The following is a 133,404-nucleotide window of genomic DNA, read 5'->3' as shown; positions in this document are numbered from 1 at the left end:
GTAAGAGAAGATGAACAAACGCTATAGAAAGCACGAACTTTGCTTAACCTTCCCTCCTTGCAGACCTTCAAAACTACAAGCAGAACAGAAAGGCTTCGTAAACCTTAAAATCCAGGAGGGTGAGTACACTTTCTGTACAGGAATAAGTTATCTGACTTTTTACACAGATTTTTAGTCTTTCTTTTACGAGAGTAAAACAATAAATATTTTCTTATACAGTATGATTCTAAACAATTTTCCTGAAAATCTAATCAACTGACCACCTTACATACCACGTTTCTAACGCTGTTCTCTTTAAAAAATGATAAATTATTCACATTTTAGGAAGTATTTCTCTAAATTTTCATGATAAAGCTGGCCAAAACAATCTGAATGACTCTTTTGTGTGACCTGCTCTTTCAAAGATGAATATTTTATTTTAACATATATATTTGCATGAGGTTTTTATTGCCGTTTTCTTAACTCGTCGAAAGGTTCAAGACAGCAGTGGATGTAAATGTAAGTCGTTTGTTGTTTTTTCGTTTAGCATGTGGAATTGTTGTCCGACATAAGTTTTTGCATAATAAGTTGCAAAATGTACTTACATGCTATTTTTTACATTTGATTTTTACGGCGTGTAAATACAAACAATTCAAAATCAGTAACCTGATATTAGTTTTCCGGATAATATTTTTTATTTAGCTGCTTTCTTGAAATTTCAGATTTGCTTCTCAACTATCTTATCTCTATCTGTTTAGAAAGTATTTCGAAACCAGTATATTATACTAAAGAATATGGTGTAGTTAGGAATTTTTAAAATAAACCCCTCGATTGTGCGAATAATTGCTCAACCGTGTAAACTTTTATCTTGCATATTTAAACGTTCGATGTCTAAAACCATTATTTTGCTCAGATTATAACAAACCAAGTCAAAATCCGTTTAAAAATATTAATATTATTTTTATCTAACAAGCATTATAGTCGTCTGGCTCGCAGTGTGTGATGGCGAAGACGGGAAGCAATATTGATTGGACAACCTGGCTCGGCAGTCCCATCTAGTGTTGAGCTTACTGCAACCAGCCACAACAACATCATTTGCGCATGTGTGGTTATGATATGCGGCAGCCATTCTAAGCCCGACAGCTGTAGATCGAAAACGAGAAATCTAAGTGGTCAGACAGTTCAATTTAATAGTTTTTTTTTTCTTCTATTTATCAATTAATTTAGAAATATGTGAAAACAAAAATATTTAACTAAAGTACTCCTAAAATCTCTCGTCTACGTTTAAGCTATCTTATGTGTATTTATATTTTAATAATGCTATTTTTCTTTCCTTTTAAGTTACAGGAAAATAATGTAATAATTATTTAAATAACTAAAGTTATGAGACTCAAATGTACTATTAATTAAATATTCGCAATGATAAGAAAGCATATGTAATAAAAATAAATAATTAAATCTCATAACAAGATACACGATAACCCATACATCTCTCGTTATCGTTGAACTTGTGTAACAATTATTTATCTTTAATTTTCGTATTTTTAAGTCTAAGAACCTCCTCAGTTCATTAAATATTAATAAAAAATAAAAAATATCATACTACAGTTTACCAATGAAAAGTTTTATTGAATGTATTTGGTCAACACTGTATTTAATTTATGCAAACTTTTTTTTCTGGTAGGTGTTTTTCTAGTGACTTGAAGTGTATGAAAAATAATAATTAAGCTTTTAATATCCCCAGTAGCACAACGGTAAGTCTGATAGCTTATAACTCTAAAAATCAAAAATTAATATCCACGGTGGGCAGATTGCGTAACTTCGTGCTAAAACAGTTCGTAAATCGATAAAACTTAATTGTTTACGTTTGTAATCTGCACTGATTTTGCTGTAAGATGGCTCAGCAGTGTGCTTGTGTGATTATAGCGCTAAAAATTGAGGTTTTATATCTACAACAGGCACAGTACACAGGGTTCATTTTGTAGCGTATTGAAAAACACGCAAAGAAACAAACCATCGATTTTAATGTCATTCCGCGTTATAATATACGTTTTTTTTTTTCTACAATGAAGATCATATTCTTCTTCATTATCTCTTTCTTTCTGTCATTCTATTTCTTTATCTGCTTCTTTCTGTCGCTCCCTTTATCTGGTCTTGGTGCTTCATTTCACAACATTCCGTTTTCTGTCACTACTCCCATGATCTTCCTTATGTCTGTTTTTTTAACTTTCTTTATTAACTGTTATATTCCAGTTTTCCTTACATATGTATTTGATCTCTGATTGTGTCTGTCTGTCAGTTCTCTCTCTAAAATTTCATTTTCATTATTCCCATTCTCATTTTTTATACTTTTTTAGGCTTATCCCGTTTTTTCTTATCCGTGTTTACACCCAATCTCTACTTTTTATACTCTTATATGCTGTTCAAGAACATTGTTTGAACTTAGACATTAAATGAATAAATTCTGTTCTTACTTTGTCAATAGACCCGGCATAGCCAAGCGTGTTAAGGTGTGCGACTCATAATCCGAGGGTCGTGGGTTCGAATCCCGGTCGCACCAAACATGCTCGCCCTTTCAGCTGTGGGGGCGTTATAATTTAACGGTCAATCCCACTATTCGTTGGTAAAAGAGTAGCCCAAGAGTTGGCGGGGGGTGGTGATGACTAGCTGCCTTCCCTCTAGTCTTATACTGCTAAATTAGGGACGGCTAGCACAGATAGCCCTCAAGTAGCTTTGTGCGAAATTCAAAAAACAAACAAACAAACTTTGTCAATAAAATTTATGATGACCCCTATCGTTAGTTTTTATTATTATTTCTCCTTCCTTCGTTGGTGTTTTACGAGTCTGTTTTAGCAGTTTTCAAGTGCAGAACCAAAAATACAAGTATTATATATATATACCATGTGCATGTTTTATGTTGCACCCCAGTGACTCAGCTGTAAGCCTGAATACGTAAAACGCTAAAAATCTGGCTTCGATACCTATGGTGGACACAGATAGCCCATTGTGTAACTTCGTGCTTCAGTACACATGTATAGAGATAAATAGATAAATCTTTATTATATTTTCTTCTCTGATCGTAGCACCTTCTAACTGAAATTCGCTTCAAATTTTTATCCCAAATTTCCTTTTCTCTTGAATACATTTGTTTTCTCTACAAGTTTTTCTCCACTTTTTATTATCTTGTTCAGTACTTTTCAACAATCGGCCCTTCACAACGATTTTCCAGGTCGGTGTGAGTTCACGAAAAGAAAGAAACAAAACTAGCAGAATATTCACGTGTAACTCTTTTCTTTGTTTAGAATTAAGCTACACAGTGAGTTATCTGTGCTCTGCGCGCTACTGGTATCGAAACACGGTTTATAGCGTTGTGAGTCCGCAGATAAACCGCTGTACCACTGGGAGGCTATGTAACTCATAGTGATTTTTCTTGTGCTTGCATTTACGTAGTTTGTGACAATTTAAGGAGGCAGCCATCCGGCCCCTTGTGTCGAAAAGGTTAAAAATAGTGGTCTAATTCACTTATCCCTAGTTATTTCCTCTCTCTCTGCTTTTTTTTATCATATTTCACTCTGTACTCATGTCCTTTCCTTAAGAACACATTTCCTATTAAGTGTGTTGTTTGTTTATTTTCCTTCTATTCAATTTTTTCCGATATATATTATATTTTATCAATGTTCTTCCGAACGATTGAGCTTGTCTTTGCAAGAATAGCTGTTTTAATTTGTTTTCATAGTAAACATTATTATATTTTCACTTTGTTTTATTCGGTTCATTCACCAAGCTGTCGCTTTCTTTTTCTATATATTTAACTTTCATCTATTTTTAACTTCACTTCTTTGATATGCCTCATTTATATTTCGTTAGAGTCCTCTCTAAACCACAATAAATTCTACTTGTCTTTATTTTTGTGTTATTTTACTTTCATGTTTTCTTGACTGTAATTTGTTTTTAGTTTTGAGGTAGTAGTGCTTGGCGGATTTAGATTTCCGAACTATGCTTTGTTTTGTTGTTGTTTTTATTTAAAATGGACATCCCTTTATCTTAACTTGAGAACAAACTTGCCTCATGACAGGTCCTTTCGACGAGTCGTAAATTAGTTTGTTTCTATACGCAATTTTGAGGTCGCACTTGTTGCGAGCGGCAGTTACTGGTGTGGTGTGAATTTCGCACAAAGCTACTCGAGGGCTATCTGCACTAGCCGTCCCTAATTTAGCAGTGTAAGACTAGAGGGAAGGCAGCTCGTCATCACCACCTATTGCCAACTCTTGGGCTACTCTTTTACCAACAAATAGTGGGATTGACCGTAACATTATAACGCCCCCACGGCTGGGAGGGCGAGCATGTTTGGCGCGACGGGGATGCGAACCCGCGACCCTAAGATTAAGAGTCGCACGCCTTAACACGCTTGGCCATGCCGGGCCAGTAATATTTGTATGTACACTGTATTGAACAAGAATTTTAGGGAGATTTCTAAAAGAATAAATGAACAGAAACAACTTTTAATTATTTTGATTTTTAGGTATATCTACTGCTCGCTCCAACAGCTTTAATTCTATTGGTTAGTTTCTAAGTGATGGTGCTGGCGACGCGGTCACTGTCCAATAGTTCAGATCACATGTTAGAATCAAAACGCAGAATAATTTCACCCATTACTTGCAACATGGTCACTTTCTACATTGATTCTTTATCACAAACAGAGAAGAAGTACTGAACGCATAACAATAATAAGTATCTTCACCAGTAAGGTTCATGAAGTGCAGTACTTGGTGTCTTGGAATCCAGACTACAGATACTCACTAGCGTTTAGTAACGCTTTGTCGTACAAACCGATACACCTAGCAAGTTATAACGCTTTATTATATAGGCTGATATACCTTACAAGTAGAAACGCTTTATCGTGTGAGCCGGTACTCCTAGAACACTTTATCATATACATCGAAGTTTACTAGCGTGTAGTAATGCTTTATCGTATAATCCGACACTCCTAGGAAGTAATAACGCTTTACTGTTTATACTGGCACTTTTAGCAAATAGTAACGCTTTGTCATACAAACTGAAACTCACTAGTACGTAATGCTTTATCGTATAGGTCAATATCCACTTTCAGTAACATTTTATTGTACAGACCAATACTCACTAGTATGTAGTAACTATTTTTTGTATAAGTCGATACTCACTAGCATGTAGTAACGCTTTGTCGTATAGGCCGGTACTAACTGGCATGTACTAATTCATGCTTTATCGTACATGCCGATACTCATTAGCATGTAGTAGTGCTTTACCATATAGGCTATGCTCACGAACGTATGTAATAATTCTTTATCATACAGGCTATACTCACCACATTGTAGTAACTATCTACAGATCGATACGTACTAGTATGTAATAACTCTTTATCATATAGGCTATACTCACCACATTGTAGTAATTCTATTGTATAGGTCAATAGGCACTAGTATGAAGTAATTCTTTATAGTACAGAAAGTTGATAAAGATTAGCATGAGATGATATCTAACACTTATTCAGCTATAATTTTCACAAACGCCACCAGGGATATCAACTGAGCATTATTATTTAGATTGTTGTTACGGGCTAGCGTAAAAACCGACTTAGCTCATTTTTGACATGTAGCATGTTTTGGGCATGTGGTACGGTTTAAAGTACTACCATCGAGACTGTTAACATAGATAAAAGTGTAGTGTTAATTGAAGCATTATTGTCCAGATTGTTGGTAGAGATTGTGGTGACACATGAAAGATAAATGCACATTTAAAACCTCTTGAGAAATTTTCACCAAGGTTGCTGATTAAAACGAACGTGTTGTACTATTTGAAGCTTTATCATTCAGGTTGTAGATAAAACAAACAATAAAACAAATGGTACTTCTTGAATCTTCATCGTCTAGGGTGTAGATAGAGATAGGCATGTGGTACCTTCTAATATATTTTCATCTGGACTGTTGATAAACAGATTGTACTGCATGAGGCATTATTGTTCAGGCTGTTAATAAAGATAAGCATGCAGTATCGCTTGAAGCATGTTCGTCTAGAGTGAAGATTGAAATAAGTGACATCCTTTAAAGAATGACAATTTAAAACGTTTGCTGTTAATTGTTGTAGTAAGCTTATTGTGTTTATCATGTACAGTTGTAATTTCAATTTGCTTTCTAAAGTTTACTTCAAGAACTTATGTAGTCGCAGCTGTGATTGTTTTTCATCTCTGGTAATGGTTAAGTATGCAATGTCTTTGGTAAAATCATTAATCAAAAAGTTTGGTTTATTGATTTTTAAAACACATGGTTGAACCTCGATAAGAAGAAAATCATGTTTAGGTTTATAAGTTTTCCAAGTAGGAATTCCACTCACTGCTTTGGTACAGAATCACCCTTAACTGTACCTTAAGAGACACAAGGGGTAAACAGCCATGTCAGAAACGCTTAACGTTCAACCATAACCAAATCTGTTACCTTCTAAATCGTAATCCAAGGGTCACGGGTTCAAGTCCCCATCACACCAAACATGCTCGCCATTTCAGCCGTGGGGACGTTGTAAAGTGACGGTCAATCCCACTATTCGTTGGTAAAAGAGTAGCTCAAGAGTTGGCGGTGGGTGATGATGACTAGTTGTCTTCCCTCTGGTTTTACTCTATTAACTTAGGGACGGGTAGTGCAGATAGCCCTCGTGTAGCTTTGCGCGAAATTTAAAAACAAACAAACAAAACCTTCTAAATAGTTGAATTTAATGCCCATGTTACAAAGCACCCACTGTTGAAAGCACAGGAGGGTCAACAGCATATCACGGCTCGTGTCTTGGGCCTCTAGGTCAGCAAACTGGTACTCTTACTAATAGGCCACATCTTCCCCTCACTTAGTGTTTAAAGCTCCTAACGACCTTAAGCTCTTAACATTTGGTTTTTATGGGAAAAAATCATTAGGTGCATTGTTTTAGAAATCTTTGATACTCATCGACAGTTCTATCCTAACCTCAAAATACGTGTAATTCTAAAATATATTTTACGATTGTACTTCAATATTATCAGAAAACATTTACAAGTGTGTCACGTGCCTCTTTACGCCAGCATGAACTTCACACTGTGAACAAATTATTAGTGTTTCTGGCTTTTACTAAAAAAGAGATTCATAAGTGTAAAGATGGAATCTATGAATTTTGTTATAAATTATCATATTTCTAAATAAGAATTTAAAAATATTCTTATTAGCGAGGCTTAAAGTTTATTTATAACAAATAGTGTGAAGTATGATCTAAGTATATTTGAAATATATCAAAAACTGACATTTTTAATAACATGCTTAGCACGGGTAATTCAGTTATCATTTCATTTTAGAAAGAATAGAATAAAGAGTTTTACAAGAAAGAGGATTTGAGTTATGCTAGCCCTAATAGATGTGTGATTTGACTATGCAATCCTTGTACATAATCACATTTGTTAAAATACTTGTTTATGCAGGTCCACGTTTTTTGCTTAGCACCAAAGATATAAGTTTATCGTACTATTGTCGTGATTCTTTTTGACAATGTGAATCTGCTCTTCAGTAAGAAAGTTTTATACAGAAATACCATTTTCATGGCTCGTAAATACAAGAATGTGCCACTTCCGCAGCATATGAACATAGTAGAAGCTGGATCATGCATTAAGTGTTATCTAATCAATATAAACAGTTCCTAACCTTGCTTACATCAGTATAAATAGCTAAGGCTTCGTTACCAGTTCACTTATAATCACGATTTAACTACATTAAGTGAGATCAGATAATCACATGTCACACATTTGTATGATACCTCAGCCTGTTACGACCGTGTCTAATAAAACAAAATAGTGTAAACAATATGAAACATTATAATTCTTTAGGTGAAGTTTAATTAAACTTTCTTATAACTTGAATTACTGTAATGTTTGGATAATGCTTCAGTTGAATGAATTGTATGCATATAACGCTATACACTCCCAAAATTACTTTCAAACATTCATACTGCAACAAATGAGACGATTTCATTATATTTGGCCTATTAGAGGTTACTTCTCTATGGATATTCGCGTAATAGCATTTTGTATGCATATTACGTTAAAAATTTTCTTTTTTATATCAACATGGTGGATGTTGCTAAAGAAATTTTTTTTTCTAAAATAACTAATTCAGTATAGATATTTCCCCTCAATCCCTTCCCCCCAAAAAAGCCACTTTTTTCCAGCTATTATTTAGACACAGCATAAAAAATGTCAATACCCGGTAGTGGAAGGTACTTTTTTCTGATACAAACTTTATTTCTAACGCTTATTACAAGTTGTTTTATACACTACAACGCATAATTTTTAAGTGATATACTACTAAAAAAACAGATTTCAACACATAAAAAAATGAACTACTTAAAATGCATTGAACAAAAACATCGTGTCTTATTGTCCGTGGACTTGGTATTATTGTAATACATATTCAAATATTGCTACTAAACAGTTTTTAAACAAATGTAAAATATTGCTTATCTTCCCGATTTAAGTCATGGTATTTTAATTGCACAAAAATTCTCTAATACAATTTTGACAATTTATTTATTTCTTGATTTAAATATTTTTTAAAATCATTTTGCCATTTCAGGTTTTCTTGGTTTTCAACCCTAGCGAGTTTGTCCAACTTAAGTTATCACACTTGATTTTTATCGTGGTTGCACGTGTTAAAATCAAAACGCGTGGCCTAACTGTTCACTGTACGTAAGTATTTTTTTTAGGTTCTTGTTTTATAACTATTGGAGACAATCCTAAGCCTGTTTTGTCATAATATACCAATACAGTCTCAAAATTATATTGATTTTAGCATAACAAGAGGCGTAGAAACAAGACAACGCCCTTCATTGGATCATTCAGTTTATGAACGGTGTAATTATTATTTCAGTAATTGTATCATTATCTTCTTTGTATTTTTAATTGTAACATTTCGAGAACATTTTTAAGACATTAAACTCAGCTGTAAAATATAATTTTAAATATGTAGAAGTGAATTGATTTTGGTTAAACATTTTCCTGTTTCATAATAACTTATATTCACGTAATATTTTATAACTAGTTTTTATTTTGATTTGACATTATATATATATATATGTGTGTGTGTGTGTGTGTGTGTATACACGTTAATCGGTCTTTCTCAAACTTTTCAGGTGACACGCCCCTCTTTCTTCACTGTATTGCACTTTGCATACCCACCCCACCCCATAAAACGATCAACTCATTTAAATCGTGATATAGATAATGACAACGATAAACTTAGTTTAAAAAAATGAAAGAAAATACGTTTTTGTGACGCTTCTGACACCCTCTCCGCGGGGAGCGCCCCACATTTTAAGAACCACTGAATGCTTTATCTTGTAAAAACGAGGAGACTGATATTTAAGTTCTAATTAAATGTTTTGTAACCTCGGGTATGTTTCGTTCACAAGCAACATCTGCTTTACTCGAACAAAACTATTTCCCACTTAATAATAGTGTTTGTTATCTTCAGTTGAGATTTCCAAAATTATTCCCAGCTTTATCACTTACAGCCAATTATCCTTGAAAGGTTTAATTTACATATCATGACTCAACCATTTGGGTGCACATTTAATGGGGGAGGGAAGACATTGCCGTAGGTGAGGAGGAAGTATTGCCGATGGTTGAATCCAGAATATTACAGACATTCGAAAATTAATAGAATGAATATAGAATAGAGGCGACATTTTAGAAGTAACTACTCCCTTTAAAAATGATATAATAAGTCGACCGCAATATCGTTATCATAATCTTCACTTCTAAAACTGCTTTACTCAACTATACTGGAGGAGTAACAACAAATAAACCCTTTATCTCGTGTTAAACTATTGTCACTCCTACTGAACTTCATAACGTGGGACGTAAATCATTTTGTACCTTCTAAGAGGCGACCTAATTCTCTTGTGTACACGGTAAACACTGATAATCATCAAGGTGCGACTTGATCCATAACAAATCAAATAGAGCGTCAATTATCAAGGCAAGGGAGGCCTAATATCCACCATGTTATTTATTTAGTGAATAGCTAAACATAAAGTGAATGCAAAATGCTCATTTAATTCTTATGAAAATAAATCAACTACACCAAAAATGACTGAGGAGTAATTTGTAGGAAGCTTAGTTATTACAAAGATATAATTTACTGAATAAAACTTACAAGGACACCTGTCATGTTAATTTCGTGCTCCTACGCTGTGTGACGAATGCTACACGATTTGGTCAGTATAGGATGAAAGGCACTGTTTTAATTGTTCACGTAACGTCAGATTTTTTCAACTTAAGCCTACAATTGCCTCCTTCTATGAACACTTGAGCATGTTCCAGAGTCACAGGTAATGATTTGTAGTAAATAATATAGCTTTGGACAGTACTCAAAAGTAATTCAGTAAGTGGCTCTTAAATGTTAAGAATTCGAAGTTAACAAAGACACCTCATTGAAATAATTAGTTATATATATTTACATATACACACACATGCACACGTTTCTAGTTTGTTTGTTTGTTATCCATAGTTAGCTACAGTATTTTATGTGTATGTTTGTAGCTAATATGGAATAATGTGTGACCACAGTTATGAAAAAAACGTTCATAATTTATGATTCTAGCGTACAACATGTATATGGCAATCCGAAAATTGTAACTAGCATGGTCTTATGGAGTACGTTATTCTGAATACAACATTTATACGTTTTTCCTAATTTTTTCTACGCAAACAAAATGTTTTAGGAAGATTTTACATTTTCTAAGGTATGTACTGAGTTCGTGTTTGCTCTATTATTAAACAGCTCTTTAACTTGAGATTAGTTTATTTGATGTCCTATGTTATTTTATAGAATTGAAAGTTTACTTAGAATTGGCAGAAAGACAAGTTATAGGAAGGTAAATTGTGTAGTTTAGATTTAAGAAATAGGAATAAACTTGCTTAAATCGTTCCTCAAGTTGTGGACAAGGGTGTAAAATTTCTTCGTGTCACGTATACTTTATTTTCGACAGTTTCTATGATAGAATAATCAACCAATTAACAACCTAGAATGTCATTCGACTTTTTTTCTTGCTTCTTCTAAAACTAAAGTTATTAATCAATCAGAATTGTTTCTAAAGTGGCTTAAAGTGCTTACAAACATATAAAAGAAATACTCTTCCCATTTTTAATTAAAAGGAAAAATATTTATTATAGTTGTACACTACCCATTATTAGGTTTTCTGATAATTTCATTTCTTATTTATGTATTAATTTGGTTTGAATGGTTTTGTAACTTACCAAAAGAATTGCCTTAAACCACCAGAACTATCATGAAAATAACGCAAGGCTAGTAATTATATGACACTGAATTTATCTGCTGATCGTAGTAGATTTAGAGATTTCATCACCAATACAATAATAATTTAAATATAGATATGAAGAAAAATGAGTGTGTATCTTTAATACCGGTTTATTCTGGGTTGAACGTCAATAGAATTAATACCTTTCACACTAAGAATTTCACATCGACCGAGTGAAATCGTCTAGCCTAAGTAAAGCATCTTAGAAATTGTTTCATCAGCTGCTAGTTTCAAACTTAATGTTAATTAAAATTTTCCCACCAGGAGCTTTTCTAGGGCAAAAGTGTACTGATATTGACAGGAGAAATAAAATAAGTGTTCGCTTAAAGATTGATGAGGTACGTTTTTGTTGTTTAAAATTTTTATTAAGTTAAAACTATGAATACTGTTATTAATCATAGATTATTATGTCATTTTTATGACTTCCTGACATATATTATTGTTGAGTGTATACAAACCTTGTCTATTAAGTTAAAAGTTTTTTAAAAAACAAATTATCTAAAAATTAAAAAAATAAACCTCACGATTCTTAACTGCTGTGTTACAAGTTGTCTAGCACTCGTTATGGACTGGGTAACAGAAATATGGCAAACGAATTAGTATGTTAAATATAAACAATCATGAATAGTGCAATAATCATGCAGTTTAACCACAGCTTTAGTGATATTATAAAAATCGCATATGTATACCGAGCAAAGAATTGACGACTTGGATATTTATAATGTATTCATTTCACAGTACAAATGATCTTTTGAAGCACAAGTTTCAGAGAAGATTACCCGACTTTCGCGGTTATAAGAAACTCGCAGAAACGATAAATGAACATCATGGTTTCTTGCTTGTAAGTTTCTGCTTGTTTTTGTTATATGAAGGACTCCGAGAAAATTCGGTTCATATCGTGAGAGAAATAACTCTCAGGAGATGAAACTCCTTGATGACTCGTGTTGTGAGAAGGAGACTCGTCAAGAATATTGTAAGATAAATTCCAAAGATTGGGACGACTGCCCTAGATATGCAGAAGGAGAGTATGAAAAAAAAACATTAGCACCAAAATGAAAAATATAGATAAAACAGTGGGTAACTATTCATCGTCCAAAGAACCACTTCCATCATAGTTTTTGTTAACGGTATGTATTGTCAACACAAAGAAACTTTGGTTTTTGAAAAGAAGCAACCGAAGAATATGGCTCGTTCATAAATGATCAAAGTAAAGACCACGAGATAATTGCTAATTTTTTTTTTAAATATACTGTTTAGAACTATGAACATTAAACGTACTATCAGAAATGACATCCTTAGAAATATTATCTAGAATTACGATTAAACATACTGTCCAGGACTATGACCATTAAAATTATTGTCAAGAACTATGACCGTTAAAATTATTGTCAAGAACTATGACCGTTAAAATTATTGTCAAGAACTATGACCGTTAAAATTATTGTCAAGAACTATGACCGTTATAAATGCTGTAAAAAAATGCAAGTATTAGATAGACCTGGTATGGTCTAGTGGTCAGAGTGCTCGACGCGGAATCTCCTAGCCGCGGGTTCGAATTTTCACGACTGAACATGCTCGTCTTTTTTTTTTTTTTTTTTTTTGGGGTTCAAGGTTTGATTTGATGCTGGAAAGCTCAGTTAATATTGCTAGAAGTGTACATCATATTGCCATTACAGAATATCCAGACGTGTGAAAACTAAGTGGAAAGTATGTCCTAGAAGTATATTTCTGAAGAGGCGTAATAGTTAATAATAAAGGAAGAAAGGGTGTTCTCGTATAGAAGAATATATTTGATAAAGAGGACTGTTTACCGGGGAATGTTACTTATAATCTCGGAGAGGTTTGTGGCGAAAAGATGGTGGTTTACAATACCCAAGGTTGCGTTTACTTACGTTAGCTTACCAGTAGCCATGTAAAAAATCGTCACTTGTTAAAAAGTTAAAATATACATATATTGATTGCATAACTAAGAAAATCTGCTCCTAATACAAGTGGAAAAAACTGCATAAGATCCTAGTTGGATTAGAACATTAATTAAATGTGGCTGCTAAGGGAAATTAGTCTGCTCCTTTGGTATTTTATCATAGTTTCCTGGATTAAATGTAGGTAGGTGTTTTATAGTAAATGTACACTTAAGTATTTATGCGTTGTGTTATCAACGTTCAGTAAATCATATATATTTTGATGGTTCTTAGACCAAAGGTTTGTATTTCAGTAGTTTAAAGGTCTGACGATAAAAAGTTTAGTTTTGAAAAATACAGTATTTAATATCTATGGGTTTTTTGGTCCGTTTTACTTCACTATATAATAACCTCAATTAATTTTGGTATTTTAATAATGTTATATTTCGTTGAATTCATTATTCAACGGATCAACTATTGAGTGATGGTATATGCCATATGTCTTAAAGATTCCTTATTTACTAGATATTATATACACTTCAATATTAGAGGCCTAGTTGTATTTCTTGGATTTACTGACCACAAGCTCTGTTTAGTTGTTTTGTACAGGCAAAACTGCAGTGCACAGTAGAGGGGACAGCCAATCCAAGAATGCCTTAGGAGTCTACGTCACATATTCTCTCCTTAATTTCTCTTCTGGTGAAAGTCTTTAACGTGCAAAGTATTTAATATTTATACTATATTTAGTTGTTGAATGTGCCCCACCCTTAGCCACGTTCCCGAGCACTATAGATCAACCAATAGTAAGTGCTCTTTCTGTCATATTGTTTCCGTATCTCTGCAATCGCAGCTTTTCCGAATATCGTGAAACAACTTCAATAGTTAACATCATTATTTACTATTAAAAATATTTTGTTGTCTAGCACCACTTAACCTTTATCTTCAAGGATTTCAACACATTTGTTGCTATCTATAAAACTCTTTGTGCCCACTTAAAATATTAAACCTGAATTCCATGAGTGGGGCGAAGAGACGCAAATGTTTCTAAGCGCCCCTTGTTGTCTCTCAAGCCTCTTCATTCCTTGTTAGATCTTTAAAATATCTACTAATTTTTAGAGTTAGTAGTTAAGATTTTTCTCTCGTCGTAAATTTATTAATACGTTTATTTGTAGAAAATGTAACTACAGTTCTACTTCTGCGTTTCTTCTCTCCTTGTGTTTGCTCATAAAGCGAAAGTTGTAAAATATTAATGTTATCATCATCATGGCAATAACAAGCGACGTTCACATCACCTAGTTGTAAAACTAGACGTCGCCTCTTACCATTACTTTTTTAGTGCCCTTCCACGAATTTACTGTCCACGTGAATAGTAGCTGTTTTAGTCATCACAATATTGTGAAAAATGGAAATTACTCCAGTGCGATATTTTATTATACTGATCATTTTCAGTGAGTTGATCAAATATGCTTCCCCAGGGTAAAAATTTACTGGTTGGTATTAGAGGAGTGTGTTAGAAATAAGTACAATACTAGAAAACGATTGGAAGTTCAAATGGAAAATGATTGTCCGCCTGCTTTACTAAGAAATAACTATGTTCCTATTGATTGTAAAAGCATAAAGGGGTGTGTGTGTGTGGACGTAATAATTAGTGAATGAAATTAACTGTTTTAAGTGAATTTTAAACTTGTCGGCTGAAGTGTTATTAGAAAAACGTTAAGTGTGAACAGTTTGGAGTCGGCCCATCGTCAAATGTAAGATATGCCCACGAAGCTGAATGCTTCGTGTTATTCGTAATTTTGAATACTTTTTAAACGAAATCTATATGGATTTCAAAGAAACAGTTGTCAAAGACGTGTCTAATTTCACCTAATTAGTAATATAGCCGGCACCTTGTTATCCTTTTATTTTTGTTTATTTTGTGTATCATGTTTTATTGATTCGTTCAATTAGTAAAGTTCAGTACTTCCCAACATAACATAGCGTTATCGTAGCTATATAGCTAGACTAGGCACCACTGAAATTGCACCAAACTGTGTGTCATTTATCTACAATAATGGCAGTCTTCCTGTAATGGTCGTGATATAAACTAGCTGTAATATGACTCATCTGTGGAAAAACTGTCATTTATTGTTCGAATTACTTTTTATTGAGACTGTTATATTCACTTTCTCTCTCTCTCTGTCTCTGTAACGAAACATATATTGGCATTACCATATTGGATTTCTAATCTAACCATTATAGAAGACAGTATGCAAGAACTAATTTTTTTTAATTATCTATACAATTTATGAAAATAAAATGTATTAACGAATTTTATGTGGAGAAGCTATTAAACTTTAACAGGGATAAGCAAAAGTAATTGCACTGTTAGCGGAGGCATTACATATTGAAATGTGTACGTTGTAAACAAAATTTAAAATACAGATTCAACTGTTTGAAGGAGAGTAAACATGTTTCAAAATAAATTTTTCGTTTTGTGAACATTTTTCAGTAACACTTTAAAAGGTTTTAACTGAAATAATCGCTTTCTATTCAATCAAATTACGTGCGATTCGTATTTGAATTGAGCATTCGAAGAAAACTGGAAGATACTATGTAGTTTCTAAAGTTTATAAGTTACTAGTAGTGTATTATATAAAATTACATTTATGGATCAGTCTGAGAAGAAATTTTCGATAATCTCGGAGGAATTTATCAAGCATATACTTGTTTTTAAATACAATTTTGTTACCTTCTATATAAAGTCTAGTTTGTTCACATCTTTTAGCCATCTATTCTTCATACGTTTTCATATTTTGATGAATCAGCACAAAACTGGCACAGTGATACAGAATGATAAGAGGAAGGTCATATTATGGGGTTAAACTCCCCCATCCAATTTCATATTGATAGAATTTTCGAAAATAGTATGTCTTTCTTTTCAGTATTGTTACCTTTGTCTTTTTTTATTGTACCTTTAATGTTTTTTTCAAAGAGTTATTTCAGCCGTCCAATGGACGGATACTTCTACTAATTTGAATATTTAGAATTATAAAGGAAAACTGATTAAAACCAAAAATCATTTAAGGTTTCATATTTTGTGATACCCAAAAGAACAATTAAGGAGTCATTGTATTTTTAATTTAATGTTGTTTTATGTATAATATTCTCAAACTTTCGCATTCCTTAAAGAATTGTATCCTAAATCTTTTTGTGCTCGAGAGTTTAGTAACATTTTAAATAAGCTTATTTTTCCTGAACAGCAAGGAAATCTTCAAATAAGAAAGTTGTTTATCTTAACTCAGAAACAAATCGCTAAACTTACAAACCAAAAAATATGTTGTATTATAGAAAGAAAAAAAACCTTCAAAGAAACAAAGGTGTTTTACTACGAGTGATTGCGAATCCCGTTAAGTGCAGGGCGTTAGGTTTATTGCGAGTACTCGAATAGGAGAGTTGGACGACAGCGAACAAATGATTAGTTTTTGTGGAGTAACATGTTCATTCCCTCACTATACTGTATACCGACAGTAGTGAGGAATTTTTCAGGCTTCAAACACGTTGTTCTATCACTGACTTAAGTCTCTACATTACTACTGATTTTATTCAATGTTTATCTCGCACATTTTAGTCTACAATTTTCTTTAATATTAATTTGTCTTTATTTATTGCTTTATAACATGTATCCTGTTTTTGTCACTGACGTTGAAGTGTGTAAATGCACCAGCACGATCAAATCATTAACTAGGGGGGCTCGGCATGGCGAGGTGGTTAAGGCACTCAACTTGTAATCTGAGGGTCGTGGGTTTGAATCCCTGTTACACTAAAAATACTCGCTCTTTCAGCCGTAGGGGCGTTATAAGTAATGGTCAATCCCATCATTCGTTGATTAAAGAGTAGCCCAAGAGTTGGTGATGAGTGATGATGACTAGCTGCCTTCCGTCTAGTTTTACACTGCAAATTTCGGGACGGCTAGCGCAAACCGTCCTCGTGTAGCTTTGCGCGAAATTCACAAAAACATTAACTGGTATCATGTAATTAACTAACAAGAAACTGTTAACGTTAAAAATACTGTACGGTTTGCATTGTAAAACAGTATTGCTTAAACAACTGAATGAAAAGTATATTTTTTGTAAATAAGATGAGTATCATACAACCAAACGATTATAAAATTTAACAATTCACCATCTGAATTTTTAACTTCATGACGTTTTTATTCTTTCATTTTTTCTAGCACATTCTTTCCTTCAAGTCTTTTGTTTTATAATGTGAATGGTTATTGTTTATATCTAGGTTTTTACTCAGAAATCGTTGAAACGTCTTTATTTCATAGTAGTTTATTTCCCAAGAAAATGTGAGAATCGATTTCTGTGTGAAACGGCTGCTACTTACAGTAAATATAAAATACGACAGAAACAGAAGATTTAATAGTGGTGACAGGAAATAACCCTTAAATCGTAATAATTAATCACAAATAAATGTGTTTTGAAATATTTTATATTTTATGCTAAAATATAATAGCTACGATACAGAAATGTTTTTTCTTAACACGTGGTATTAAACACAAATTGCAAAACAAGAGCTGGTTTCATTAAAAAATAAAATACAGACGAGAAGGAATGTTTGAGCAGAAGAGAGAATAAAATAAAAACTAAATGTATCCAAATTAACATTAGAATTTGAGAAGAAAAATAAAACGGATGCAAATCGTCAGATTGATGAGTAGAAAAACAGAAATAAACGTAAAAAACGTCAACAGAGAATTACAATATAACCGCTTTTAGGGACTATTGATTAGTGTTTTTCAAAATGCTAAACACTGTACGTTTCATCATAACATACTCTGTTTTTGCCTTCACGTTTCCTTATCATTCGACTGTCCAGATTATATTCGTATTCTGGACGGAGAACTGATAAGGGCTTGTGTAGGCTACGACTTCCGAGTCTGATGATCGAATGAAATTGTTAACGAAGACTGGGATTCATCGGTGTTTGCTTTCTGGAACCTTTATGGAAGTAATTTAAAAAAGAGAGAGGTATGTTTAGTATTGATTTATTATTTTATTTTATTGCCTTTGTTCATAAGTAAATATAATCTTTGCAAAAGGTATGTTAAAACTAAATCTCAAATGTGATGGATAAGTTGTTTTAATCGTATGGCCCCCCCGCTAGTACAGCGGTATGTCTCCGGATTTACAACGCTAAAATCAGGGGTTCGATTCCCCTCGGTGGGCTGAGCAGATAGCCCTTTGTGGCTTTGCTTTACAAAACACACACACACACACACACACATTTAATCGTATGAAATCACTTTTATACCATTTCTACAAAGGCCTAAAGCACGATACAGATAAAGAATTAACTGTATCCTTGTTATACTGTTTGAAGATATTCTAGAACGCTTACAATTTTCAACTTATCTCGTAGGCCTGGCATGGCCAGGTGGGTTGAGGCGTTCGACTCGTAATCTGAGGGTCGTAGATTGGAATTCCCGTCACACCAAATATGCTCGCCCTTTCAGCCGTGGGGGTGTTATAATATGACGGTTAATCCCACTATTCGCTGGTAAAAGTTGCCCAAAAGTTGGCGGTGGGTGGTGATGACTAGCTGCCTTCCCTCCAGTTTTACACTACTAAATTAGGGACGGCTAGCGCAGATAGCCCTCGAGTAGCTTTGCGCGAAATTGAAAAACAAAACAAAAACTTATCTCGTTCAACTTCAACTTACCGTTTAGCGCATGTTGTATAAGATGCCATTCAGAAGGAAAATATCATATAACCATGAATAACGCAAATATTTCGAAACTGTTTCGAAAATTAGTTTCTCGTACTAATATTCCATTGTATTAATATAGTTCAGTATTCAAACATCCCAAGATAATATTTGCTGCCCAATTTACAATTTAAGGTTTACGTCCATGGGTAAAAATCAAATGTTATAAAACATTGGACTAAGGCTTTTTTTTTTCCAGTAATTTGTACGTGTCACTCAAGTTTGTTTTTTTACCCCATATATTTGGAAAAAAACATTTCAGGTACAATATCTTTCACATTTGCTAAACTTACTCCTAAATGTCACGTTAATGATTTCTTTCTTTATTTGGAAGTTTTCGTCTGAGAATTAAAAACGATTAAAAATATTAAGAAAAGTATTTGTTTATTCCCTTTGTCGAAGGGAAGAAACTTAACAGTCGAAAGTATTTATATCTTACTAAAAGTGATTGTTTTGAATATTTTTTGCAGGAAGAGAAAAATATGCATAATAGGGAAAATATAAATATTTAGCATGACAATTACATAATTTTAAAATACAAAGCATTTTGTTAATTCTGATAAGTTTCAAAATTATTTATTTCTACATGAGTTATAAAATAAAAAGTATCCGTGTGTTTAAACATAAACATAAGCCTAACTCTTTCTTAAAAATATAATTATCACTAGTTTGTTTGGCTTGAATTTCGCGCAAAGCTACTCGACGGCTATCTGTGCTAGCCGTCCCTAATTCAGCAGTGTAAGACTAGAGAGAAGGCAGCTAGTCATCACCACCCACCGCCAACTGTTGGGCTACTATTTTACCAACAAATAGTGGGATTAATCGTAACATTATAACGTCCTCACCGCTGAAAAAGGATGAGCATATTTGGTGTGACGGGAATTCGAATTTACGACCCTCAGATTGAGTCGAACGTTTTAACCCACCTGGCCAGATAAATTATCACTAATTAAACTACATTGTAAACAAACCTTTAGTTTTCGTGAATAGTTTTTCTCAATATATGCATAAATATTATTATTATTATTAACCCTCAAATTACAGATTTGTTTATGAAACGATCATTATTGATAGGGTCCATATATTTGATCATATTTAGTAATTTTTATTATTATGCCTGTTACAACTTTCATGACCAAAAGCCCAAATTGAGTAAAATCACTCGCTTTTTGTGTAAAATACATAGGATACACAGCACCAGTAATTACGATTAACTGCAACATTGACAGTGTTTATCTATCCACTCACCTTCTTTCATTTTTGGCGACTTAGATGTTAATATGTATGCTGTAACAAAGTGGTCCACAAAAAGATCAGAAATAGCATCCCATTGGTTAACGCGACGGATTGCGTTCCCGTGATTCGCACCTCGTTAAAGCCACTCAGTTTGTCCGTTATAACTGTTACTGTCAGATACAACTATTCGATTTAGAGTAGCCCAAGAGCTAATGATGTTGATTAGCTGCTTTCCACTACTATATATCTTAAAATTAGGAACGATAAGTGCAAATACACTCGAGTAGCTTTGTGCGAAATTCGACAAATAAATAAACAAAAATTAGAAATATGTTTAGCATGCTGAAAAGATCTACGTGAACTCCTATCGGTATCTCTAGAATTAAAATGTATGAAAAATTACTGACACTAGCAAAAACTCGTAAGTCAGGCTTACAGGCTTTAATCCAGTTCTCAATGAAACGGGACGGTCGTTAAATTTAACTTTATAAAAATAAACCCGTTTTAAAAACACATTCAGTAACTTTACATGTTAGCGAAGAATGGTGTATTGACCACCCCTCGCTTTATATGGGGGTAAGGGAACGCTTCAAATGCAGGTTATTTCCTACACTGCTTTCTTATACGTTCAAATGTGGATCGATGGGTTTCTAATGATGTTGAAAGGTTAAAATTCAAGGAACTTGTGTATATATTTAAAATATTAAAATCCATAAATATTTTATGATACACAATTAAAATATTTATTCAAACCCATCAAGAGAGGCTTTTACAACGGTTGGTAGGTTTAAATAAAGATTTTAATGTTTTTGGTGATTCTCTAATGTGGGACATTTTATATAAAATGAAGTTTTATCATTAGCTGAAAGCTCATTGACCTCGACTTTGCTATTATTTTGCAGTAATATACCTCAAACAATGACTTTTTGGACTTCTGTTTAATTAAGCATGAAATAAGGAAAGTCGTGTCAATCTTCACTTCTAAATTTAGCACTTCATAACTGGTAGTAAAGGAGTTTTAATAACTTAAAGTATACCATTACATGTTGTTCAATGCAATAAATCTTAAAATATAATTTAAAAAACGGAGAGGACTCACAAAACAACTAATCGATTCCAACTTTCAACAAATAATGTAAAATACAAATGTGAAAGAAACGTGTGAGAGATAAATTTTTTATTGAAAATACCAGAATTGAATTTCTAACAAGATTTGTGACAGAATGAGATTCAAATAACTAAATCTCGTGAGAAACCTTAAATTAAAAAAAAAAAAAAGAATTATGTCCAGAAAGAACAAAAAGAAACTTTACAAGCCAGAATAACAATTACAGTCAAGTAATCCAAAATTTAATATTTTACGAATAAGAATAATTACTGTTGTCTCAAACTAATTCAAGAAATATGCATTAACAACTAAGGAATAAATAGTAAATTTAAAACTTTTGTCCAATAATTCGTTCATTTCTTTTGAAAAGGTAAGATAAATATAACATCTTTATCTTAAGTTGTAACTTTTAGAGGCAGATTAATTCCTTTTATTTTGAATAATGAATAATAAAACTACAAGTATAAAATATTTATTGCAGCACATGCTATTTCTATACTGTCATTGATATTTGATTGTTAAAATAAGATCCAATTGTTGACCAAGTTTGATATCAGGATCCTAAATATCTGATATAAAATAAATACGTTGTACAAACAAAAAATAACTACATACTTTTATTAATTCTATCACTAAAGCGTACACTAACTTTGTGGAACGTAGCCAGAAATAAAACGTATCATTTGATTTCCCCACGACTACGATTCTAAAGAAAAATAAAGGTAAACCAGAAAAGCTGAGTTGTACATTTATATATTTCGTTACACAAAACTATGACTTACTTCCGAAATCAGAATTTCTACTCAAATGTTGAATCTCTTCCTTTATTTCAATTTTCATCATAACAGTAAGAAATATCTTTGGAACAGAAAGCCTTGAAAATTCGTTTTATTCTTCTAAATCTCCAAGTTTTGAATTACAAAGGAAAATGGACTTACTGTTGTAATAATCACAGAATTGTGGGGAAACAAAGACAACTGTATGTTTCACAAATGATTCATTTATTAATACCATAGTTTCGCACGTATCTTGCAATACCTTTACTAACATAACATGGTGGTAATAAATGAAATATTCGTGAAACGTATAATTGTCTTTGTCACTTCTGTCACTGTTGAGTTTTACAAAATAGAGACAGTTTAAAGTTTTAATTAGATCATAATAATCTGTTAAGTGTTAAGAACAGTAATGATGATAAAGTGTTTCCAATTCTTACTGTGTTAACAATATAAGCATTAAGAGTTCGTTTGATAAAATGTTTCACATTCTTACTATAATAGCAATGTGTCAAGAATAGTAAATTTTAAAAAGAATGTTTCTCACTATTACTGTGGGAACAATATATTAAGCATTAAGAAAAGTAAACTTAGTGAAGTATATTTCTTATTTTGTGGTAAGACTGTGAAACTCTAATGGGTGAGTGAAACAGAATTTTTCCTAATACTTCAAAGCTATATAATTCTAACACTATCAGATACATTAATTGTAAATAGGCGACCAGTTCAGCATTATAAAACAGTAAAGAAATGAATACGAATAAAAAACAATGAAACTAAAAAATTAATTGTTTTTCCATTACCGTCCTTTTTGTCATCATTAACTCAGCGGACAATTTGAACTAATGTTGTATAAATAACTTTGGAAAGCGATTTTGTGAAAGTTTGATTTATAAACATTTTTATAGTCTTGATTTGGATGAGACCTTTAAAAGTAATCGTATATATATTGGTTTTTAGTAACTATGATCTTACGTTACCATAGTGTTAAATCCTCTCTCTATGCTTCCTCACTAAGAATAAAACTGTTTCAGAACCAAATGTTCAATGTTTTTAAACCCGATAGGAAGTATTTAAAACACTATTTTTCCCAGTTAAATCTTATTTTTTAGCCAAGGAGAACATTTCTCATTCTTCTGCCAAACTTTGAATTGCCAAATTATATGTCATATAAAAATTCTTTTTTGTCTCGCCCATGAAAAATGACTCTCAATCTGAGGGTCACGAGTCGAATACTCGTCTCACCAAACATGCTTACTCTTACAGCTGTAGAGGCGTTATATTGTGACGGTCAATCCCACAAGAGCTAAGAGTGAATGGTGATGACTAGCTGCCTTTCCTCTAGTACTTCACTGCTAAATTAGGGACGGCTAACTCAGATACCCCTCGTGTAGCGTCCACTAGTGGAAAGTCTGCGGTCTTGTACCGCTAAAAACCGAATTTTGTTCCCGTATTGGGCAGAGCACAGATTACCCATTTTGTAACTTTGCGCGAAATTCATAACTCTTTGGCAAATCAAAAATTACACTTTGGTTTCAATAGTTTACCGTCGTATCCACTCTTCTAACTTACAGCTGCACCCTGTGGCACTGTGATTTGTCTGCAGATTTGTATCTCTAAACACCGACTTTCGTTACCCGTGGTGGGCAAAGCATAGATTGCCCTTTGTGTAGCTTTGTGCTCCAACAAGCAATAAGAACTAACTTACAGCTACTTCCCAACTACCTTTATTTCCCCATTGATTCGTTTGTTTGCAATGCCTACAATATTAGTATGATAGGCACTGATCTGAACTGCACATGTTCAGAAGAGATTCTAATTTAATATCTTTGCTCCTTGTTGCTTTAAGTTTTGATCTTAACACTTGTAGTCCTGCAGAGTCCATTAATGTGTGGAGTATCTTCAGCCATAACCCCTGCACTCCTAGATCAGCCATAGAACTTTTGAACACACGTTTCACGTGTATTTACAAGTTGGTTGGTTCGTATTTTATATGATCGTTATCTCAGTATTTCATTATACCTTTTGAGTTTAGTAAATTTTTACTTCAAGAAATTTCAGTGTAGCTGGAACAGTGTAATAGTCGAAAGACGTCTTTTGTTACTTGTAACCTGGGATCTTTTTAAAAATATGCAGCGTATTTTGCTTAATTTTAATGTGTTTTGTTTATGGCTTAATAATTTGTGGTTATAATATAATTAATCAAAGGTTGGGAGTTGCTGTTTTTAACACAGCCCTTTCTCATGATTTTGTTTACTTATTTGGCTTTATTTCTTGTAATTATTTAATTTCACTCTATATATACATATCAACATGGGCTCAGTCAATCTGTCCGACCACATGATCTTTGTACTTGTTTGAAGCCAATAAATTTAATACTTCTAACTTTCAATGTAGTGTGTATATCTTCATGAAATTTGGTAGTCTCAATTAACATTAAGTCTTTCACATACAAATTATATTTTTAATAAAACATTTTTAATAAACTAAAAGAATGGTCCAGAATATATGGAATATTTGTTTTGAATAATTCGTGTGCAACGTAATTTTCACATTAAAATTAAAAATGCTTTTCCTCATCTCAAATATTTCATATTTCCCTTGTGTTAAATCCCAAACTTTCAAAATACATTTCAAATACTTTTCAGTAAAATTTTACCTTTCATCTGTTATTTTCTCCACCCTAACTCAAAACGAGATCGGTCAATTTGACTGACCTCGTAATCATCTCCCCGCTGGTATAGCAATTAGTCTTCGAATTTACAATACTAAAATCATAGTTTTTCCTTTCCATAATTACTCCAAATGATAACATGATGTTACGTTAATTTTTACGTTAAGTAGCTTTAAGCTCATAATAGTATACATATGTTGATAATTATTGTTTTATTGCCTCCAAAGAACATAAGGGAAATTATCTACTTTTACAAGTTATTAGTCTAACTCTCAAAATCTGTCTAGCTTTTTAATGCAAGACACTAAAACCTTGTGTCATGTGCAGTAAAGGATATCCATGTCAAAAGAGAGATACAAGCTCAAGTAAATCAACCAGAAGCAAAGTCTGTGTTTGTGTGTGTGCTTATCATTTTGGATGGACGTTTTTATTTTGCTTTTGTTTCTTTGCATGTGTTTCATCTTTCTCTATAAATGAAGTGATTTGTTTGTTTACTTGTGTTTTATCTGAACCCTAGTCGTTGATATTAAAGTTGCATTTTTTTCAGGACACCAAAAATTTTTATTTGTAAAGTTCTAGTGCACTTACTTTCCAAAGTTTATAAAAAATTTAAAACGGTCCTTTTTCAATACTTAGTTTCAGAAGTTATTTTTCAGTTAAACTGAATATCGCCAAATGTTTTCACTTAGCTGATATTAAATTCAACTGTAAAATAATTTCTAAAACTAAATTTTAAATATAAAGTTTCTATATTCTCTTCGGAAAGTGAATGAGCTAAAACTCTAAAGATAAAAATATTTGTGAAAACATTCTGCTTTAACATCCGACGTGTGAGTTCATGGAAGAATATTAGCTTTAAACTGTTTATTAAAGGATATAAAATTGAAAGCTATCACCCTAAGCATATCTTTGTGATTCCCAAATTATTAAAATGTTTATGAATGTGAAAGTATAAATTTATGTGCAAACTGGAATGCTTTAGGTCAAGTCTCGAGCATCTTTCAAATACTATTTTTAGGTGACAAAACTTTAAAACTTCTACCCAATAAATAAAATGCAAAATTTTAAAATCTTTCCATGTCTAATTTTTTAATTTTTCCCCATTTAAAATATTTCAAAACAAATTATTCAAATCATACATCTCGTTTAGTTTATGTTGAAATTTATCCTAAAATTGCGGTGATATTATGATGTTTTGGTATGTGGAGCAGTGATACCTGGACAGAAAGCTAGTTTATATTGTAATGTGTGAATCGTTAAAAGTTGGAATGATTGGAAACTTGCCAAGATTGAGATGTACATCTACAAGCCACTTCTAGCCATACCTTCGATGAACACACACACACACACACACACACACACACACACAAAATGAGTTTACAAGCAAAAGCACTTAACCAAATGGTAGGAAGCCAAGATCTGTACACAGCTATTAGCTGATCTTCAGTATTGAAAAGTTAATTTATTAATTTCAAATATAAAAAAACAGCGACGAAAATTCATGGACTTCACCCATTCCTTTCGAGAAACACATTACAGTTATTTTAAAGGTTAACGAGTAGATTACTTCTAAAATATATTTAGAAATTTGAATTTTTCCATTTTATAAGATCTACAGTTGATAAGTAAGCAAATTTTCCTTTACATTTAGTTTTCCTACGCGTAAAAAGTAAACATTTCCTGCCTTGCAACCAAGAAATATCACGAGATTGTAAACTTTCGATGATAATTCTCCACAGAGTAAATATTGTTTTCATGATATATTTAAAATACTTTTCACTGGCGACTACTGTTACTATAAAAATTATCTTTCATTTCAAAACATAAAGTACTCTGTTAAATGAATATTTAGGATTATGTACGAGAAATTAATTTTATCAGAATTCCACAGATTAAAGCTTTCAGGTTTGTTTTTGAATTTCGCGCAAAGCTACTCGAGGGCTATCTGCGCTAGCCGTTCCTAATTTAGCAGTGTAAGACTAGAGGAAAGGCAGATATCACCACCCACCGCCAAATGTTGGGCTACTCTTTTACCAACAAATAGTGAGATTGACCGTAACATTATAACGCCCCCACGGCTGAAAGGGCGAGCATGTTTGGTGCGACCGGGATTCGAACCCGTGACCCTCGAATTACGAGTCAAATGCTTTAACCACCTCGCCATGCCGGACCTTGAAGCTTTCAGGAAGTATTATTTCATCACATTGTTCCTTCTTTGGAGAACACGTTTAAGCTTATTTAGAGAACCAACACTTCAAAACATAAAGTAAATCTTACAAGAAATAACACATACCAATAAAGAAATTGATAATTTTCAAATAAATTTGTTCTTGTATTTACGTCATTAATACACAGTATTATTTGAATGCGTTTGTTTTAATATTATGTTTACCATCTGCAATTCATTGTAAAACCTTCTTTTTTATTATCATTACTGTACAAAGTTATGTTAATAAGAAAATCTATTCATTCTTCTAATAAAATGGTTTGGCATGACCAAGTGGTTAGGGCTCTCTAACTCGCAAATGATGAAAAGATTCATATGAATATACACAAACGAAAGTTATTTTGGAAAACACACTTAGGCACGCATGTGTTCAAGGTATTATCCTCCTATACACAAATAAATATTGTTGAGAGATAATAAAAACAATCAATGATAATAAATGCATTAACTTAAGTACAATTTTCCGAATGGTTGTACATCAGTTATTCTATTGAAACAATTAAATATTAAACTGTCATTGATGTCAAACGTAGTCATTTCTTCATTATTTGTGTTTGTGTGTGTTTATGTAATTTAACAATATGCTAAAATGTCAATTATTTAGAATTTCTATAAATAGTTTGATTATAAAACAAGTGGTTATAAAAACTACATTTCGTTTTTAAAAAAATCATAACTCGCTATCATCTATAGGTTACAAACTCAAAAAATAGTGCTTCTTTTCCCGTAATTTTAAATAATGAAGCTTATAATTAATGCACTTAATTTTAACAACTTTCTGAAGTTTTATAAAGCTTGTTTTTACTGATTTGCTGTTTAAACATGACGTTAAACTAATAAAATTATTAGTTTTGCTTATGAAACTTGCAATTATTGTTTTTACAATAATATATTGCCATCTAGTGGGTAACGAAGCTACTATTGATGTTAGATGTAAAATTTGCGTTTTTGTAACTATAAATGTAATAATATACATAATAATGTATAGTGCTGGTAATCAACCTCATACTTGTATTCTTTTAAATAAATGGATATTATGGATTGTACTTTTAATGAAAAGGCGTACTAATTACAAAAAAGATTAAACATTTGTTTTTAATTAAAATCTGACAGTTTTAATGAATTACTTTATTTCTATTTTTCATTTTGTTTCAATTTTATTTTAACTTATTGTGCTCTACCAAAGGAAAAGAAAACTCGATATTGACAATAGGTTGACTAGCCAATGGAAAACGTTTTCAAACTTATAAAGGAAGCTGAAAATTTTACATTTATTATAGAAGCACTTTCATATCTGTACTTTTTTAATTGTACACGATATTAACGTATTCATAGGTAGCTTAATAGAGAATTCATCAACAAATGTCATAATCTATGTTTTTACGAAATCGATTTATTTCAAACACAAAAAAATAATATAAAAAGATTACAGACACCTTTACATTTATGTTGGATAACGTCAAATTTCACCTTCGAAAGCTCGGACAATCCTTCTCAGATCCAGAATGATCAACGATTTTTGTGTGTGCGTGTGTGGTTTAATAGGGAGTTTCAATCTAAATATGCTCATGAAGTTTGGTACAAAATCAATCATAATTTATAAAGGATTATTACCTCATATCTACAAAAATGCTTTATCTCTATTATAAAAATTGCTTCAAAGTGATCCAGAATCCGGATTCTGACCATCTTTGAGGAGGACTGTCCCACACTGACTTCCCATCTTGTTTAAAATTTTCGTATAAATCGGTTTTATTAGTTTTTAAAAGTAAGCGCAGAAAGACGGATACACACATGCGGACCTGATTGCGATACCCTCACCCGTCCTTTCTGGGCCAGGTTAAAAAAAAAAAAGCATTAGGATAACAACTATTATTGTATTCTACAGAATTATCCCTGTAGCCGCAACAGAATAGTACACTACTATTGAAGGTTAACGAGATTTTGATTTTTTTAAGTTGAAGACAAAAAAGTGAATAAACATTCTGCACTGGCGAAACTTCTTTATTACAAATAGTACGGATAAACAATGCCAAAATAGTCGGAAATTCATTTACAAATAAAAATCGAAATTAACTAACAATATGAAAAGTATTTGACTAAACAAATATGAAAAACTGAACAAAGTTAACAAAATGAGTCTTCAGAGGCGATATCCGTCTTCCTTTGGTGTTTATGGCGTCGACTCGTAATCAGTAGGTCTCATGTTCGAATCCCCGTCATACTAAATATGCTCCTCTATTTTGCCGTGGGGGAGTTATAGTGTGACGTTTAGTCACATTATTATTTGGCAAAATAGTTGTATCCCAAGAGTTGGCAGTGAATGGAGTTGACTAGCTGCCTTCCTATCTATTACTGCTAAATAAGAGACGATTAGCATAAGTAGGCCTCGTGTAACTTTGCGCGAAATTCAAAACAAAACAAACCTTTATCGTTTACGAATTCTCTGCACCTGTTCCCTATATTGCTGTTGGCATTTCGGATAACTTGCCGGAAACTCGTAGTTCACTCCTGGGTAAGGACAGCTCTTTGCTCCTGGGTAGCTGTAGAAACAGGTTGTTTGTCTCTGTTCTCTCTAGCAAGTTCTGCGCATGCTTAGTCGGATTGAGGTTCGTAACTTCGTAGGTCAGCCCAGTACCTCTATTTCTTCCGTCTGAATAAATGCATGGGTTGTTCAACCAGCGTGAGGACGGGTGTTATCCCGCTAATCCACAATCTGATTTCTAATAGCACTGATAAAAGATCAAGCAATGGGTAGCAGGTTCTTGTCTTCGTAACTTCTCGATGTCCGGGATTTTCCATTCGTCACATGAAGGTTTGTAGCTCGTGCATTCAAATGTTACCTCAGACCATAATTGAACCATCCCCAAAACATCACGGTGAACGAAGTAACAGACCAGGTATCGCCATTTTTTGCGTCTCCAGGCCTTCACACGTCTATCACGTGAAAATACACAAAACTTGCTCTATCTCTGAACAGTACAGGATCCATTGTTGAAGGGTCCAGTTTAGACGTCCCTCAGCAAACGGCAGCCAGGCTATTCAGTGCCTTGGTTTGTATATGGGCTCTGAGTAATATTCTGGATCTAGTTAAAGCCTCGTGGAGCTGTTTCTGACCGTTGAGCAAGTTGCACACACTCTGTGTGTTGCTGACGCTCGTTCCTGAATCCCCTAACACCAGTGATAAGGTTTATAAGGGCTAAATTCTACATATAATGACCGTCTTCTACGCTCATAGCACTTCCGTGACTCTGATTCGACCTTCTGGTATATTCTTCTGTGGCGCTATATCTGCAAGACAATCTATTGACCAAAGACTGACAACCCTCACCACCTCAATGACAGCTCTGCAAACTCCAGTTTCAGTTAATTGATTTTAACAGCTTGTACACTCTTTTTGCTAAAGTCAATATCAGCATAAAGAAAAATTTATGAACCGAACATTATTTCAACATCAAACATATTTCCTAATCAATCAAACTAGCCATTTCTCATAAAACCCTATTGCATAGAAATCGTTAATTCATAAACTTGCAAGTTTTTATATAATTATGCAAAATCTGAAGTCTTTTAATGTTATAAAAATTCAAACAAATCTTTATACTTTATTTTTTGTAAGTAATATATATTGTTTTTTATAGTAATGAGTATTATTGCCGATATCACCCGGTATATATATTATCAATGGACGATTTAACGCACTCTAAAAATAATCTTTAATGACAAAATAAAGTATTTCATTCAAAAATTTCCGAAAAAAAATACAGCCTGTTGTATCCACATAATAATGTTGTTGATTTTTCAAAAATAATTGCGTTGATGTATGTAAATAATGTTCTAATCTAAATTATACAAAATAGATGTTACTTTCTTTTTCTGAGAATGTAATACTAGCCAAGAAAATTTTAAAATGCTCACTAAACCAACCAAAAATGTATGTTTTATGTGACTTAAAAGTTTTAAGGGATTGGCATGGCCAACTCGTTAGGGCACTTAACTGAGGGTTATGCTTGCTATTTCAGGTACAGAGATATTATAACGTGACAGTCAAGCCTACTATTCTTTGGTAAAAGAGCAGACCAATAGTTAATACCAGGTGATATAGTGACTCGCTGCATCCCCTCTAATCTTTCACTGCTAAATCAGGGAGGCTAGCGCAGATAGCATTCGTCTAGCTCTGCGTGTAATTCAAAACAAACTAAAACAATTAGTTTTACGTTCTAGAAGCATAGTGCAGCTACTTTCTAAAAGTAATTAGCAGCTTAAAACTTCAGTTGCTTCAATCATAACTAGGCCCGACATGGCCAGGTGGGTTAAGGCGTTTGACTCGTAATATGAGGGTCGGGGATTCGAATCCCGGTCGCACCAAACATGCTAGCCCTTTCAGCCGTGGGAGTATTATAATGTGATGGTCAATCCTATTATTCGTTCGTAAAAGAGTTGGCGGTAGGTGGTGATGACTAGCTGCCTTCCCTCTAGACTTACACTGCTAAACTAGGGACAGCTAGCCCAGATAGCCCTCATGGAGCTTTGCGCGAAATTCAAAAACAAACCTGAAAGCTTTAATGTGTGGAATTCTGATAAAATTAATTTCTCGTACATAATCCTAAATATTCATTTAACAGAGTAATTTATGTTTTGAAATGAAAGATATTTTTATAGTAACAGTATTCAAAAGCAAAGCAAACAACAGTATCTGACAAAATAATTAGGGGAGTTCTAATCTATGAATTGACTGCCGTTTTACTATATAGTGAAGTTGTAAACAAAACTGAATGCAACATTAAATCAGTCTGCAGGGTGTTGTTGTTTTGAATTAAGCACAAAGCTGCACAATGGGCTATCTGTGCTCTGCCCACCACGGGTATCGAAACCCGGTTTTTAGCTGTAGGATGCAAAAGCATTTGGTCAATTGCATCTCTCTATGAGAATTTGCTCTTATTCATTCATTTTAGCGTGATTTAATGTATGTGTGTGCATTTTTCTAAATAATCGAAAATCCAAGCTTACTTTTACTGGTCATAAATGATTCACAATAATATATTGTTTAAGATTATTGAAAATAAAAATGAAACCTCATTCTAAAGCAACTTATTGTTTCTTCCAATTTTTTTTTTTTTTGGGGGGGGGAGTTGAGTGGAAGGATATTTGTTTATTAAGTTCTGTTATAATCTTGAGGTAAAATATGGTATTTCTCATATCCGTCAGAGAGCGGTAGTAAGCATCATTTTTTTACTCTAAATTTTACGTAGTGGTACTCGGAGAGTGTGATTTTCAATCAAATTCTGAATACAGTTATATTACGATGAAGGAAAGACAATTCTAGATTTCAGATCTATCGTCTGACATTATTCTCTTAAGGCTTATACACTGTAAGTTCCATTTGTTTCAAATGTCAGTGCTTCTTTTTAGGCTTAAGATTTGCGAAATATTTTTTGCATCAGACTACAAATACAATATGATGATGAAGTATGACTCGTACGTATGACTTTTTGACTGGTTAACCTATTTAATATTACTGTCGTACAAGAAACTGTAGTATTCTTAATGTTGATAGTGATATTTAACTGTTAAGTTTGCCTTTCGCAGACCAAAATTATACTTTATAAAACGCAGAGTTTCGTTATTATTTGAATTATTTATTAGGGTCAGGGATAGGCTTACGTATACCAATGTAATTAATGTTATTAGCCATAAATTAATGTTTACGTTTAAAACTAATAGTGTTGTTAATCAATTGGTGATTTATTTATAAAACAAGCCAAATATTTGAATATTAACGGCATTGCAGAAGTTGATGATAACAGTGTCTTACTTGTCTTGGTGGTAAATCATAATAAATTGAAAAGAGGTTTCTGAAGAAAAATAAAATCCATAGCATAATGTAATGTTTAATTTTTCGACAATGATGTACCGTTTACATTGTTTAACTTAGATTTTATTAACAATTAGCAGCAGACATTTGGAATTACCATACAGTATGTCACAAAAAAGTAGTTCCCATAGACTGAATGCCAATACATGTGTATAAAACATGCTAAAAACTACTGCCCTTAAAATCAGTACAGCACTGAAGACATTATGTTCAGGTCATGTCTACAGTTTAATTAATGCTTAGTGCCTTTACCATGAAATTCCAAAGAGAAATGTAATGTTAATTTCTTCTATATGACAATGGCAACCAACTTTAGTTGCAACATACTGTAAACTGGTGATTGACTGACAGTTACAGCATGAATAATACTTTATGTTTGCAGTAACATCATCAGTGAAGGTGAATATTTTCATTTAAACCTATTATTCTACAATTTCTGGGATATAGTGGTGAAAATTGAGATTTAATAAGTTACTTGTAATTAAAATAAGTTTTGCTATTTGAAAAATAATTGAAAAGAAAATATTACACAAAATTTATACATTTATTATCATTTAATGCTGGAAGTGATATATTATGACACAATTAAAGATAATTTTAATTGAGAATATTGTTTATAAAAACAGTTCTGAATTTGTTAATGGACAAAAGAATAACTAATAACCATTTGTTAAGTGTCCTCAAAAGTTAAGGTCAAGGCCTGAAGGGGCACTTTGGTTCATCATAGATGTCCCAACCGCCCTCAACAAATTAATTGATCACAAAATCCACTCTGAATCCAAAAATACTTGTCAACCTTTTTCTTAAACCTGTCAAGGTATAGTCTTTACCAGTTTGGATGATGCTTTGTTTTGGAGGTTTGTAAGCCTTCTGAAAAAATGAAACTGCCTGAACTGTAGGTGTCAAAATGTAAACTTAACTTTTATCATATTGCTTTCCAAGTTCAAAATGAGAACATATGATGCATCAGTTTTATTAGTTTTAATTACTTTAATTTGATCATCCCTGACTCTCTTCAATAGAAAACATGTTAAGAGATCTCAATTTATCTTCATATGTAAACCCCTCCATCCCCAGAATAATTCTACAGTAGTGTTACTTCTCTGAACCCTCTCCAATTCACTGTCCTACCTTATAACCTAGACATTTAACATTTACTGAGTTTTTATTTCCTCCTTCATTCATCTCTGTGGGAAAAGACTTTTCATTAAAATGAAAGAAAATTAGAAAACAAATGTACCCTTTTCAACTAGTTTGATTGACTGACAAAATCATCAAGTGAGACATTCTAAATGATGGAATACTGTAAACCTATTCTTTTTGAGTTTCCATTCTTTCTGTAAACAAAATGTACAACTCAAAAATTCTTAATGGCCTTTACAAATTGCATAGCATAAGCAGGCATCACTCATTTATGATATTCCACTCTTCTGCCTTCAACTTGACTTATTGTACATTCATCAGGAGATCTTTCATAACCTTCATGTCAATTAATTCTTCTTCAAATTCATGCTTTTCACATCACATGATTCTTAAGCTCATATTACTTTCTAAGTTCTGAAACTGATATTTCAGTGAAAACTTTCACTCAATTATTTTGCTGCTTCAGTTAATGATTGTAATTCTTCATATGCCAAAGACATCCTTTATTCTGGATATGAGGCAATTCACTTAGGCTTTATTCACAAGATAGTGGGATCTGCTGTGTTTCACTTCACACAAACAATTCTACTGTGGTGTCGTATATCAACAAGTAGATTTGAACCAAATCTCACAAGTTTTGTTTTGCAGTATATATCTACTTCTCTAGCTATATTTACATCATATGGTTTTCCAAGCCTTCCAAGTGTTATTAATAATTTCACATATTTACTTTCCAGAGTTTATTAGTTTCTTTTTAACACTAGTCCATTCTGTATTTTGATGGTTATGCCATTGAATTGGTCATCCTACAATTGATGCAATAGCTACCACATTAAATCCTCATTCACTTCACTGGTTTCTAGTTATAGATCTTGTCTCTCTAGTGATAGAAACTTTGAGCCAATCTTGTGTGAATTCTTTTTTTTTTCTCTGCCTATCCTCTTCTTTGTCTTGTTCCTGTAGTACTGCCTAAGATTAAGTTGTTGAATTGTTACATTCTCCTTATTACTCCATGCTGGCCTACTTGGAAGTGGGTTTCACTACTCTGTCATTATCAGTTTGAGAGATCCTATTCCATTGCCCATTTGGAAACATTTTCAACACCATCCTTAAACTCAATACTCCACAAAGATGTTTGTTACATACAGTTTAATAACTGGCTATTCTGTGGTGCTTCAAAAAAAAAATCCTTCTCACATAGCTTGAATGTTGTCACATTCTTGCAGATGTTCAATCCTGGCCATACACCAGTTCTTTGGTACACATTTTGTAGTTTATGTCTTCATAATTCTGTTTCTTGTAATTTCCAACTGCTTAATAAATTGCATAATTTCTCGTGTACTTATTACATGGTTGTGGCTTGGCTACTTCTATTACAGTCAGGACTCTCGCACATTTAATAACTTCTGTTTGTCCTAAACACAATTCCACCCTCTATACTTGGGCTCCATGAGAGGATATGTTGCCCTCTAAAAGTGGACAGAGGATGCCATATGGTGGCTGATTTCTTGTTGGATACTTTTCCCATTTCTGTGTGCAAATCCTTCTGTAACATTAAGAGGTGTCTGAAATGCAATACCAATCATCAAAAGATGTCAAGTTCAACTAGGATGACAATCATCTGTTGTTTTCTTTAACTTTTTGATGTTGTTCCAATTGTACTGTCCTCTAGTTGTTAGCCCCTATCTTTGAGATGTTTTGAGTGTTTTAGTTTTTTTCTCAGTGCCTCATAATTTGACCAGTTTTTATGACTCACTGGCATTTTAGCTATTAATAAAAAGGGGCTACAGCCCCTTGAGAATATCCACTCATTGTATTTCTCTTAGTTACTTCCTTGTGAAACTTTCACTACAAAAGCGTGATATACTATTTCTTGTACTTATATTATCTGTTTTGGCTCCAGAACCACAATAAATCATTACTGTCTTTACTAACTTTTTTTTCCTTTGTATGAATTGTAAAGCATTAAGACAAAGTGCCCTTCTAAGAATAATGCCTTATTTCTTTGTGTTCTTAGAATTAGTATTTCTATAATGCTAGTCTGCTTCTCTCATTCTCCTTTATATTTTAGTCAAATTCTACTTTGAAAACTTTGTTCTTCTTGTGTAGAATATTATCTTTCTCTTCTGTAACTTTTAACTTTGAATTTTTCAGTATAACTTTTACTCTTGCCAGTTTGTACCTACTATTCAATATGGATAGTTTAGCTTACAGAATTTCAAAGATAAGATTACTTTTTAAACCTATTATGAAGAAAATTTGGGCACAAATATAAACATTCAAATGGAAATGTGCCTTTTCAGCTAGGTTACATGAACTAGCAAACTAATCCCACATTTCCTTAACATTCTTCCTACTCAGTCTTCCCTCTTTGAATAATATTTTGTGATTTATCAAAACAAGCTATCTCAAAATCTATGACTACTCTTATTAACTGTATGCCTATTTTCATAAAAGCTCTTGCACAGCTATTTTTCTTGCCATATTTTTCTCAGTATTAAAAAATAAGGTCTAACATAAAATTTGCCAAGGTGTATGGAATCTTTCTTAACCCAAAGAAATTCTTCAGCTTCTTGCAGTAGGTCTACACTAACTTTTTTTTTTAATTTAAAGTTTCTCAAAATAATAATAAGCCCTTTTCTTCAGGCCACGTAACTAATCTATCTGTTTGTAGAAATTAATATTTTTTCCTCCTTTTAAAAACCCAAATTTAAACATGTTTCTTAACCACAACAGTGAAATTATTCTTTTAAGCCTTCAACTCACTTATTCACTTTAAGTAAATACATTTACCTTTCTCTTAAGTTAACATTTGTCATTTTAAAGTCTTCTAAAATAACGTCTTCATAATTATACTTAACCAATTAACTGCCATTAAAGCTTTCTAGACTGAGCATCTTTTGGTATTTCAAAGACTTCTGTATATGTAGGAAATATTGTAACTTGTGAAGTCTAATTAGTCATTTTTAAATATTTATGTAGTTTTATTGTGAAGTAACAAATATTTTGTAGTAACATGTGTAAGGAAATGTATTTCTTTTTAGAAACAATTACTGTTACCTTTAGTGTTTCCTACATTTTTTATTCATTTAGCAAAAACATTCTTATGCATAATTAGTACTATGGTAAGTTATAAGACGTTTTCATGGGCACATATTCAATGAGTAGTGATGAAAATTGAATGTGCAAATACAGTAATGGAAATCTTCTACCCACTTGCAGATGAAAAATAGATATTGAATGTTTTGTTGGTGTTGGTTTTACCAGTGTATTATAAATTCATAGTAGCTGAATCTTTAGAAAGGTTATTTTTTAGTGAAGACATTTTTTCCAGTGTGTGTAGAATCATTATATTGTAGTAGGAATATTTCTTGTGTATCTTATCTCAAACTGTTTTACCTTAAATGCTTCAAATTTTTCATATATGAAAAGTTGTGTATTGTTTAATATAACTTTTAAATGAAAGTGAGATTTTGTAATGCCTATTTCTTAACCTTTTACAGTAGATGAATTTTGGTGTGTGTGAGTATAAAACATTAACTGTCTTGAAGATTTATACACACATGAAAGCAAAAGAAAGTGAACAATGAGAGAGACTTAATTATTTTATTGTTACTCCACAAAGTCACCTGAAAATTCTATATGATTACAATATATTAAAAAAAGAATTACATTAAAATAGTAAACTATTTATGGAATTAATATTGACACAATTATTACATGCACAAGTTAGAAGGAGTGAGGGAATAGCAAATTCACATGGATTTACTACATGTGAATAGTTGTAGACTGTTTTCTTTCCATTATGTTTTACATGTAAATGGTATTTTATTTTGTATCACTAAAGTTTCTGAATGATAATGCAATACTAAAATGTTCACAGGGATCCAGTGTTTGACAAATATATTAAAAAAAAAAAAGTAGGAAATTATGACAAGTTCAAATCACTGGCATGTTGACAGCATTGATGATGCACTTGCTGCTGACTTTGATGGAAGTCTGTCAGGTTTGGGAATGGAGTTAGGGACTGGCTCTTTCAACATGAGGTAAGAATATTAGTGGCAAACGAAACAGTGAAAGCTGGTATACTTAATTATATGGTTAGTTTTATATGAACAAGATATTTTATGCTTAAATTTATTATCACACGTAAGTTGGAAATGTGAGGAAAGTGTTCGGTAAATGGTAATGGAAGTGCAGTTGACAAGTACAGAATAATAGAACCAAGTTTTTACCTACTTGAAGGCATAGCTGCTGTTGCATTATTTTGTAGAAGTTTTGAAATGGTACAACAAAAATTACAGTAGCTGAATAATTTAGAAACAAAGTGGGCAACTGAAAAATAAAAGTGGCAGTTTGAGAAAAAAAAAACTGAGTTGTAATAATATTAGGCCTTATCTCAGTCTTAAACACTGTTTAACTTAGAGGTTCTTTCACCCTTCAGTATGGAAATGTATATAAAATAAAGATTGATGGGAAAACCTATAAAGGAAATTTGCAAAATAAGTTTTACAAAAAAAATAGCAGTAATGGTCTTGACTACAATACAAATAGGAAAGTACACTCTTAAAGTAGCAATGAATAAATCAAGTCATTCTATGTGTTTGACTATTTCAGTGAATCCAAAATTAAATATGGGTTTAAAAATCCTTTGTTTCAAAACAAAAGAACAAGCTAACCATAGGCCCTTCATTCCATTAACATGAGAATAACAAAGGGTGTCAGTTTGAAAGGATTTCATGTTTAGAATTCAGATGTCTCTCTGTGCATGAAAGATACCCTTGTGTCCTTTCACAACTTCTCCTAAATCTGTGTATTAAATATGATGAATGTTTTTCAAAGGAAGAATTATAACTTTAAAAAAACTAATCACTTTCCTAGAAACACCAAAGATGTTTACAATACATGATTTTATTTATAATAAAATACAATTTGTTTTTGGTTTTTTTCTTGTATTGCAAGTGACCTGCAGTTTCAGTATAAATGTCTATTATTATTTCTATCTCCAACAATATACTAAAGTATTGATGCATATGGTGCAAAATAATAATTCCTGTGAACTATCTGGAGGAATTATAAGCATTTATTGCACTGCTATGAGTTTGTGATAGCAAGAATATTTACCTGTAGATCTTATAGTCTACACAATGGGGAATATTGGTGGTGGTTTTTTTGTTGTTTTTTTACAGAAATAATGGCATATAATTAATTTCAAGAAATATCAAGATTTTTGCATTTTTACTTGAAAGTAATACATTGTCTTGTACAAAACATTGCTGTGGATGAACAGTAATTTCTCATAAAAGCATGGTGTTGCTGGACAACACAGTATGTGGCAGACAAATCTATAAACCTGGAATAAAATTTTGACTTGCAGTGGGCATTGCTTTAAATCACATTCTGAATTGTTTTTTTTTACTTGGGCAGAGATGAAACTCACTCAGCCATCCAGAAACTGGCCGACAGTGTAATACACAAATTGATGGCTCTGTACTTAAGAAATGGGAGGAATGTAACTACAGACAATTTTTTTACTTTACTGGAACTGGTAAAAAGTTGCAGAAGAAGAAAAAAAACAGCCTAGTTGTAATAATGAACAAATCAAGAAGAAAGCTTCAATCTATATCTACAGTAAACTTAAAACAAGAAATGTACACCAGTACAATTTTGAAATGCAGCGAGTTTGCAATGTTGACTGTTTACTAGTGCAAGCCAGGGAAGAATGGGTGCATTCCCAGCTTTCTTTGCATGCCAGTCAGTGTTGATACTACTGAAAAGAAAAAGAAACAGAGACTGTGCTTTCCTACAGCCAGAAAAGTACAGAGTGTATATTGCAGAAATAAGTAGAAGTGGTTTTGTCTTGAAGCTAGCCTCAGAGCTCCAACAAAAATCTACTTAAGAAAACTGCAAAGCAATAAGTATTTGAACCTAAATCCATTACTGTATTCAGAGAAACATGTAAAATAAAACAAAAAAACAGTACTTCAAATATAATTGCCCTGTACAAAAGATGCTCACATGTGTATGGTAAATGCACAGCAAAAGTTGAAAAGCGTTTCACCTGCCTGGATTGTGCCACTTAGGCTAGTTTATAATGGGAATGGTTTGTTTGTTGTATTTTACAGGCACATGTTGTTTAGAATTATTTATTTACTAGTTTCCATTTGGTTCGACATGGACATATAGCTGTTTACACCTGCTTACTAACTTTTCTTTTGATATGTTTCTTATAGTATTTAAATTACAGAAGTTTATTTGTTTTTGCACAACTGTTCATATTAATATGGTATTTCAGCTGTTATTATATTTGAATTGATATTCCAATATAAGTTTTGAGCTGCTTTCAGTAATTTGTTTTTCAACTCAATACTTAATATATACATATCAGGTCATCCCATAAATAATGTCATTTGTAACATTAAGATTTAAAAAGGAGAAAAAAGAACTCAAATAACAACTTTAATCAATTACATATTTTCTATCACTTTTAATAATAGTCTATCAACTTCTCGAGATTTTCAATATCACACTTTTTATATATATATAAAATCAGGTGATTTTGATGCCAAAAAGGTGCAAAGGCTATTTTTTTTAACTCATCCATAGAAGTAAACTGTTTTTCATTCAGATGATATTGCAAGCTTTTGAAAAGATGGTAATCTGAAGGAACAAGATCAGGAGGATAAGCAGGATGGGGAAGTTTTTCCCAGCCGAGCTCTTCAGTTTTTCTGGAAGTGATCCTACCAGTGCAAATTGTAAAAAAGTGTATTGTCATGGGGGAAAACAACAACTTTTTGATTCACCAAAAGAGGTCTCTCTTTATCTCTCCTTTTTTTGAGTGCAGTGTTCGACCAATCCAGTTGCTGACAGTGTCTCTCAGCAGTGGTTTTCTGGTTTAATTGTAACAAGTCAAAGTGTATTATTCTACCTTTATCCCACCAGACACTAAGCAAAACCTACCTAGGGTGCAGGTTTGCTTTTGGCTGTGGTGTAACTGGTTCTCCTGCACTAACCCACTGTCAACAGTGCTTAACATTTTGATGGAGTATCCATTTTTCATCTGCAGTCACTAGGCGATTCAAAAATGAAGCTTGAGGTTACAAGAGTGAAGAGGTGTGTGGGTGTCTACTCATTATCTTAGATTATCAGCTGACAACATGTGGTACCCATTTTCCAAACTTTAAAACTCTACCAAGTTGTTGCAAATGTCAATTGACAGTGGAAGGATATTGAGTTTCTGGACTAATTCTTCAACAGTCACAGCACAATCCTCCTCAAGTGTTGCTAGAAGCAGGTAATTATCAAACTCAACAGAGTACCCAGTGCAAGCTGCATCTGACAAGCTGCAGTCCCCAGTTCTAATCGTATTGAACCATCTTTGACCCTTCCTCACATTCAGAATGTCATTGCTGCACACCTCTTGAATGCCCCGTTTAGCTTTGGTAACACGTTTCCCTTTTCTGAACTTAAAACATTATATTTTTTATATGCTCCTCTGACACCACCATAATAATTGGGATTTCTAAAATAAATAAAACAAAAAATAGTAAAGAAACAAACTGGCTTACACTTTGTGCTATCAAGTCATCTTGTATAACATGTATGACCTTGAGAATAACTTTATTTAGCCAAGAAATACCCTATACCAAAAAACATTACTTATGGGATGACCTGATATATAACATTCAAAATAATGTCAGTTTGGTGATCCAGTGTCAAGTTTGTACCTTATCCCCAAAGCATTGTACAAACCCAGCTGTATGTACCCTTTTGCTTGTTTTAAATTCACATAATTATTTCCACAGCCTCTAGAAATTTTTCTTAAATGTATTAAGTTTTTTGAAAATTTAGACATGCATGTAGTAGTTTGTAAAGTAATCCACTTGCTGTTTCACTTTTTGTTTTGTTATATCAGTACAAAAATATAATACATAAAAAAGTTGCCAAGTTAGCAAAAGCAAAAATGTTTCAAAGTTTTGTAATCACAATGAAACGGCAAATTGGTTTGTGGATTTTCTAATAAATAAAGTGTAAAGTGTTCTCTAAACAATTTTAAATTATATTTAAATTAACACAAAGACAGACAGTCCAAATGTAACTTTTGCATTTCATTATGATATCATAATCTTGATGTATTTTTGCTTTTTCGTGTTTTCTAACTTGACCACCAGTTTTAAATATTTTAGTATGCTTTTATACTGAGAACATGCATTCTTGAATCTCAAAGGAAAAAATCTGAAAGTTTCATGTCTGGCTTCAAAAACTATCATATGCATCTTTAGTTTTTGTCTAATAGATGTAGTTAATGAAAGTGAATTTAAATCATTTATTTGATTAATTAGTAAAATAATGACTTTAACCTTGAGTATGAGAGATACCTACTTCCAACTAATAAGTGTCTAATTTAAATACTATTTTGAATCTAACATGGATGGTATCTACAGAATGAATTTTAATCAGCTTAATATTTTGCAGTTATAGCTTTTTCTGGAGATATTGATATTCTAGAAGATTACTGATCCAGTTGAAACTAAATTGTAACACTATCATCAGTCAATTGAATATAAGATACATGTAAAAATAATCAGATCATTTTTGAAATATCGGACAATCTTGAATTGAAACTGCTAAAACAAACCAGACTAACAATGATAAATAAATGGGTAAAACAGCAGGTGAACTATCAAAGTCATGGGGTTTAGAATAGGATGCATAATGATATCTATAAATATGTTGTTTTATATATATATATCTGCATTATTCCATCCTATTACATTAATGCATACACAAAACAGTATCAAGAAATATCTTTTATCCATTGTGAAAGTGTATAGTGGCTTCATCAAAATAAACATATTAAAAACCTTAAAAATGCAGTCAACATCTCTATACTAGAAGCCAACCTTTATATTTGCTCATCTTAGATTGAGATTTCTTGATTAAAATGGATGCTTTAATCTTTAAGTTAAAAAAAAAATATGACATTTAGGTGATATTTAAATATCAACTAAGATGTTACCTGTCTTTGATGTGCTCTTTTCATCAGTGGTCAGTAGTAGTACTGTAATGTTACTGTGTTTCTCATTCATGCTTAGATATTCTATTATATATATGGATCAGCATGTTTCTCCTGTATACGTAATAGACAACTGGATGCAAATTACTTCTTAAACAATGTTCTTACACTGGTACTGATCATATAGTGTCCATATTTAGCAACTGTACACTTATTTTATATGCATTTTCTTCTATGTTGAACTTGTTAAAGATTTAAGGGAGATGCTTGGCTCTTGTACTATTTTAACAAGTTAGTCTGAAGTTAATTATTCTCTTCAGTTTTGTGGTGGTATTGCATATGTATTATCACCCAAGTAACATGAGCTTTAAATAAGCATTCCTTATTTCATTCTTATTTTCATTTTATTACCTCACAGTTTTTCAGCATAACAGTTCCTCAGATTTTTGTAGCAGGTTTACAGTTGGGCTTGTAGAATATCTTATTGTCACAAATTTTCAATTGGATTGGGACCTGGTCTTTGATCAGATTATTTTATAACTTTCATATTGCAACATCTTAGTTTTTCTTCCAAATTCCTTTTATTGATCACAACATTATGCTCTGAGTCACTGTCTTGTTGAAATTCAAATTTCTGTTCAGTTATGTGGAAACCACTTGGTGATAAGCTGTAGCAAATGGTGTTGTGGAACTGTTCTTTCTTCATGTACATTTCTTTGATTTTCACTACATCTTGAAGACTAATAGCAGAAAGTATCCCACCACCCCATTCACCCATTATTGTGTCTCTGCCACTTCAATATTTTATTTACACACTGTTGCTTTAATTTCTCATTACTGTATATTCTTACAAAAACTCTCTTGCAGAAGTTCCAAAAAATGTAATTTTTGTCTTATCAGTCCACTTCTGGTGTTTCTTTGTAGGAACCAGTTTGTTTCTGATATATTTTGCCTCTTAACTTCTACATTCCCTCTACACCACACTCAGGTGGTTCTGGAACTTATATAAGTAATATGTTCCATCTTAAATTTTACAATTTAGGCTACATGGCAGGAAATTTCTTTACAAAAAAAAAAAACTACTCTAGAGAAGTAAATTTTTCTGTTTAATATTTTTGTTCAGGTCTGTTTTTTTTCTTAGATTACAAGTTTGTTTGTTTTTTAGGATTCACTAGGGACAGTACTTTGACCTAATCTGTGTAGCTGAAATCATTGCATAGTTATAGCAGTTTTTTAGAAACTTCAAACATGATGAGAGAAGTGTATTAACTGAATTATAATTGGTTGCAGAGTAAGAAAATGTGTCAAAGAAAAGTCTGGAAAAGGGGTGGTCACCTCTTTTTATAAAAACAACAACAACAAATTTAAAAATTTATATAGTAAAAAAATAATTTATAATTAACCCAACCTGTAGGTTCAACTGTTTAGTGTAAGATCATCATATAGTATTGGGATGTGTTAGAATAGTTTTAAATTATATTTCTTCAACTTATCACAAAGTGAGCATTGTATATATGGCATTTCTGAACATCATATGTTGTTTGGCATCATGCATAGAAATTTTGATAAACTGTAAATTTTACAATTTTAATAAAATAAGTTCTAATTCTGGAGAAAGAAAAATATACTGATTGGCTTTGACAGATTACTTCATTCAAACTTGAAATAAGTAGCTGGACAAACACATTCACTGGCATGTTATCACAGATGTTCTGTCCAGTATATCAACCTCATTAGGCAGACATCTTAAAAGCTTATCTGTGGAACACTGGAGTATTGTATTTATGTGTGTGACTGTTCAGTGTGGTTACATCAAGGTCGAATCTAACCATCATCAATCATACTTAGAATGACCATGCTTGGTTACATGATATGCAGCTTTTTGTGATAATACGTCTTACAATTGTAATATTTCATGTAAAGTTTTCAAGTTAAGAACTAAAAAAAAAACTCATGTTTCTACAAAATTAAGACTTCTGTGCAAATAAAACTTGCATAAAAGCAAGTGATATTCACATAAAATCCATATATGATGAACATTAATGAGAAATAGAGCTGTTAAGCTTAAAACTTTACAGTAAAAAATAGCTAAAAATCCATAAAGGCACACAAATTATCAACTTAAACTGTACTTCATTTAGTTAATTTCTACATTCTTTTTCCAATAAGACCAAGTTAAGCTTCTGAAATGTCCATTCACATTCATTTGTGAAAGATATAATTTTCATTATGTAATGTAGGTTATTTAATGATTTATTTGCATAATGAAACCTTTTGTATAAAAATATGACTGCAGCTAATTCCAAAAGCTTTTAAATCTACCTTCATGTTTATTCTTTTTTCTTGAATGTAAGTTTTACTCATTCTTTATAACCATTTTACCTATAACAGGGAGGTAGGTATAAGCATTAAGTACATCTTGCACATCCTTTTGGTAGTCATATGAAAATAACCTCTCCATCTGTAACTTTTGATGATAAGAATGTATTTCTCCATTTCACTGGTGGAACAAATTTTTGTATGCAAGTTTGATTTCTTTGGTAAAAGTATTCAACAGTTTGTTTATATTTAAGATACTTTTAATCACTTTGAACACACATGCTTACAAAAAAATATATACATTTATGTTCATAGTAAAATTACACATAGTCCACAGTGAATTAATAAATAATAGTTAAAAGTATATACTCAATAATAAATAATAGTTAAAAGTATATACTCAATAATTCTGTATCATTCTCAGTTGATGAGTGTATTTGTGTGTGTAAATACCATGTTATTTTAAGAGTACCTATATTACAAATCTTATCCTGGTTCAAGCAGCTGTAATGCCTCTAAACATAAGTATTGTCTGTCAACCAATGAACACTAGATTCAGTTGCCAGTCTGTTGCTGTGCAAGGCAAATGAGGCTTGTGTGTTGGTACTTATTACAAGTGTGATGGTTTTGAATACTTCAAAATATATATGGTAGATTAAAATACTATAATTGTGTTAGGAGAAATTTTTCTTTAAACAGCAGGTTGTCAGTTACTAACCAACTCTGCTAAGAGAATAATATTTAAGTGACAACAGTTTGTAGGGGAAGAAAGGTATGATGAATTGCTTATTCTGTCTTTAACTGAGTAATGATTACAAAGTTCATGTACAGAAAAATCAGTATTAATTAATTCAAGTTAAATATGTATAAAAGTTTCATGATAAATGTTGTTGATAAAAATATTTAAATTATGTGATGAATATTTATTTTGAGGATTACAATATCTAATGTTGGAGGTTTAATTAAAACAAACATTTCTCAAAAATACTTTAGTTTCACAATTAAATGAGATGCATGCATTTTTCTTATTAATTTTATATCATTAAACAAATGTCAGTGTACAACCCCATAGTGGACGTATCAATTTTTTTGATGTTTGGAATAAATCATTTATACTTTGCATAATTAAAAACTGAATCAATTCATGATATCTGCATTTATAAATCAGTAAATTCTGTTTACTTAAACTTAGGGTTTTGCTGCTTTTTATTATTATTATTATTGTTAATTCCTGTAACTTGTAATGCATGATGATTGATATGTGTATACCAGGGATCGAAATGTTCACACATTCTCAAGGAATTGTTTGAGAAATTTCATCTTTTTAGTTTTTTTTTCAGTTTGGTATGCATCATTCATGCATATTCTGTTAGTTACGACCAATGAAAGTGAACATGTTGCATGGATTAATTTTTTAAAAAATGCATGAGGTAATGTAGTCTTCCTAATAGCTTTTCCTCAAGATGATGTAATTTTATTTCTTTATTTCTATCCCTATACCCTTTGAGGTGGATTCCTGTACATGATGTGGGGACCTACCAGAGAAGATTCAGTAATTTAAGTTTATTTCTTCTGTGAACTCAAAACCTATCCACGTTTGCTGTTCGTGGTGATGTGTGAAAGGGAGGAGAGGATCCTGGTGGTTCAGGGATCCAACCCTAACACACCACTTAGGCCTTGAATTCCTGTAGACAGGTGGCCCCCCAAGGATCAATTGGCTGGTCCACTTGAGCTAGGGTTAACCAAGTACCAGTGTTGGACATTCTAAACAGGTGCCATGAATATTGTGTTTGCTGGTGTTTGGGTATAGTGCTTGCAAAATCCTGCCTTTATTACAATGTTGTTGTTTTTGCAGTCTGTCCCCTCATAGGGTTTCATGGTAGGTGAGGACAGTATGCACTAAAATGTTTTTATTTTATTATAGATATCCCACATTCTTCAACAAAAACATAAAAATAAAAAATGACCATGTACAGATGACTTATACAGTCACCATCAAAGTTGGACCCAACACCTCAATTTCTCACTCTGCATTCATTGTCTGAGAAATCTTTAGGAAAGATGTCCCCCTTTTTCATTCAAAAGGGTTAGAGGTTGTTGCTGGCTCCCAAGTCAGTAAGGAAGCTGCATTTTGGAGACATCTTGGTGGAAACACCTTCACCATAACACTCCTGAATTCGAAGAGCACTGGGAATGTACCCATCGAGATTATTCCCCATACCACCCTGAATTTCTCAAGAGAAGCTATTGTGGAGAGGGACTTGAAGAACATTCCCAACTTAAAGATCCTCGTTGGTTTTTCAGCCAAGGCATTTCTCAGTGCTCCGAACTTCCACTTGCAAAGATGGAATTATGATGCCTACTAATGTTCTGATTTGGATGTTTACATCACCACATCTACCACTCTTAGTCAAGGCAGGTTATCTGAACTGTAAGGTGCAGTTGTGCATTCCCAACCCTCTCTGATGTTTCCAGTATCAGCAGTTCATTCACTCAGACTTCATGTTGTGGTTCTTTAACGTGCTCATTGTGGTGGCAAAGACCACAATGCCTATGAGTGCAAACTGGAATCACACTGTGTCAGTTGTAGTGGTTCATTCCCCTCTTACTTTAGTTCTTGCTCTAAGTGGGTTGAGTAGAAAGACTGTGAAGAATATCTCCTACCCAGAGACTAGGAAGTTATTGTCCCCCACTCCATCTCATACATATGCTGATGCACTCCATTCCACTGCCACAATGGGAGTACAGACAAATCTCTCCCTGCCTCCAGCAGAGTCATTTGCAAAACATCTGAAGAGTCTTGTACTCTCCATTGTTAAAAGAATTGATGAGTCTGTGTCCACTCGTATCTCTGTTCCCACCACTCATTCCAGTAGCCACCTGGTTCCAAGTACTTTGGCTTTGGGTTCAGGTGTTTCCTCGGGTTCGTGTTCTCCAGTCCCGAGATGCAAAACAGTTATTTCTTTACACCCTCAGTTGCTGGAATTTTCGTCCACAAATGGAGAGCTGCCTACTAGACCCAGGACGGGTTTCATGGACATTGATAGACCTCCATCCAATAATAAAAAAAATAGGGCTCTCTGTCCCGGTCTTCTCCATGTAAATAAAAATGGCCACAGTGGAACTGTCAGGGTTTTTATTAGAATATAGATGACATTAAAGATTTGATTGATTTCTGAAACTTGTTGAAGCAGTTATCTTTTGGCAATTTTCTTTGTACAGGAATGACAGGCTGTGTGATGGATGAGTGCAGGGAGGGATGAAACTGCTGATCGATCAGCATTTATCCCCCATGTCTTTGCCACTCAACACACCCTTGAAGGCTGTAGCCATCCATGTTTCCTTGGGTTGTATCATCACTATTTGTTCTCTCTACCTGTCTCCTGGAGAGATCTATGATAAAGCAGATCTTGATGACCTCACTGAACAATTACTGCCTCCCTTTTCAATTCTGGGGGATTTTAATGGTTATAATTCCCTCTGGGGTGGTGCTGATATTGATGGTAGGAGCTTTCCATGGAGCTTATGCTTTAGTATCACATCCTTTCTCCCTTCAAAACTGGTTCTTATACTTACTTTGATGCACCTAGTCAGTCTTTTACTGCTTTTGATCACTCAATCTGCTCCCCTTCAGTTATTCTCCCACTTTTCTTGGAGGGCAGTAATCATTTTGAGAAAGACTGGCTATGATTGGTGCCACCCACTTCACATGACTCAGTGAAAGTTGGACAAGGCCAAATGGCCTTCTTTCACTGCTGTCTCAGAACTTGATTCTGCCATCAGTTGTCAGCCATTGATAGATTATTGCATGCCTTCATTGTTTGACTGTATTATCCAAGCAGCTGCTCAGTGTATTCCTAAAACCTTGACACATTTTCCATGGTATCCTCATCCATGGTGAAATCCTGCCTGTCACAGAAGGCACAAAACTGAGCCTCGAATATCTTTCATAAGTATCTCACAATTTTAAACCACACTGCTTTTCAGCAGGTCTGTGGATATGCTTGGCAGGTCAGACATAAAAGGTAGAAGGAATCTTGGGTTAAGTACACAACTAGCATTTCTTCTACTACTAGACCCTTTGGGGCTTTAGATCTGTATGGGGGCTTTCCACACTTCTCCAGTCCAGAGTTTGTACACTGAGTCTCATAAACCTCCTCTACACCTCCACCATTTACAAATGTCTTTACTGTATGCTTCAAAACTTTGATCCTTACCACAGCATTCCATGTGGGTTTGTGTTTTCCTTCCTCAGTGGGCCATTCTTTTTCAAAATAGACAGTTTGCCATTGTTCCTATTGGCCTTCATATTCAGATGCACTGAGCTGAACTTTGTTTGCCCTTAAATGATGTTGCTGTCTCTGCAGGTCAGCCCCTTCCACCATGGCTTATTACCATCCCCAAGTGTGACCTTTCTTTGAGTCATCTAAAGAAGACGGATACTTTCAATTGGAAGTACTGTCTTTTATTTGCAGAACATCTTTTGAACCATCCTTTCTTTCCCATTTATAAAGATGGTTTGAAATCAGATGACTGTGGGCTCTGACATGGTTTGCTGTGATTTGGTTGTTGCACACAAAATCTCCTCTACAGTTTCAGTGTTCACTGCCAAATTGTACTCCATTTCTCTTGCTCTGGATCACGTAGAAGCTATGCAGTATACAAACTACTATTTATACTGACTCGCTTGGTTCTCTACTGGCCATCAAATTACTTCACATCACTTCTTACCTGTTCTCGCTGATATTCAAAACCAACTGGCCCATTTCTCTTCAACATCTACTTCTATCCAGTTCTTCTGGATACCAGGCCATATTGGTATTCATAGGAATGAGCTTGCCAACACCTCAGCTAACTCTGTCTGCCCTGGTGCTATAACTGCTGTGCCTGTTCAATACATAGACAATAGTCCTATATTCAAGGCTCAGCTCCTTGCCAGTTGGTAGTCGACCTGGTGTGAACAATGTGAAAACAAGCTTTTCCAAATAAAACCCTCTATTGGACTTTGGCTGTCTTGTTTCTGTAAGGATCCAAAAGGAAGTTGTCCTAACTAGACTACACATTAGTCACGGTTTTTTTAACTCATCCTTTTCTTTTATGTGGGGCTAATGCACCTGTGAGTTGAGTGTGTCTCTCTCATGTTCATTATGCCCCCCTCAGCATGGATTCCTGAACATGGTGACCCATGAAGGAGAGGAGAGGATCCTGGTGGTTAAGGGGTCCAACCCTAACATAACACTTTGGCCTTGAATTCATGTACATGGGCAGCCTAGGGGTGGCTCAATAGGTGGTCCACTTGGGCTAGTTTCAACCAAGTGCCAGTGTTGAATGTTCTCAATAGGTGTTGTGGACGTTATATCTGATGCTGGTGTTTTGGTGTAGTGCTCACACTTGGCATTGCTGCAGTGTCCTTGTATGGCCTGTGTAGTGCATCCCCTCATAGGGCTCCATGGTGAAGTGGGGTCAGTGGGCATTAAAATATTCCTTTTTTTATTATGGATCCTCCAAATAAAAACTTAAATAAAATAGTGAAAAACAATCCATAGGTAAATGACCACGTCTTGAAGATTCTGAGCAGCAATCTTTAACATCTGTAACACCTGTTGTATCTCATTTTCTTATACTACATTCTCTTTCAGACAAACCTTTAGGGCAAATGTCTCCCTTTTTCATTTAGAAGGGACTAGAGGGACTTGCTGGCTCTCCAAAGTCAGCAAAGAAGCTTCAATCTGATGACATTTGATGGAAACATCTACATCTCAACACAGTGAACTCCTCTTAACATTCAAAGACAATTGGGGATATACCTATTGAGGTTACATCTCATGCTACTTTGAATTCACCAGGAGGAGTTATTGTTGAGAGGGATTTGAAGAACATTCCCAAGTCAGAGATTCTCGCTGGTTTCTCCACCCAAGGAGTTTCTGCAGTGAAGCGTATCACCACTCGCAAAGATGGAATTATGATGCCAACCAGTGTCATTATTCTGATATTTACATCACCACATCCACCTGCCACCATCAAGGCAGGTTATCTTAATTGCAGGGTATGGCTATACATTCCAAACCCTCTTAGGCATTTCCAGTGTCAGCAGTTTGGTCAGTCGAAGACATCGTGTTGTGATTCCTTGACATGTGCTCATGAAACAGATGCAATGAATGACTTTCATCCATCCTACTTTCATTCTTACCATAAATGGTTGGTAGAAAAAGAGGTGCATCATTTGAAATCGATTCATAACATTACTTATACTGAGGAGGATCCTGAAACTCAAAAGTTGCTGTCCACCACTTCATCTTGGACATATGCTGCTGTACTTTGCTCCACTACTACTGTGGGAGTACAGATGGACCTCTCTGTGCTTCTGAGAGAATCGTTCTTAAACCAAATGAAGTCTTTTGGCCTCCATAGTTAAAAAAGGAAATGAATAAATTTCAACATCCGTTTCTGTCCCTTGCATACATTCCAGCAAATCCCAAGATCCACTTCCTTTGGTTCTGGGTACAGGCATTACCTCGAATACATCTTCTTCTCCTACCCCAAGATGCAAAATAATCATTTGCTCATGTCCTCAGTCATTTAAATTCCCTTCCAACAGCAAAGACTTGCCCAATTGACCCAGGGCAGGATCTATGGAGGTTAATAAACCTTTCTCGAATAAAGACAGTAAAGAAAAAAGATGTGGTCATAAGGAGAAGGGTTCAACACCAAATTCACCTACACATAAATAAAAATGGCCACCATGATACAGTGTAACTGTCGAGGTTTACATTCTAATTTGGATGACATCAGAACGCTAATTGTTTCCTACCATCCTGTATATGTTTCCCTACAGGAAACATTACTGAAACCTGCCAATACAGTCACCTTTCGGTTTTACCATCACTGTTTGTTCTCTCTACCTGTCGCCTGGAGAGACCTATGATCAATCAGACCTTAATACTCTCATTGAACAGTTGCTGTCTCCCTTTTTAATCCTGGAGTACTTTAATGGACATCATCCCCTCTGTGGAAGTGCTGATACTGATAGGAGGAGTCACTCTGTAGAGCGTATATTCTCTGATTACAACCTTTCTCTTTTCAATACTGGTTCTTCTACTTATTTTCATGCACCTAGTCAGTCACTTTGCTCCCCTTCACTATTCTCCCATTTTTCTTGGAGGGTTGACAATAATCCACAAGGCAATGATCATTTTTCTATAATTTGAAAGACTGGCGATGGTCAATGCCACCTCACCCACGTGCTCTAGTGGAAGCTGGATCAAGCAAACTGGCCCTCTTATGCTCTCGCAGAACTTGATCCTGCCATCAATAGATGACTGTGTGGCAGCAGTAACTTACTGTATTATACAAGCAGCTGCTCAGTGAATTCCTAAAATCTTGACATGTTTTCCATAATATCCTTCTCCATGGTGGAATCCTGCCTGCCACATGGCATGTAAGGCTCAAAAATAGGCCTGGGATACTTTTCATAGGTATTCCACGCACTCGAACCGCATTGCTTTCCAGCAAGCCTGTGCACATGCTTGGTAGGTAAGATGTCAAAGCCAGAAGGAATCTTGGATTAAGTTCACAACTGGCATATTTTTTTACCACCAGTTCCAAAGTCATATGGGACAAGATTCTAAAGATCAGTGGGCAATATAATTCTGTCCTCCTCTTGATCTTGCTCTCTGATACCCATGAAGTAGCTGATACCTGGAGAATCAGTGATGGCATTAATCTTTATATTGAAAAGTGTGACACTCAAAACACAGCCCTGAGTGACTCCGAGTTTCTGTAGAAAAGAACAGGAAAGTGTCGAACCCACATGACTGGGAATCTCCTGTCCATTACAAAATTTATAATAACAATGGACAAATGGTGACAAAACCAAAATATATATATATAGGTCTCGCAAAATGACATACCTCCATGTTGTATTATAAGCCTTCTCAATGTCAAAGAATATTGATACAAGATGTTGTTTGAGAAAGGCTTCTCTTATTTAGTGTTGTGAACGGACTCTATGTTGAAAAATTTCACATCTCATGTCAGTCATTGAACATGAGGTATATTGAGCGGCAGCTACAGACTGCCTTCAATCATTTACTGAAGTGGACCACAGCAAACAGCTTTAACTTTTCTCTCTGTGAAACCGTTTGCATGCACTTTTGCCACCAACAGGGTATTCACCCAGATCCTGAACTCTGTATCAGTGAAGTTGTGCTGTTTATGGTCCCTGAAACAAAGTTCTTGGGGCTTATTTTTGACTGTAAGCTGACCTTTATACCCCACATCAAGCAGTTACAGGTCAAATGTACAAGAACACTGAGCATCCACAGTGTCCTCTCTTCCACCACTTGGGGAGCAGATCAATGTTCTATGCTAAAGAGATATCATGCTCTTATTCAATCAGAACTTGACCATGGATCACTGGTTTATTGGTCTGCCAGGACCTTGGCCTTAAAGATGCTGAACCCATTCATCATCACAGACTTTGGCTCTGCACTGGAACTTTCCACACTTCCCCAGTTCAGAACTTGTACTCATGAACCTTCTTTGCACCTCTGCTCTTTGCAGCTGTCTTTACTGTCTGCTTCGAAACTTTGTTCCTTACCAGAGCATCCCACCTGGGGTTGTATTTTCTTTTCTTGGTGGACCATACTTTTTCAGAACAGATGATCTGCCATTGCTCCTTTGGCCTTCAAATCCAGGTGCAGTTAGATGAATTGGGTCTGTCCTTGGATAACACTGCTGAATCCACTGGTCACCCCATTCCACCATGACTTCTTACAATCCCCAAATGTGACCTATCTTTAAGTCATCTGAGAAAAGCAGATGCTCCTGATTGGAAATACTGTCTGCTGTTTGCTGAACATCTTTTGAACTAGCCTTCCATTCCTAATTATACAGATGGTTCGAAAGCAGGTGACTGTGTTGGCTCTGCCATGGTTTGTTGTGGTTCAGTGGTTGTGTGCAGAATGTTCTCTACAGCTTCTGTGTTAATTGTTGAACTGTACACCATTTCTCTTGCCCTTGATCACATAGAAGTTCAGCAGTACTCAAACTGTGCAATTTATACTGATTCACTTAGTTCTTTACTTGCCTTGGAATCGCTTCACATTAGTTCACACCCTGTTCTTGCCGATATTCAAAACTGACTGGCCCATTTCTCTTTAACATCTACTTCTATCCAGTTTTTCTGAATGCCGGGCCACATTGGTATTCACATGAAGGAGCTCACCGACACCACAGCTAAATCTATTTGCTCTGGCACTATCACCGCTGTGCCATGTTCCATACATGGACTATGTTCCTGTATTCAAGGCTCAGCTCTATGCCAGCTGGCAGTTGGCTAGGAGTGAGCAATGAGAAAACAAGCTTTTCCAAGTAAAACCCTCTAATGGACTTTTGCTGTCTTGCTTCCATAAGGATCGGAAAGAAGTTGTTCTAACTAGACTATGCATTGGTCACAGTTTTTTAATTTGTCATTTTCTTTTATCTGGAACTGATGCACCACTGTGTAGTCTGTGTAATGCTCAGGTCACAATAAGCCACATATTACTTTCTTGCTATTATTATGACTCTCAATGATGTCACCATTTTAAACATGTTTTTTAGTTTCGTCCTATTTAAGTTTTTAATTTATATATTAGACCTTTTAATGGTTTGATCATAATCCATCTAGTTCTTGAGTTAGTGTTATTGGTGATGGTGACACTGTCCACCTTAGAAATGTTTTTAGTTTCTAGAGGCCATTAATGCTATTTTTTTAATGCTATTTAAGTTTTTTAATTTATATATTAGACCTTTTTTAATGTGATTCCCTTTTAAGAATCATAATCCATCTAGTTCAAGTTGAAATTATACAATGGCTGTAACATCAAATAACTAGAAACCATTTCCATAATCCATGTAATTTACAAGAATAATGGTTTTGCAGTACCGATTTTAACAATCTAATTGTAGAGAAATTTATAAGCACTGCACCCAGCAATTTTACCAGTGTGTCTTTATGTGGAGTAGCATAAATACCCATTTCATTCTCTGTTTTAGTTATTTCAATGAAGAAACTAAGGATATGACTATAAGCCTTATCTTGGTGAATCCAAACACTATTAACCTCATTTACATACAAAGATTGTAGTTATGTGTTGTACCAACAGCCTAGATCATTGGTAAGATAATGCAGAGTTCATCTTTATTTTTTTATCCATCTTCTGATCTTAAACTTGTTCCCTGGCATAGTATCCACCATTAATCATGAACCCCTTCAAAAACATTTTGCAACATACCAGGTACCACTTTGTGAAGTTATTTTCACCAATTAACCATTGAAAATTACACGAGACTTTTTCAAGTTACTGAGCTGCACCTGAACTTTGTTGTATGTTACCATTTTTCTATGTCTAGATTCTCTGTAATATAATTCTTTTCAGTTTGTCTTCTTTTCATGGATATGTCATGAAAGTGCCGCTATCACTAATTTTGAACTACTAAGTAGTTTACTTGAGTGTAAATTTAAGCTTTTTGAACTGCTGACCTAGAGGGAATGAAGCTTTCTGACAACATCTGCAGCTAGTATTTCTTTCTCTTCTTTCTGAACTGCTGACTATAGGAAAGGCAGCTAGTTGGGAGTGCCTGCCACTAACTTCTTTCTTGTATTTACCATTGTTTGAGAAATATCTTGCTGATCAGTTAACCAACTTTAATCTGTTAATGGCTAATTAGTTAATTGATTAACAAATACCATTTACCATTTAGCTCTACTTGTGTTACTTCTCCAAGTGGTGATCCTTCCTGATTACATTGCATGCTGTTAGACAATTGAATGGTTTTTTGCACTAACTTTTGTATTTGTCAGTTCACACCCATGATAAAACTCCACTCTTTGCTTATTAATTGTGTGGGATATAACTTGTTGCAGGCTTGTTTCTGGATGGTTCTGGTGCCCTAAGTTGATTCACATCTATTTATTTCTCAATGACAATAAGTATGTTGGATATTCCAATCTTGGAAATTATGAATCTTCACCCTTAACATATCTTTATGATCTGAGGGTGTTAATATTTTGCACTGATAATTGCTATTTCTCATAACTCACACTAGCTACTGAATGCTAAGTAATGTAAAGATTTAGCTCTGTTATGGGTCATTCTCCTCTGGTTTCATGATTTGCATATTTGAAATTATTTTAATATAATGTACTCAGCCTTCTATATTGGTTTTAGATAAGTCATTATGATTTATATGTACAACTGTATATCATTCTAAAGCATTGTTTTGCTGTATACTGTAGCTTTATTCAACAGAATACTTATAAACTGTAGTTACATAATTGTATTTAACACCATTCTTTTATTATATATATACAAGTTGTTGACTTACTGCATTTGTATACTTAGCTCTGTTGCTTGATCTTCTTTTGATGTAAAATTTTATTGTAAAATAAAAATCATTAATTTTGTTATCTTCTGTGTATATAAACTAGTGGCTATTGGTTATGTAAATGAAAATGCATAAGCTACTAGTGCATTCTTCTAATATTTGTACATGATGCTATATTTAGAACATAATTCATAATTTATTTTATCACTGGAGCTTTGTACCTTATTTGAAAAGTTAATGCATAATAATTACAATTTCAAATGGGAAAAAAAAGTATTTTACTGAAGAAGTAAATTATATTAGTGTATAAAAGTTGTTTATTGCAGGTATATAAGATTACATGGGAAAATGTGTATGTGTGTGCAGAAAATTACCTCTCACTTGAAGGTGAATGAACTACAGTGTAGTTATTAGTAGACAGCCTTACATGCACAGCTATCAATGTTTCTTGTACTGTAACCACATACTGCATATATGACATTGACAAAAATCTTAATTTTCTCAGTTTATAATGAATTAACCATAATTTGTAAAGGTTAAAAATATAAGCAACTAATTTGGACCTTAAGTGAACAGTATTGGAATTCAAGTTATTATGTGAAATTATTCAATTCATAAAATATGTAAATAATTGTTTCAATTGATTATTCTTTTATTTAGGCATAACTAGTGATATTTAAAAGTAAAAGTATATTTGTAGAGGGCACATTGTCTTGAATCAAAGCTACATAAGTATATGCAGCAAATATTATTTAATTACTTACACATTTTAAAATATATTGATGTGTTATAGCCTTTAGTAAATTTCAGTTATTTTGTAATATTTTGATTTAAAAGATGCACAAGTGCACATATGTGTGTTGTTTGATAATGAAGGCATTTAATTTTGAGTCATCAATATTACAATATAAATGTTCTTTGTGTTTTTATTTTTGTATGTGTTTATAACACTCAAGAAAAATCTTTGGTTGAACTTCATAAATTCTTTTGTATACTGTAGAAGCTACAACTTGCTTAGAAAATTTTTTTTACATCTGTGTATTAGTTTGTTTTTTGTTTTTTTACTGAAAGAGAGAGATGTGAATATACTGTTCTCCCCAATATATCATGTTAGAAGGCATATTAAGTATGCAATGACAAGAAGTTTTTCAAGATGACAAACACTATTCATAGTGTATGAAACCAAGGTCATTAGTTTGAGCCCATAGCAATTGGCAACTGTATCTATATCTTCTTAAGAGTTAATAATTATTTTTATCTTACAAGTTTTAAAGTTATTTTCCATTATATTGCTTAATTATTCTTTAGAATTATACAAAAGAAGAGTACAATATTGGAAATTTTTTAAAAGAAGTTTTACTAATATATTTTGTGTTTTGTCTTATTTTTTCCTAGATAAGATGTGCATGCATGCTTTATTAATAAGGATATTTTTTTTATATATTGGTATTAGGTATTTAATTCTATATAACAAACTTGCAGCAATAAAAATATAATTCAAATTTTATACAACTTTTTCAAAGTATAAAACATTAGGTTTATCTTGAACATCTTCCATTCTAGTGAAACATTGATGGCTTTGCCAACCCTGAATAGTTTGAAACAAGAACAAGAAACTAATGGGTAAGTAAAATATCTAATGCTAGCAGTTATAGAAAAGGACTAATTTTCAGGTTTAACAATGACATGTTTCAAAAAGAGACTTCTAAACTTCTTGCTGATTTGTTATCTTCCATGAGCTCTTCATTTTGGTTTACCTTGGATCATATTTTTACAACTGATTTCTGTGGACTTCCTTGTTTGCTCTTTGTATGATTATTTTTAAAATGTACTGTGGTTATTGACACATTAAAGAGCTAATATCCTTTGCTTCTTAGGAAAACCCAAGGCACTGAAATATTTTGTTAATTAATTTAAAGCATCAACTTTGACTGTTACAGTCAAGTTTGCGTGTATTATACTGATATCACTCAAAAGAATTTAGTATAAAAATAATTAATAAAATAAAACTCTGGTGGTAGTACACTCCCATAACAGAAAACAATTTCATTGGCCTTTTGCAATAGCAATTTCATTTCAAACTAGTTATTCTGTAATATGTTAACTGCTGAAAGGAAATAACTATCACAAGTGTATTGTGTAAACAGTGAGATAATCTTTAATTTTGCAGTTATCATAGCATAGTGTGCAGGTTGCTAGTCCATCAAAGCCACTTTTTACCTTGATTGATTCTAGGGAACTATCTCTTCAAGCTATTCAGGTTTTACACCTTTTGGTAAGGAGAATACCTATTTCATCAATATTTGAGTTCACATATGAGTGTCAATATCTCATTTGTATAAAACTTGTACTTAACTGGATTAACCTGATGGTATTTTTAAGGAAATAGATGTATTTCTGTTAACTATGATTTTATTATACTGATATGGTTTTGTCTAATGTTAAATTTGATATCTTTCTTGCAAGTGAGCTTATAATTGTTTACCATTTATAATAAACTTAACTATTTTAGCTAAAAGTTAAAAACATTTCTTCTTGTTAATGTGTAAATAAACTAAATTAGCTTGTATGAGAGCATTGTGACTCAACTATAATATCTATGTATCCTACAGCATTATAAAAAAAATCTGCTTTGTATGGTCTACCTACTCATGATGTGTTATGAAAGTTGATTATTACTTGGACATTTTAGACTTTTCCTCCCTCATTGTTTACATAGAATGATATGAAAACAGTGTATTCAAACTTAAGCACCTTCTTTTCTCAAATAAATTTGACTTACTGTAATTTATAAGTCTTTCATGGTAAAAAATACCAAAAAACTCAGAGGTAAGGTCAAGAATTGTTGTAGTTTTAATTGGTCCTGCTTTTGGTCAGTCAACTTGTTTTTTCAGTGATGTCGAGAAAACCCACTTGTAAAGAAATATATATGCAAAAACGGCTCGTTTGGGTTGAGAAAATATTTTACATAGAAGGGCAAACAACGTTTCGACCTTCTTAGGTCATCGTCAGGTTCCTCTTTCTTTGTGAAACGTTGAAACGTTGTTTGCTCTTCTATGTAAAATATTTTCTCAACCCAAACAAGCCGTTTTTGCATATATATTTAACTTGATTTTTGTTTTACAGAGACAGGAACAAGTTAGAAACATGAGACAACTAATGACAGTATGTAGAGAAAATATCTATTTTAGTAACAGAAATTGACTAGAAGAACAATGTGACCATTATCTTCCTTCAACATTATTTTATGGCTTATCTATTTAGAAATGAAATAAAAAGTATAGTATGAAAATTAGAGTTGACTGAACTTAGATTTTACATTAAAATAAAGTGGCATGAAAGCTACTAAATCAGACAATACTTTTAAAAATATACTTACTGCTTGCCTACAAAATTGAAACAAGTATAAGCATGATCAGAATTGTCTGAGAAATTTCTCGTAACCCTATAAACTCAGACTTATGAATTTTACATGACCTTGTAACTCCCATGAAATTATAATATAATATTTGGGAACAACAAGGGACCTTTTGTCCATCTTGACTATCCCATCCTCTAAGCCAAACTAAAACTATTTAAAAGAAAAAAATTGTATTAAAAAAAAGCCAACTCTTATTATTCATATATATCTGTCAAGCTTTCATTTAAACCCACTCAAATTTACCACCTCTACAACATCCAAAGGCAATGGAATCCATTCCATAAGCCAACCATCTTATTTGAATATAAAATTTTCTTTGCTGAAGATGGTTTTTACCTTGCCTAAATCTGTATTTATGACCCCAGTTCTATAATTCTTGCTTTTAAGTATGGAAAATGTTGATGCATCAACATTATCAATTCCTTTTACAATCTTAAATGCATCAGTCAAATGTTCTCTTACTCTTCTTTTTTCAAGAAATAACAAAATTAAGGATCTTAATCTTTCCTAATGTGAAAATCCCTCTGTCTCAGGCATCATTGTATTAACCCTTCTCTGAAGTTTTTCCAACAATTTATTGTCTTTCCAAAGGTAAGGAGCTCAAGACTGAACACAGTAATCCAAATGTGGCCCAGCCAGTGATCTGTATGATGAAACTATAACCTCTTTAGACTTGTATTAAGTATTTCTGTAAACACAACCTATAATCTTATTTGCCATACTACTAGTTTCAGAACACTACTTGGATGGCTTAAGAGATTTATCAACCATTACACCAAGATCTTTTACTCTCACAACACTGTTAAGGTTACTTCCATCCAAATTATACTTATGATTCAAATTATGTTAATCCACATTTATCATTGTTAAAACCCATCTGCCATTTATATGCCCAACTCACAGCCAGTAAAAATACTTTGCTATCATCATTAGATTTAATTTATTGATCATATTTTTCATCTCTGTCATTAATGTAAATCAAAAAGGGCAATGATCCTAAGACTGGGCTTTGAGGTACACCACTTGCAACATTAATCTAGTTTGACTGAACTTCATTTATAACAACCCTCTGTTTTCTTCCATCAAGCCATTCTTCTGTCCAGTTTGTTAATTTATCACCCCACACTTATAGAGACATATGTTGTTTTTTTATAAGCCTTTTATGTGACACTTTGTCACATGCTTTCTGAAAATACAGATACACTAAATCCATACCTTGCCCTCATCTGAATATGTAGTAACATTTTCAGAGTATGTCAGAAGATTTGTAAGGTAAGATTTTTCCCTTAGTGAAACCATCTTGACTACCTGATAAAATTCTAAACATTGTTAAATGACTTAGCAGAGTATTTTTTATCAGACTTTCCAAAACTTTTCCCAAAACTGATATGAGACTAGTAGGCCTGTAATTACTGGAACAACTTCTGTTAAATCCCTTGACGATAGGAACGGCATTAACTAATTTCCAATCTGTTGGTACTTGTCCACTATTCAAGGACCTACAAAAACTGTGGCAAGTGGCTCATGTATTCAATTCTCCTTGTCTAAAACCCTCAAGAAATATTTTGTCCAGGAACTTATCATTAGTTAAACTTCCCAATTTTATTTTAACAAACTCAGAATTTATGCAATTGTCTTGTTTAATTTTGTTTTCATCTATCAGTTGCTCAAGATGAGGAATACTGTTTGTCTTAATTTGTTAAAAACTGAAGAAAAAGCAAAATTTAATGGCCTAGCCATTTCATAATCATCAGATACAAGACTTCCTTTATCATCCTTCAACAGTCCCATCTCCATCCTAACATTTTGTTTACTCCTAATGTACTTCAAAATATCCTTACTGTTAATTTTTTTGTTTTTAGCCAAATTTGAATGTCCTAATTTCTTTTTTGATCTTCTATAATACCAATCAATTTAAATTTCTTAAATTTATGATGCTTTTCTTTAATTTTATCTCTTATATCCTTTGTGAGCCAGTGTGGTTTGTTTGTTTTTTTACTTGCAGCTACCCTTTTATTTTTGTAAGGAATATATTTGGTTTGAAGATAAAAATTTTCACATTTGCTCAGTGTCTCCAAATAACTCAGCTGTCCAATTCACAACAGATAATTCTTGTTGTATCTCCTCAAAATTTGCTTTTTTAACATTGGAATCACAATATCATTATTCCTGGTTTCCATATGCAGCAAAACATCAAACTTAATACAACAATTATCACTTATGCCTAGGTGTTTCCCAATTTCCACCCTTTCAACCATTTCTGTCATAGAAGTTAACAATAAATGTAAAATAGCATTAATTCTAGTAGGCTCCTTGACCAACTGGTGAAGAAATCCATCTTGAACAATTTCCAGAAACCTTTTTTCCTCATGATTTTACTCTGGCATTTCCCAATCAATATGTCTGAAATTAAAATCACCAATAATTATGACTTCATTAACAGCTGGAATTTTAATATTTCTGGAAAGTTTCTCACATATTTCATCCATTTCATTTGGTGATCTGTAACAAATTCCTAATAAGAATGTTTTCCTCTTAATATCCACTAACAAAACCTTAAATGTACTCAATTTCATTGCCATTATCTTAATATTCTCAACTTTAACAGGATTAACTTGCATTTTACATATAGAGCCACTCCTCCCCCTATCTTTACTACTCTGCCCCTATTAAATAACCTATAACTATGTATTTAAGAAATAATTTTTTCCATCAAAATCATCTACATTTAACCATGATTCAGCTGTTATATTAAATTTTTCTCTTCCTACCAGTGCCCTAAAGTCATCTGTTTTTTCCCTTATACCTAACAATTAAGCCTATTCTTATAACTGCTTTCCTACTTAAGTGTAAATCATTCATTCCAAAAAGTTCCCACCTCCTATTGAACTGATCACAAAAGTCCAACCAGCTAACTTGCTCATCCTTGCATATGTATGTCAGCCTAGCATTTAGCCCTAATGACATAATCAAAATTTCATCTTCATAGTTAATTCTTGGCAGTATCCCTGATATAATTTATTTTTAAGTGCTTTTATTAACCCCTTATATTTATTAACTCCTGACTTACTTTTCCATGTATCATTAGCCCCCTACATGCACAACAAAAATTGCATTGTTGCCAGTCTCCTGCTTTGTCAGTTATGTCTTTCACATGTGCCCTAGGGTAGCTTAATCTAACTCTTTTCTTCACAGACTATTCTATCCACATGCTGTATCAAAGAATCACGTCTGACTATAACCTCTATGTTCATAATCCATATCCTTCTGTATTCCATTTGCTATCCTTCCCTCCAATAGTTCTTCATCTACTTAAGCCAAGAGCAAACATCTGTAGCTCAACAGAATAGGATCTTTACAATTAAGTTCACTACTTTTAACCCTCTACTCCTTCTTACTTCCTTGAATGTAATTGTTAATCTTAGTTGATGTATTCCTTGCATGTAAAATCTTAAGCTCTTCTTGAAACATTGCTGTAATTTCCAATAGTTTATAGCTATTTCTTCAATTTTAATTAAGATAGCCTCCAACATTTCCTCAAAACTGCAAACTACACATAAATTAAACATCTTCTCTACTAGCTTCCTTAAAAGTATATATTAATCCAGAGTTCCCAAATAAAGCCCATTCATTCCATCTAACATACTGGGAACACGTAACCTCAAACTAGACTTAATTGTAATTGAGGCTGTCTGTGATCTTATTTGTTTTGAGATGGAGACATGTTTGGTCCAGGGGTTTCTGAGGCTGCTTTTGCTATTGATCCAAGTTTGGAGACTTTCTTCAGTTTCCTTTGAATCTTCTCTTACTTGATAACTGAAAGGTCTAAGGATGACTACTTAGTTTTTCTTCTTCAACTGATAATGTTGTTTATGCTGAGAGGTTTGTTGTTACATAAGGGGATAGCTATGCCTTGTCTCCCATGTTTGTCAGAACAGCATGCTTTAGTTTGCCAATGCCAGGAGGATGTATATTCACAATTGCAAAGACTTGATCTTCTTTTGGATAAGTGGGGTTCCAGACTGGTTCCTGTGATCATTTTGAACAGATCAATTATCTCGGATTCATCTGACTCTCTCTACTTTTCTCGGCATCTCATTCAGATAGTTTTAACACTTTTTTGAGACTTATACTATCCCAGTCTTTAACACTGGTGAAGAAGAGTGTCAGCTGAAGTAAGTATTATTGGAAATACATTTTCAATTTAGAAAAATGTTAGCCTACAAAGTGTACTCACCTTCACTCACAGTTATAGCTAGAATCCCACACTGAGAAGGGTCTACTGAGGGAGTATTCATACAGAAAGCATCTGCACAAATCATGGGTTTATAAAGATAAGAGTGATACTCAATTGGGGGACTGCACTGTATCCAGAACATGCATGTTTTTCACCCTAAACTTAGTTCCTGTATTAAGAGTGGAATAGTACATGAATGACATTACTACTTGGGATTGAAATTAAAGGGTCTTGGTACCTATGTCCCACATTGGTAGTTAGGGCAATTGGACTATAACATTAGATATACTTTTGAGTAGATCCCAACCTGTAGCCATAGAGTGATGCATTCTGAACCCTCCAGAATCACAAGGAAATAAGCAATACTGAAGTGGACAATCCTTCTCCTCCACCTGAAGTAGTCTGAAAAGCAACAATGATACGTGTTTGTTCAATAATATTGTGTTTAACAACCAAGTACAGCTTATAACGTTTATAGTTCTGGTCACTGAAAGATTAAAAAAAAATTCTCACTCTTCCCTATTCTTGATGGATTTTAGCATTTTAGAGAATAAATATAGGAGTCAAAATATAGAAAGGTAACTTTTCACTTGCTTATTCTCCCAGTAATAATAACAAACTTAACATGTATTTTTATTTCCCATGAGTTGCAAGATGATTCCTACATAAGATTCTGCAACTGAAACTTGTATGTAACATCATTTATGTATCACATTAAAGCATACAGTAGTGCATACCATCAAAGGCCACATAATATGCATCATACAGAACGATTTATAATTTTTAGTTTACACCATCAAAAATTACAATCAGAAGATATATTAAGAAATATCAGACTACATAGTATATGTATCAGTCTTTAGAACTTATTTTTTATCCATTATTTTTCACTACTATGGTAAATTTTATTGAGAAAAATGTTAAAGCAAATGCACATTTATATTGTATTATTTGAATTAGTTGTTTTTTTTTAGATTTAGTATATTCATCTTGCTTACATATCCAAACTTTGTGCCTCCAGGAAAACTTCTGTTGGAGAGGAAAAGAATCATTAATATTTTCAGGTCATTTTTTTTTAGGGTGGGTTTATGTTCTATCCAGAAAAGTATATTTAGGTTATTTTTATGTTAAGGATATCAGTTGTATCCAGCATTATTTTCAACCAAATTGGAATTTTAAGTATTCTATATTTTATATTGGATAAATGCTAACAAATGAAAGAAGACTAAAATCTGGTTTGTTTCATATTTTTAAAGAAATGCAATACATTAATTTTTTTTTAATATGTGGATTTTTCATTTTAACAGTCATGTCATACCAAAATGTTTATTAAAACTTTTAAGCTTTATAAATGTTTATAATATCAGTATTTGAAAACTAAGCTTTTATAGTAATGTACTTATGCAGTCAGTAAAAATTGCCCATAACCTGTATAATATAAGAATAACACCTCTCATGAACTTGGCAGGTAATCTTATTATTCAGTGACATAAGTTTTATCTTATTTCCTTTAAGTTTTAGTCAAGAAACTTTAGATATATGTAATGCTATATTAGAATATAGAATACTTGTTTTACTTTGAATTTGATAAAATAGAATGCAAAAAACATCTGATAGTACAAAAATACTTTAACAGTGTGTCATATTTTTGTTTAATAACTGTTATGTATACACTTGTATATGTTGCATGTGTGTATAAAGTATACAATTTATAAACAAGTAGCATACCGTATATATATATATAAGTACATAGATGTATCTCCCTAATTGTGAAATTGTCTAGTAAATGTGAAACATTAGCAATTGTTTTCCTATTGTACACGTGTCAATATACAAATTGACATAGCCAGTTTTACCTAAAACTTATTCCCACGTCCGTGTTCCTGATGTTCATGTAGTAGTGGTAATTTGCATATATCCTTAAAACAACTCACGTTGTACTGTCAATTAACCAGACAAATGATGTTATGTTCTAAACATTAGATTTAATGCCATAAATGTTTCATTAAATGTGAAACTAATTACTTTAATGTGTGTGTATAGAAAAATGTGTTCCTAGTAGGACTACTATATAGTTATTGGACTCACTCAGGCTAAAAATGAAATGTTTTAACAAAGTGAAAACATATTCTGTGTGAAATTTAACATGTGACTACAATTTTATATATATTTGTTTAATATTAATCAAAGCTGTATAATAAAAGCTGGCATTAAAAATTATGAATTTTTATGTGTTTGTACATTGTGGTAGTCTCCACTGTTTCCCCTCTTATCTACCACACAAATTAATACATTCATCTCTCTGTTGTATGTTGGTACTAGAAAAATGTACTTGTGTAATTTTTGATTGCATTAAATATCTGCCACACATTTTGTTTTTCATTTGATTAGTAAAGCAAGTATTATTCCTTTTTGTAATAATGTTTTTTGGAAAATAAAGTTATGTAAATGTTTTATTAATTTTTAATATTCATATAAAATAAAACTTCCTTGTACATAAACATTTGAATAAAATAAAACACTAATGTCCATTGTGGAAAGATATCCTGACAGCAATCATTGCATAATGAGCATCCTATGCAATTCACACTGCACTACCCAGTCATACTTTAATTTATTTTAAAAATGTATAAATTTTGTGTTGTTTGACATTTAAAAGTAGATAAAGTTACTAGCATCACTTGTGACCAGAGCGAACCAGGATTATTACAGTAAGATTGGTGAATGATTTCTAAAATTTCATTTTTAGCTTTTAGTGCTGAGTGTCAAAATGTTACTCGTAGTGTAAAATTAGAAGGAAAGTAACACTATGGAAATACTTCATTGAAGACTTACTGTGTATTAGCAGCATTAAAGCTTTTTTTGTTATTGTTTTGTCATTGAGCTACAGCTACTGTGTCTGGTCACTCTTCAAGATAATCAATTATGTATTGTGAAACCTTGGACATGTACGCTTAATTACTGTATAGATACATGTGGAGGGTGTGCTGTCTGCATTTGCTGCTTGGATCTCTTATATTTACACCTACACCTACACCACTGTAACTTTTATATTCAGTTCTTTTGTCGGGATAAATACATTGAATTTACAGTCAACTTTATATCATGAACAAAAAAAAATTTAAATTCATATACTTAATTTTTGTATACAACATCACATTTTACAGCTTTAGTGCATTAGTAGTGATATTAAAACTTGTTTTTTGTATCACGTTCATAAGCTACAAACATTGACTTAAAAGAATTGCATTTAGGTTTGAAATGTGTGAAAATAAAAACTTTCTTTTAATATTTAACATTTGTTCATTTTTTCTATAAACAAAAAGTCAGTATACTGTTGTCAAATTAAATGTGATAAACTAACAGTTTGAACATTTGTATCTTCATAATAATTTCATTTAGGTACAAACAGTAAACTCACTTCATCATGTTATGTTATTTTTTGTGATATTCAAAATAAGTTGAGAAATCTTTGGGCTTCTCTGATATTCACTGAATTCATATTTTTTGGATGATACAAGTAGAAGCTAATTGATCATGTTTACTTATTAAGAGGATTCTTTAAAGTTTATCATGATTAAACAGTGATATACATCAAAAGAAATAGAGTGAATATTGGAGAAAGCTAGGATTTATCCCAAAAATACATGAAAGAAACTTATCTTGCTGAATATATGCAATAGTCAAAAGACTTTTGTTGTATGATCAACACAATATATTACCATTGTAAAATTTGGGGATTCCTTATGAATGTATTACATGTTTGGATAAGAAGATTTATCTGTACAAAGATATGAAGGGAGGGAGGTATTATATGTGAAACATTCTATAACATAGCACACTTGTACAAACAGATATGTTGTAGTTTGTATGGCACAACATAAATTTTAAAAGATATATGAAGGTGTACTTAGTGTGTTTGAAACTTATTTTTTTTTTTGACAGCATGTATTAAACTTATAAACTTGACATCCAAGGATACAAACAATGTTTATAACACAACCTTGTAACTGCACTTTTTCTTATATAATTGTGTACTTTTCTTACAAAAGTAATATTACAGTCTTGTAATAAAATGTATGTGTATCCTGAATGGACAAATATGCAAACAATATTAAAGTTGTGCAGATACTTTCAATAAGAATTTAACCATATGTTAATATATGAATTGCTGCTTTGTTACTGTAAGCTTATTTCTTTGCTAGATAGCATATTTAGCATGCTACTATTTAGAATTTCTTAAGTTTGCTCTATGGAAGAAATTCAGAATAATGAAATATTTCTCAGTACTGAAATTAATCTAAAACATTTATTCTTTACATATACTGGTTCCAGGTATTTGTGAAATAGCTGACACATTAACAGAATTGCTGTTAAAAAGTGCAACAGATGAATATTTGTAAATTTTTTTTTTTACTTGTTTACTCATGTTCCATTGGCCATTCTACTTTGAATTGTAATAAATTAATGTTGTGAGTCTAAGCTGACTTGCCCTGGATAAAGGGTCAGTATTTACTGTTTTTTATCTAATATGTATATAAAGTTATAAAAGGAAATAGTAGAAAATGTTTCCTAACCTTGGACTTGGATACAAATTTGAGAAAGCACCAAGCCCTGTATGTTATATTTTTCATTTTAAGTTATTTATATCTTAGAATCTTTTTTTATTATTGTAAAATGGTATTTTGGATGTCTTCATAATGTCATTAAATATTGAATGATTTGGGCTAAACTCATTTTAGTGAAAGACCATCTTACACATGGTCTAAGGGAATGTAATATTCTCAGCAAAGTGTACTCTAAGGTTTTATTTATGCAAATTTTTATAATGTGAACTGCAGAAATAGTTTCTTCCCCCCCCCACACACACACACACACTGCCTTAGGAAATATTTTTTCTCATTAAAAAAGAAAGTTGAATCACTCACTCAAAATATCCAAACATAAAATTTAAAAAAAAATCATTATTTTTCTATTTTAGTTTATTTAGATTAACAATATGCGAGTATGAAGTACCAAGTTAGCAACCCTCAACATAAAAAAAATATTGGTTTTTAGCTTTATGTCCTGTTATACCAACCTCAGTGGTTCATTTCATCAGGAATATCTTTAACCAAGGTAATTGTTATTTAGAAAATAATTTTGTCAGAGTTTACACTTCTTGGCTTTTGGTGTTTATGAAAAAGCTCAAACATACAGTTGGTATGTGAGACTTATTCAGGCTCTAAAGAGTTTGTAAGCAACTAACTAAAATACTATTCAAGATTATTCTCTATTTTGGCAAAAATATTAAATATTCTGTAATGAATGATAGTACTAATAGTTTTGTGAAAATTCCCTTTGTTATAAAATACATTTTTATATTCATCAAAAAATATTGCAAAGTAATTTGTATTTGATGATAAAAATTTAACTAAAGTGGTGTTATTTTTCCCTCATCCATTTTATTTGATAAGGTCCTCATAATGCAGCAGATTTCAAAAAAGGATGGTGTTCAAGAGAGTGGAAGGAGGCAAAAGTTAAAACACATGAATTACATATATACTTCAGTTGTATAGAACTGAATACAGCATTAACTAAAGAAATCTTTGTGAGAAAGATTTATGGAGTATACTGAGTTGTTATTTTATAATGTATATATGAAAGTTTCTCCATAAATAGATTTATTCACATGGACAAAAACTTTACATGCTTTTTGGGCAAGTAAGACCTATTCCTTGACATGGTATATGTACTTCCATGCATTTTGTTAATCAGAACATTATCAATCACAATTTCTTGTTACATTTACCTATACATATAATGTCTGTAAGTTCTGAACTTCCTACATACATCGAAATTTTTCTTTCTTCTTTAAAATTAATAGAAGAAAAGCAAATCATAATTCTCTTTGTCAGATTAAGCAATAAATATTTTGTTTCAAAAAATTCCATTTACATTGATGTCTAGCCATGAATAGAATAATGAATGGATTTGTTGGTAGCAACTGTAGGTTCAATTCACTAAATCTGGCTACTCTAACAGGCTGGATGATGAAAGCAAACCTAAGACTGCTTAACCTTTTAGCACATGGGAAGGACTGTATAAAACCTCCACCATTTTTGAGATGGAGTTCCTTGTTAAAGATTTGTCATGAAAGGATATTTACATGGGTAATGTTTAAGCTTTCGTTTGCACATTTCAGGCCAGTTGCAAGAACGTGAGAATAGCATGCTGTTATATCAAAGATTCAGGTTTTAATTGAAATAAAAATGTTTGTTAATGCTTTTAGAAGCAAAGTTTCTTGTTCACATAGTAGGTAGAGAAGTATCCACTGATCCTTCAAAGGTGTTACAGTGGTCAAGTAATGACATCTGTTCAGGACAAAGTGAGAATTCTACAGCTGAAAGCAAATGGGTATTCCTATTCATAAATTGTAATATAGTCAAAGTGGTGGTATTGGATTTGTCAAAATTGGATATAGATGACAGTGGTAATGGAATTAAAGCAGTATTATCAGAATGGAAAGGGTAATTGTGTATGGTACCTGTGCTCTTTAACAATAGCACTATATGACAGATATGGACTTCATGCATTATTGCCACTAATTATATGGTAAAAAATTCAGTATTTTAGTAGATCGTGCAACAGGAAGTGGATGTAAATGTGCAAGGTATAGTTTCATATTGAACAAAGATACTGCTGGAAAGGTGAATGTTTTTGTAGAACACTATCTGGATTAACAGTATGGAAATACTAGTGGATTGTCTCATGGTTTGAGTATGTTCGTTTACCAAATTTACAGATCCTTAACGTATGGCACTGATCTAATCCAATACAATAAAAATGATTATATATCATACAAACAGCAACAATTCTGCTTGCAAATATAGTGTGAATGATGCAGACATAAATTTAGTTCTGTTTTCTGTGCAGTAAGAACAACTATTACAAAGTAAAATTACCACTGATACATGTAACAGTTAGCACAGTTTTTTTACAACAGTCAAAATTGGCCATATCAGAGAAGCATCACAGGGTCTTGGATGCAGCTGGTCCTTTTCCTGAAATTGACAAAGGTAATCAGTATTTACTGATCATTAATAATTATTGCATAGCACAGGCTGAAGTTTACCAGTTGGCTTATACTTTGATGTCAGCTGTCACTGATGTGCTTGCTGTACAGTAAATAACACAGTTTGAAACACATGGAGAATACAAGAATCAAAAGACAAACCACTGTCACCAGATGTTTCTAGTTATATGGATGGTTTGTTATGATCAAAATATATGCTTGTCATTTCTTCAATCTGGTGGTTTCACTGAACAAATAGTACAAACATTGAAGGAAGTGGTTGCTTTATATGTAAATTATAAATGAAGCAGTTGGAATGAGTACCTACTATATATTATGATGGCACACTGTGTAACTGAATAACAATTGTCTTATTGCTCTATGAAAGTACTGATGCTTGAAAAAGAAGTCCAGCTCTGCTCCTGGTAGGTCTAAAGTATGGCCCTCTCCCCATTTTAGAAGTACCAGAGGGTCCACATAAGTATGTGGAAGAGCTTCATTCTGCAATAATTAATACATGGGAATTTGCTGTCATTACTTATGTAAATTCATTGGATTTGTTAAGATGTATTATGGTGATCACAGACATAGCAGTGAATTCCAGATATCCATTTTAACATATCAATTTGAAAAGTGGTCACAAAATGTTTAGGATGAAACTTTTTTTCCTACACAACCAAAACTAAAAAAGAAAGTGAATGTTTGGAAACTAGAATCACCAAAGCAAACAATCCTTCACTAAACTATGGTAATGTCCCTGGCTACATAAGCTATATTTGGCAAAGTCTATTCACTGCTCATGCACTTTATCAGACTTGACTTTCACTTATATCCTGTAACCTGTTACATCATTTCCATCACATTTAATCCTAGTGTCTTTTGCCTTTGTAACTACGTATATCAGGTCATCCCGTAAGTAATGTTTTTTGGGATAGGATAAGTTTAAATGCATATTACTTGGTTAAATGAGGTTATTCTCAAAGTCATATAAGATGTATGGGATAACGTAATAGCATTAAGTGTAAGCCAGTTTGTTTCTTTACTAGTTTTTATTTTAGTTATTTTAGAAACCCCAGTTATCATGGTGGTATCAAAGGAGCACATGAAGCATATGTTTTATGAGTTCAGAAAAGGGAAAAGTGCTACCAAAGCTATGCGAAACATTCAAGACACATGATAATGACATTTTGAATGTGCAAAAGTGTCAAAGATGGTTCAGTAAGTTTAGAACTGGTGACTGCAGTTTGACATGTTTTCAGAAGCTTGCAACATCATCTGAATGAAAAACAGTTTACTTCTATGGATGAGTTATCAAATAGCCTTTGTACCTTTTTTGTCTCCAAACCACCTGAATTTTTTTTTATTTATTTTTTGTTATAAGTGTGGTATTGAAAATCTCTTGAGAAGTTGGCAGACTGTTATTGAAAGTGATGGAAAATATGTAATTGATTAAAGTTATTTGAGTTCTTTTTTTCTCCTTTTAAACCTTAGTATTACAAATGATTTTACTTATGGTATGATTTGATAAACCCCATATTACTTAGTGTATATCATACCTGAAGAAAACAGATGAAGGTTTTGTCAAAATGTATGGTATGTTCCACCATTGATAAAACTTCCTCATGCTTATAAATCATGATTAGTCTACCTATTATTATATTAGTATAATGTGCTTCCTTACATAAATTGTCTGTATAATGTATGTTCAAGCTCTACAAGGTGAATTATGAGCTGCAGTTGATGCATATCTCTCAGTTCTTGATGAGTCATGTCAGGAAATGACAACAGAGTAACAGTTTGACTGCCCCTTTGCTCAACTAAGACACATGTTGGACTTCTAATCATTACAATACTTGGGTGTTTGATAAATTAGTGAATCAAGGGAAGTTGTTTTTTTCCCCTAAGCTATCAACCAAAGTTGGTTACTAAGACATTGGTATGAATTTTGTGATAATTGTTCTATTTGCCAAGGTAGTTGTAACAGCATTTCTGTGATGCAGACTATATAATACTAGTTAAATGCAGCTGAAGTCATCATTTAAGATACTAGGACACTGATGATTAGCTTTGACCATTGATGATCACTAGAACTCTTGAAATTCTAACAATCTGAGAGAAGATTGCAGTCCTAGCTTCTCAGTATAATTTTTTTATATAATGAGGGGATATCCTACAAGGAAGGTTCTATTTGTACAGTTTACTCCTATAAGATTCCAGATACCTGCCACTGTGTTTGCTATTCTTGGTAACCCATGTAGGGGAATGGTGAATATTAATGGTTGAGTGGTGCCTCAGTTATGTGACAAGGTCACTGCAACACACTACTTTGGCCTTGAAATACTGTAGATAGGAGGCATTGAAATGGCTCCTTTACGTTATTGTTCATTTACGGTTGGGGCAACCAACTGTTTTCAATTGATGTTTTGGACATTATTTAGTTTTGTATTTTGTAATGCTGCATATAGGTAATTACGATGTCTTTAAACCATAAAGAAGTTTGTTTTAAAAAGTCAGTTGTTTTGTTTTGTTGTTGTTTTTTCCCTCTAGGGTTCACATAAGTAGCATTTATTTATTATTTTAAATCAAAAACTACAGACAGAACATATTGGAAACATTAGATGATTGATCCACATTAATACAAGTAATGAAGAATTAGCATAAAGTATTATATGCAAGTCTCTCTAAGTGTAATTACTTGTTTATCACAAAACAGAAGATTCAACTGCATTGCAGTGCTGAGTTTTTAAAATATTTGTGACAGTTGTAGTTTTATTGCACAGAGCAGCAAAAGGAATACTAGTTGTTGTTTTTTTGAGATAGTTTTTTTCAGAAAACTAGCTGACACATAGTTTTACTTTCCTAGCAAATTATAATAATTTTTTATAATGCATATTTGAATATCATAATTATTTGTTTGTTTGATTAAAGAGACTTCATAGTCAAGTCTTAGAAATCTTTATCGAAGTCTTGATTTACTTTAGTTTGCTCTGGGTAGAAGGAAGAAAATCTTACTTTTATGGACTTTTGGTAAACACCCACATAATTGAAGTGCCTTGTAGAAAAGATTGACTGTATATGAAAAAAATTCATTGACAAAAGTCATATAAAAAATAATAGGTATTATTATTTTTTTTAGATGCAGTAACTTTCACTCTTGTACTTATTCAAGAAATAGCAGTTTGTTTTGAGAGAGATCAGTAGGTTTGTTGTTACTATGTTTCAAGTTTTATACAGAGTTAAAGGATTTACATACTGATTTTAACACATTTTATTGTTTTTAATCATTCCAGTACAAATGAATTTTTTCATTTGTACAGAACATTTAATATGCAGCTGAACTTTCCATTGGTTGATGTTTTAATGGTTATTTTAAATTGAACAGTGAGACTTCCAACAATAATGGTAATAGCGACAACCAAAATCAGAGTAGTGAAGATGCGACCCGATCTGCACAAGTAGTACTCCAAGGAAAAAAGAACAGACTGCCTCTGACCAACTATGATGATTGTTCTTACAGTACTACCAAACGCTTCTGTGTTAGCACAGAAAGAGATCCAATTGACAGCCCATTACCGGAAGTTAGCAGGTAGAATATAAATGTCATATTTTTTATGAAATCAACTTCATGGTCTTCAACAGTTTGAGACCTATAGCTGCACCTTATTATAGCTTTTGTTATTTATTACAAATGGAATTTTTGTGTTTTTTTGTCATATCAGAAAAGGAGTAAATGATAAGAACAGAAAAATAAGTACATTGGTTGTTTTCTTAGCCTTTGCTGTATAATTCTTTTTTTGTGTGAAATTCTTATAAAAATGAAATAATTTCATTTATTTATTGGATCATTATTCAGAATTATTATTTTGTGTATTTGGTTTTAACTCTTTTGTAACATCTACATTCATTATAAGATGTAAGAGATTTTTACCACTTTATTATAGAAAATAATCTAATTTATAGCAAAATGTGAAGTTTATTATTTCTGTTCTTTTGAAAACAAAGTGACAATCAATTTGTTTTGTTTTTGTACCTTTGACTTGTGTATTCTGTTCTCAAACCACCCTGCAATTTACATGTGGCATGTGTGATAACCTGATAACGTTAAACAATAAGGGTATATTAATTTCAAAGATCCTCGTAATTTCTCTAACGTTTAGGTATCGACACAGCTCTTCTGTACCTGACTTGCATGCAGCAGCAGCACAGTCTCCTGCTTCAATCACTGTTGATACATCCGTCCTCACTCACATGCTCCAACTATCAACAGTATCTCCTTCAACTATCCACAATCAAGTAACAACACAAGACTCCAGCTCTGCTGTAGTTCTTCCTGTTCTCCATAGCACAGAATTTCAGTACATTCTTGGGGCTGCCACTGCCTTAGCTACCAAAATGCATGAGGAAACAATGACTTATCTAAACCAAGGTTTGTTTGTTCTCAGATAAAATAACAAAATATGATCTATGAATTTAATGTTCATGACTGTTTAAGCTCTCTTATACAAGTGTTTTGTAAAATTATGTAAAACAAAAACTTTATTCATGTTATGCTTAGTTTTTATTGAGATTTGCATAGTGGTTATGATTGTTTTATAGATCCAGTTTTAAACAAGGTTTTAATTTGTTATACAGGACAGTCATATGAAATTAAGCTGAAGAAACTAGGAGATCTGACAGAAATGAGAGGAAAGCTATTAAAGGTAGCAATGTTTTGTTTAATGCTATTTTTAACCCTGAATTCATTTTTAATCAGACCAAAATCCCTAAAATGTGGTGATGAATTGTTGCATCATTACATATGTTAATATTCATTTTCTACTTTTAATTATTGTATCATTTAGACTTGGGTTTAAAGAATAAAATCAGTGAAAGAAACTGTAGTTGGTTGTCCACAGTGACATATTTTGATAATAGTCAATAGTTATTTATTTGTAACCACAAAGTATTAGGGCACTGATGATAAGCTTTGACCATTGATAATCACTAAAACTTCTAGTAAGTTGAGAAAACATTGAAATTCTAACTTTTCAGTATAGATTTTTTTACATGATGAAAGGATATCCTACAAGGAAGTTCTGCTTGTACAGTTTACTCCTATGGCATTCAGACACCCACCCTTGTGTATGCCATAGGTATCACAAATACCAATGTTTATTTTTTATGTTAAGAGCATTAATAGAAAAGTACCTAAGATAACATTTTGAAAAATATTGTAGTAAAGGGGACAAGAGATGAGCTTTATTAGCATTCAAATCATCACCTTCCAGATTTGAGACAACAATATTACCATAAACAAAAAAGTATAAGAATATTTATCATTAATTGCACTTTCAGTTTCCTTTGTTTTGCTTTTGGAATGTCTTTATCCTCTCTTCTTTTTTTTTTTTTTTTTTATTCTTGATAGCCTTCTTTTATTGGATATCCCATGATCGTTGAGTCCATACTGACTGAATTTATTATACTTGAAAAACCTTGTTGTATTCTCAGGTATACTAATTTCCTTCAAACTTAATTAGTTAGGACCCACAGAATAACAGGAGGTTCAGGCAAAAAATGTTTTATGAGTGTGAATCTGAATTTTGTGACTCTGAATGAGATTAAAAAACAGAGACCAGACATGATATAAAATACAGTGAAAACAGTATTCATTCTACTGGGTAATCAGAGTGAGTGTATTTATGAAGAATGGTGCCTTTATTGAAGTTTCTAGGAATCTCTGTGAAGAAATAAAAGTCTGTAAATCTGTTCCAAACTTTGCATAATATTTATTCACAAAAGAATATTGCTGTTTTTCTCAGGGTGCATGCACTATCTTTGTCATTTTTTGTCATTGATATTTAAAAAAAAGTGGAGTTGTAACATCAGAGAATCGTCTGGCCCACCAGTGAAAACAGTTACTGTGTGCTTTCACATATTGTGTTGTACTTATAGAAATTTATATCATCAGGTAGTGTATGTAATATCATAAGAGAATGACCCAGAATAATAGTTTAATACAGTAAAAGGAACTTATCCACTTATTTGGTCAATATTTTGTAGTTAAAACTACTTATAAGCATAGTAACTTTGCATTTGTAAGTAATAGGAAGCATAAGGTCATCTTCTAATGTTCTAATTCTGTTTTCATGTTTTAGAATGATAAATAGCACAAAAAAGAATCTTTTGGCTAGAATATATTAGGTAAAAGAAGGTTTGATTTACTTTAGAATGAAATATTACAGAATAGAAGACTTAATCCACAAATGCCGGTTTAGAATATTTTTTAGTCAATTTCAATATTTTGTTAATGTTACGTACTTATGGTAAATCATATAATTGCAAATCCACATAATTTTGTCAGTATATTTAGAATTATGTCTTTCAAAATTATGGGATGTAATTATTGCAGATTTTTAAGTGTACAACTATTGTGAAAGGAATTACTTTCAGCAGAAGTTTTATTTGAAAAACAAACTACCATTACATTGGACAAAGAAAAATTTGTTTCTAAAAAAAACTCAAGTGACCAGGGTTATTTGATGATGCTCATTTCAAAAACATAATCATCATCTCTACATTTTAAGTTATTTTGATATCTCAATATTTTAACAGCACTTTGTTAATTACCATGCTATCAACTCAGTAGAATACATTTATGTTGTGAAATTAAGTTTACTTCAACAATTTATTGGGTAGAAGGTATACATTTATGATAACTTCAAACATTATCTGTATTGTATTGGTATAAATTTCCAAATATGTTGTTCATGTATACTGTTTGTTCTTGATATAACTGTAGTAAATTACTCCACCTGGGAATCATGAAATCCTCATGTGTTTACTCTGCTATAACATTCAAGAAATCCTTCAACCAAGCATAAATAGGGCAGACTCGGGTGCCCCACTCTTACTCATGTTGTCATTTTGCCTTGCTCTGCACAAAGTCTAATCTTCTTCCCCAAATCTTACCTGCACCATAATCAAATTCTGCAAAATTGTTTTTAATTTTTTTATACTATTGTTCTGTGGACCTAAGTTCCTTTATATTTTGTAGAAAATCCTTTAAAGTGCACTAAGAAACACTTTTTTACTTATAATAAATTTATTCAGTGTGTTAGATTATGATATTACACTGTTGATTACCAATGTAATTAAATATATACAGTGTTCCCTACAATCTTATGAGATAACTCACAATCACATCTTTAGAGTCATTGTTAACCTTATGATAATATAAGCAGATCAGAATGTTGTTACTTGGACTCTGACTTCAAATAAAACTTTTAAGTTATTTCATTAGTTGATTAAGTTAGGTATATGTGTCTTTTTATAAAAGTTTTATGTACAAAATGTTACCTTCATGGATTTCTTGTTTGTTTGACTTATACATGCAAAAAGTGCTTTTAACTAGACTTGAATTGAAAATGCTTTTGTCATAAATATGCCAATTCATAAATTACATAAAATTGTAACACCAATAATTGTTTTATTTATACTTTTATAGTAATCAATTTTTGCATCCAGATAAGACTATAATGTTAAAAATTTGAGAATATGTTACTCAAATAGCATTAACCACAAACATATATGTTTATATATATATATAAAGTATGACTTTAATGTGTGGTTTATATTAGCTACTTGGTATATATATGAACTTGATACATGTATTAAATATAAACAACTGTCTGAGTATTCAATAAACTTATTTATTTTTCTAGAGTTTTATCAAAGTTGGATTTCAAGAGAGAAGGTTGCAATTTGTAGAAAGAGAGCAAATTGCCCTGTGGCAACAGCAGCGTTCCAGTGAAAGAATTTTAGAAATTGGTATGGATTATTATTACTATTTTCAGAAGTTTTTTTAATGAGTTAATTGCTGAAAGAAAGACATTTTATAAACTACATTCTAACTTGTATTAAATAAATATTCACAAATAATGTATTTCTAGATTATATTTTTAAAAGGTATAATAAGTTATGCAGTAAAATAATAGTGACATTAGACTTTTGTGTGGTTACTTTTATTGATGCATATATGTACACATTTTTTCATGTAGCTTCTGTGAAAATAAGATTTTTGAAGGTCAGTGTATTTTATTGTCATTATCATTTTCCTTTTTAATATAAATAAAATGTAGGATGGGAGGCCAGTCTTAGGGTATTTTGTAATAAATATTTTGTGTCCTTTTTATTTGTTGTTTTTGTAACATTATCAGTCATATGTATATATACTTGTATGTAATATAACTGTCAATTATAGACATTCCACTGTCCTATGGAGTTTATGAAGTTATAAATGATCCCCAGGCAGTGAACAAATGTGAATTTTTGTGGGATCCCACTAAGGAAACTGGAGTGTTCATTAGGGTAAGATTAGCACATTTACTTGCATGCATAAATAGAACTTAAATTCTTCCATTTGTCAGGGAATTTCTTCTTCATATGAAATTATATTGTTCATTAAACTAAAATTAATTTTTAAATTGGTTTAAAGCCTATAATCTATAGTTTTTAATCAAGGTGGAATTATCTGTGCATATGTTACATCAGTATTTATAGCTTATGCAGGAATGCAAACTAAGAGAAACTTTTTTTTTTAATTTGACATCTATGTGGTGTTAAATACAGATTCATGTCTGATGAAGATATAGCCACTATACATTAATTATTTGTTGTTTTTGTACTTAGTGAGTGTTCATAATGATCTCTAGCTAAGATCTTAAAATAAACTGAACTGCTAACCATGGAACACTTACCTATTAAAGGTGTGTTCCAGTATTTTTGGTTTAGATCCTGCCATTTATATTCATATAATCACTCAGATGAATCTACTCACTTCGTAACAGAATATTCTAAACAATAAGAACTTGTAACTTGTAAACTATTGCACAGCACTTGATTATTTTAATTATAATACTAACTTCTTAAACAAATAAATAAAAATAATTCCTACTTAAGATATTAAATTTTTTGCACATATATCATGTTTACTTATTTGGCAGCATAGCTATTTTGCAGATTTTTCTATAAGGGTAGTTATGTACTTACTAGCAGGAAAATTTTCATTAAGTAAAATCCTGATAGTATTAACTTATTTGGTTGTTCTGTATTACTATTGTCTCAACTTATAAAACACTTCAGAAACAATACACAATCACTAAAGGTAATAATACAATATAAATTGACTGAGAAGAGAAGGAGTTGGTGGTGATATCATATCCATTTCATCTGTGCAGTTTCCAATACATTGTTGAGCTGAAATTTTGAGACTGCCATATTATATATGTACTTAATCCAAGTTTTATTCTGGTGAAATATTGAATAAAGTTAACATTTTTATTACAAATTACAGCTTTCTCATTGGCATATGAAATCCAAATCAAATACTAATGTATGTGTATTTTACTAGTTGTAAAAATCTTTAAGAAAGATCAAATATATGTAACTTTCTGAACATTCAGAAGCCCTTTGTACAGTTATAACCACTTTAGAGACATTTGTAAGTTATTTTTCTATAATTATATCCATTTACTGGATATTTATAATTCCTTTTTCTTTTTTTTTTATAAAGTTGTATCCATATTTTTTGTAAATTGTTGTCTGTACAATTACCACTTTCTGGACATACACAAGTTATTTTTCTATACATCCATTTTCAGGACTTGTAAGTCCTTGTCTTCACAATTACAATAACCTTGAGTCCTTTTTTATATTTTATTAACTTTTTGAATAATTTTAATTTATTGTTTGTACATTCATAATTTCTTTCTGTACATAAGTTATAAATATAACCATTTTTTTGACATTTGTAATTCCTTATTTTTTATAATTATAACTTCTTTTTAACATTTGTAAGTCCTCATTTCTTCAATTACAACTTCCTTTCTGGAAATTCATGACTTTTTTATATAATTATAACTAATTGATGCATCCTGAAAACTAATGCCAAGTTGATACAATTAGTACGAGAACCACATATATTTTATAGTTCGTTACTGAGCTCTTGAATTGTATCACATTTCAAGTGAAAATGTTAGATATTTATTTCATCTCTAGTAATATAAATTTAATAGCCTGTTGTTGGTCACATCTTCATTAATATAACATGAATTATTTGAGCTTTTTTTGTATTAGAAACTGATACCAGTGTCATAGGCCAGGCATGGCCAAGTGGTTAGGGTGCTGGACTCACAATCTCAGTGTCAAGAATTCAAATTCACTTCACACCAAACATGCTTGCCCTTTCAGCTGTGGGAGGCTTTATAATCCCAATCACTATTCATTGGTAAAATAGTAGCCCCAGAGTTGGCAGTGAATGTTGATGACTAACTACCTTCCCTCTGGTCTTACTACACTGCTAAATTAGGGATGGCTAGTGCAGATAACCTTTGTGTAGCTTTGCAAGAAATTAAAAACAAACCAGTATCATAGACACAAGATACTTCTTTCTTTTTTGTTTCTTTCCTCAAGAATAAAGAACAGTGAAACTTCAATTGTCTGTGACATTACCAAATTTGCTAGTTCAAACAAAGGCCACTAGCAAATTTACTAAAATAGAAAATATTTTATTAATATTTATGATAATCATATTAAAAATGCTAAACAACTTAAGTTTCTATAAATAGCCATATAATGATTAGCAATTTTTGTGTAAACTATATTAGATAGCCTTTGAAAGCAAATTCCTAAGAAACACTGAAATTGTGAAATTTGGTTTGGCTAATTTTTGATTACTTTTAAGAGATGCTCCTTGATATCTTCATGGAACCTAATGGTTAATAATTCTATGACAAAATATGATTACATATGTTTATTTACCAAGGGGTAATTCATTAAGGAAGTGTGTTTTCATGAATAAGTGGTAAACAGTGTCTTGAGTATATTACATTATGGCTTACATTAGCATTTGGATCAGTCATAAGGTCTTCTAACCAGAAATTCTTTGGTTATTTATTTTTTTAATATTAATAAATATATGTTCTTTATGGAAATTAAAGTTGTTTTGCAGGTGAATTGCATTAGCACAGAATTCACACCTAAAAAGCATGGTGGGGAAAAAGGAGTTCCATTTCGCATCCAGATTGAAACATACAGCCATAGTGGTGATATTGCTGAAAAGCTCCATGCTGCTTCTTGCCAAGTGAAAGTATTTAAGGTATATTATTATTATTATTATATATATATATAATCCTTGTTTAATGCTATGGTGATGGGCTTATGTATTTTGCACCAGTGTGTAATGTAACTATGGAATTATGCATACTATATCTTTGAAAGTAGTTAACGTATTAGAACTTTTAACAGACTTTTCACAAATCAGTGGAGGTGCATTTTTGTTGAAAAACAAACTGTCCATTTTTTTTTTTTTTTTTTTTTTTTTTGTAATTTGAATAGAAATATTTTGAACTTTTTATTGGTCAAAAAGAAGACATTTTTCACACACTTTTAGTGTTGGGTCTGCGAAAAGTAATTTAAAGTGGTAAGATGACTGAAATATGTCAGTGCATCACGAGCTTAATGGCCAAGCACAAAAAAAATGGAAGTTTCCAAATGACACACAGAGATATTCAGGAACCTTTTAGAGCCACTTGATAGATATTGTGTAGTAAGCTGAATACATTATTTTGCCTGTAGCTACTTTCAAAGTATTCCTCTTTAGTCATCCTACTGCTGACTATGGTGATGCTCGACCTTTCTTACCGAATTACAGATGAAATTTTGTATGTCTTAGTTGAGAGCTAAACATAAAAAGGTGGTAACAGAAGCAAAAAAGTTGGCATTTGTTTAATTAACAATGCTGAGAATGTGGTTTTTATATACACTGAATTTACTTCCAGCACTAGACACCAGTACTAGTTTGTATGGAGACTTGAATTAACAAACAAAAACTTCTTTTGAAGTTTTTCCAAAAAAATACATCCAAAACCACCACCTTTTGGAATTTTCAGATTGAATTTACTTTTAATATTCATCAAATTGTAGTGTAGTAACACCCCTTGGTTCCTAAGAGATGGGTTAATAAAATATTTCTACAAAAGATTTGTCTTTGAATTTACTTTTGTCAGTTTGATTCAGACTCTCACTAGTCTATATGCAAGTTGATTTTGTGTTAAAATTAAAAATACTTTTTTTTCTTTTTCAGTTTCCTAATTTCATTTATGTAATCTTTTGTTTAGAATGCCCTATATAAAGCTAAAACTTTTCAGTAAAACTGTATTTTGTTATTTTCTCCACCTTAACCTGAATACAAGCTCATTCCATTTGATTAACCTTGTAATAACCACAAAAAATAACAACACAAAATATAAATTACTTTTTTTTCTTAAAATAACTGTATATTTTAACAAACAGTTACACACTTAATTTTAGCAGGGTTCCTGTGGAAAAGAAAGCAACACTAAAATACATCTTCTTATTAGAAAAGCTTAAAACCCTATAGCTGTCAGTAGACTGAAATGTTGGTGCTGTATTGATTTAAAATAAATCAGTACACAATAGAAAAAAATTTAAACATTTTTTTTAGAGCAGAATGTTCTATGAAAGGCATGTCATGTGGCCTTTTCTTTATTGGATATATCTCCATAAATCAAAAAGCATTGCAGCTACAAGTCAACAATTTAATTTGGGGATATGTATAATATAAGAGAGAAATTTCACAGAAAGCTACAAGGTCATATAGTACAAGAAAATAAAAAATGGGCAATTTTAAAATGAAAAAGTGTCACCTAATACAAATAAGTGAAGATATAAAATTTATATAAATATTTCATTGTAAAGTTAAAAATTAATAATGTAATATTCAAATTTGAATTATAAAGTGTGTTTTGATGTTAAATTTATTAATATAGATTAAAAGTAAAGTAACTTAATTAAATTTGTAATATAACTGCAGAAAGTTGTGATCTGCACTTTGATCTACTTGGTTTAATATTTAGTCTGCATAAAAATGTCTTTTATCAGTGTGATAAATGTCATTCAGTAAATTGCTAGTAATTCATGGAATTTTTTTTATCACAGTAAAAGATACACTTCTCCTTAAATTATCATTGATACAAATTTTAATGTTTGATATTGTCTTTACTCAAGTAAGTGTGTTTAGAACTGTCAACTTATGACAACAGATTACCTATGTTTGATATCCAGAACAATGAAATCTTCAGTATGTTACATGTTTCACTTTGGATGCTTAAAGCAAGAGATTATACACTTGAACTGATTTAAACTAGCAAAATGTATAAAATGTGTAGAACTTATTAAAAGCAAATTAAGATTTGAAAAGATTCAAACCTAAATCTCTGCTTACCTCTTGGATTCTTTAGTTAACTAAGCTTTTGCTTTTCAAATGTCACAAATTTCAGTTTCAAGTGGTTGCATGCTTAAGTTAAGTACTTTTGTATGGCTGTGCTCTGTTGAAGATTTTACATATAATAGCTTGCTTGTTGAAGGAATTATTTTAGTGACCTGTAAGTTCCCTAGTTTAATAACTTTTTCATTTTTAGCCTAAAGGTGCAGACAGAAAACACAAGACAGATCGAGAGAAGATGATCAAGAGGCCACAGTCAGAACAAGTACATTTAACTTTATTGTGCAATGTCTGTTATATAAAACGTTTTACATACATGGATATGAAATTTGACAGATAATTAATATATTACATTCTGGAATTCCAGAAAAGTTACTGAAGTCAGTTACAGGGTTTCTTTTACTCTGCAACATGTATATTTTTTTGAAAAGAGAATGTGGTTACTAAAATTTTTCTGTTAAGTAAGTTACAAGTAATCAGTATAACTTCCACTAGAGAGAGATGTTACACAAAAGTAAAGTATACTTGGAACCAGTCAGGTTGTAAGGAATTTTGTGTGTTGCTCTATATTTCTTTTCATACTTTAGGTGGATTTTGTATGATTATGTTATTTTTTGTATGCTGAATAATTAATCATTTTCATAATATGGTTGTTGATATTATTTCTAAGTATTTGTTTAATATTTGATCCACAGGAGAAATTTCAACCATCTTATGACTGTACAGTCCTGACTGAGGTTAGTGAAAACTTTTAAGTTAAAAATTCATGCACAACATTCAGCTGAGTTTTTGATCACCTAATCAATTATTTTGTTTTAGTTATACATTATATATATAACCTTTAGTGGCATATGCAATTCAGTTTGAGCAGTTATGTGTATCTATAAACAGAGGTTGAACAAATTACATTAAAATGATTTAAGAGTCTCACAATAGTCCAAGTACACAGAAATTCACAAGCACTACATCTAGAGAGTTTACCTGTATATAATACAGGCTCTCCAACTCATGATTTAGGTATAATTGCTCCTTTTTTCATTTTACACCTATATAAATTGTTGTTATTTTTGACATTTTATGCAAAATTCTGGAATTTCTCACCAACCTTTTTTTTTCTACCAATAATTTTCTAGGAAGGATTGACTACTCTTTGCTTTGTGTCTCAGTCTTACAAACACTTGCAATAATCTGTTAAAAATTCCTTTAAATATTATGCATCTAGGGTGTACTCATAATTTTTTTTAAATGGAAAATGGCAAAAATCATGGTTCTACTTTGTCTCCAGTGACTCCAACAGAGAAATGTTTATAGCAAGCAGATGTTTAGGTATAAGTATTTAAAAAAAAAATCATTGATATTTTATTATTCTCAAATGGTATTTTTACAATTTGTACAGTTTGTGTTTGGAATTTTCCTACAGCTTACTGAGATGAAAATGACATCAAAAAAGCTTCTCAACACTACTAAATACCAGCAAAATTGTTCGAGGGCATCTAGAGTTAATAAACTGGACTCACTTTTAGTAAAGCCCAATATCAAATTAGTAAATCATGTGATCAGAGCAGAATGTTTTTTCAACTCCTTCATTTTGAAGCACAATCTTCCTTCAGCAGTTTCAAACCAGGCTTTTAAACATTTTACAAAAATCTTTCTAGATTTTGAAATCGCTAAAAGATATGGATGCACTAGAACCAAAGCTTCTTCAATAGAAGAAATGGCCAGCAGTTCAAGTGAGCAAATTGTGACTAACGTTAAAACTAGGGTTTTCAGCCTGTTTAATGATGGCAGTAATGATGTTGACAGTAAAATGTACCTTATTGTAGTGGCAACAAGGAAAAGGTAATAAATGCATTACCTTCTAATTCCAACTTAATTGTATATTATTAGCTGTGTGGTAAACACAAATATAATGCATGTTATCTTCTGAAACTTAATCCTAAAATGATAATTAGAGGATGCCTATATTGTCTTTCAATGAAATTATTGTTGTCATTTATTACTATTTGGACAAATTACAAATAGGAAGCAAGAACTTAGAAAATTCTAGAATCTATGTGGTGTGGAGACTCAAACTATTCTGTAGCATGTGTGCACATAATGTCTGTCTGTTGGAAAATATTTAAGGAGATTAACTGAGCAGTAGAGGCCAAAGAAGCAATACTTTGCAGCCAAACATGACAAAAAGGAAAAAAAAAATTCACACAAAGACAAGGTCTTCCATGCAAATCAGGGGTATTAGTAGAGAAAAATTATTGTTTGGAAAAATGCAAAGAAAAAAGCTTCCAAGAAAGTTTTATATATATATGTTTAATTAAGTCAAGTATTACCTTTAAAACCATTTGAAATAGCCAGAAAGACACGTATGTAAACAGTTCTTTAGTAGTGCATAATTTGTCCTAACCTGCATATCTGATGATGTCATGTAATTCTTTTTTATTATGGTTTTACAGCTTGGAATTCTTTATTTCATCCATTGCCAGTTCCTTATTGTGTCACTTAGTGGACGCACTTTGAATAATCTGTCTGGCAGTGCATAAATTTTGAAATTTGATATCTGTTACAGTGTGATCCTAACCTGCATATCTGATGATGTTGTTTTGCTTTTTTTTTTTTATAGTTAAAAGCAGACAATTATTAGAAGTTGATTTATTGATGTTGAGGCTGTTGAATGTTGTGTGATATTTATTGATGTCTTCCTAATGATTAATATGTTAGAAGAAATATGGTCATACTTTATTATATTTCAAGGCACCTAAAATCCAAATAGTACTTTTGTCATACAAATTAGTAATTGTGTTCTGTTATTTGTATGTCATAGAAAGGTAAAATGTTAGCTTAATGAATCTCTTGTCATGTTTGTTTATTTTACTGTAGTAATTATGTTGGTAGTTTTCTGTTTATGAGAAATAATGAGTTTTATAACTCAAGGCCAATCTGATTGCAAATACTGTATTTCAACCTTGGATAAAGCTAAATGTTGTGAAGTCTATGTTGAACACATCTACATAAATTGTTAAAAGAGAATACAGATATATTTTATTTTTTAAGTAAAGTGAGATAAGTGTTATTGTTTATATCACTTTTTTATTATTGTAGACAGTTTTTTTAATTGTTAAATTGCTTTCAGCAAAGTGGCATAGTACATGACATCATTAGACTTACATTAGTTCATGTATGAAAACTGACTTTCAGGTCAACAGTTAAGTGAATTATTTATAATGATTAAGTAAATAGCTATATTATAAAAAAGATTATACTGTTTTATAAATCATAAATTGGCAAAAATATCGTACTTAGAGAGTCCCATAAAATAAATTTGATTTAAAAAGTCCCATTGTTATCACATCATTTGTTTGAAGTTTTAGTTTCAGACATGATAACTTCTATAAGTTATTAATGCAAGGTCAGAAGTGACATTATTCCTGCCCTACAGGTTGTAAAATGTTAACTGCAGTTTTTGATTTACTACAATAAAGTGCTCATACAATTCAAGCTATGTATGTATTAAATGTAGCATCCACTACAGGAACATAAATAATACGTGCATTTTGTCATTTCTGATATTAAAACTGGATTAGTTTTTGTGTGTTGTATTATTTTGAATCACATTTAAAAGTTCTATTTCATCCATATGGATTATCTGTAAACTAAAAGTGTATTCAGACATATATAAACAAGTAGTTATGGTGATGTTATTAATAAATTATAAATTAGTACTACTGAATGTTTGAATTTTTATTCAATAATGCGTTAAAAACCTATAAAGACAAAAATATACCCTTCATTACAATCCTAACATTAAAACATGTAGACTTGATAAAAATGTATAAATACTGAGTGAGTATAGTATATAATATTGTAGCACTTGTTTCAGTTTGTAGAACCTTTCAGTTTTTTCATTTCCAGTGTTCAGCAGAAACTCTCTATTCAACTTCCCCACCACCTATTACATGTACTTCCAACATGTCCTCTACCTCCTTCACAACTTCCACTTCAGTCAGTATCTCCCCAAAAAGTTCAAGTCCAGAGTTAACAAGTGTTTTCAAGCCAATTGAACTGTAAGTCAAACACAAGTAGAATATTTTTGTAGTACTGTGTGAACTTTTTTTTTTACATTTATAGGATAATTATTCAAAAATATTTTTGTTAAAAATTGTTTGAAAACAAATTTTACTGAAATTCATGGAATAAGTTTTATTAAATTATGGAACAAATGTAAACTATTAACACCTTGGATATACATTAAAACTTTATAAATAGTTGTGATATATTATAATTGCAGCATATTCTATGTAACATAAATAAAATCACTTTGGTAGAAGATTAAAATTTGCTTCTGAATGATGAAAATTTACAGTAGGCTATTACTGTAATTGACTATTTCACCATTTCTAAAGTCTTATTTGGTTCACCCCTATCTGATTTAAGGTTGTAGAATACCTCAGAGAATAACTTTGTATTCTCTAACATACCTAATCACAATTTAGTTACCCATTTTTAATTAGAACTATTTCATCTCAACCAAAATGATATTTATTAAAAATTGAATGTTGAATCTTCATACAAATCAAAGGAAGATATATTTGGAATTTTTATGGATTTTGGAATAAATGTTTTGTAACTCAAAAAAGGCTGAGTATAAATTCTTTTGATATGTAATATTTAAAGTTGTTACTCGACTTTCAGGGTTTCTTCTTTTGCCCATCTAAGCATTTGTCTGATTTTTTCTCTTGCTTCATACACCACTAAATTGCCCTTGGCATTATCTATCGCATGACCCTCTCTCTTCTACTTACGTCAGTGGCACTCAGTATTTTTTTTCTTTCAATTGGAAAGCTGAGTTATGATAAGAATTCCCAGATTATTATTTCCTTCACGTGTCTTCTGTTCCATCTCTAATAACTAGTGTCATACAACTATTAGAAGGAGATGTTCTATGATGAGATTGTTAGTAAAGGAGGCCACTTTGAGATAAGCTGTCTTTGATTTGTTTTTTCATGTTGGTTCTTTGAACGTGTAATGTTTTGGGCTTTTTCCTGGTTGCTTTTAAGGCTTCACATTACTTGGTTACTGAATGGTCTGGGAGTAATCCCCCTCTTTGTGTGCAAATTTTGTGGTTCACTCTGGAAAGTTTACTTCTCAGCTATGTGAAGGAGCAGTTAGGCCTTATCTGTCATAATTTCATAATTTAGCTTTCTATCCTCAGGTAGGTGGAAGTATTTTCCTACTCTTAGCTAGTACATCTGCTCCTCAAATTTTGGGGTTTGAAGGTGGAGTTTGTAGTTAATCTAAGTAGTTCAGTTTCTCTGATGGTACTGAGTAAGTCTATAGACTTGCAACTCTAAAATCCAACATTTTGTTTTTCTTTCATTTCACTTTATTAGATGATCATAATGAGCTGAATCTACTGTTATTATGCACAGTGGTTTAATTTTTGGCTTCTACATTCCTTCTTGTTGTTGTTGAAGTCTTGAATTACATTGGATCCTTCAGGGGGTCATAGTTCTGCGTGTATGAGTGAGTTGTGACTCCTGATATCAACCCCTTGATACGGTGGTACCTGGAATAGATTGTCTATTTCCAAGGTTTGTGCTGTTCTGTCAAATCACCAGTGCCTTTGATTATTGTATATCTTCAGAAGCAGTGAGGGCTCAGTTCCAAGTATTCCTGGTCGTGTGGTAACATTACCTATGGGTCCAGGAGCACTGCATGTCTTTGAGTCACAGTTAGTTGTTCAGTTCACATCTTTACCACTATAATCCACCCAACCTGTAGTGATCTGTATTTGATTGGTCTGTGGGTGGTGAGAGGTTGATGCTAGTTCTTCAAAGGTTTTATTCCCATCAGTTATTGAGTCTATGCAGACAGAAGATTTGTATTCATTCATCAACTTTTATTGTCTATATCAATGCCTAGATTCTCCAAAGTTCACAAATTACTCATTCCTTGTCTGTATTAATTTTTTACGGGAATTGTAAATGTTAAATGCACAAAGGAAGAGGATTCTGTACACAATGTTTTCATCCTTATTGCTCTTTATGGTCTGGGCTTATTAAGGGGTAAATCATCGTGCTACACTCTAAAAGTTCCATAGTTGTTTTGTGTTTCTCTTCAAAGTGGTGCAGAGGTCTTAGCATCATCTGTAATTGGCTTTTTTAGGGTGGCCTTATTGACTACCATTTTATTATTGTGATTATGTATTTTTTGAGTCTCCAGTACCCTCTAGATTTCCCAAGTCACTTTAGACACTTAGTCCCAAATACCCATTCCAATTGCCTACTAGATATATTAAGGTTGCATTGTGTGTTCTGTCTCCACACTTTTTTCTGACCTGATTCTCATATGCTATGTATCTTCTTTATCTGCAGATTTATTTTCACAGCTGCTGACCCACAAATCACACTAGCTGGAGTGATTAGTGTTGTTTGTCAACTGACTACTATCTTATACTTTTCACATACTCAATCCAGTTCTTCTTACCCAATACACTTTCAGACAGGAAAGAAGTTTGTCCTTTCCACTGATTAATTTGTTCACCATTTCTTTCTTCTGTGTCCAATCAGGTTTTGATTTTGGTCATATTCACTGAGATCATAGATAATAATCAAAATCATACATAATGATTTTTATTCTGGGTTCTCTTTGAAGGGGGAAATATTTTTCAATTCACATCTCATAGAGTTGTCACTTTTCTGTGTCCTTAGTGGCCTGGTTGAATTGCAAGCTGGAGGTCATAGTATTCCATGATGACGAGAAAACCCACTGTAGAGAAACATTATATATGTAAACATGGCTGGTATGGGTAGAGAAAGCACTATGTAGAGGAGTGAACAAAATTTCAACCTTCTTCAGTCATTGTTTATCGCTCCTCTACATGGTGCTCTCTCTACCCATACAAGCCATTTTTACATGTATAAAGGTATGTATGTATGTAAATCTCCCCCAATACCTGCATCTCACTTTATTGAGATAATGTGGCTATTTCTTCATTTCTGCAAGACTGTCTATAGGGGTGAGTATTTTTATCTCTAACTCTCAGGGTCCCTTACCATGTCTTAACAGGATCCTGTTCAATTTTGTTATGTCTTATCTATCAAAATATTTTACTCCTACTTGTTGAATAATAATTATTTAAAGTTAGATTATTATACATAGGAAGGCCTCTCCAATATATATTATTGACATATGTAAAATAAATTATTTTTATATATATCAAATATTTCATTGACTTTTAAAGTTGTCAACATATCTGTTGTTGTAAAAATGCGTAATATGCATGCGATCCAGAAAACCTTAAGCGTACAATATGTATAATATATAATATTTTAAAACTCTGCAAGATTATCAAAACTAAAACTCGAATGTTATGGGAGTATTTTGTTTTTATATACCTTAAATATGCATAATAATACCATTTTGAAAGATCATAACCATTCATTGATAAAACATTTTATTATTAATTAATGAAACAGTTGGTGTTTCATCATATATCTTGTAATAAATACACATAATTTGATTAAGAAATTACACTGCTATGGACATTTTGAAGAATTCACAATAGTATTATATGTTTAGCTGAACTATTTATCCCAGTATTCCCTCCCTTTCAGTTTCCTAGTGTTTATATTTTTGTATGATTCTAAGTATTATTACATCTACTTCCCTCGTCTGAAGTTACATAGCATATTTTTATAGCAAGTTTTCTTTCATCCTGAATCACATTATTAGTATTATTTATACTGTTACAATGATTTTGTTAAGTTACCAAAATACAGTTACAATTACTTTTCTTGGCAAGAATGTATATATTTTATAACAGTTTTGCTACTTTATACACATTTCTTATATGAATCTTGCTTCAAGTCTGCTTTTGCATGTGTTCTTACAGCAATTTCTTTTCTTTATAAACTTTTATACATGCTATTACAACAGGCTTACTTAAGTTTGCTTTGTATATGTTGTTATAACAGTCTTACTTCATGTGTCTGTTTTTATGTGTTATTACAATGGTCTTGCTTTGTGGGTTTACATTTACTTTTGTATATGTTATTAAAATAATCTGAGTTTATGAGTCAGTTTTTGTGTGTGTTATAACAATAGTCTGACTTTATGAGTGCTTTTGTATATGTTATTACAATTGTCTTGCTTCGTGAGGCTGCTTTTGTATGGGTTCTTTTAACAGCCATTGCTTCATTAGTCTATTTTTGTATTTGTTGTTAAAAAGATTCTATTTTGTATGTGTCTTCTAACAGCTTATTTTCTTGGTAAGCTAGTATGTAGGTTATTAAAATATCCTCTTCTTTTTTGAAATTAACTTCCACTGTTTTGCATACAAAGAGGAGCAAATAATTGCAACAAGTGGGCATAAATGGTAATGACAAAAATTAATCTATGATTATAAACCATTTAACCAAGAAATTGGGAAAGTATGTCCATGTTTACTAAGATTTTGATGTTGAACTTTTTTGTGTTTAAGTTTTTACAGGAAATTTTACTGTTAATTTCATCTACAAACCTTGAAAGAAATTGCAACCCATATTAACTTATGAAAGAGTAAGAAGGTAAAATTAGTAAGGACTTTTTTTTTAAAATGTCTGTATGGTTTCAATCAATGAACATATATCTGCTTGGAGTAACCATCCATTCTTCTAAAATTAATTTGTAAAGAAACATATTTTGAAATAAAATGCTACATTATTTAGTTTTGTAAAATAACTTGTTTAATAGGAAATCAAATTTTATTTTTCCTAGGATTCAATCTCCTCCAAGTCCAATATCAGATGTGATTTCCTTACCTGAAGCATCTCCTCGAGCCACTGTAGGTTTTTTATTTTAAAAGATGCTTTCTAAGAACATGACACATAAATTAATATACTTACAGTCTTTATGTTTTAAAATATTTAGAATAAAGATTGTAATATATAATAGATTAACTTGGCTATGATACTATTATTTGAATATTAAAAGGTTGTGTGGAGCATTTAGGCAATATCACTGTTTGTGTATTGCTTTTCTTGTTACTTTTGTAGAACAAAGATGTAGTTTAACATTTTATTTCAGTTGTTATTTTACCAGTATTTGTTCTTTGACATTTTATTGTATATGAATCACGGTATATAATGCAAATTAATAATTACCGTACAACATCTCCTACTGTTTAGGCCTATTGTATCTTAAGATATAATTTCTATTTTAAACGTAATCAACCTGAAATTTCTTTGTAAGTAATGGGTCAATTTTTGAAAACACATGGTATTTACTGATTGAATTTTAGTACATTCATGATATTTTTTTTGGTAAGACATCTGATTGTTTCATTCTAATTCGACAGTTGAGGACATTTCGCAGTGGTATTTGTGGTAACTTTTTATTAACCCTTTCACAATGAGTCATAAATCAAAGGCCATATCATCGCATTTGTTGGTTTACATTCAAACTTTTATTAATCTATCATTTAATGAATTTATATCAGTAAGTTTGCAAACAAATTGTAGTTTATTTTATATTCTATTTTATCAATATTAGTATGTTAAGTGACTCACTAAAATCTATTTTTAGATGTGTTCTTTTAATATTTACTTTTAAATTAAGAAATTACCTTACATATAATATTAAAGTTTGAATTATAATCTCGTATCTTATTATTTTGAGATAGGGCTTATGTACTGAACCAAACACAGTATATGACATATGCATAACCAATCAACAGCTTAGAATATCTCCAGAATGGTTTTCTCAGCCATTTTAATCTGTGAAAAAGCTACCACATTTTTTTCAATCCAAGTTTTCAGGGAGGTACGTTGTGTCTTTAGTCTGGTTGAAGTTTCATATTTTATAAAATCTAAATACATCTTAGATACTAAACTTAATAAATTGTAGTAGAATTCTAAGGTATCAGTATAGTTATTTATGCTTTTTTGGTTATTCAACTGTATATATACAACCTAAAAAAATTGTTTGATATTCTCCATGTGTGAAGTTTTAAAAGAGTTTTATATTACTGGATATGTGATGTTAGCTAGACATGACAGGAAGATCTGTATAATTAAAAGAAGTAATTAATATATATAATGTTTTTTATGATGGTCATGATGTTGGTTGAGTGAGAGACCCCACATAATTAGAGTTAAGAAAATAGCAAAATATAGTCTTACTGAAAACAAACGTTTTTAGGAGGGATTACAGATTGCACAACTCATATGACATTTTTGCAACAAAGAATAGTTTTTTAATCATAACATGAAATCACTTTGCACCCAGACAAGTAGTGAAATACTTTATTTTTACATACAATTTTCCAGAAAAATATTTCACTAAGAAATCCAATTTTTTGTGAAGATATGCTTGCTGTATCAAAAGTTACGATGCAGATCCTTAACGTGTGCAAATGTGTAGATGAACAAGTGTATATTATACCAAGCCCATAGTTGAAATGGTTGATATACTAAGTTATGACAGTTAAGCTTAATTGTTTTAAATTTTTGTTTTCCAGTATTTTAACATCTTGAGTATGTGAAAAAAATGCATTACACGCAATGTGAAAATTATTAATTTCTCATTTTTGCATTTCTATAAAAAGCATTTGATATAATGCTTTATAGGCCATATTTTTGGAAGCTTCTAAAGCTTTAAGAAAAAAAAAAGGTATCTGCAAAAAAAAAAGCATTGAAAGTTGCATTTTAATATATTAAAGTATTAATCAATCAAGTATAATATGGAAGCATAATCTTAATAATGAACTGATAAATTTAAGGAAAGAAGCTTCAAATATGCTTATTTAAATAAACACTGTATTCATATTATTATATATTAATTAGTGATTATGATAATTAGTGATAATTAAGATTATGCTTCCATATTATACTTGATTGATTACACATAGATAAAAAGAAAAATATTACAGTTACAGATATAAAAATGAATTTTGTATGTCTGTAAATAGTATAAAAATTATTGCATGAATTTGTATGTACATATTTATATCTTTTTGAAAGTTCTCACAATGTCAAAAATAGTATCATGAATGACTGCAATACTTAAGTGAAAACCATATTTTCTTGTATGTGTGCATATGACTGCTCCAGCTTTATTAACAAATCTACTGAAAAAATTCTTTTCATTATAAAACATTAATGTCATGGTCTACTGTTCATTTTGCAATGTAACTTTGGATAGATAGTGATTTTGATGCAAACATCTATGAAAGTGTATAATCAAACTTTAAGTGCAGCAAGCAATAAGTTATCTTTCTTTATTTAATTTTAAACATAGTATTAAAAAACACAAAGCTCTGAAACCATTGTTTTACCCCCCTGTGACTTAGGGGTATGTTTCCAAGCTTACAGTTGCTAAAACTTTGGTTTCAAAACCCATGGTGAGCAAAGCACAGATTGGTAATTGTATGCATTTCTTTGTGATTAATAACAACTCAAACCACTGATTTTTATTGAAGTGTATAATTCTTTTTTTTTTCAGTGACATTTAAAAATGATAAACATTAAATAGTTTGTGAAATGAGGTAGGATAAAAATGTATTGTTGAATGATGAAAAAATTGTGATTTGATTACCAGTAAATACTAGAAACATATGATTCACATGTAGCTAGTGTCACATGATAAAATTTAAAGAGAATAAATCATGTTACAGTTACGCCCACTTTCATCAGATGCTGCTGCATCAGAAGTTACCCAGTGGCTCAACCATAACAGATTTTCTGGATACCTTCAAACATTTACCAGTTTCTGTGGTAAGTGGATAAGTCAGCTTAGTTATCAATTTTTGTATTATGTATACCAATATTTTATATATGCATGCACTCACACATGCACACACACACAGACAGGTATCCAAGGTCAATGTCTTAAAGTTTATATTGGAATTAGTATTCAAGTAAAATCTCATTCAAATACGTAGGCAAACATAGGTAGATGAGGTCAGCAGAAATAAAACTGTGACTAATTTCATCTTTGTACAAATGTCATTCATCAGCATAAATATACTGTAGAGTAATGAATCTTTTAAAATATTTATGAAATTGAATATTTCAATATATTGTGAAGGACTGAATGACGAACTCATTCTAGCACTCGTAACTGGATTTATCATTAAGGTAGATGAAAATTCTATCAGTTTCATTCTTGTTTATTTTTAGTAGTAGATTTAGTGTAAAATTCAGAATGTTCAAGTAAAATCATAATCTCCATGAGATCCTCCTTCACTTAGAAATTAAATTATGGTTAAAACCCTCTTTACAAGAATTTTATAATAATCCATATCATATAATCAGTATTTATATTACTGTAAGTATTTAGAACAAATATTATTAATAAAAATGAGTTCTATAAAGTAGGTTTGCTTATCTAAAATAATTAAAATTCATGCATGTAAAACAGTATTACTTTCTCACCAGCATTTTTCATAGGGACATTGGCTATTATACCAACTTGTGACTCCCTCTGCTTGTGCTAATGTGTTGTCCTGTGATATCTACTAGTGTCCAAATAATACTGATTAAAAAAAAAAACTACAATATTGTAAAACACATTTTAATTAAACAGTTGTATCAGAAAATTATAGGAATAAATATTTTATATAATTCCCAAGCTGTTATGTGCATATATAACATATTTTGTACACAAAAGTACCCTTATGGAAAAAATGTAAACTAATCTATTTTGATACTTTCTGAAAAATAACTCTTGATACTGGACTTTATTCAATGAACTGTTTTTTCAGTCCTTTTTCCCCTCAAGGTGGAGTCCTGCAGGTGGTGAAGGGACCTTCCAGAGAAAGTTCTGTACTTTCAGTTTATCTCCTCTGTGATCAGAACATCGACTCACATGTTCGCCGTATGTGTCGACTCATGAAGGGGAAGAGAGAACACTGGTGGTTGAGGTGTCCAACCCTAATACACCACTTTGGCCTTGAATTCCTGTAGACAGGCTGCCCTAGGGTGGCCCTTCCAGGATTATCCTACTACTCCACTTGGGCTAGGGTCAATGAAGTACCATTGTTGGATGTTCTCAATAGGCATTGTGGACATTGTGTCTGATGCCGGTGTTTGGTTATAGTGTTCATGACACCCTGGTGTTGCTGTAACGTCCTTGTTTGGCACTGCAGTGCATCCCCTGTAGGGCTCTGTGGTGGGCTGGGACAGTGAGCAGTGAAATATTTTTACTTTATTATGGATACCCCCATTCATGAAGAATAAAATGGCCACAAATAGATGACTGTTCAACAGTCACCATCACAGTTTTGGACCTAGATTTCTCTATTTGCATTCACTATCTGAGAAATTCTTAAGGGAGATGTCTCCCTTTTTTTTTTTATTAAAAAAGGATTAGATGGGCTTGTTAGCTCCCCTAAGTCAGAACAAAAGTTATGCTTTGGAGACATTTTGGTGGAAACATCCTTATCAGAACACATTAAACTCTCCTGAATTTGAAGAATGTTGAGGACATACCAATTGAGGTTACTCAACATGCTATCCTGAATTCCTCAAGATGAGTTGTTGTTGAGAGAGACTTGAAGAACATTCCAGAGTCAGAGGTCCTTGCTTGTTGTTCAACCCAAGGTATTTCTTTGATGTACAGAATCTCCACTCACAAAAATGAAATGATGCTGCCTTACTAATGTTCTGATTTTGACATTAAACTCATTACATCCATCTGCCAAAGTCAAGTCAGGTTATCTGAACTGTGAGATACAGCCATACTTTCCAAATGCCTTCAAATGTTTCCTGTGTCAGCGGTCCAGTCACTATAAGCCATCATGTTGTAGTTCCTTAACATATGCTTGTTGTGGTGGCAAAGACCACAACACCTATGAAGAAGAACTGTAGTGTTTCACACCCCTCTTATTCTCGTTTTTGCCCTAAGTAGGTGGAGTAGAAAGAGGTGCAAGGTTTGAAGACTCCTACCCAGAGGCTCAGGAGTTATTGTACCTCACTCCATCTCGGACATATGCTGATGAACTCCATTCCACTGCTACAGTGGGAGTGCAGACATATCTCTCCATGCCTCCAAAATAATTGTTTGCAAAGCATCTGAAGAGTCTTTTGCCCTCCATGGTTAAACAAGTTGATGAGTCTATGTATACTTCCATCTCTGTCCCTGTCACTTCTTCTGGTGGCTCCCTGGGTCCACTTCATTTGGCTCTGGGTTCAAGTGTTTCCTCAGATCCATCTTCTTCTCCAGCTTTGTGATGACATTAAGGATTTGACTGATTCTTATCATCTTGTGTGTTTCTCCGTACAGAGAACGTTTGTGAAACATGCCTATGCAGTCATCTTTTGACAGGTTGTGTGATAGATAATTGCATGGAGCGGTGGCACTACTAGTTAGTCAGCATGTGCCTACCTTGTGTTTACTACTTGATACACACTTGAAGGTCATAGCCATTTGTGTTTCCTTGGATCGTATCATCACTATTTGTTCTCTCTACCTGTCTCCTGGGGAGATCTATGATCAGTCAGACTTTGATGCCCTCATTGAACAGTTGCTGTCTCCCTTTTTAATCTGGAGGATTTTAATGGACATTATACCCTCTGAGGTGGTTCTGATACTGTTGATAGAGGAGTCATTCCATAGAGTTTATGCTCTCATATCACAACCTTTCTTTCTTCTTCCATACTGATTCTTATACTTATTTTAATGCACCTAGTGAGTCTTTTACTGCTATTGATCTCTCTATCTGCTCCCCTTCACTTTTTTCTCACTTTTCTTGGATGGTTGACTGACCCACAGGGCAGTGATCATTTTGAGAAAGACTGGCCATGGTCGATGCCACCTGACCCACATGCTTCAATGAAAGTAAGACCAGGTCAACTGGCCCTCTTTCACTGCTCTTTCAGAATCTGATCCTGGCATCATCTCTAAGCCATCATTAGACTGACTGCATGGCAGCAGTGACTGACTGTATTGTCCAAGCAACTATTAACTGTATTCCTAAAACCACAACACATTTTCCACAGTATCCTCATCTGTGGTGGAATCCTGCCTGCCATATAGCATATATAACATGGAAGGCTCAAAAACAGGCATGGGACACCTTTTGTTGGTATCCTACACTTTTAAACTGCATCACTTTTCAGCATGCTCAGTAGGTAAAATGTCAAAGCCAGAAGGAATCTTGGATTAAGTACCCAACTAACATCTTTTCTACCACCAGTTTCAAATTTTTTGCCCCGCCACTCTTTTGATCTTCTGTCCAATGGCCAGGAAGTTGTTGATGCCCAGAGTATCATCAGTACTCTTGGCAAAAGCTTTTCTTGTGCATATAGCACTTCTACTTCATCCCTTATTTTCTTAGCCGTCAAAACTTAAGCAGAACAATTGTCTCTATGACTATAATCACTCTTTTACACTGGTAAAACTCAAGCTTGCTCTTCATTGTTCTGGCAGTACATCAGTTGGACCTGATGATATTCACTACAAGATGCTACATCATCTTTCTCCTGTCTCTTTTGCTGTTCTTCTGGTTGCTTTTAACTGGATCTGGCAGGAGTATTCTGTTCCTAATGCTTGATGCCAGGCTATTGAGAGGATAGTTAATGCTCATCTTGTTTGGTTCCTTCAATCAAACAACCTCCTCTTTCCCACCCAGAATGTGTTTTGACAAAAGTGGTTCACAGTGGACCACCTGATCCGACTTAAAACATAAATCAGGGAAGCATTTCTTAAGTGACATCTTGTTTCTGTTTTTGTTTAACCTTGAAAAGGCTTAATGATACAATGTGGAGGTATGGCATTTTTATCAAAATTTTTTTAATAGACCAATGATTCCAAATTCGTGTGGGTTAGAAACTTTCCTGTTTTTTCCCACAGGAACTTGGAAAATCTCAGGGCTGTGTCTTGAGTGTTGCACTTTTCATTATAAAGATTAATACCATTACTGGAAAACTTCCCTCTACATTTGTAAACGAACTCTATGTCAACGACTTCCATGTATCACATCAGTTTATTGAGCTGCAACTAGACTGCCCTCAGTCATGTACTGAAATTAGGGTAAAATTAAGGGCAGCTGATGCCCTTAGCACAGCCCAACAATGGTGCCACTTTCAGCCCCTCCATTGCTTAACTGATAAGACATTAAAACTCAGTAAGTGCTGAAAGTGAAATATAAGTTTGAAAATTTATAACCCTTCAGTTTTTTTTCCAGATCCCACAATTATATTAAATAAAAACTTTATTTTATTTAACAGATTGGGTATGGATCAAAATCAAGCAATGACTGAGGCCTTTTATTTAGAAAGGATGAGGGAAATCACTTCTTTGATTAATGATAATTAAAAAGAATTATTTTTAATGTATATTTGTTTTAACTGTGAGTTAACAATTCACACTTTGATGTCAACAAAAAGGAAAAATTTACTCAAAACCCTTTTATTCAAAAAATTCTCACTTTGAACTTAAAACCCTGTAAGAAGATTATTTACTTATACCTTAATATTTATTTAAATTTTAAAAAATTCTAGATTTTTTAATTTCAAAGTCTTTGATCAAGTCCTCAAAACTAATTTGGTGCAATAAATTTGCTTCTATACTTAGCAGAGACAAGACATCCTGCCTCTCTTGTCATATAGTTGTTCTGTTTGGATTTTTAATATGTTTGAGTTAAGAAAATGAATGCTCAGCTGTGCAATTTGTGACCATTAATGTTAAAAATATACGCAATGCAATGTCTACGTTTGGAAACACACACTCAATTTTGTCTTCTGAAATTATTTTGTAAAGTTCAGCATGACTGAATCTGGTTTTTGCAGTTTTTGTTTCACTGAACTTATGGCTCACATACGAGTGAAACTGCTGATGCTCGGCAGAGAGATTAGTGTCCAAGTTCTCTGGGTAAGCACCAATTAGCTTTTGGGAACACTAAGAGTACCTTTTAGTTTCAGCAGATTAAGTGACATCATTTAAGAAAGAAAATCTGTGTGCTATTCCTTTGTACACCTCTCCTCTTCTTCTAATCCAGGTTTCTAGTTTGTCAGCAATTGTGTAGAAAGTGGTGATATGAAATTTATCTCTGGCTTTCAGATCTACTTTTTTTGCATCTCAGTCATTAAGTACCTTCTTTCTGACACATTTGCAAGTTTGAGCTGCATAGTAATCAACATCTAGTAGTATTTCTTTTGCAACTGCTTCAAATCATTCAAAGTCATCCCTTAAAGTGCATAGTTGGTCAGCTAATGACCCGTACAGATCTGCATAGGTTTTTAAGTTCACATCCTCATTTTGCACATCCTAACTTGCTTTATGAAACTTATGACCCGTACAGATCTGCATAGGTTTTTAAGTTCACATCCTCATTTTGCACATCCTAACTTGCTTTATGAAACTTTTACAAAATCTCATCCCACATAATCAACATAACAAATTCTAGCTTTTGCATTTTATTTGCAATTTTGTCTGCTTCTCTTCTCGTGTCTCCCTTTTGTGACTGGTCTTCAACTAGACATTCTGAAGCTTCCAAAATCTCAAAGAAAGACTTCAAAATTGCTGTTGTTTCCATAGAATGTGCCTCCCATCTGGTATCAGAGAGGGATTTTAACACTTTCATTTCCAAGAGAAGCTTTAAGAATTTTCCACCAGCTTGTTGAGATGGAAAAAAATGTTTAAAACAAATGCATTGTAGAGAAAAAATTAACTGCCACTTGACAGCAGTCAACAGCACTTTGGCTTACCAGATTTAGTGAATGGGCTGCACAGGGCACATATATTGCAAACTTATTTTCTTCTAAAATCTTTTGCTGCATCCCCTTATAAAACCTAGACATGTTAACAGCATTGTCATCTGACTGACCCCTACATTTTGAAAAATTAAGTTTGCAAACTTCATGTAATTGCTGCAATACCTGGTTTGCCATATCCTCAGTGATATGGCTTTTCAGTTCCAGAACGGTTAAAAAGCATTCAGTCTGTTGCCCGTCTTTTAAGTATTAAACTACAACATTTAACTGACCTATATGTGATAGATCTGGCATCGAGTCAACTGACAAGCTAAAATAACCAGAAGAATTTACTTCATCAATAATGAATACATGGACCTTCTGAGCCATTGGTTCAATGAGTTTTTCACAAGTGTATTGGACAAGTAAGAAGAATTTCCTTTTCCAGAATTTCCATATTTCAAAATGTGCCCTGCTAGAAAAGGATGAAACTGACTTATGAGCTCAAGCAGCCCTAAAAAAATTTCCATTTGGAAATGAACCAAATTTTTCATCTCTTCCTCAAAAAGCCAGGTCACATTCAGCTAACATACGAATACCAGCTATTACATGCTCCATGTTTCTAGTAATTGCACTCTTCTTTAATTTGTTTTTCCAACTCTTGTCGCAAGCCTAAACCTCATCTGCGAGTTAAGTATGTTAGCATAGAGTCTTGGGGAGTAGTACTTCTTTCATGATGATCAATTACAATAGTATTTCGGCAGTCACTGAACTCTTCTCTTTCAACAAAACATGAAGAAAATTTAGGGGCAAACCGTTTACAAACAAAGTGGTAAACTGCCCCCTTTTGATGGTGAATACAATAACCACTCTCTCTTGTATTGCTCACCATTGACTTTTACCCCAAATAAAAGTTTTTGCAAAAAGTATCTCGTGGATTTGCTACTATTGAAATTCCAGCAAGATTTGCCAAATGGCCCATTGTGGTTTTGACAGTCAGTGGGTCCACAAATAATCCAATAAGCCTCATCACCAGCAGAGAAATCAAGCCACAACCTTGGATCTTTTGCTTTAGTTTCTTCATCTTTTGTAGACTGAAGCATTTTACCGTAGTCCAGTAGATTTTCATTTTTGGCAATTATTTCAACTTCAGACTATCTTGTAGAGCAGCTTGCATCAACAGTAACACCAGAGATATCAGAAGAATTTCAGGCAAAATGAAATCAGTTGTGAGACTTGTGCCAGTTGAGCCAGCCTGTGACACCACAACATCATTTAATGTTCTGACCTTGAAGTGGACTGAGTGGTACTTATAGGTGGGTAGCTTGGTTCAACTTCAATCTTGTCAGAGTCAGATGCAGTACAAGTGATTTCTGATGGCAGAAATGGGTATTGATTTGGAAGATCATGTCGTGTAAGTTGAGTGAAAAATATTGCTTTCCAGTCTTGGCCACTAAATCCAAAGCCTTTTGTTGGTTCGTTTTTGTTAGTTTTCTCTTTTGTGCACCACTTAATTAAACTCATTTCATCTTGCAGTCTGAAAAATACAGAAATAAAAATAATAAAAAACACAAAAGAATATGGATCATATATAGTTATATTGATTAAAAAAACACTGAAATTCATAAAGAAAAACGTTGGTAGGGCAGTCAAACATACTAAACTCTAGGTCTACATTTAAACAAAGATTGTAAGAAAGTTATCCTAGGAGCTTGGTCCATCAGCACATAAACATGAATTCAAAAACACCTTTATTGACTTGCTGCATTCTTATTGGTTGTAAACCATTCGAGACTGCCTTCAATCCATTTTAGAGTAATTAGTTTTCAGTCGCTGCAAAAGTTTCATTAAGGCTGTTGCTGTGGTAGCTGTATGCAAGAAGCAATGTTAATGGTAATATGCAAATCCATTGTGAGCCAAAAAGTATTCCAAAACAATTTGTGATCAACAACACATACTGTAGCAGCCTGTATACACAGCAATCACTCTGTACTGGTACACATACATAACATATAATCAATTGTAAACTGTACTGCACATTGAACAACTAAATACTAGGTTAGGCCTAGGCTAGAGTACCTTAATCCTAATCAGATATCTGAAGAATGAGTTCAGTTTTGTCCTGGGGACTTTAGATGAGCCAACAAACCACACATCAACAAAATAGACATGTATCTGAAACTTTAACCTCATGCCTGGATGCAAAGGCAAATTCAAAACAACAGCCTTAAATTGGGGATAGTCCATTTCATTATTCCAGGCTACAGTAACATTTCCAGTGTACTTACATTAAACTAGTCACAGTATTTAGGCCTAACGTTATTGTCACTCGGTTCTCAGATTATAACTCCAACGTTAGGCTCAATGCAAATACATTGCAACTGAGGCCAGTAACGTTAAGTACTAACCTTGTTCACATGAATTTGTTCAATTCATGCACTTTTTCAAACAATCCTATATTGATTTTGTTTATTTGTCGGTTCTTTACAGTATCTTTATATGACCATGGTGCCATAGTACTGTACTACTACTAGTAGTATAGTGTATACATAACGTTAAAAACATGTTGTCGTACATGTCGAAGTCTTACACAATTTGACCTTAAAGGTCAAATAATCGCCTTTAGCCTGCTCCGATTAGTCAGTTGTTTTACCAGCTTTTCAGAAACGTAATAGAACACATACTGAGTGTATACATAACGTTAAAAACGTTGTCGTACATGTCAAAGTCTTACGCAATTTGACCTTAAAGGTCGAATAATCGCCTTTAGCCTGCTCCGATTAGTCAGTTGTTTTACCAGCTTTTCAGAAATGTAATAGAACACATACTGAGTGTATACATAACGTTAAAAACGTTGTCGTACATGTCAAAGTCTTACGCAATTTGACCTTAAAGGTCGAATAATCGCCTTTAGCCTGCTCCGATTAGTCAGTTGTTTTACCAGCTTTTCAGAAATGTAATAGAACACACTCTGATCTGAATTCATAGAAGCAAAATAGTTGAATTATACCTGATAGTTTGTCGTCATTGTCTCTGTGTTTCTGTCTTGGACTGTTCATTCGTCTCATAAAAAAAATATCACCAGAGGACCGGGTTGGGACATTATGACATCAGGATAGGATGAAGGGAGAAGCAAGAAGAATATAATTGTGATCTCTATTTTTGGGTCTAAGAATGGCCTATTTGACAAAATTTTGTTGGCGATGTATGAAAGGGGTTAAAACAAGTGTGCCCTGTCTTAAATTATATTTATTTAACACTGGGCACCCTTGTATTTATTCCCTAAGTAAATCTCAGCTTGAGATCTGTTAATATTATCACATAATCACAAAGGAATACATACTCAAATAGTCTTATAGGTTACATGTAATCAATGAATGGTGGTATTGCTACAGTGGCATTCCTTTCTAAATTTTTTCATGGTATAATAAATTTCAAAACATGTACTCACACAAAAGGAGGTTTTTAACAGCAAGTTGTTTGAAGCCAAAAAATTACAGCTCAGAAAAGCTTCAGTGAGAAACACTCTTATAAAAATATTACAAAACACACATGAATAATGCAGTACTAATACAAATAAAACTAAAACGAACGAGACGGTAACCCAAATATAATGTTCGAAAACAGAAGCCGAAAAAAACATAAAACTATCTATGTTTCTGTGGTATTATATTCTTATTTTTCTGTAAATGTGACTGAATAAAGCAGTAAAAGGTAAAACAAGACAGTTTTACTGCCTATAGTTATAAATAGGCACAACAGAATGAATGATTGAGAAAAATATTTCATCTTCAAGGTTAGAGATCATAACATATGATCATCTTTTACCTAAAATTTTACTAACATTTTGTTCTGTTCTTTATGGTAATATTTTGCAAATCAATGACCTCTTCCTTGAGATACATATTTTAGTAGTTTCTCGAAACTTTAATCACTCACTGAGCCAAAGAATATGTGTTTTTAACAGAGTAAAGTCGAACATGGCAGATGAGGACAAAAAAATCGACTAAAGTTTTACTTTTTCTCTCTCTACAATCTGTGTGCACTTTTCCACCAATGGGGTATTAACCCCAATCCTGAACTCCATCTCAGAGAATTGGGTCCCCAAGACAATTTTTTTGGTTTATATTTGACTGTAAGCTAATTTTCATTCCACACATCAAGCAGCTACATATGAAATGTACAAAGGCACTGAACATTTTCCATGTCCTCTCTTTCACCTCATGGAAAGCAGGTTGATGTTTATGCTAAAGATCTATTGTGTCCTTATTTTATCAAAATGAGACTATGAGTTTCTGGTCTATTGGTCTGCCATACTTCAGCCTTGAAGATGTTGGACCCATGTTCACCATCTGGGTCTTCAGCTCTCCACTGGGGCTTTCTGCACTTCTCCAGTCCAGAGTTTGTACACTGCGTCTCATGAACTTTCTCTTTACTTCCACAGTTTGCAACTGTCTTTACTGTATACTTAAAATCTTCGATCCTCACCACAGCATCCCACATGGGATTGTATTTTCCTTCCTAAGTAGGTTATGCTTTTTCAGAATAGACAGTCTTCTGTTGTTCCTTTTGTCCTTTATATCCAGATGCTGCTGGCTGAATTGGGTTTGTCTTTGGATGACGTTGCTGTCTCTACAGATTAACCCATTCCACCATGGTTTATTACCATCCCCAAGTGTGACCTTTCTTTTAGTCATCTGAAGAAGGTGGCTACTCCTGATTGGGTGTATTGTTTTCTGTTTGCCAGACATCTTTTGAACCATCTTTCCATTCTCATTTATATGGATAGTTTGAAATCAGGTGATTGTGTGGCTCTGCCATGGTTTTTTATGGCTTAATGGTTGCACATAGGATCTCCTCGATAGTACCCATGTTCACTTGCCCTGGATCACATAGAAGCTATGCAGTATATAAACTGTACTATTTATACCGACTCTCTTAGCTCTCTACTGGCCTTGAAATTGCTTCATGTTACTTCTCACCCAGTTCTCATTGATATTCAAAACTGATTGGCCCATTTTTCTTTATCATCAACTTCTATTAAGTTTTTCTGGATACCAGGCCACATTGGTATTCACGGGAATGAGCTCACTGACACTGCAGCTAAGTCTGTCTCCTCTGATGCTCTCACTGCCATGCCTGTTCCATACATGGACTACGGCCCAGTATTCAAAGCTCGCCTCCATGCCATTTGGTAGTTGACTTGGAGTGAGCAACATGATAACAAGCTTTTCCAGATAAAACCTTCTAGTGGACTTTGGCCATTTTCTTTCCATAAAGACCAGAAGGAGGAAGTTATCCCAACTAGGCTATACATTTATTATAGTTTTTAACTCATCATTTTCCTTTATCTTGGAATGATGCATCAATGTGTGGTCTGTGTGACACTCAAGTCACAATAGCCCACACTTTACTGTCATGCCATTGTTATGACCAGGAGAAACAATGCCATTTTAGATAAGTTTTACCATGGGTTTACCCCTTACGTTGGACAGTGTCATTGTTGATAGTGATACTGTCCACCTTAAAAATGTTTTGATTTTTTAAGGACTGTTGGCTTTTTTAATTCTATTCAGATTTTTATCCAATGTTGGGCCACTGTTTTTGTTTTAACTTAATTTCCCTTTACACTTTATAATACTTTTACTGTTATTTTTTACCAGTTGTTTGGTGCAGATAGCCATACGACACCAAATAATTTTTTTTGTCATAATCAGAGAATTGTATCATGTGTATAACTTAATTATTTCCTACAGTATTAAAAATGAAAGTTTCAATATGGTACTTCCTTCCTGTCACAAGATTAACTTTTCTCATTTTGTGCTGCCAACTTCTTTGAATGCATGCCACAAGCCTTCAACTGTCCATCTGTTGGAATCCAGGTTCCAACACATCACTTGCGTAAGTCATTATACATAACTTTACTACCAAGAGGAAAGCACTACAATCACATAATGCACGTGACTCATTCTACGAACTATCACCAAGCTATCACTCTTCATTTGGCATTCTTGAAGTGTTGACATATTTCTTTAGAACACTTATTACTGTAGCTAACTCTTGGGCTACCTTTTTACCAGCAAATAGTAGGATTAACCGTTACACTTCCTCATGACTGAAAAGGTGAGCATGTTTGGTGTGACGGGGATTCAAACCTGAGACCCTGAGATTACAAGTCAAGTGCCTTAACCACTTGGTCATGCTGGACCTTATAAATTTTATATTCACCTAATATTGTAGCTGGTAATAATAAAATTTGAAAATGTTAAAGGAATTCTATATATTTACTTAAGTGCTCTAAATAATTAATAATTTCAATTATTTTATTTCCATGGAGATTTATACAACTCATTTTCATCATGTGTTATAACATCACATGTAATGAGTTAGTTAACCTAAATATTTTATTAGAAATTTAAAACACATGGCATTAGTATCATTGAACACAATGCCTTTTCTCTCTCAACAAATGTATTGAAATACAACAGATTGTGGGATTACTATGTTGAGATGACGAAAATAACAAAACAAGAATGCAACATGTAACTGTGAAAACAACAACTACAGTAATAATACATGAAAAGAAATTACAAACTTACCGTTTACCATATCTCTTGCCATTTTGTATTTTGTAACAACAAAATCCTGAGTGATTGTTGGTTCATTTTCATCTTTGTCAGCCATAAATTGATTGTGAAACTTTAATTACTTAAAATTGGGTACTTATGGAAAAACTTGATAATCTCAAATTAAGCTGTTGTAGATCATTTATACATGTATTTTGAAAATATCAGAAAACAGTATACTGAATTATTATTTTAAAATTATTCTGCAAATAGTTCTTGAGTTTTCCTCAGAGTTAACTATGGATTTTGTAATATGTGGTGTTAAAATATCTCAATCTACCCTAATTGCTTTTCAATAAATATGGTAATTTGCATTAATTGCTAGTTACTAAACCTAATTTGACATTTTTCATAGACTAAAGAAGGAAATTACATTATTATTAACTGAGTATTTTAAGCAGAATTAGTAAGGGAAATTTTAGGAGTGTCTGATTAGCAAAATATTTTGTTGGACTTAAAAGCAATTGTTTATCAACAATAAATAACTTGTATATTAATGATGTTTTTGTTTTAGAATGAAACTAGGCATCATCAAAGCTGATGTTGTTCAATTTTACCCATCTAGCAATAGTTCTGTTAAATCTTGAAGAGTGTTGCATTTGTTTTCTTTGTATGGTTAAAAAAAAAGAACAGTGTTTTATTCATTTGTACTTGTTGTAAGACATTGTTATATCTATTTTGTATTTTAACACTATACTCTTAATCTAGTCTCTTAGGAATGTTTAAGAATTACAAGAATGTATAATAATAATATTTCAATAACACTAATTCTAATATCCATTGCCAAAATGCTGATTTTATGTTGTAACTAAACACTTGATCCTTGGCTACTTTTGTGTTTCCTGAATTTTTAAGTAGGTAGAGATTGCTTTAATTTCATCACTTTACTGTCTAGGTTCAGACTTGTTGAGACTGACAAGAAATGATCTTATTCAGATTTGTGGTCTCACTGATGGGATAAGACTGTACAACACTCTTCATTCCAGGTATCAGTTAACTGTTATATTTCTTACTACCCAATGGTGTATATTTTGTATAAGCTTTTTGGTTAAAAGGTTTTTATAAGTTATAACAGGAATCAGTATTTTAAGTCACATTCATATCTTTTCAGAAATAGAATTTGTCTCTATAATCAAAGGGGCCTAGCATGCCCAGATTGCACAACTGAACACCATCACTTTCAGCCATTTGTGGTTATAATGAGGTGGTCAATCCCACTATTCATTGGGAAAAATAGTAGCCAAAGAGTTTAGTGGTAGGTTTTAACAAGCTGTCTTCTTTCTGGGATACCATTTTCTAGTTAGAGACAGCTAGTGCAGATAGCTCTTGTGCAAGCTTGACACAAAATTCAAACAAACAAACTATAAGCAAGGATTATGTATTGAGAAACAATCCAGCCTTTAATTTATTATGATCTGTGTTAATATGTGATAGAATTGTATGTGTAATTTAAGCCTTGTGTTTAAACAAGAAACATCAGTAAATCTGATACATGTGAAAATCTTCATTGTTGCTCAACATTTAATATTGACTTTCATTGACCCTTTAATTCAAGTTTTTAATTATTGTAGGTATATTTGATATGACTTTTGAGGTGTATTATTAAATATAACATGTTATATTAGTATATAGTTATGTCTCTCTTCAATGAGTTACAGTATATTAAGCTATTACTTCACAGCTCTGAATTTATATATCTTGCATCTTTATTTACAGAATTCTTTGCTTAGAATGAAAACTATTAACACACATGGTTACAATGAGAACTTTTCTGAATCTAACTTCCTGTTGATATCTTTCTCCATTGATTGCTGAAATACATTGGTTAGACTGCATATATTGCCTGGCACCAATGAAGTAATGTTAAAAGCTTTTTTCTGATTACAGGTTCTAGAAAAATTAAATTATATTGACTTGTTAAGATTCTCATGAGCTGCAGCAATGCCACTTTCAGAATCCAAATACTTGATCATCTTAGAAAATGTTTTGTCTGGCAATTATTTGGAGGTTGTAACAAATTCTGTTTACTTTTTTTTGCACTAATTAGAATGAATAAATGGCTTTCTGATAATACATGAATTCACAACTTGTTTGGATCTGTAAACACATTAAAATTTGATCAAATTCAGTTGTAACAGTTTTGAGAAATAGGTTTATAAAGCATTGAATGTTAATAGAGAAGAATTACGAAGCCTGAGTTTATTGAGTTATGTGATGTAGCGACTTGCGTGCAAGGAGTATATATAAAACTATCTTTATGATTTGTTGTAATATGGATATAAATGAAAATATAGAAATTTTATCTACATCAGTAATATAAGGGCAAAACTTTAGCACTATCTCACAATGGTGAAAAATTAAAAAAATATTAAAAATAAAATTTTTGATATATTAAATCTTTCCTAATTTTCTGACAAGTGGTATAATCTTTATCTTGTTTTAATGTCTTTATTACTGACATGATAATAGATCAGGTTTCTTACTTTTTGTATGGATTTGGGTTCCCGTTTTGTTAATCATATAGGTAGTTTTAATTTTGTTAAAAACAGTATCTTCAAAATTTGTAGATATAGTAATAATGGATTTTTATAAAAGAAAATATGAATATTGTATCTGCTCTACTTCTTGAATTTCTTTACCACCTATAAATCCAGAGCTTCTTTCTTTTAGCCTTTTCTTATCATAGAAGATTAATTTTAGAGGTGGGAATGTCTTCTGACAGTTGGACATTAGACAGGTATCCTAACAATGTCCCTGTGCATCCTTTCTCCTTAGGAAAATATCCTCATTCCACTCTCACCCAACTACTTAATTATTCTGTCACCCTTCAGATCAGATTTTTTTGTCAGAAGCATTATTCTTGATGCTTTTTCTGCCCTTCCTCTGTCGATGTTGGTGGCAGATCTTTTAACATTGGTCTTTCTGCCACCCTATTCCTCTTGATATTTGTTCTGTGAACTCCTTTTTTTTCCTAACTATTCATTCATGGCTTGTTAGTCTCTAGTCTTCTCCTTGACTGATTTTCAGGTCGCCCTAATCCTTTGCAGGACTATGTTTTTAATGGGGTTTTGCATGACCCTTGAGTATGACCCATTCTTTCTCTTTGAAGTGCCTTTTTCTCCAGATTTGTTTTGTCCACCTTCTCCATAATTACCATTGTCTTTCCTGGATCATCCATTTCTTTCTTCCTCTAACTTCATCTACCCAGGTGGTTTACAATACTTCTCTTGTGTTACTCTTCTCTCTGTCTTTTGCCTATTAGACCATACATATTCAACTCATCTTCTATGTCCTGTTGGACTATTTAGTGTAACGTTTCATACGGTACTAAACTGTGATGTATGACTAACATGCACAACTCGCAGCAGGAGCTTGTCCTGTACAGTCTAACAGAGAAGTTGAGGCATGCACAAGTATCTACATTTACACAAATGTGCCCTATTCCCACATATGGGAGTATACAGGGAGAGCTGAGTTGTACACTCAAGGTATTGTTTGAATGCATCCTAACCACACTACATGTACTGGTTGTCTGGCAGCTTGTATGCAGATACCCAGAAGATAAAATTTACATTATCCCCATCCCTGTGACACACAGTTGGCTTCTTTACATCCCATTTTCCTATATTTGCATAGAGTATACCCTGGACAAGATGAGATGTAGTCACCCATGAGTGTCCATATGGAGACCTGGTCTATTGGGTGTCACACCCCTTGGACTTCCTTTGGATACTTGCAGAAGGGAACTCAACTAGATAAATTTTGCACTGACCCTTTCACCATTTCATTATGGAAATTTAGCTACATTCACATGTGTGAAAGTGAGTTATCATCTTGGAACCTTACATTTTCCTTTCCTGAAAATGTATTTCCAATGCACTTTTTTTCCCTTGTTTTATCAACAGATGAAGTGCAAAAGTGTAGGATAAATCATTGTATGTGGAAATGTGTTGTCCTCTTGTTGGTGGAGGAATTTGTTACATGATTACTTCATCATGTAGTAGCATAATTCACTTGCAGTTATGTGGGAATTGCTATAAAACTAGTGTTACTAAGTCTCTCAGGCAGGTGCATTATTAAGGCAGCTAAATTTGTAAGAAGGGGTAAGTATTTATAGGAAATATATTTTCAGGTAAGGAAAATGTTAACAATCAGATTAATCAGTCTTAGTATTTGAGAATAATTCAGATAATACAAGTCTGCCATGGGTTTGTTGTCTTGAAATTTTTACATATTTTAGAGCAATTCTGACATGCTGAATCTGAAAATGGTGTCCTTTTTTTTTTTTTTTTTCATAAGGTATAGAATTTTCACAAAATATCATATCTACTTTTACATAGGTGAATCATTTTCACTTAAATCATGTCATATTTTGCAGTGATTAAAATGATGTCAACCACTGGTTCTAGATTTCTCTAGACCAATGGTGGTGTAAGAGCCCTAGTAATCATTCTAGAACCCAAACATAGCAATAAGAAATGTTCACTGTGGTAACAAAAATTATAATTTGATCTAAAGTAAGAGTTTTTCCTTTTTTTCCCAATTTGTAAAAAAATCCTCATGTGATAGAAAAAATATACGTATATTATTTTTGAAATATGCATAGTTGAATTATGGAAAATCCATTATTTGGATCAAAACAGTTTTTAGGAATTTTAAATATGCAGGCTTTGATAAATAAAAAGTATACAAATAATGTCTACAAAGTAGTGCTAACCCATAGGTTGTATATGTATATTATGTATTCAATGGTGAAAATAGCCAATCATTTTTCATTGCTCTAACTAGTTTAATATTGAATTTCATACGTAAATGAACCATAGCTGTGTAGGTCAATTTGATTGTGAATGAGGTTTCCTTAGCCAAAGCTTTTTTTATTCTATTTCTAGCCTCCTTATCTTACAACTTGTTTACTTTGTCATGGTTAAAATGGTATTCTTAAAATGCAAACAGTGGATTACTTTATGAAAAATCAGTAGACAATCAATCAGGTGATATTTTAAGGATAACAAGATATTATACTTTTGGAATATCATTCTAAAAGTTTTTTTTTATTAGCATTGAATTGTTAATGGTAGATGAAGTTTATTTTTCATATTTTTTAAAATCGTTTTTTTTTATATCAAATGTATTAGTTTTGTGTAACACAACTTATAAGTATCTGCTAAGAATTTGAGACAAAAATATTCTAGGCAAAATACTTTAGGCTATTATAAACATTTTCAGGTAATAAAGTGGTATATCTGCCTGTTAGAACAGGAAAATGGTGAGATTGAATGATACTTCTGAGACATTTTCTACACAACATTATCTAAAAATGTCTCAGACATACCATTCATTGAATATTCTAGCAACCTGAATGTGTTTGCTAGACAATAGTTTGTTGTTATTTTATGTTTTTTTGCAAAGTAGGAGATCACTAGGTGATATAGATGTACTAAAAGTTTCAATCAGACATCTGTGTTCTGAAAAACAAAAAGTATGAAACTAGAAAAGTATGCATTCTGTAAGATGTCCAGAAATAAGTTTTTATTCAGAAACTTCATGGAATTGTTTTAAATCTCATTCACACATATACTCACAGGATCTTCAGTAATCTAGGTCGAATAGTCTAATGAAAAATGTCTTAATTTTTCAAAGTAATAAATTGCCATTATGATATAATTAAGTAAGCTAAATTTTATTGTAATTATCCTTTGATCATGTTTAAAATATTTTTTCAAAACTTTTAATAATTGTGTTCTGTGTTATAAAGAGTTTATTACACAAAAAAGCCTAATAAAAAATGATTGTTTCTACAGCTTAAACTTGTCATCTTGAAAAAGACTAATGTGACTTGCATTCTTGTTGTTTGACTTTTTTTCTTTTGGTCACTTAAAAATTTTATTTTTTCTTTTGTTTGCTGCATAAACATTAAACTTAAACCTCTGTAACATTTAAATATTAAAAGTTTTCATTTTATGGTTTATATTATAGCCACAGAAAGAAATTTAAGTTGTTATAACAAGTCAAAAACAGATGCCAAGCAAGAAAAAAACTCTAAGAAGGTCCTTTAACAAACATGAAATAATTGATTTTTTTATTACTATTATTCTAGGAGAATACCACCTCGTTTAACTATTTATGTATGTCCTTCATCAGAACAAGGTAAGGAAACTATACAAGTACTGTTACTTTTGTTTGTTTCTTTTTATTAATGGGAAATTATATTAGTTCTTTTTTTTAATATCAAAGTTGCCATGTGATGTCAGAATATCTAATTATAACATACAGTTAATATTTGTATTTCATGTGAAAGAGGTAGTCATAAAGACTCAGTTCTCAGTGTGGTCTTTTTATCAGTAAATGACAGTATATGTGATATAATAAGTATATGGTCTTATGCTAATTGTATCTTATATTGTTTTGAAGATTTGTTGTCTCTTCATCATAAAACTATTAAGTACTGGTAATTAGATGATGTAAGAGTGAAAGTCAGGAAATTGTATGTTGTTTACTCTTATGCTGGTTTAGCTGGTTCTTAAAGTATATACTTTAATGATGCAAGCTTGAAGCTGTCCCCTGCCAGGCCCCTCGGTGTGGATTCCTGTAGGTGGTGAGGGGACCTCCCAGGGAAGGTTATGTTCTTTCATTTTACCTCCTCTGGGATCTAAACATCAATCCATGTGTTTGCTGTGTGTGGTGACCCCTGAAGGGGAGGAGATGATCCTGGTGGTTGAGGGGTCCAGCCCTAACACACCACTTTGGTCTTGAATTCCTGTAGACAGGCAGCCTTGGGGTGACCCCTTGGATCAGTCAGCTGGTCCACTTGGGTTAGGGTCAACCAAGTGCCAGTGTTGGATGTTCTCAACAGATGTTGTGGATATTGTATGTGATGCTGGTGTTTGGGTATAATGCTCATGAAACCATGATGTTGCTGCAATGTCCTTGTTTGGCATTGTGGTGCATCCCCTCATAGGGTTCCATGGTGGGTGGGGTCAGTGAGCACTGAAATATTCCTATTTTTATGGATCCTCAGAAAAAACCTGTGTGGCAGCAGTAACTGACTGTATTACACAAGCAGCTGCTCAGTGTATTCCTAAATCCTTTATATCCTCTTCTGTGGTGGAATCCTGCCTGCCACATAGCACAGAAGGCTCAAAAATGGGCCTGGGATACTTTTTGTAGGTATTTCACACTCTCGCACTGTATCGCTTTCCAGCAGGCCCATGCACACGCTCAGTGGATAAGACATGAAAGCCAGAAAGAATCTTCAATTAAGTTTACAACCAGCATATCTTCTACCACCAGTTCCAAAGTCATATGGGACAAGATTTGATAGGTTAGTGGGCAATATAATTCTGTCCTCCCTCTCGATCTTGCTTTCTGATGGTCAGGAAGTAGCTGATACCTGGAGCATCACCAATACTCCAGATGAAAGCTTTTGCCAGGTATCTAGCACTTCTGCTTCTTCCTCCACCTTCTTAACCATCAAGACTTGGGCAGAGAAATCACCTCTTTCCTTTCAAGCTGATTGTCTTTGTGATCATAATTTTCCCTTTACATTTGTGGAACTCAAACTGGCCCTTCATCGGTCTGGCAGTACGTTGGTTGTACCTGATGATGTACAGTATGAAATACTGCACCATCTATCTCATGCTTCTCTTGCTTTTTTACTGATTTGTTTTAACTGGATCTACAGGAGAATGTTTTTCCTGATGCCTGGCACCAGACTATTGTCCTACCTTTCTCTAAGCTAGGGAAGAATACCAAGATTCCTTCAAACTACCGTCCATTTGCTTTGACGAGCTGTAAGACCTAGGATAGGATGATTAATGCTCATCTTGTTTGGTTCCTGGAATCAAACAACCTCCTCTTGCCTACCCAGTGTGAGTTCTGATGATAGTACTCCAACGTGGACCACCTGATTCGACTTGAAACGTTAATCAGAGAAGCCTTTATCAATTGACATCTTGTATCAATGTTATTTGACATTGAAAAGGCTTATGATACAACATGGAGGTATGGCATTTTGTGAGACCTCCATATATATGGGTTATGTGGCCATTTTCCCATTTTTATTAAAAATTTTTTAATGGACAGGACATTCCCAGTTCATTGTGGTTCAACACTTTCCCATTCTTTTTTACAGGAACTTGGAGTCTCTCAGGGCTGTGTTTTTGAGTGTCACATTTTTAAGTATAAAGATCAATGCTGTCACTGAACAACTCCTTCTTAGTGTTACAAACAGACTCTATGTCGACGACTTTCACATCTCATATCAGTTGTTGAACATGATGTGGGCCATACTTTTTCAGGACAGACAATCTACCATTGCTCCTTTTGGCCTTCTTATCCAGGTGCAGTTGGATGAATTGGGTCTGTCTTTGGATGACATTGCTGTATCCACTGGTCAGCCCATCCCACCATGGCTTCTTACAGTCCCCAGATGTGGCCTATCTTTAAGTCATCTGAGAAAAAGCATTTCATAGTGTACATTATCAGGTCCGACCGATGTACTGTCAGACAAATGAAGGACCAGTTTCAGTTCCACCAGTGTAAAGGGACAATTATAGTCATAGAGACAATCAGCTCAAAAGGAAAGAGGTGATTGCTCTGCCCGAGTGTTTATGGCTAAGAAGGTGGAGGAAGGAGCAGAAGTGCTAGATATACAGCAAATTTTACACCTAGAGTATTGGCGATTTCCTGGGTATCAGCTACTTCCTAGCTATCAGAGAGCAAGATTGAAAGGGGGCACAGAATTATATTGCCCACTGACCTTTCAAATCTTGTCCTGTACGGAGTTCAGCTGCTTGTGGTTCCTGAGACAAAGTTCTTAGGGCTTATTTTTGACCATAAGCTGACCTTTATGCCACACATCAAGCAGCTACGGGTCAAATGTACAAAAGCACTGAACATCCTCCGTGCCTTTCTTCCACCACTTGGGGAGTGGATCAATGTTCCATGCTAAAGATATATTGTGCTCTTATTCAATTGAAACTCAACTATGGATCACTGGTCTGTGGCTCTGCCAGGACCTCAGCCTTAAAGATGCTGGCACCATTCATCATCAAGGACTTTGGCTCTGCACTGGGGTTTTTGCACTTCCTCAGTTTAGAGCTTAAACACAGAGTCTCATAAGCCTTCTTTGCACTCCTGCCATTTGCAACTGTCTTTACTATATGCTTTGAAACTTCGTTTGTTACCAAAGCACCCCACCTAGGGTTGTGTTTTCCTTCCTCATCGGGCCATACTTTTTCAGAACAGGTGATCTGCCATTGCTCTTTTTGTCCTTCATATCCAAATGCAGTTGGATGAATTGGGTCTATCCTTGGATAATAGCTGTATCCACTGCTTCTTACAGTCCCCAATTGTGATCTATCATTAAGTCAGCTGAGAAAAGCAGACACTCCTGATTGGAAATACTGTCTGCTATTTTCTGAACATCTTTTGAACTATCCTTCCATTCTTATTTATACAGATGTTTTGAAATCAGATGATTTTGTGGGCTCTGCCATGGTTTGTTGTGGTTCGGTGATTTCGTGCAGAATCCCCTCTACAGCTTCTGTGTTCACTCCTGAACTGTATGTCATTTCTCTTGCCCTGAATCATGTAGAAGCTAAGCAGTACTCAAATTGCACTATTTATACTGACTCGCTTAGTTCTCTACTGGCCCTGGAATTGCTTCATGTTAATTCACACCATCTTCTTGCCAATATTCAAAACCAACTGGCCCATTTCTCTTTAACATCTACTTCTATCCAGTTTTTCTGGATACTAGGCCATGTAGTATTCACAGTAATGAGCTCACCTACACCAGAGCAAAATCTATTTTCTCTGGCACTATCACCAATGTGCCTGTCCCATGCATGGACTATGATCCTGTATTTAAGGCATGGCTCCATGCCAGCTGGCAGTCAACTTGGAGTTAGCAACATGAAAACAAACTTTTCCAAATATAACCCTATATTGGACTTTGGCTGTCTTTCTTCCATAAGGATCAGAAAGAGGAAGTTGTTCTAACTAAACTATGCACTGGCCACAGTTTTTTAACTCGTTGTTTTCTTTTACCTTGTTCTGATGCACCAATGTGTAGTCTATGTAACACTCAGGACACAATAAGCCACATTTTATTTCCTTGTCATTGTTATGATTCACAATGACGGCACCATTTTAAGCATGTTCTGCCCCAAGGTTATTTGTGATGGTGACACTGTCCACCTAGGTAGTGTTTTTAGTCTTTTAAAGGCCATTAATCTTTTTAATGCCATACAAGTTTTTTTATTTATACATTACATTTTTTAATGTGATTCCCTTTTAAAAATCAAAGTACATATAGTTCAATTTGAAATTTTAAAATGGCTGTAGCATCAAATAACTCGAAAACAGGACTGGAAAGGCCAACTTCAGGTGACTTTTGCTGCTGTTTGAACTACCTGTTAGTCTTCCTGGCAAATTATTATTAAAATTTTGCTACAAGTCTTTTAAAACTTTTATAACTTTACTTTTTCATAATGGCCATGTTGTCAGATAACTCAGAACCAGGACTGGAAAGGTCAACTTCAGGTGACTGATGGTGGTTTTTGAACTTAGCTGTTAGTTTTCCTGGCAAGTTATAATAATTACAATTATGGAACAGAAAGTCCTTTACAACTTGTATAACTGTAGTGTTTTTCTTACTGCTGTAGACTAGATGTAAACATTGGTTTTAATGCTATTTATGTTTTTTTTAATCTTTGTTTTGTTTTACTTTAATTTCCTTTTATGAATTTTACTAAATTTACTTTAATTTTAACTTTTTACTGGATGTTTGGCACAGATAGCCTAGCTGCTTTGTGCCATAAAACACCAAATCAACCATCCCCTGCTGGTACAGCTGTAAGTCTTCGGATTTACAGCACTAAAATAAGGGATTCATTTCCCCTCAGTGGACACAGCAAATAGCCTGATGTGGCTTTGCTATAAGAAAAAACACACCCAAGCTTCAAGCCATATTTTATGGAACATTATATCTCGTGTTTAACTTTGTAGGAATCATGTGGGTAAAAGTGGACTATTCATACAATTTTACATGAAAGAGTGAAGACTTGTTTTAAAAAAAAAAAAAAAGTAAAACTCATATATGAAAATGTTGATGAGCTCTGTAATTGCCCATGCATGTACAAGTGAGTGATATCTCTACAATTTCTGAGTTTAAACTTGTTTTTCAGTGAGTAACTTTAAATTTTACATAAAAAATCATACTCATTTATCTTTTGTTTTAACAATAAATTTACAACCAAAACTCATTTGTTTAATGCAACTCACAAATTGATTGTAAAAGTTGTTTATTTTAACAAGGTTTAATTGCTGTTTTCAGCATAAGTAGTGTAAACTTGAATGTTTTGGTGAAAATTATAACCACGAATATTTGAAAAAAGAGCAAGAACAAAAAAGAATGCAAGGTGTCCTTTAAGGAACATTTTATGTAAACAAAACAATAGAATAGCTTCATTAACATCTGAATTACAATCTCTAAGATTCAAGACAATATAACTTGTTTTTCAAGAGGAAAAAATGGGAAACTCTTTCTTTTCACTTCTAATTTTCACTGTTTTATTTTTCAATTTAGAAACTCTGTTTGGCTTTCTCTCTTATATGGTAACTTCCAAAAATATCTCATCATGATTACATTCCAACTAAGTGTATCTAAATTGTTTGAATCTCCTCTTAACTTTGCAATTAAAGTAATAAGAAACATAGGATCATCTTAATGTTTCCTTAGTGGTCTGCATTTGTTTTCTATGCTTTAAAACAGGAACTAGGAAAACGTTGACTAAGAAATGGTAAATATTGATCAAAGGAAAGGCAAAGATTGTTGAATAACTCCTAAATGAATAATGTTAGACATTTCATTTTCAGAAATTGAAGTCCTAATTTACAACTATTTTTCTTGCATATTTTTGTTAGATTAAAAATTTTTCCAGATGTTATGAACTTAAAACTATCACCAAAGTGGGCATAATTTATGAACTTGGGGTTAAAATTATATAATATTTTAAAGAATTAAAGATATATTTAAACATGTGAATGTTTTGTATTTATCTCGCTTAAAAAGCTTGAATAAAAAAATGAACTTGTGTAAAGGTCCAAGTTTTTGGCTATTTCTTATTTGTAAAATATTAATGAATTCACCAACTGTTTTTAAAGATCCTAGTATTTCATTTCTTTCTCAGTTAAAAAAGCTGAATAAATTCATGTTGTTTAACATTTAAAATGTGTGGATTTTCTGTGTATCAGTTTTTCGAGCCATCTTTCTTGAGAACTTAACAGTAATAGAGCTAGTCAACCAACTCAACAATGTTTTCTCCCTACATCTCCAAACTCATACTTCAATATGTTGTTGTGGACCATCTGGTATCAAAGTTTTACTCACAGATCAGGTGAGTGTTATCTATGAAACTGTAGTGAGAAATGTATGACAGATAATTGATTTTACTATTTTTTTACCTCATAATTGACTTGTGTTTTTATATATTTGTGTGACAGTCAAAACAAACTTGTACCTTTCTTCTTACATAAGCACATGTAATGGCACATACTCTAGCATATATGAGTTTTATGTGGAACATATAATACTCAGACATGTTGAGGTTGAGTGTTTCAGAAGTTTAATTTCATCAATTCTTTCCAACCTAGTGGTAGTATTTTGCCACTTTTATATCAAAAAAATTTATAACTCATTCTAGAAATGAAGGTGGAAGTGTATAAAGATAATATCCAATTTTAAAATAATTGTTTGCTTACATGCTACAATAACTTAATTTTGAAAATTTAGTTCTGAACAACCACTAAATGCCCAAACCTCCTTATTGAAGCAACACAACAGATTTTGTTGGTTTTGATCAACCATAATGTGTTTTTTGTGTATCGTTTGTTTGTCATATTCTATTATTGGATAGCCTGTACTGTAGGTAACAACACAAAATATGTATTCATTATAAATATATTTCTTAACTTCACTAACTTTGTATTCAATGTACCCCCATCCAACACATAACCCTCTTCATACTGCTAATCTTCATTTCTGATGTCTAGTTTATTACAGAAGAATTCCTCTGACTATTTTATGATTTGAAATGAATCAATCCCACTTTTGTTTACCACTTCAATAGTAAGATTCATCCATAGATTAACTAGTTTATCAAAATGAATCCAGCCAAGTGGCCCAACAAGGATGTGACATATGAGAAAGAGGGTTTTAATTTAGCTGAATACAAGAAAGAAAGCATAAGGTGTTAAAATTGTCACCAAAAGTTTGTTTTGTTACAGAACAAATCACAGTTTTATATACTTTTGTTGTATTGTACATAGTCATCTCTATAGGTTTACTGTATTCTTTATATGAAGCATTTTCTCTGTTAAAAGTTGCATTTTGCTTCATATGTATGATATTTACTTTTTCAAGTATTGAACTTGTTAGGAGTTTGAAAGACAAAAAGAATTTTAAATGTATACATACTTAAACAAATTTCACACTTGTGACTGTATGAGAAGAATTATCTTCATAATTAAAAGTGAACTCAATCAGAACATAAAAAGCCTCTGAATTTGTACACCACTACTATTCTGTTTCACTTCAAGCAAAACACCAGACAATGGAAAACCTTTTATGAGATTCATGTGTAAGTTACAAAGATTAAAAAAGACCTCCACTACTTGTAGCATTTCATTTCCATAATTTGTTTTTCTTTGACTTCGTAGCTTCATTACCATTATTTTTGTAGAAATTTTAAAAATCAAAGTTGACATCTTTCCCAATAAATTTCTTCTTATGATTCAAAATTTGATTTTTCAGACCAAAAACTAGTTTTTTATTTCATTGGATGTGAGAAAAATATTATAGTAATGTAGTGAGTTAATATAACTTTATAACTTGTGATCAGGAAAATATTATTCACTTATTGCATACCTGTTATAAAATTAAATATACTATTTGTTGGTTGTTAGTTTATATTTGGTACATCATAACTGTTTACACATATTTTCAAAGTGTTTTTAAAGTACTAACATAAATTTCGCATTCTACGCATATTTTATCTTGTCCATCAACCATACCTACAGTTACAAAAATATCTAGTGTATAGTTTATCACTTTTAAAAATATACCATAGTAATTTGCAGTCACTAAGTTTTTATTTTTGGTAAATATATCTCAGTTTTTGTGTTTGTTTTCCACAGGTTGTTCAAAATATGCAAGATGAAGCAATGTTTACACTAGAATTAAATAAAGGTAATGATGAATATTATGTTTTCATGCTTAAATACATGGAGAATTGTATTGTTTTAGAATCAATCATAGCACATTTGTACATGAATCTTTGTGGTGTTATGCATAGAGAATAAATCAGGAATAACACACAGGTTAAAGCATAAATGTGTATAATACAGTTATAGGATACTCTGTTGGATGATGTGAGAGTTATGAGGGTTATGGAGATAACTGGAAAGCTTAGGTGTGTTGGTTTGTGTAAGACCTGTGAGAATTATTGTATGGAGATGTTTAGCAGCTTTGGTATGGAATGCCATGTATGTTGGTATGAGAGTTGTTGTATAGAGATATTGGGCAACTTGTTTATGAAATATTGTATGGGTTGGTGTAATATACTGCATGTTTGAGGAATTAATATATAGATCTAATAAAAATGGTGAAAATATGTATATTTTTACATATATATGTGCTGTTAGGCCAAGATATGAGCTACCAAGAATTTAATATGTAAAAATAAAGTACAGTTAGGTTGGGGAGTACTACATCCAGTGAGTATTATGCTGTACTACCAAGATGTAGTATGAGATCTGTGCAGCCATGATGCGAGGTTCTGTTTCTTTTTGTGTTATGATTTTTTTAAATAATCAAACAGTATATGAGTGTGCATACATGAACAAATGTACTTGTTTTATGAAATCATTAATACAGATTTAATGCAATGATCTTTTTCCATGTATCACAGTCCAAGCCAATGAAGCGTATCAGGTACTACTGAAGCCCTACTCACCATAGCTGCAACACTATCTTCAACATCCATGTAATTTAGCTGAATACAGGAAAAAAAGCATAAGATGTTAAAATTGTCACCAAAAGTTTTGTTTTTTGTAATTGTTACAGAACAAATCACAGTTTTATATGCTTTTTTTTGTATTGTACATAGTCATCTCTATGGCTTTATTGTATTCTTTATATGAAGCATTTTCTTTGTTAAAAGTTGCATTTTCCTTCATATGTATAATATTCACTTTTTCAAGTATTGAACTTGCTAGGCCTTTGAAGGATAAAATTTAGAATGTATTCATATTTAAACCAATTTGGCACTTGTGACTGTGAGAAAAAACATTGTTATTAAAAGTTTTGCACTTCTTACTGTGAGAAGAAACATCATCATTATTAAAAGTTTGGCACTTCTTACTGTGAGAAGAAACATCTTCATTATTAAAAGTTTGACACTTCTGACTGTGAGAAGGAACTTTATTATTAAAAGTTTGGCATTTTTACTGTGTGAGAAGAAACGTCATTATTAAATGTTTGCCATTTCTGACTGTGAGAAGAAACGTTTTCATTATTAAAAGTTTGACACTTATGACTGTGTGAGAAGAAACATCAGTGTTAAAAGTTTGGCATTTCTGACGGTGAGAAGAAACATCTTCATTATTAAAATTTTGACACTTCTGACTGGGTGAGAAGAAATGTCATTATTAAAATTTTGACACTTCTGACTGGGTGAGAAGAAATGTCATTATTAAAAGTTTGACGCTTCTGACTGTGTGAGAAGAAATGTCATTATTAAAAGTTTGGCACTTTTGACTGTGAGAAAAAAACATCTTCATTGTTACATTTTCAGCAAAACTGAATCTGTTCAAAACTGCATTTAACTAATATGAGATTGTCATGTAAGCAACCCACTAGTGTAATGATTATTTAGCTGAAATATAGGAAGGTTATTTTCTGACCAAACCTAGGAATAATATATTTTTCTCAAATTATTAAAAGCTTTTAATTAGTTATAAACCATAAATAATCAGTATACTTTGTTTTTACTGCATATCCACACTTGAATATAATTATATATTTCAAAATGGAAATCTTGCAAACTTAGGTCACACTTAAATTTTAAAAGAAGTCATCTAACCTATATAAAAACCACTAGGTTACGTCATGCTTGATTTCTTGAAATAGGTGTCATAAAAGCCAAAATGTATTTATCTAGATAGAATAGTTCAGTTGCTGTCTACCCATTATGATTTAAAGGACAGTTGTGTGAGGAGGGGTGCCATGAAATATTTTAAGTGTAGTGAGTGTTGGTATATTAAGCCTAAAGTAAAGATGTGGTGTGGGATTGCCTAGCCTAGAGCCAAGTGCATAAAATATACCATGAAAGAAAAATATCCATTCAATTTTAAACATAAATTATTTGCTGTTATCAAAATTTTTTCATAAAAAATTTCTTTAATTAGTGGAGACTCTAAATTAAAGAATCAACAAATACTTTTCCAGTTTGTTTCTCTATACATTTCATTTTATACTTTCAATACATAGACGAACAAAAAAATGGGGTTATACTTTTGTTGCTAAGCAACATCATACAAAATCCTTATTATAACACAGTGTCACCAAACTATAGTCTTTTGTTTTTATATATATATATATATATTGGATACTGTTAATCTAACTGAATTTTATCAATAATTAGTACTTTAATGTGCCACAAATTCATTATATGGATAATTTTAGTTTTGATTGTCTCTCAGAGGAAGTTACTGGACATTTGATTGCCTCAGTTGCACTTTTCTACTGCTTTGTTGGTCAATCTTGATTTTGCAAAATTTATTTAAGTTAGTTATTAAGTGTGAGGTCAGGGTATACTATGGGGTGGAGCAGTAGTATTTGTACCATCATTTTTGAAGAACTATATGCTAATTAGTTTATAAGAAACCAGGGTTTTGACAAATTCATTTTTGCATTCCAATTAATTACATGTATTAAGAATACTACCAGTTTAAAATAACATTAATACCTTTAATGTAAGAAAAGATATATATAAATTAGTGAGTAACATGTCTAATTATTTGACATCATTTAAATGATGTAACCACAATACAAAATTAAGAGCTCAAAAATCACTGAAGACAGTATCCCAGTAAGTTTTTAATCTTTGGAAAAATAATATAGGATCAATGGATTACTTATGCTGTGTATGAACAAAATATTGTTAAGATACTTTGTAACAAAATGATTTTGTAGGTGATGACAAAATAACGTAATGTGTAGAGTATATAATTGTTTACAATGCATTTACTAAAACAATTACAGTAGGTGAAAACATGATAATTTATATATCTTTGTACTTAACCCATATGACAATGGTGTATTCATTAACATACATTAGTGGAGTTACTTTTCTATTAGTAACAACACAAATACTGTTGTAATTCCACTTAAACTACCATGATAATGTTGTAATTGTCAACCACATCAATGGAACTACTATAATATGGAACTAATAGTAATAGAAGTATAACTATCTAAACTGCTATCATAACGCTGTGGCTGTTAAAAGCACATTAGTGAAGTTACTATTCAACTCGCAGCATCACAGTAGTACGTGTAAATCCATATCCAGCAGTGCTATCATTTTAATGGTATGCTAAATCCAATATATATATAACTGTTTGTATACTAGGCTTAGTTCCCAAATATTTTAAAATATTTATGAATCCTTAATATTGTTATTAGATAACACTATGTAACAGAATTTTTATTTTTTCTTGTTCTTAGGCAGAAAGTGTTATTTCCCAATTGCTTATGCCTAAAGTATATGGAAAAGACTTTTTTCTCTTCAAACTCTGCTTTTGTGACCTGGGATCATATAAAGAAAACATGATGGGAGACAATATTTGGGAGCTGATATGTGAAAGTGATTTACATCACAGTTGCAAATCTTGAAAAACTACTCACTTCTAAACATTTTTGATCAACTTTTGTATAAATTCATGTAAACCTTGATTCATATGTTGTTTTATTCAGACCTTATATAAATGAAAATGTACAAATTTGCCCATTTTTACATAGAAAATATGTTAATTTCTGAATTTCATTACCCAGGTCACAAAAGCAAAATTTGAAGGGAATAATGGCCATTTTCTGTACTTTTACAACATAAGCAATTAAGAAATAACACTTACTATCCAGGAACAAAATTTGTGTTACATAGTGTAATGAATGGTATTATTGGCAGTTGAATAAACTTAGACTAATGGTAACTGGCTGCTTTGTAAATAAATATATATATATATATATTTTTTTTTTGTAAGACTTCATAAGCACTGATTGATTGCAAAAGAAAAATTCAACTTTCAAATGATAAATTAATTTTCTACTACTTTTACATTCGAAGTAAAATCAGCAAGAACTGCAAGACTAGCTATACTAACACTAGTGCTAGTATAAAACTAATGTTTGCAGTTTTTTTATTATGCTTTTCAACATTGTTTTACTAAGATGATTGTTATTGGTTTTAGTAGTTGTTTATTTCGGCAAGACTCTGAATTTTTACATTGTTGTGTTAGTGTTTTGTGATCAGTTCTGTTTTATATATGAACTGAAATAATGACAAGTTATTTAAAAATGTAGTAGGTTGAATGTACTGTAGTTATAATATCAGTACCACTATTACTGTCTGTGCTCTGAAAGACTTGCTTATGTGTAAACAGTAAAGATAACAAATGTCTTCAATTTCTCATTTCTGTTATGAAACATTTTTTATCATTTTTAATCTTATTTTGCTCATCATATTCAAGAAACTTTATAGTTTTTATTATATGTTCAAACTCATATAATTATTCATTTAAATTTTGTCTTCATTTTTCCTTTTGTCATTGTAAGGAATTTTTTTTATACAGAGCATCATATAAGTTTTGTTGCTAAAATATATTGTGTATTCTGTAATGAGAGAAATGTCAGTGGAGTATGTGAACAATTAAATATTTGAAATATATGTACAAGAATTGTTAGTTATTAACTGTGTAGTTAATATCATATGCATAAAACAGAATTTATAGGTAATTAGAAAATATGAATTATAAATTTAAAATATTAAGTTTCATTGCCAGAAAATGTTGCTGCACATTGTAGAATATTTTTATGAAAGTGCTTTTAGAATGTTCAGTGTACACCTTGTGTGACTTTGAACATCTTTTGTTTAAAAATGAGGATTTTTGTACTCTGCCAATTTCAAAATTGATAGCCATTTCAAATAAACCAGTGAACAAAAGAAACTGATATTACTTAATACCTTTTAAATTATTTGAATTTTATTTTTCAAATATAAAACTCCTGATACAAAATTAATAGACTGCTAGCATATACAGGGTGTTTGGAAAGTCACTGTACGCTTATATATTTATTAACAGACATGTTTCAATATAGAATACAGGAGGTAAATATGAATGACAATTATAAACAATGTTGAAAATGACCCCTGTTGACATCAATACAGGCCTAAATCCTGTGTTTCTAAACACCGCTATCAGTTACTGGCTTGAAATAGACTGAATAAAATATGATTACAAAACTGCACAGTGACTTTCTGAACACTCTGTAGAATCCTTAGTCTTGTATTGTATTTAAGGCTACACAAATATTCTGATGATTTTATCACACTTGAATCCTGTACCAGTAAAAGGCTAACTTTTCAAAATAAGTTTTGAAGAGAGTGTCTTTTCATACACAAGTATTTATTTAGTTTAAGATTAAGTTGGTTGATATAAATAAAATGTCCCAAAGAGAACTGGAAATATTTATTGAACTAAAGTGCTGATAACATTACTTTTCTTCAACTTCTTTGATTCTAACGTTTCTACAGGGTAACTGATACTGTTTGTTTTTTCCTTTCCACAGTTTTATAATTATAGCAAGCTTCTGTCAATAATCTACACCATGTAAAATCATCACTGTACTCATTCTACTTTGACCATAATGTTAGTAGTTTTTCATGCACTCTCTTAAGTTATAAGCTTGGGATTTTATGACAGGGTTTCAGATCCTCTCCATTTGGAAGAATGTTATTTATTAACCCATCTGTTCTGTATTATTTCTTTCATCATTATAAGGGATTTGGAAATATTTTAGTTTTTGCTGCACAGTATCAAAGTCACTAAAAGAAATTGTTTATGATTTGCTTGTGAAATCCTTTGTTTGGTGGTGTCATATTAATTCATTTTTTAAAACCACTCAAATGTTTCTTGCACAACTTTCTTAGGCGCCTAAATCTATCAATTTTTTTAATATCTTAATCATGACATACATTCATGCATATTACGCTTTACAGGCATCCAGTATTCAAAAATTATTTGGAACTTTATCTATTTTCATTGCTTTTATTTTTCTGAGATGAAAAGGAGGGAAACATGTTTTACAAGAAGAGGAACAGTTGATTCTCCTTTCATATTTTCTTTGTTGTTTAAAGTTTATCATGATTAAATAGTAGCATACAACTTAAGTAAAGCATTGAATCTTGGAGAAGGCCTAGAATTTATCCTAAAACTTTTGTGAATATGTGCTTTCCTACTTTACTATTTTGTCATGTGACCAACATGGCATATAATTGCAATAAAACATGGAATTTTCCTGAAGTGCATTATATTTATAACCAACAAAAATATGCCTGTGCAGGTATAAGAGTAAGTGAGGTTAGGACATACCATTAGATTCTATGGTACAAACAGAAATACAACTCTGCAAAATGGTTAAAATTGCATTTTTTAGAAAGTATGATCAGTCCTTTGAATTTCAACAAATACTTGGATAGTTCTGGCTTCCAAACTCACAAAATTAACAAATTCAAAATTTATTTGGATTTTATTATGCATTTTTTTAATTGACCCAGACCTACAATTAGCACTGAATGTTTTATATATAACACTGGGAATAGAACCTATTAATTTAAGGTACTGAAAAAAAATTATTTAATCCACAGTTTTATAAATATTTACATTATGAGATGGATTATAAAACTCTGCTTGAGTCATGAATTGACATAGAAACATGTAAAGTACATATATGAAAATACATAATATGGAGCTTATTAACAGAAAACTTGCAGTTTATATAGGTATATTTCTTTCTTTTTATGAAACACATTGATTTTAATTTGTACCTAAGGAATAATAATAATAATAAATTATTGGGTGTATATAAAGAAACAACAAACTCATTAGATATAATTGTCGCATTGTTTTCAATGAATATTCATTATACCATTTTTAACATTTTCAGCTTTTAAAATTTCTAAATAGGAAATATATCTGTGTATTTAAATAGTAGCCCTTAAAATACTTTAACATTTTGTTCCTGCAAACAGCTAATTGTGCATTATATACATTTTTTCTTGAGCATTTAGATATGTAAGATTAAAAAGTACATATTTTTTGGAAAACTTGGTTCATTTTTGTGTAGTATTTCTGTATGTCATTTATGTCACTGAAGCATACAGATGTGAAATTCAGTAAAATACCAATACAGAATACTTGTGTCTGCTCCTTGGTTTTTTTGCTTTCCATTCTTTTTTTATGGTTCTGATCTCACAACATTTATGTTTCAACAGCTCTATTGGTGGTACTGCTGTTAATTCTGCATATAATCTGTTCACTTGCAACTATCTCTAACAGTGTTCCATTTTCACATTTCAAGAAAAATTCTTCTCTGGTAGAGTTGTTTTCCAAGGTTATTTCTCCTGGTTTTAAATAGCCTCTTTTTTTTTCTTTTTTTAGTCTTAGTTGTACTTTTCATAATTAGTGGATTTGAAACTTTGCCTTTGTTAAAGTGGACAGCTTAATAATATGAGCAACCTCACATTGTAAGAAGTTGCATCAGTGGCTCTTGATTGTGATAAGCCAATGTTTCCTCTCTCGGGAATTGGGTAGTTGGACTATACTAGTTTTCAATAAAAGGAATGAGCAGGTTAACCCCTCATTTTCCTCTTTTACGTTAATAAAACCTGCTCTGTCATATAAAGAAATTTACATCTTGAAAAAAGTTAACTGAAATTCCATAACTGAAACATTAATTTTATAAATAATTCTTTTAGGTTTTATACAGTAATTGCACATTTTGAAAGTATAAAAAGTTAAATCATTCTCAAAAAGGAAATGCAGTTTGTCTTTTTTTTTTTATTGTTATTATTATACAAAATATAGTATTTCAATATTATAAGATTCAAACAATTGAGAATTTGATCCTTATTTGGGGGCCTATTGTTGTTGTTTTTGTACCATACAGTTTTATGATAGTTTAATAATGTATGCTATTTTATAAATTTTCTTTATGACTTTATACCAATTGATATAAAGTTTAAAGCATAAATTAAATAATCATTTTCAGCCATTGCCTAAAATATATTACCTAGTATTTATTCTGTAATCGAATAATATTACACAATTACAGGGCTACAAATATTCTGAAATTCAGTGCCTATATATGTAACATTTTACAGTAAGATGGGTCATGTCTGCAAGTTAGTTATAACTAGGTGTTCATCTTCTTTTTCTCAATAAACAAAAAAATACTTCAGTTGTTTTAACTTCCTTTCCTTTTTATTGTATCACTGTCTTTTCTCCTCATTTTAATTTTTCAAAACTTGTGATGTATGAATTGTTGAAGGTTATGAAAAGTACCTTCCTTATTTATTGGTTAAAACATGATGTGGCATATTTCTTGGGTGAATGTGTTTTGATATAAAAGCATTTCTAGTGACCTGATTACCATTATGAATAAGGCAAGAAAAGAAAAAGAATTATAAATGTGGTATGTTTTTCTAGTAAATGGAAAGAAGTTACTTCTGTAGTGAATATTCTTGTTGTAATTTTGTTCTAAAACACATGTTTATCTCAAATGATTTCCAAAGAACCTATATTTTATAAACCTGAAAAAATAAAAATACAATGAGAGAATATCAAAAAAAAAAGTATTGATAGTACTATTTTACTTGTAATGGTTCAAGAGAATAAAAGTAGTGCTTGATTGTAAGAGGGTAGTATGTAAATCGATTGTGAAAAACCTGAACTCTTTATATACTAGACACAAAGATATGTAAATAGCACTTGTATCATAGAAATTCTGAGAAAAGTGCTGATATTTCTATTTTGAAGTTCAAAGATAAAAACACTAATGAAAATTAGTACAGTATGTTCAACAAGTTAATAAAAATCCTAATTTTAATAGTTTGGGTTTGCTTTTTAGCACTTTGGAAACTTGAGCATAACATGCAATAGTTGTTAAAAGCTTTTAACCATTTGGAATGTTACTATTTTTCATTCTAAATCATATTACCTGTTCCATTTAACAATCATTAAACTTGTTATTTTGTATGTTGAAAACTGTAAATATTGGATATTTTCATTACCTTTGACATGATAATGTCATTTCAGTCCGACTAAAATTGTGCATATGATCATTTTTATCATATTTTACAGTTAATATGTATGTATGTGCTTGAAATATATCCTGGTAAAATAATTTTGTGATAATTTAGAATTTAAAAAGGGTTCTGGTGTGTTAAATTGTATTTGTAGCTTCTCTTGATTGTCACTTATAGATTTTTTTTATACGTGTTGCCTGTACACAGTGTGCATGTGTGTGCAGAATTCTGAACTGCATTGAGATTTTAAAGTTTTTAGGTAAGGTATCTAAATGAGATAAAATCAACAAGCTGCAAACATATATCACATGTGGTTCTGTATGTAAATATAAATATTTATCTTATGATACATTTCCTAGAATTAAAGTTCAGTGGAAGTTGTCACCAGTTTGCTCTTTAATTTAACAGCCAAAATTCCTTTCTTAGATAAATTAAAAACACAGGTAACACTATTGATCTGTTTGAAGTATAACAAAAATAATTGATATAAAAATAATGTTTGTTAAAGACATATTTTCATAGTGATATGTTTTTTTACAAAGCTTTGCTCTTCAAGTGAAACACTGAAGAAGATGCCTACAAAAAAAATTTATTAAGTAACAGTGACACATTGTTTCAGTCACAAAACTGTAACTTTTCACTTTCACAGAGAGTAAGTAGAACTGTAGGTGGCTATCATATTACATAAAAAATGAATTCTGCATTTCATTTCTGAAATGTTTTGTTTTTTTGTTTATTTGTTGTTATTTTCAGGGAAATAATAAACTGCCCCAAGTAACCAGTGATTATCTGTGTTGTAACAACAAAAATGTTTTAGTATCATCAGATTTAATGAGAACACAACAATTAAAAATTAACGTGTTTTTTCACTAGATTGTCTGTTGAACATTTATTTTAATATATTTTCTAAGAAGATTGGTTACATCTTTCTTTTTATGAAATGAAAAGAG

At 32.3% G+C, this 133,404-nt stretch overlaps 1 protein-coding gene across 1 annotated transcript; it reads left to right on the top strand.

The window, feature by feature from the left end:
• Positions 1-32,253: 32,253 nt before the first annotated feature.
• Positions 32,254-124,404, top strand: LOC143232093 (transcription factor CP2-like). The gene is made up of 19 exons (XM_076467162.1): positions 32,254-32,388; positions 37,918-38,080; positions 58,303-58,362; positions 74,834-75,037; positions 75,609-75,877; positions 76,084-76,151; positions 79,152-79,257; positions 79,691-79,797; positions 82,439-82,585; positions 84,930-84,998; positions 85,429-85,470; positions 88,640-88,791; positions 93,485-93,551; positions 96,381-96,480; positions 109,921-110,011; positions 115,123-115,172; positions 121,284-121,426; positions 123,225-123,276; positions 123,998-124,404. The coding sequence occupies exons 2-19, from the start codon at positions 37,965-37,967 to the stop codon at positions 124,045-124,047; spliced, it is 1,893 nt and encodes a 630-aa protein (XP_076323277.1). The 5' UTR covers positions 32,254-32,388; positions 37,918-37,964; the 3' UTR covers positions 124,048-124,404.
• The last annotated feature ends 9,000 nt before the right edge of the window (positions 124,405-133,404 follow it).

The sequence above is a fragment of the Tachypleus tridentatus genome, chromosome 11 (assembly GCF_004210375.1).
Source record: "Tachypleus tridentatus isolate NWPU-2018 chromosome 11, ASM421037v1, whole genome shotgun sequence".
Taxonomy (NCBI): Eukaryota; Metazoa; Arthropoda; class Merostomata; order Xiphosura; family Limulidae; genus Tachypleus; species Tachypleus tridentatus.
Note: the sequence above shows the minus strand (reverse complement) of the source record. Positions and strands in the feature narration are given on the sequence as shown.

What these genes read in the sequence shown, in the direction of transcription:
- LOC143232093 (XM_076467162.1), top strand. Translation starts at nt 37,965, where the DNA reads ATGACAAGTTCAAATCACTGGCATGTTGACAGCATTGATGATGCACTT. An exon ending in TGAAAGAATTTTAGAAATTG is followed by an intron (nt 79,258 to 79,690) that starts GTATGGATTATT and finishes TGTCAATTATAG; the next exon opens with ACATTCCACTGTCCTATGGA. An exon ending in GCCAAGTGAAAGTATTTAAG is followed by an intron (nt 82,586 to 84,929) that starts GTATATTATTAT and finishes TTTCATTTTTAG; the next exon opens with CCTAAAGGTGCAGACAGAAA.